General features: G+C 40.8%; 1 protein-coding gene and 2 pseudogenes across 1 annotated transcript; 2 read left to right on the plus strand and 1 right to left on the minus strand.

The window, feature by feature from the left end:
- Positions 1-637: 637 nt before the first annotated feature.
- LOC146394387 (heat shock transcription factor, Y-linked-like) lies at positions 638-61,128 on the minus strand. The gene is made up of 5 exons (XM_085009140.1): positions 61,070-61,128; positions 59,804-59,843; positions 8,537-8,657; positions 1,756-2,249; positions 638-964 (listed from the first exon to the last, which is right to left on the minus strand). Exons 1-5 carry the CDS (start codon positions 61,126-61,128, stop codon positions 638-640), a joined length of 1,041 nt encoding a protein of 346 aa, XP_084865266.1.
- Positions 61,129-66,892: 5,764 nt separating this feature from the next.
- Positions 66,893-68,522, plus strand: LOC110257897 (heat shock transcription factor, Y-linked-like; annotated as a pseudogene).
- A 2,581-nt stretch (positions 68,523-71,103) lies between these two features.
- Positions 71,104-95,935, plus strand: LOC146394388 (heat shock transcription factor, Y-linked-like; annotated as a pseudogene).
- Positions 95,936-135,588: the final 39,653 nt, after the last annotated feature.

Below are 135,588 nucleotides of genomic sequence, written 5' to 3' on the forward strand. Positions count from 1 at the left end.
GAAAAGAACAGAATAATGCCATTTGCAGCAACACGGCTGGAACTGGAGACTCTCCTACTAAGTGAAGTAAGCCAGAAGGAGGAAGGCAAGCACAATATGACATCACTTATGTGTGGAATGTGATATATGGCACAACTGAAACTTTCCACAGGAAAGACACACATGGATTTGGACAACAGGGTTTTGGTTGCCAAGGGGGAGGGTGCAGGATTGTGATGGACTGGGATTCGGGGGTTGAAAATGCAAACTATTGCATGTGGAGTGGGTATGCAATGAGGTCATGCTGTATAGCAATGGGAACTATCTCTAGTCACTTTTGATGCAGCATAATGTGAAACAAAGGATATGTATGTGTGTGGGTGTGCGTCTTTGGTGGGTGGGTCTGTGACGGGGCCACTTTGCGGCACAGTATGAAAGTGATAGAACACAGTAAACCAACTATGATGGGAAAATCATTTTAGAAAAAGAAATGCAGCATCCTTTTACTCTTAACTGTGTCAAAAGTAAAGAAATTGAAGCTATGAAGATGAACATACAAGTTTATTGCTGAAATAACAGAATTGCAGGAATTTGGTGACATTTGCCAGCATAAATGTTCATCTTCACTCTCCTGCATAACCTATAGTCCTTTGATAGGTCAGTGGTAATTAGGGTGATGTTCAGATACGGAAGAGGACTGAGGGTTTGGCCTTGAAATCGAGGCAACAGATGTGTCAGTGGCCATTGGCATTGGGAACCATGGATGGGCTGCTGGTTGCGGGTTAGACAGAGGGCCCTCAGTTGGTGATATATTCTGGTATCTGGTTGGCAAAGGAGAAGGCTCCACCCTCAGTCCAAAATAACCACTTGGGAAGTTAGAAATAAGGTGGTACTGAGAAATGGAAGTGGTAGTTGTAATGGAATTCACGATGTGGCCACTTGCTGGAGAGTAGCTGCTTTGTGAGTGCATGTGAAACGTGGTCAACTGACTAAAAATAGCATGTTGAGCCATGACAATTTGTCCTGGTGGCCTGACTGATGGTGATGATGGAGAAGAAAGACCACTTCTAGTTGCGGTAGTTGTATTAGAAATTCTCTGGCTCATAGAAGGCCATCTTATTAAAGGCACATTTAGGTTTGTAGAGGTTGAAAATGCATCTTCTCCATGAGTTTCTGCAGCCACATCAGAATTATGGTTATCCACATTACCCCCTGTTCTAGAGCGCTTCTTGCTGCAACTTTGAAGTAGAGAAGCCGATACTGGAGAAGCATTTTCCATCCTGACTCTTCTTTTCATCCTCACCAAAGATGGGGACAGCCTCGTTTAAAATTTGGATTATGGTAGAACTGCAGCTAAAACCAAAAGAGAAAGGTATTTAGTGACCTTTTAAACAAAGATACGAGGACAAAGAATCCATAAAAATCTGACTTGTTTCATCACACAGAGTTAATGTCAGGAAATAATACTCATCTATTACTAACATTTTCAAAAATTTATGTAGTGGGAACAGGCAATTATGGTCCTTAAATAAAAATGCCTGGTGCATTTACAGTAACAGTATGAGGTTCAGGGGCTTGTATTGGGTGAGGTTCATCGAGAAGGCTCCAGGTGGCTAGGAAATTTCTCTATCACCCCAAATATTTTATGACCAAGTGGCCTTCAACTTAAAACTGTAGCAGTACTTCATCCCACTTTCAAGGTCTACTATGACCCTATATGTATGAACATATTTGCAGATGTCCCTCTGTAAATAATAACTGGACATTTCATAATACCTTGTTCCAAGCAGAGACTTCATTATCTTCTGCCAGAATGTTGGCTAGTGAGGCAGGTCTTTGAAAATTCCTTCGCAATTTAGTAAATCCATAAAGGTTAAGCTGTCGAACTAAGCTTTTCATACTCTCAGTTTCAAAAATTCTGAAGGGAGCCTTTCTCTCCAGAACTTCTTTCTTGAAGCGTTCTTCATTCATCACGATCGAGGTTCCATTTTCATCCCACCAAATGGACTTAAATCGATCACTTTCAACAATTTCCCAAAGTTTTCTGGGAAAGGGCAGAGGAGGAAAATCATTATCTCCATCTGGTTCAGAGGCACACAATGTGTGGCATGGCTCTTTCATCAGGGAGCCCTCAGACAAAGCCTGGAAAGCTTTTTCTTCAATCTGAGACCTCAAGTCCAAGTCCCCAGTGATTGAGTTATCACACCATGGAGATGTAATGGAGGATTCTGAACCAGTTGGTGCATCTTTAGAAGACACACCTTGAATTTCTGAAGGAGCATGTGCCATCTCAGATAAATTTTTCTTCAGCTACTTTTCTCACCTGCATGGCTTTTGAACTCTGCAGTTTTAAATGCTGCTTTGGTAAGCCTACACAGATAAACTATCCAATCCATCACAATGGTTGCCAGCCTGAGTAGCTGTGACATCACAAGACTGAAATCTCCTAGCAATCTGAGCATCACCTTCAGTCAGGGTTTACTTCTCTATGAAATTAGCCCAGTTAATATAAAATATGAGCTCCGTACTTGAACAGTAACCCAAAGAGAGAAAAAAAAATGAGATCAGCAAATGAGATCCTATTCCAATGGAATCTTTTTACTAAAAAATCACATAAATAAATAAATCCATTTCATCCCTGAAGTAAACGCAAGTTCTCTCTTGTGCACATAAGCACTTGTGCCTGTTATGTAAGGCATTGTAAATGGAAGAAAAAAAAACAATGGCAAATTGAAACAAAAGTTATGCAGCTCTTGAGAGTGTATAACTAGAAGCTGTGCAGTATTTATATTCAGAAAAACATAGCCAGTGTTCTATGGTTGCTAGCTTGTTACAAAAGTGTTCTGATCTCTGCTGTGCTATGGGTTCAATCCCTGGCCTGGGAACTTCTGCATGCCCCACGTAAAGTCCAAAAAATAAAAAGACAAAAAGAAAAGAAAAAAGAAACAAATACACAATCAAAAACAAAACAAAACAAAACAAACCATGACCTTTGTCACTAACCAAGACATGGAAGGGCCCTGGGCACCAGGCAAAATATCTATAGCCACAGAGACAAAAAAAGATTGATGGTTGCTTGTGTTAGGAGAGGAAATGTGGGGAAGTACCATCCAAAGGTTATGAGATTTCATTGCGGATTGATACAATGAGAACTGAGGAATGATGGGTGTACCACTTTCTGAAGATCATATATGCCCTTGAACTGAACACTCTAAAACTTATACCATAATGTTTTCACATTGTTAAAAACTGACTGTGATCTGGTATCACTGATTTTATTATATCGAGTTTTCTGTGTATCCTACGCAAGTAGTCTGTGTGTTAAACAATATTCCAAACATTTTCCGTTAGGTTGTTGAGGGAGGAAGGCACAAGACCAAATAGTACATAAGAGGGATTTATTAGGGTCTCTGAGGGGGCTGGGCAGAGTCCACGATGGCATCAGCCTTGACTGCAAGGAGGTGTTAGGCTTATAAAGCATCTGTGGTGGGAGTCTGTGGTTGGAGTCCACGGTGGGACCTTGCGGCAGGGAAAATGGAGAAGAAAGGGAAGGTCAAGGGAGGTGTAGGGACTCAAGTCCCATGACAGAGCACAGTTAATCCGTGTAGGCAGTTAGTCTGTGCAGGCAGTTGCTTCCCACAGGTCCTCGTTTCTTGCTGCCCAACTTGCACTTCCACATTCTGGGAGGGGTGTCCACAGCAAGTCTCTCAGGTGAGCAGCAATAGTTGGGGTGTATGGCAGTCTGTCTCCATCCTCCTGGGATCCTCTCATTCAAGCCTTCCATTATATGGGATAGGGATGAATGTCTACTCTTCTCTCTCTGCTTCCTGCTGGCCTGGGGTGAGGAGTACTTGTGGATGGACATGGTATATGCTACCATAGAGGATGGGAAGCAAGGAAAAATAAGATTAAACATGGGTTGATACCAGTATTGTTGAAGGAGGAGTGTAGTTTCATCTGAGTAGGTTTTAACACGTGATGTGGTATTAACACGTAAATCACAGGAACTATTGGTCATAATACATGTTGTCTCCTTTCTGTTGCTATAAGAGAAGACCGTGAAAATATAAGGTTGTCGCTGCCAGCTGATGCTGCTTTGAGAACAGCTGGTGTCATCACGTCTGACAGGGCACATAAACCCTAAGTTCTTGGCAATACAAGGGATTGCCTAAAATTACTTCCATAAGATTTCCTAGTCTTCCTTGGATGTCTGACCCACAGCTACTCCATTCTGCCTTTTCTCCCTTTTGGCCCATGCAGTTGCCATGGTCAATGATCTCTGTATTTCTAGATGAGAGAAGATGCAAGAATTTGGGCCCATAGAGATCCTCACCTGAAATCGGTCTGAAGGCCTGTGCCTCACCCCTGGTCACCTCCCTGAGCTCTGCTCAGCCGGTGCTGCAGGTCAACAGCTGCTGTGCCTCAAGTTTTCCTGCACGGAGAGCCTCTAGGCAAGTGCTAACTTGAGGTCACAGTTGGCCATACTCTCCCATGGTCGGACATTTGACCGTAGTTTGGGGAGGCATTTCATGACCATTTCATCTCACAGTGCCAGCAATGAACATTGCTAGGTCTGGCAATGATGTCACAGATAGGCCACTCAATGTGCTAGTCCTGGACAAAGCCATACTAGGAGTAGCCAAAAGTCTCTGGACCACCCATCTTCCTCATCTATTATGGTCCAGGAAAATATTCCCTCTTGCTGCATGTTCCCATATCTAGAGACCACTGATCTCATATGGAACCATATATCATTTTCAGTGACTCAGTTACACTTCTGGAAATGCAAGAAATAGCAATTTTGTGGAGACAGTGAATAAAACATAAACCTAGAGACTCTCATGCTGAGAGAAGGAAGTCAGAAAGAGAAAGACAAACACCACATGATAACCCTTATATCTGGTGTCTATTTTAGAGCACAAGTGAAGCTTTCCACAGAAGAGAAAAACATGGATTTTGAGAATAGACTTGTGGTTTCCAGGGGGAGGGGGACTGGGACAGAGTGGGATTGAGTGGGAGCTTGGAGTTCATTGAGGCAGTCTCTTGCCTTCGGAATGGATAAGCAGTGAGATCCTGCTGTGTAGCCCTGGGAACTATGTCTCCTTACTTGTGATGGAGCAAGATAATATGAGAAAATAATATAAACATGTCTGTGTACCTGGCTCACCATGCTGTGCAGTAGAAAATATAGCAATATATTGGTGGCAATAAAAAAACAACTTAACCTATTCTGATAAGGAGTGGAAAAACATAAGAAAATATTTGTGGCCTCTTAAAAATTATGTGGAAAGCAGTATTCATAAAGTCATAAATGAAAATTGAAAAGCTTCACACAAAACAGCCCTGTTTTATCGCTGTTCAGCTGGATTAGTCTGTTCCTTCTCTTTAAAGGAAATTTCATTCTGACTTGTCCACTCAGCTGTACTCCCCAGTGTTCTTAGGCTGGTTATCCCTTGACAGTTTAAACATTCCCAACACAAGGGAGCCTTTAAATTTCGATTAATGTAGCCCAGGAGAGTTATGTCACTTGGCTAAAGTCTTACCTGCTGATTGAGCTTGAGTAACAGTTGAAGGAAACATAATTGTGCCCTTGTGAGAGCAGGTATTAGTTGGACAGATGAGGGGATCCCACCTAGGAATATCACTGAGAAGAGCCTTGGAGGGGAGAAACCCGCCAACGTAGATGAGAAGGTCAACAAATGACCATGTGGTCATGGGGGGGGGGCAATGTTGGGATAGTGGCCTCCTACTGATGGTGACTTCTTTTTGTCCAGGCATTGGTGTTTTTGTTATTAGGGCCTTGTTTTAGGGTGAGTTTGATGTCAGCAATTCCCTCTGTAGACCAGTGCAATGTGGATGTCCTTCTTAAGAGGGAACTAGAGATTTTCAGAGGTATTTTATTCACTTTGCTTGTGCATATGGTACTTAAGTATTCCCGACAAGAGACCTTCCATCTAGGCTGGAGACAACCCTTTAAATGATACTTTCCCAGAATGTATAACCCCCTGGTTATCGTGGGGCATCAGATATTCTCCCAGAGACAGATTGCAGCACTCAGCTTCCCATGCTGAGACTATGTTCTTTGTACCCCCCTTAAACATTGAAATATTGTAACACAGCCTCAAAGAACTATTTGGGAAGTGAGTTTTAGAAAGTGAACCCTAACCTCAAAACACAGAACTAGAGTATGAGTCACAAGATTGTCTCTAAAATGATCCTCATTTTCACCAGATATTGTCAACCTAGAACTGTAGAAGGAATACCCCAAATGGAGAACATATTTTCAAAGCATTTCTTTTCATTAATGGGTTTTCTGGGGAGCCAGGAAGAACCAAGCTGCCTCTTGGATTTCCCACAGTCATGGCTCTTGAATTCACAGCTGTTGCTTACCTATCTTCCCTCCTCTGATTTAGGGGCACACTTTTCCCATGCTACAAGGTCATCAGGATGGCAAATGTCTGAGAATGAGGGAGTAAGTTGTGAGCTATATCTTTATAGATTGGGTTCATACCTTTCATCAGACAATTTCTCCCCTGTAACACTGTAATTTACACTTAGGAAATTTGCAAATACACACACACACGCAGAGCGAGAGAGAGAATGCAAAATTTAAACACCTGGCCAAGTAGAATCTCACTTTATTGTAAAACATTACCTAGTCACTCAACCAAAGTAACAAAGGATTTCAAAAGCAAATACAAATTAAAGGCCAATCGATTCATGTAACCTGTTATCAAGAGTATGAACAAGGTAAGGTTAAGAAGGTTCAGAAACCTTTCTTTTAGCAGAGAGACAGAAACCTAATTCAAGTTTTACACGAGCTTACCTTTAAAGTTAGTTTATTTTTTAGCTTTAAACTCCCAGTCAGTCCCGACCAAGCTTGAAAATCCTGTCTAGTGTCCACTTCGCAGAAATCTTCCATCACTTTCTGTATCCGTATTATTCTGTCTGCTAGCTTTCCATTCAAAATAACAAGCTACACGACAGACTTACTTTCTGTTCCCTTAATAGAATGCAATTCCATTCCTCCTTCCTTCTTTACTGAAAACACAATGTCTACTTTTCTGGATGGACTTTTTATCACTTCTAAAAGTATGTGTTTCCTGGTACAGAACATCACAGCATAGCACCAAAACACCGAAAATAGTCTTAAGTGATGTTGCTGTCCCTTCTTAGTAACTGAAGCCTCAGCATCCGATTTGACTTTTATCAAACCTAGGTGCAATAAGAAAAGCTTCTGCCAATGACTCTGAAGACATGCCCATTTAAGTTAGATCAACCTACTTTAACTTTAATATCAGATGTTAATTTAACACGGAATATTTTCCAGTTCATGTGAATCTAAAATTACCTTACCTTATGTATTTTGAGAGTTCATATAAGAGTTAATTTCCTTCAAGCCAATTAAGTAGAGCTTTTTGATGAAGTAATTTTGGCAAGGCCACACATGCACAACACAAACAACGATACATACAAAACAGGAAGCTCAGATTTCCCATTCCAATGTCTCAGCCATGAATAAGGTACACCTGTGTGAAATCCATCAGCTGCAAGAGACACTGGCTTCAAACTGGGTCCCTGACAGATGGAACAAATCAAGGTCACTTGTCTAGGTGGCTAAACATCTTTTAATAATGTTTAGAACAAAAGGCCTACGATTTCTCCTTGACCCTGAGAATTCAACTTGCAAAATGTACCCCTATTCCTGAAATTTCTATTTCAGAAAGATGGTGGAGCTAAGGCTTCCAGATGTCCAGGCAGAACACCTGCATCTCAAGGACACAGGCAAATTTCTCTTGGGATGACTTTGTTTCCTTGAGGGCAGAAAACTTTTCCCTCAGAACTGAGGAGCCTCTTCCCTGAGTCTTAAAGGCCCTGTCAATTAGTCCAGGCATGGAGTTTGTGGGCCCTGTCCTAATATGTGTAGATGTGTCTGTCAGGGGAAGGCTGGCTGATAAAAGGGACTGAAAGAATGGCATGCCCTTCACTGGTCCCCGGGTCTGGATTAGTTTAGTGTACGGGTCAGACATGGGAAGGGGACATGGACCCTGGTTATGCCTACGATTCCATTAGTGACTTCGGTCAGGGGCCTGTATTGAGGTTGGCAGAGGTTTGCGGACTGGTCTTTTAACTCAGTTTGAACGGGAGCAAGCTGCTGAGCTATGGAATGGGTGGAGGTTTCCCACACCCAGGGCAAAAGAACGGAGGCTGGGAGAGGTAGCTTATCATGTTCTAGATGAGCAAGGGGGAGGAGAGAGGGCTCGGAAAGAGAGACAGGAGTGAGAAGTCTGAGGGAGGCTCTGAAATTAGATAAAATATCTCTGCCAAGAGTTGGGGCTGGGCACTTGGTTAATATCAGGAAAGAACAGCTAAAGGGTGTCCCTGATGGGGTGCAGTTTGGAAGGGGTTTTGGTAAGGGTTTGGAGATGAGACCACCAACATGCACAATCGAGACTTGAGAGGGGTGTTTGTGACCTGTTAATTGAGGTTGTGCTGAGTAAGTGGCCCCTGTGTTGATAAGAAAGGATACCAGCTTACCTACAACTAGCAGAGTTACCTGGTGCTTCACCCGAGTAGTAGTTGTGGGTCCGGGATGCAGGGGTTTCCAAGGCACCCTCAGTCTTCTGTGATCCTGCCAAGGTGGCTTGGCCTGTTGAGGTCCAAGGATTCTGGTCTCTCTGCAGGGAGGGGTGTGGCCGTCCCCTGAGAGGTTTCCAGTGGCCTCTCTTATCACACCTGCAGCATGGGCCTGGAGTGTCTTAGAGCCATTGTCCAGGGGAGAGAGCTGATATTTGGGGGAGCCCTGAATGGCAGTTGCCTGCATTTTGTATTTAGCCTGATCTCTTTTTAAGTGTTGGCTTTCAGCCTCTTTATGCTGATTATTAAAGACCTTGAAGGTGAGCGTGAAGACATCCTGCTGAGGGGTTTGAGGCCCATCCTCCCACTTTTGTAATCTGTGCCTTATGTCAGGGACAGACTGAGAGATGAAGGGAGTGTGGAAGGAAAGATACCCTCCAAATGGGAAAGGTCTAACTATGTATCTTTTTGAAGTGCCTCTGTTAATAAGGAAGGAAAGAAGATTTTTCATGTGGGCTCTGTCTAATTTCTTCTTCTTTTTTTAGTTAAGACCTGCTTCACATAGTCCTCCTATGAGACAAGTTACCATGTGACTCTGGTGTCTGAAGGCCTGGGAATCGACTGGAGAGTCCCAGTTTGGATCCTGTCTTGGGACTGCTACCGCCCGCACTCTTTGGTTCTTGTTTTGCCAGCAGAGGTCATCTGTGTGGGCCTGAGTGGCTAACCAGACCCTTTCCTTTTCCGCAAGGTCGAGGATGAAGGATAAGGTGACATCAACACCATGGCAGGTAAGGTCACAGTACTGAGTGATTTGTTCAAATTCCTTAATATATATGGAGGGATCAGAAGAGAAGGAGTCTCATCTTTTTTGTTTTTCAATTTAAGTGGGAGGGGTTGGACATGGAAATAGGGACATGGACCTGGACAATCCCTCCAGTGCTGGCAACTCCCCCTCAAGGGACCAAAGGAGCTGGTTGGGAGGTGTTTGGAGAAGGAGGAAGCTGGGTACAGAACTCTGTATGAGGAAGAAAGGAAGAGGGGTCAGTATCTGGATTAGGATTGGGAGAAGCTGAGGACAGCTTGGGTAGGGGAGTGGAGGATTTTGTGTTGGGGGAGAGCTGGAGGCATGGAGAGATTTGTATTGTGGAGAATAATGGTCTGCAGGATCAAAGCAGGAGCTGTCAGAATGAGAGGGACTATGACATGAATGATGGAGAAGAATTTGAAATGTGAAACAGGGAGAACAGATGGAGGTGTGTCGGCTGAGACTAAAGACACAGCGCCTTTCATGCCACTTGTCATTACACTGACAAACGTTATTGAGGTCACTCAAGCTATTTACATTGAATGTGGACTTGTGGTTGCCAAGGGGGAGAGGGAGAGGGAGGGAGTGGGATGGATGGGGTGCTTGGGGTTAGTAGATGCCTTCTAGTGCCTTTGGATTGGATTAGCAATGGGATCTTGCTGTGTAGCCCTAGGAAACCTGTCTGGTCCCTCAGGGTGGAGCATGATAAATGGAGAAAAAAGAATGCATACATGTATGTGGAAGGGGCTCACCACGCTGTACAGTAATGAAGCAGAACATGAACAGAACACGGTGGACCAGCTATAATGGAAAAACAAATACAACATCACTATAGAAAAAAATTGAAAGTGGCATTTTGGGACCATTGAGAGCCATTAGCTAATGTTTATCCTGTGCACACGGAGTTACAGAAGAAGGAAAGATGCTTGGACCTAACATTTCCTCTTAGGAATACCTAAATTCCATAAGAGGCAACCAAGCGGTGTGTTCTGTGGAGGAGTGGAGGGCTTCTTCACCATGATGAGGACGAAGAGGGGATGTGGGGTAAGGAAGGGGCCACCTTAGGGAGTGCCACTTCTTAGGCTGAGTGCCTCTAAAGTCTGGACAGTGGATGCTGAGGGACAGAGAGGGAGGTTTTTCGCTGATGTGGGTGTCCCCAGATGAGAGGGATGGGGCCAAGTGTCTATGCATTCTACAGACCTAGTGTGATGCTTTGTTGCAGAAGGTTGTACTCTGATGTGCCAGAGGAACTGGGGCCCAAGAGCCATGCTGACAGGAGACCCAGAAAAGTGACATTTTCTCACCCAAGTATAAGAAGGCAAGTGCTGGATGCAGAATCAGTCATGGAAAGGTGGAATTCCCCATTAGGGGTTCCTGCCTGACTGAGCAGGAGAGGACTGGTGCAGAGGAGCCTGGATCAGGGACCCAAACCTGGGTGGGTTCCAGAGGTTAAGCCAGGAAGAGCTGCCCCTGCCTGCTGCTCTCTGGCTTTCAAACCCAGGAGTTTGGGGCCCCACTGATCTGATTCCCATTCTCGTAACATTCCCGCTTGAGGTTTAGCACCATATGTGAAGTTTGCTGAGGGAGGAGTGGGCAAGGGCATTTGATAAACAGGAGAGATTTATTAATGGCTCAGGAGGGCACCAGCCTTGACTGTGAGGAGGGGCTAGGCTTATAAAGGATCTGTGGCAGGAATCTGCGGTGGGAGTTCACGCCAGGATCTTTGATGGGAACAATGAAGAAAGAGGAGGGGAAGGTCAAGGGAGGAGTAGGGGGTCAAGTCCCATGACAGAGAGCAGTTCATCACTATAGAAGTTAACATATGCCTCCAGGTGTTTTCCTCAGTCCGTTGGTTCTTGCTGCTCAAACGGAGCATCCAATTCTGGGAGAGGCTGTCCACAGCAGGTCTCCAAGTTGAACAGCCATATATGGGCTCAATGGGGGTCTGTCTCCACGCTGCTGGGAACCTCACATTTTCATAGTCATATTAGCACAGCAAATATGATTCTTGTTGGTATGTCTATCAATATATGCTAAGCATTCATGAAGTAGAGATTTTGTGTTTATGTAAGGCCCATACCATTAAGGAAATCCAACAAGTAGGAGATAAGTCATAACAAGAGAGTTTATAAGAAAAACGACTTATATGAGTGTAAGAGGAAACTTGCCATTCTTGAAAGAGCCAAAGGATATAATCCAAGATTACATGGAATAGTAATCTTTTTTTTTTCTTTTGTTAGAACAGGAAATAGGCAGAGGGGTTTTGGTGAGGAAATAAGTAGGGCATAGAGTCAGGAGCATTGAGGTTTCCCATAGGTTTTGTGACCAGGAAATGGCCAGGGGATGTGTGAGAAGGCTAGGCCTTCCTGGCATTATGGGGTTGCAGGTTTCCTAGGGGCTTGTGGCTGAGGTAACCAGTGTCAGGCTTAGCCTCAGGCTATAAAAGATGCATATGAGGAAAGGGTGAGAATGTTCCAAGATAGGGTCATGGAGGGGTAGGTGGAGAGGGTGAGAATTTGCCAAGGTATTGTGTGGGGTGAAACTAACAAACCCATAATGTAGTCAGGGCCATCATTGTTCCAGAGAGTTGGTTCTTATTTGGAAAATATAAGGGTCTCAGCAGTTTGGGTGCATTGATCTGGTTTTCTGAACATTATTGTGTAGGAGTCCAGAAACAAAGGAGTAGCAACATAAAATAGGACCTAGATTTTATGAAATGGTCTTAATATGGGATAACAAGCTGCTCCTTTGCACAATGAGACCTCATTTTTGGTAAGAATTTCTGTGGCTTCATGGCTGAAAGAAGTGTTACAAAAATGTTGTGAGTGGTTTCCCATTCCAGCTTTGGTAAATATTTAATATGTGTCAAAAATACATGATGCTTTCCATATTTATCACATTTAAGGACGGAATATTTTCACAACTAGAAAGAGTGTCTAGTTTGGCACTATGTCTTAGTGTAATGCAGTTCTTAAGTCAGAATGTTTTGTATTAACAAATGGTCGTGAATTTTCCTTTCAGTAAACATTTCATGAAGATAGACACTCCACGAAATGTAGTTTCATGAAATTTGACAGTGATTTCTCCTGATTTTTTTTTTTTTTTTTTTTGGAGAATGTTAGTGTCTATTTTCTTCACAGGACATGCCCTTAGATTTACACATGCAGATTTTGTGGGGGATTGGCTGATAAAATATTATGTATATGTGAAAAAAATAGGAGTTCATGTTAAGAATTTAAAATGTCTCATTAAACCGTGGCTGAGAATTTTGGGGTGCTAGAATGGCTGGATCATACATGAAAGAAGTCACCTTTGGGGCTATCAGGGGAAGACAGCCTAATTCAGGTGTCTCTGAGCTCCAAATTGCAAACTGTACCTTGAATCACAACCATAGGAGAGAGTGCAAAGTTTTATCTTGAAAAGATGCCTATAATACGTTGTATGAACTTACCTGTATAACGAATGAGATTTAGTTTGGGCTTTGCATCTCTTTACTATTTAGCATTGATGCACAGTGCTTTCCTTCCTCTTAGTCATGAGATGCTCGACTAAATTGGATGGTAATATTGTCTTTAATCATATATATGTGTGTACACATACACACACACATATATTTCTCAAAGGAATTTATCACATCTGTAGTTGTATAATGATCATAACAATCTGAATCCACAGGATTTCCATCCCAAAGACCAAGCACATCCCACCACCCACCAAACTGTCTCCTCCAGAGACCACAATTTTTTTCAATGTCTGTGAGTCAGCATCTCTTCTGCAGAGAAGTTCAGTCTATCCTTTTTTCAGATTCCACAGACCAGTGAAAGCATTTGTTGTTGGTGTTTCATTGTATGGCTGACTTCACTTAGCATGATCGTTTCTAGGTCCATCCATGTTGCAAAAAAAATGCCAGTATTTTGCTCCTTTTAAAGGCTGAGTAATATTCCATTGTGTATATGTACCACATCTTCTTGATCCACTTCTCTGTTGATGGACATTTAGGTTGTTTCCATGTCTTGGCTATTGAAAATAGTGCTGCAATGAACATTGGAGTGCATATGTCTTTGCGAGTCACGGCTTTTTTGGGTAGATGCCCAGGAGTGGGATTGCTGGATCTAATGGGAGTTCTAGGTTTAGTTTTCTGAGCACTCTCCATACTGCTTCCCACAATGGTTGCACCAATTGACAATCCCACCAACAGTGTACTAGGGTTCCTTTTTCTCCACACCCTCTCCAGCACTGATTGTTTGTAGATTTTGGATGATGGGCATTCTGGCTGGTGTAAGGTGGTACCTCAGAGAGGTTTCGATTTGCATCTCTCTAATAATGAGTGATGTTGAACATCCTTTCATGTGTTTCTTGGCCATCTGTATGTCTTCTTTGGAGAACTGTCGGTTTAGATCTTCTTCCCGTTTTTCGATGGGGTTGTTTGTTTTGTGGGTGTGGAGCTGCAGAAGGTGTTTATAAATTTTGGGCATGAATGCCTTGTCAGTCCCTTCACTTGCAAAGATTTTCTCCCATTCTGTGGGTTGTCTTTTTTGTTTTGTTTAGGGTTTCCTTTGCTGTGCAGAAGCGTTGAAGTTTGATTAGGTCCCATTTGTACCTTTTTGTTTGTGTTGTCAATACTGTGAGAGGTGGATCCGAGAAGATGTTGCTACCTTTATATCAGCGTGTTTGGCCTATGTTTTCCTCCAGGAGTCTGATAGTGTCTGCTCTTATATCTGCATCTTTCATCCATGTGGAGTTCATTTTTGTGTATGGTGTTAGGGAGTGTTCTCATTTCATCCTTTTCCATGTGGCTGTCCAGTTTTCCCAGCACCACTTACGGAACCAGCTGTCCTTTCTCCATTGTATATTCTTGCCTCCTTTGTCATAGATGAGTTGGCTGTAGGTGTGTGGGTTTACCTCTGGGCTTTCTCCCCTGTTCCAGTGATCTCTATTTCTGTCTTTGTGACAGTACTATGCGGTTTTGATGATTGTTGCTTTGTAGTAGAGTCTGAAGTCCGGGAGCCTGATTCCTCCAGCTCCATTTTACTTTTTCAGGATGTCTTTGGCTAGTGTGGGTCTTTTGTGCTTCCAAAGAAACTTTAAAACACTTTGGTCGAGTTCTGTGAAAACACTCCTTGGTGATTTGATAGGGATTGCATTGAATCTGCAGATTGCCTTAGGTAGTATGGTGATTTTGATAATATTAACACTTCCAATCCACGAGCATGGTATCTTTCCATCTATTGGTGTCATCTTTGATTTCTTTCATCAGTGGATTATAGTTTTCAGAGTACAGGTCTTTTGTCCCTTTAGGTAGGTTTACTCCTAGATATTTTTTTTCTCTTTTGGATGCGATGGTAAATGGGATTGCTTCCCTAATTTCTCTTTCTTCTCTTTCATTGTTAGTGTATAGAAATGCCATTGATTTCTGTGTATTAATTTTGTATCCTGCGACTTTGCCAATTTGGTGGATGAGCTCTAACAGTTTTCTGGTAGAGTCTTGAGGATTCTCTAGGTATAGTATCATGTCATTTGCAAATAGGGATAGTTTCACTTCTTCCATTCCAATTTGGATTCCTTTTATTTCTTTTACTTCTCTGATTGCTGTGGCTAGGTCTTCCCGAACAATGTTGAAGAGTAGTGGCGAGAGCAGACATCCTTGTCTTGTTCCTGATCTCCAGGGGAATTCTTTCAGCCTTTCGCCATTGAGAATGATGTTTGCTGTGGGTTTGTCATATATGGCCTTTATCATGTTGAGGTAGGTTCCTGTTATGCCCACTTTCTGAAGGGTTTTTTTTTATCAGAAATGGGTGTTGGATTTTGTCAAAGGCTTTATTTCCACATCTATTGGGAGGATCATATGGTTTTTCTTCTTCCGTTTGTGAATGTGGTGTATCACCTGATGGATTTGAGGATATTGAGGAGCCCTTGCATCCCTGGGATAAATCCCACTTGATCATGATATCCAATCCTTTGAATGTATTGTTGAATGCGGTTTGCTAGTATGTTGTGGAGGATACTTGCATTGATGTTCATCAATGAAATTGGCGTGTAGTTGTCTTTTTTTTTGGTGTCTTTGTCTGCTTGTGGTATCAGGGTGATAGTGGCCTGATAGAATGAGTTTGGGAGTATCCCTTCTTCTGGAATTTTTGGAAATAGATTCAGAAGGAGAGGTGTTAGCTCTTCTCTAAATGTTTGATAGAATTTGTCTGTGAAGCCATCTGGCCCTGGACTTTGGTTGGTTGGAAGTTTTTAAATCACTGTTTCAATTTCAGTTCTTGCGATTGGCCCAATTGTCTTTTCTACTTCATCTTGGTTTAGTCTTGGAAGATCGTACTTATGTAAGAATTTGCCCATTTCTTCTAGTTTTTCCATTTTATTGGCATATAGTTGCAGATAGTAGTCTCTTAGGATCCTTTGTATTTCTGTGATGTCCATGTTACTTCTCCTTTTTCATTTCTAATTTGATTGATTTGAGTCCTCTCTTTTTTTTGCTTGATAAGTCTGGCTAGGGGTTTATCAATTTTGTTGATCTTTTCAAAGAGCCAGCTTTTCGTTTCATTCATCTTTTCGATGGGTTTCTTTGTTTCTATGTCATTGATTTCTGCTCTGCTCTTTATGATTTCCTTCCCTCTACTAACTTTAGGTCTTTTCTGTTCTTCTTGCTCTAGCTGCTTCAGATGTAGAGCTATCTTGTTTATTTGAGCTTTTCCTTGTTTCCTGAGGTGGGCTTGTTTGGATATAAACTTTCCTCTTAGAACGGCTTTTGCTGCATCCCAAGGGTTTAGGAGTGTTGTATCTTGTTGTCATTTGCTGCAAGGTAATTTTTAATTTCCTCTTTGATTGCTTCAGTGATCCATTGCTTGTTGAGTAGCATGTTGTTTCGCCTCCATGTGTTTTCGTTTTTTGCAGTTTTTTGCTTGTTGTTGATTTCCGGCCGTATAGCGTTGTTGTAGGAAAGGATGCTTGATGTGATTTCGATTTTCTTGAAGTTACCGAGGTTGGATTTGTAGCCCAGGATGTGATCCATCTTAGAGACTGTTCCATGTGCACTTGAGAAGAATGTGTATTCCGTTGCTTTTGGATAAAATGTCCTATAAATATCTCTTATGTCCATCTGGTTTAATGCATCATTCAGGACCTGTGTTTCCTTATTGATTTTCTGTCTGGTTGATCTGTGCATTGCTGTAAGTGGGGTGTTCAAGTCCCCCACGATGATTGTGTTATTGTCAATTTGTCCTTTTAAGGTTGTTAGCGGTTGCGTTATATATAGTGGTGAACCTGCGTTGGATGCATAGATATTTAAAATTGTTATATCATCTTCATGGATTGATCCTTTGGTCATTATGTAATTGGCCTTCTTTGTCCCTGAAAGTATTCTTCATTTTAAAGTCTGATATGAGTCTTGCTCCTCCAGCATTCTGTTGATTCCTGTTTGCATGAAATAGTTTCTTCCATCCTCTCCCTTTCAATTTGTATGTGTCCCTATGGGTCTCTTGAAGACAGCATATGTACGGGTCTTGTTTTTGTATCCATTCAGCCCGTCTACGTCTTTTGGTTGGGGGATTTAGTCCATTCACATTATAGGTGATTATTGATATGTATGTTCTCATTGCCTTTTTATTTATTGCTATGGATTTGTTTTTGCTGCTCTTTTTTCTTCCCGTCTTCTCTTGTTCTTTTCCACCTATAGAATTTCCTCTAGTGTTTGTTGTATGGCTGGTTTTGTGTCGCTGAATTCTCTCAGCTTTGGCTTATCTGTGAAGGTTTTGCTTTCTCCTTCAAATCTGAACGAGAGCCTTGATGGGTAGAGGAATATTGGTTGGAGGATTTTTCCTTTCATCATGTTAAGTCTATCGTGCCACTCCCTTCTGGGCCTGCAGAGTTTCTGTTGAAAAATCTGCCGACACCCTTGTTGGGTTTCCCTATATGCTATGTGTTTCTTTTCCCTAGCTGCTGTCAAGATTTTCTCTTTGTCTTGAATTTGGGTCAGTTTGATTGATATGTGTCTTGGGGTGTGCCTCCTTGTGTTTACTTTATATAGTACTCGTTGTGCTTCCTGGATTTGAGTGAGCGATTCCTTCCCCAAGTTAGCATAGGTTTTGGCTATTATCTCTTGGAATATTTTTTTCTGTCGCCTTCTCTCTCTCTTCTCCTTCTGGCACCCCTCTAATAGGGATGTTGGTGCCTCTAATGTTGTCCCAGAGTTCTCTGAGACCCTCTTCGTTTGTTTTCAATCTTTTTTCTCTTTTCTGTTCTACATCCGTAATTTCCAATGATCTGTCCTCCACCTCTCTTATTCATTCTTCGGCCTCCAGGATTCTGCTGTTAGCTGCTTCGAGTGAATTTTTTATTTCAGGCATTGTATTTTGCATCTCTTCTTGTTTAAGATTTATATCTTGCATCTCTTTGGACAGTGGTTCCTGTAAGTAATCCATCTTGACCTCCAGTTTATTTCCAATGTCTTGCATCATCTCCAGCATCAACACTCTATAAAGTCTTTTTCCTGGAGGCTGAGATTCTCCTCATGGCCTAGCTGATTTTCTGGGGTTTTCCCTTTCTCCCTCATCTGAGTTATAGTTCTCTGTCTTTTCATGTTTATAGGTTTTTGGTGTGGTGACCTTCTTACAGATAACAGAGTTGTAGCCTCTCTTACTTCTATGTCTGCCCCCCTGTGGCTGGAGTCAGTTTGGGTGCTTGCTGTAGGCTTTCTGATGGAAGGGGCTGATGCCTGCCCCCTGGTAGGTGGAGCCGATCCTAACCCCTCCGGTGGGTGGGGCTTAGCCTCTGGATGGGATTAGAGGCAGCTGTGTGCCTGAGGGGTCTTTAGGTAGGCTGTTTACTGAGGGGCAGGGCTGTGATCCCACCTGGGTTGTTGTTTGTCCTGGGGCCTCTCAGCAGCTGACTGACTGGTGGGGCCTGGCATTTTCCCCAAATGGCCACCTCCAGAGAAACGTGTGGCTGCTGAATATTCCCAAGAGCTTTGCTTTCAATGTCCTTCCCTCACAATGAGCCACGTTCACCCCTGATTTCCCAGGATGTCCTCCAAGGACTGTGGTCAATGTTGACCCAGACTCCCATGGAGACTCTGCTTTGCCCTGGGACCCAGTGCATGTGGAAGTTTGTGTGCGCCTTTGAAGAATGGGGTCTCTGTTTCCCGCAGTTCTGTGGAGCTCCTGCACACAAGCCCCACTGGCCTTCAATGCCAGATACTCCAGCGGCTCTTTCTCCCCGTGCCAGATCCCCACATGGCAGAGTTTGATGTGGGGCTCAGAACTCTCCCTCCTGTAGGTGAGTCTCTGTGGGCCGGTTAGTTTCCAGTCTGTGGAGCTTCCACACCCCCCTGGGGAGGTATGGGGTTGTTTATATCGTGAAATTGCCCCTCCTACCTCTTCATGTGGCCTCCTCTTTTTCTTCTGGAGTAGGACGTCTCTTTTACGGTTTCCAGCCCATTTGGGTGAAGAATGCTCAGTCTTTAGTTGTGAACTTTGTTGTTTTTAGGAGATAAGTTGAACACCAGTCCTTCTATTCCGCCATCTTCCATATAGGTTCTGTCTTTAGTTATATTTATCCAGATGTGTACAGTTTAACTTGCAGAGAGACTGTGGATGGGAAGGGGACTCTACAAACGAAGAGGTAACTTAGCAAGGTGAAAAGAGGAGGCCAGGAGAGTGATGACACAGTAACTGGTGTACAGATCCTCATTTCAGTACCAGGCTCAGGAAGTTTCAGGGTGAGAGTAAAATCACTTTTCCTGTACTCTAAACCCATGGAGCAGCCGATAAAGAAGTAAACAAAGAGTTTGGTTAGGTCCCTTTGGGTTAATTCTGCTCTTATTTCTGTTGCCTTGGGAGAATGAGCTGAGAAAATATTCATGAGGTTGATGTCAGAGAGTGTTTTGCCTATATTCCCTTCTAGGAGTTTGATGGTGTCCTGTCTTCTATTTCAGTCTGTCAGCCACTTGGAGTTTATTTTGGTGCATGGTGTGAGGGTGTGTTCTCGTTTCACTGATTTGCATGCAGCTGTCCAGCTTTGCCAGCAATGCTTGCTGAATAGACTTTCTTTTTCCCATTTGATGTTCTTGTCTCCCTTGTCAAAGATGAATTGCCCATAGGTGTCAGGGTTTATTTCCGGGTTCTCTATTCTGTTCCATGGGTCTGTCTGTCTGTTTTGATACTAATACCACAGTATTTTGATGACTGTGACTTTGCAATATTGCTTGAAGTCTGGAAGAGTTATGCCTCCTGCTAGGGTATTGTTTCTCAGGACTGTTTTGGCAATTCTGGGTCTTTTGTGGATCCATATAAACGTTTTGATGGTTTGTTCTAGTTCTGCGAAAAATGTCATGTTTAATCTGCTAGGGATTGCATTGAATCTGTAGATTGGTTTGTGTAACATGGCCATTTTTACCATATTGTTTTTTCCATTCTATGAACATGGATTACCTTCCGTTTCCATACATCTTCTTTGATTTTTTTGATTAAAGTTTTATAGTTCTCAGCATATAATCCTTTACCTCCTTGGTTAGGTGTATTTCGAGGTATTTGTTTTTGTGAGGTGCAATTTGTAAAGGTACTGCATTTTGGTATTCTTTTTCTAATATTTCATTGCTGGTATAGAAAAATGCGGCTGACTTCTGAATGTTCATCTTATAGCCTGCTACTTTGCTGAATTTATTAATCAGTTCAAGTAATTTTTGTTTTGAGTCCTTAGGGTTTTCTATGCATAGGCTCATATCATCTGCATACAGTGACAGTTTTATCTCTTCTCTTCCCATGTGGATGCTTTTTTGTCTTCTGTTTGTCTAATTGCTGTGGCTAGGACTTCCTGCACTATGTTGAATAGCAGTGGTGAGAGAGGGGATCTCTGTCTTGTTCCAGATTTGAATGAGAAGGCTTTCAGTTTTTCCCCCCTTGTGTATGATATTTGCTGTGGGTTTGTCCTAAATGGTTTTGATCATGTTCAGAAATGTTCCCTCTCTACAGACTTTGGTGAGGGCCTTGATCATGAAGGGATGTTGGACTTTTTCAAATGCTTTTTCTGTATCCATTGAGATTATCATATGATTTTTGATTTTGTTAATGTGGTGTATGACGTTAATTCATTTGTTTATGTGGAATCATCCTCGTGAACCTGGGATGAAGCCTACCTGGCATGGTGTATGATTTTTTTGATGTGTTGTTGGATTCGGTTGGCTCAGCTTTTGTTGAGAATTTTTGCATCAATATTCATCCAAGATATTGGCCGATAGTTTTGTTTTTCAGTGGTATCTTTGTCTGCTTTTGGAATGAGGGTGATGGTGGCATCATAGAATGTCTTTGGGAGTATTCCTTCTTCTTCAACCTTTTGAAAGAGTTTAAGGAGGATGGGCACCAATTCCTCTTTATATGTTAGATATAATTCCCCTGTGAAGCCATCTGGTCCTGGGCAATTTTTAGGGAGTGTTTTTATGACATCTTCAATTTCATTTCTAGTGAGTGGTCTGTTCAGTTGGTCTGTTTTCCTTGATTCAATTATGGCAGGCTGTAAGATTCTAGACAGTTCTCAATTTCTTCCAGATTGTCAAATTTGTTGGCATGTAGTTGTTCAGAGTATTCTCTTATTGTTTTCGTATTTCTGCTGTATCTGTTGTGATTTCTTCTTTTTCATTTCTAATTTTGATTATTTGGTTTCTTTCTCTCCTCTTTTTAGTGAGGCTGGTCAGGGGTTTGTCAATTTTTCTTACCTTTTCAAAGAACCAACTCTTGGTTTTATTAATTTTCTCTATTCTTTTTGAATCTCGATTTTATTGATTCCTCTTGGATCCGTATACTTTCCTTCCTCCTGCTGACTTTAGTTTTTTTTTGTTCTTTTTCTAACTCGTTTAGGTGGAGGGTTAAGTTGTTAATTTGGGCTCTTTCTTCTTTTTTGAGAAAGGCCTGTATTGCTATAAATTTCCCTCTGAGCCCTGCTTTTGCAGCATCCCGTAGATTTTGAGAGGATGTGTCTTTCTTCATTATCATTTGTCTCAAGGTATTTTTTAATTTCCTTCTTGATTTCCTCATTGACCCATTGTTTTTTTAGTAGCATGTTGTTTAGTCTCAATGTAGTAGGTTTTTTCTCTTTCCTCTTCCCATGGTTGATTTCTAATTTCATGGCAATTTGGTCAGAGAAGTTACTTGGAATAATTTCCATGCTCCTAAATTTGTTGAGGTTAGCTTTGTGTCCCAATATGTGGTCGATTCTTGAGAATGTTCCCTGTGAACTTGAGAAGAATGTGTACTCTGATTTTTTTGGATGTAGTGTCCTGAAGATATCAATTAAGTCCAATTTTTCTATTGTTTCCTTTAGGATCTCAGTTCTATATTGTTTTTCTGTCTAGAGGATCTGTCCATTGATGAGAGGGGGGTGTTACGGTCTCCTACTATGATTGTATTCCCATCAATATCTCCTTTACGTCTGTTAATATTTGTTGTATGTATCTGGGTGCTCCTATATTTGGGGCATATATGTTGATGATAGTAACATCCTCTCCTTGGGTGGATCCCTTAATCATTACGTAGTGTCCTTCTTTGTCTTTCTTTATGTCTTTTGTTTTAAAGTCTATTTGGTCTGATGTGAGTGTTGCAACTCCTGCTTTTCTGTCATGTGTATTGGCGTGAGATATTTTCCCCCACCATTTCACTTCCAATCTGTATGTATCCTTTGCCCTAAGGTGAGTTTCTTGTAGGCAGCATATTGAATGTTTTTGCCTTTTTATCGACTCATCCACTCTGTGACTTTTGATTGGGGCATTCAGTCCATTGACATTTAAGGTGATAATTGATAGATGGTAATTTATTGCCTTTTTAAACCTCATGTTCAATTGATTATACGGTTCTCCATTCTTCCTTTCTTTTTTGGTTGGATGGTCTCCAGTTATTATCTGCTTGAGTGTTTTTTTTTTTTTTTTTCATTTTTTGCGAATGCACTGTTTGGTTTTGGCTTGTGGTTGCCCTGTTTTTTTTTTTTTTTTTATATATGCTAACCCCTTCCTATAATTGTGTGCTTTAGCCTGATGGTCCTGTTAGTTCAAACACTGCATTACCATATAAAAATTAAGAAGAGAAACAAAGGGTCTCTTTATTTCCTCACGTCCCTTGCCCACATTTTCTGATTTTGATGACTCTTTTTATTTTTGCTTTTTAATATTGTTATGTTTTAATCTTGTTCATGATTAAATCTGTATGGTGGCTTATTTGAGTGACTTCTCTCTGGTTGTGGTTTCCTCCATCCTAGTTCTTCGTCCTCTTTTTTTTCTTTTTTCTCCCTTTCTTTCCTTCCTTTCCTTTTGGTTTAGAGAAGCCCTTTCAGTATTTCTTGTAGCCTAGGTTTTGTACTGCTGTATTCTTTTAGCTTTTGTTTGTTGGAAGAAAAATTTATTTCCCCTTCTATTTTAAATGATATTCTTGCTGGATAGTTAATTTCTTCAAATATATTTTCTACTCCTTTATCTTTTTCTACTCCTTGTGCAATTCCTATTATGTGTAGATTGGCCTGTTCTATATAATCTCATAGGCATCTTATATTGCTTTCCTGTTTTTTCATTTGGTTTTCTGTCTGCTGCCCTGATTGGGTGATTACCATTATTCTATCTTCCACATCACTGATTCGTTCTTCTGCATTATTCCTTCTGGTTTTTACTGCCTTTAGTTCAGTTTGCATCTCTCAAACGAATGTTCTAGGTATTCTTGGTTCCTCCTTATATTTTCTAGTTTCTTTCTGAGGGTGTCTGCATTACTGTTCCTATCTTCTCTTATTTCCTTCAGTATTTTCACTATTTCTCTTTCGAACTCCAGGTCTGTCATGCTGCAGAGTCTTGTTTCCTTGTTGACTGCTTTAGGTGAGTTCTCCTGTGGGTTTCCCTGGGGGTGATTTCTCAGCTTCTCATCTTGCTTGTTGTTTTCTTTTTCCTGGTGGAGTTGTACTCTCCGTGGCCAGTCAGTGTTTGTCTTGTCACTGCCATGGAATGTTTCCTGAGGGCTGGCATTGTTGGCCAGTCTTCTTTGAGGCAATGTGGCTTTTCTGGAGTGTTGGTGGGGCTAACAGGGTCTCTCTGAAGCAAATGAGGACTTCCTGAGTGCAGACAGGACTGGGAGGTCCACACCACGGTGGGAGCAGATTTCACTCGGCCAGGCAGAGCTTTCTCTGGTGTTTTTGGGCTATGGGGCTCATGCAGGGTGCTGGTGGTGCTGAGCAGCTGTTCTGCAGGAGTGCAACACCCCCCAAGGGCTGCATCAGCTCTCTGGGTCACTGAGAACTGAAGAAGCTCTTCCCCAGGGCAGCCTGATTCAGAAGAACTGTCTGAGAAAGTAGGCAGATCTTTTCATGGCCCAGGCAATCTTGTTCTAGCTTTTGTGAGCTGTGGGGAATCTTGCAGCTGGGCAGATGTTCTATTGGAGAGGAGCACCCTCCAAGGGCTGGAGCAGATAGCTGGGCCACTGTGAACCCACGAGGCTCTTCCCCAGGGCAGCCCAAGTTGGAAAGACTGTCCAAGAATTAGGCAGAGCTTTTCACAGCCTGGCCAACTTGTTCTAGCATTTTCTGAGCTGCAGGGGCACCTGCAGGGGGCTGGTAGTGCTGGGAAGCTATTCCATGGGAGTGCGGCACCCCTGAAGGGCTGGAGTGGCTACTTGGCTGCTGTGAACCCAAGAGTCTCTTCCCCAGGGTAGCCCAACTTGGGAGGTCTTTCTGAGAATTCAGCAGATCTTTTCATGGCCTTGCCAAGCTTGTTCTAGTTTTTCTGGGCTCAGGCCTTTTCCCAGGTGCTGGCTGTGTTTGTTCCTGCTCCATGGGGGTAGACCCACCAAAGGGCAAGCAGGCCATGGCAGGGACAGCCCCTGTGGCATTAGGCTTTCAGCAATTGTTGAGGCCAATCCTCCTGGATGGCAGGCAGCCCCAGGTCCTGTGTGTGCATAAGGAGTTGTGAGTGGGGGGGATGAAATTGGAAACCCAGCTTTCTGATAGTTAGAGGACCAGTAAGCTTGCTGTGGCATGGGGAGTATTCTATGGGCCCCAACCCTTCTTCTCTCCCCTGCTCAACACTGATGCAGACTTAGCTCTTCTCCCAGGTTCCATTTGATGTGGTTTTCCACTTCCCCACCTTTAGCGTATTGCTCTCTCCCCCTGTGATGCTCTGTTTTCTACTCTCCGAGGCAGTCTCTGACCGTCAAATTTGACAGACTGGTTTCTAGATCTCCAAAGCAGTCTACACTCCACCCTGCCCCCACAGCCCTTTCACAGCGACTAACCTTCAGAGCCAAGGTCTTAGTGCCCCGCCCTCCCCAGGCATCTCAAATTTTGGTGACTGTGCCTGTAGTTCAGATGATCTGTTCCGTTCTCACTCTGCTTTTCAGAACTCTGAGTTAGTGCTACACTCTTTTCTGCATCTGGAGACTCCTCTGGTTTGGTTGATCTTTCAGTTGAGTAGGTGACTTTCCAGGGTGTGGGAACACTTTCTCCTTCACAGTCCCCTTTCAGAAGTGTTGGTCCAGCTTGGATTCACCTTCTCTCACTCTCCTCTTACCTCTTGCTTTATCAATTAATGTCACGAGATTCTTGCCATTATTAGAGTTCAGGTTCTTCTGCCAGTGATTGGTTGCTGTTCTGTATGAGTCATTTATCCTGTAGATTTTTGTGTGTGTGTGTTTGTGGGAGAGGGTGAGAATGTCCCCCTACACTTCTGCCATTTTGCCTCCCTCCCTATGTCCATTTTAGTTTTGATTTGCATTCTTTGATAATTAGTGAAGCTGAGCCTATTATTTTTCATGGGCCTATTATTATCTTTGGAGAAATGTCTCTCCAGTTCTTCTGCCAATTGTTCAATTGGTTGTTGTATTTTTGAAATTATTTCCTCATATTTCATAATTCTCTTTTTGCTTTTTTCATTGTTTCCTTAGCTGTTAAAAAAAAAAGTTTGTAATTTTGACTTGGTCCTATTGTGTTTATTTATTTACTGCATTTATTTCATCATCTGTGAGACTGATCTAGGAATGCAGTAATACAGTGGATGTCTGATGCAGGTTTAAGTCTTTAAGCCAGTTTGAGTTTAATCCTGTGCATGGTGTGAGTCTGTGTTCTAGGTTCATTTATTTACATGCAACTAAACAGTTTTCAAAGGACCAGTTGCTGAAAAGATCCTCATTTTCCCAATTTGTATTCTTGGCTCCTTTGTCAAAATCAATTGACCAGAGGTGTTTTGATTTATTTCTGCATCCTCTGCTCTCTTCCTTTCATCTGTACGTATGTTTTTGAACCAGCATCAAACTATCTTGATTCCTGTAGCTTAGTAATGTTACTTGAAGTCTGGGAGAGGTATTCCTCCTGGTTTTTTTTTTTTTTTTTACTTGAGCATTGCTTTGGCAGTTCTGTGTACTTTATGGTTCCATGTAAATGTTGGGATTGTGATTTGCGTTCTGTGAAAAATGGCACAGGTCATTTGATAGGGTTTACATTGAATTTGTCGACTGCTTTTGGTGGTGTGGCCATTTTAATGATACTGAGTCTTGCGCTCTAGAAGCATGGAATATCTTTTCATTTCTTTGATTCCACTTTAATTTACTTAAGTTATGTTTTATAGTTCTCAGCCTATAAGTCTTTCACCTCCTTGGTCAGGTTAATTCGCAGGGATTTATTTTGGGGCATGAGATTCAAAAAGCTATTGTATTTTACATTCCTTCTGTAAAATTTCATGGTCTGCCTGTGGAAATGCAACCCGTTTCTGATTGTTAATGTTGTATCCTGCTTCTTTGCTGAATTCATTGAACACTTTGAACACCCAGTAGTTTTTGCATGGCATCTTTAAGTTTTCTATACATTGTATTTTATCATGACATCTGCATGGGCAGTAATTTTTTCTCTTTTCTTCCTCTTTTCTTTTCTTTTAATCAGATGGTGATGGCTAGGATTTCCAATGCTTTTTCTTTTTTGGCATTTTCTAGGGGCACACCCATGGTTACCAGGCCTGCAGTTAAATCACATCTGCAGATGCTGACATTTACCACAGCCATAGCATTGCAGGATCTGAACCATGTCGGCAACCTACACCACAGCTCATGCCAATGCTGGATCCTTAGCACACTGAGTGAGGCCAGGGATAGAACCTGCATCCTCATGGATGCTAGTCTGATTCATTCAATTCTAAGCCAGGATGGGAACTCCCTTCCAATATTATGTTGAGTAAAAGTGGTGAGAATGGGCACCCGTGTCGTATTCCAGATTTTTGTGCGAAGGCTTTCAGCTTTTCTCTATTGAGTATCATATTGGTGGTGGCTCTGTCATAAATCCTTTTATTATGCAATGTTCCCTCTCTACCCAATTTGGTAAGAGTATTTATCATGAGTGGAAGTTGGACTTTGTCCATTGTTTTTTTGTGCATCTACTGAGGTGATCATGTGGGTTTTGACGTATCTTTTGTTAATGTGGTGTATGACATTAATTGACTTGCATAGGTTGAACCCTGCTTGTGAACTTGGGATGCAGCCCCCTTGGTCATGGTGTATGTCTTTTTTTAAATATATTGCTGGATTTGGTTGGCCAAAATTTTGTAGTCACTTTGGGCATCTATATTCTTCAAAGGTATTGGCCTATACTTTCCTTTATTGGTAGTATCTTTTTCTGGGTTTGCTATATAGGGTGATTGTGGCTTCATAGAATGTCTTTGGGAGTGTTCCTTCTTCCTCCGTCTTTTGGAAAAATTTAAGAAGGGTGGGTATACATTCTCCTTTGGATGTTTGGTAGAATTTGCGTGTGAAGCCATGTGGTCCTGGACTTTTGTTTCTGGGGAGTGTTTTTGTGACACATTCAACTTCACTTCTTGTGTTCAGTTTGTTCTGTTGATCCAGTTCTTCTTGATTTAGTTTTGGCAGGCTGTATAGCTCTAGAAAATTGTCCATTTCTTCTAGGTTGTCAAATATGTGGGTAAATAATTGTTCGTAGTCAGGTTTTTGTTGTTTTTGTTGTAGTTTTCCTTAGGATCTGTCATGACTTCCTGTTTTTCATTTCTTATGTTGAGGACTTGAGTTCTTGCTCCCCTCTACTTAGTGATTCTGGCCAGAAGCTTGTCAATTTTGTGTACCCTTCCAAAGACCAGCTCCTGGTTTTTTATTGATTTATTCTATTTTTTTGAATCTTTATTTTACTGATTCCCTATTTTGTTCTCTCGACCAATCCCTTTATTCCATTGAGTGCCTCTAAGGTTTTTATGGCTTCCTTCCCTCTGCCGACTTTAGTTTTTTATTTTCACATCTTTTTCTAATTTTTTACGTGTTGAGTTTAACCTGTTTAGTTGAGATATTTTTCTCTCCTTTTGAGGGAGGCCTGTATCACCATGAACTTCCTTCTACAGCAGCCCATGGATTTTAAAATGCTGTGTTTTCATTATAATTTCTCTTGAGGGATATTTAATCTTCCCTTTGGATTTTCCCATTGGCCCATCCATTAGTTTTTTAGTAGCATATTTTTCCACCTCTATATAGTCAGATTTTTCTCATTTCTTTCCCTCTGGTATATTTCTAGTTTCACACCATTTTTTAGAGAAGATACTTAAACTAATTTCTACATTCTTACATTAATTTTGTGCCCTAATATATGGTCAATCCTTGAGGATGTTTCACGTGCACTTAACAAGAATGCATAATCTTATTTTAACAATGCATTGTCTTTAAAATGTCAATGAAGGCTAATTTTTCCATTGTGTTCTTTAGGATCTCTGTTGGCTTATTGAGTTTGTGTCTGGAGGTTCTGTCCATTGATATGTGTAGGGTTTTAAAGTGTACTTCATGTTTGTCCTTTTGCTGCCTCTTGACTGTATCATTACTTTTACAAAAGATATTTTTAAATCTCTCTATAGTCTTATTTAAGTGACTCTTTTCCAATTGTGTTTTCCTTCATCCTATTTCGTTTTACTTTCTGTTTTTATTGAGAAGACTGCTTTCAGCATTGCTTTTAGAATGGGTTTTGTAATGCTGTCCTCTTTTGTTTTATTTTCTGGAGACATTCTGTATTTCTCCTTCTACTTTTTCAGCGGCAGCAGCAGGATGTGTCTATCCTCAGGAACCTGAGGGTGGTCAATGGCAGTGCCCTCCCACGTGCCATGCTCTGAAGAAGCGGGGGCCTCAGTTCATGGACCCCAAATGGTGGCATGCCCTGGTCACTTCTGGGTCTGAGGTGACTGCTCCGCTTTCCACCTGCTGCCTGTGGACCATGCAACAGACACCACATTACACTTAGGACCCCATTGCTGTTAGCCTACACAAGTGTGGTTTGGCCACCTTAGACTGGACAAGAGATGTCCCATCACCCTTAGCGCTTGTGAGGGGTACCTGGGCACCCATAGGCTGTGCCAGGTGTGCCATGTCCTCTGAGAATCTGGGTGTGCACAGGGAAAGATATTCCTCTGGTGGTCCTCCACTCACCTAATCAACAATGTGCTTACTTCTCCTGTGGGCTCAGACCTCTTCCCAGTTTCCCTAAGATGTGGCACTCCACTCACCTGCCCATAGCACACCACTCTCTAGCCCTTCAGGCTGCCTCCAAAATACCAACCTTCATCCTCTTCATAGACCTAACTGGAGACTCCCTGGCAAGTCCCCACCTGAGCATCTCAGGCAGCAGTGTCTAAGGGTGGTGAGACTGAGGATTGTGTGGCCCTCCACGGTCCAGATATTGTACTTTTCTATGAGTCCTTGAGAAGTTTGGCTGATCTCCCTGTTGGTTAGGTGGCTTCGCAGGGTGTGGGTTCCTTTGCTCTTTCACAACTCCTTCTCAGGGCAGTGCCAGTCCCATCCTGATTCTTCCCTTTCTCTCTCTTTTTTTCTTTTTGCTCTACCTAGTTATGTTGGAGGGTTTCCTGAGGTTTTGAAAGCTTAAGGCCTTCTACCAGAATTCAGTAGATGTCTTGTGAAAATCATTCCATGAGTCAATTTTTTGTTTTGTTTTTGATATAGTTGTGTGTGAAGGTGAGCACCAAGTCTTCCTCTTCTGCCCTGTTGCTCCCTCCCCCAGGCACATGCTCTTGGTGATCACTTATCTCTTCTCCATCTATAGAAAACCTTCTCTTAGAATTAGTTTTTCTTTCTTTGAAGTCTTCACCCGTGGCCTGTGGAAGTTCCCAGGCTCTGGGTTGAATTGGAGCTGCAGCTATTGGCCGAAACCACAGCCATTGCAATGCCGGATCCAAGCTGCTTCTGTGACTTACAACAGAGACATGCTTAACATCACTGTGTCCTTACCCTACTGAGGCAGGCTGGGATTGAATGCACAACCTCACAGAGACAATGTTGTGCCTTAATCTGCTGAGCCACAATAGGAACTCTGACTTTGAAATTACTTTTAAATGGAATCAAAATATATGACGTTTAGTCTTAGCTTCTCCTTTTTTTTTTTTTGGTAGCTAATCATGCTTTTTTTATTTGCTAGATAAAAAATGGGGCGTCTGTATCCGAAATGGAAGTCAACCTTCCCAGAGACATTTTAAGTTCTATGAAATCCAAATATCAATCATAAAACATGGAAAAATATGTCTACATTCAATAAAATAACTATGTAAATTCCCAAAGTGGTCAGCAAGATTAAATCGAGTGCTCAGTTTTTTTGGCCAGAGTCATGGTCTGAGAAGTGTGCAGAGAGAACTACGACTTTCCACTTCAGCTGGGCTCTGGGCAGAACTTCAGGACCATCATCTCAATGTTCCCAGGTGGCTTATTCATTACCGAAGTGTGATTGTGTGGTTGTTCATAAAAAAGTTTCCTGAAGAATACTCTGTGAAATTAATTCAAAACCCCCTTTAACTAGATACAGAATTCTATTCTACTTATTCATCCACATTTACCTTTTGGATTTTCTATGAATATTGAATTGTAGAGTATCTTGCTTATAGCTGTTTGGATTCGATGCTAAAATGTACTGTATTAATTTAGAGGAAGAATTTGGACTGCCATGACAGCATTCGAAGGGCCTGTTGAAGAAAGAGCTGATTGAGTATCATCTCTGGAAGAAGGAGTGGTTCTTGGCTCCAAACCTCATAAAAATGTTCCATTTAGCTTTCTGTTCTCAACACTAGTGAGGCCGCTTCTGCCCTGTATTTTTTTGCTATTTATTGAAAAAATGATGGCAGATTTTCTGTGTCATTTACCATTGGCTTCATTACTGTTGCAGTACTATTGGATCAAGTTACCCTTATGTTTTTCCACAAAGACTAGAACAGAAATATGACTGCATTACTTTTTGGGCACATTCCACTTTGGGGCCCTATATTGAGGTAATCTCTCATAGATATTTGCCATCAATTCACTCTCATACACACAGTAATTGAATAAATATAATAGGCTGAGAAATTTAAGGGGGCAATCATTAATGTTTCCTTAGTGAAATGCTTCCTTTTTTAGGTTTAATTTTCATAATTTGAATTTTTATGGTCTTTTTAGCACCACACCCATGGCATATGGTCTTAGTCAAGCTCAGGATCGAATCAGAGCTATACCTGCTAATCTACACCACAGCTGCTACAATGTGAGAGTTGAGTTACATCTGCAACCTACAACACAGGTCATGGCAAAGCCAGATCCTTAACCCACTGATTGAATCTAGGGCTCATACCTGGGACCTATGGAATAGAGTCCGTTTCTTTTCTGCCGAGCCACAATGGGAACTCCTAATTTCCATAATTGGAAGTTATTACTATAAGTTATCAATTATAAGACAAAGATAGTTTTGAAAAATACAAATGAAGAAGTCAAGTTCTCTTTGTTTTATTGAATTGCAGTATTCACTTTGTTTTCTAATTCAACCCATTACAAACATCATTTAAAATAGTAATTAGAAATAAATCTATGCTACTGAGTGAGGACGCAATGAGATTGAGAGAAGAGAAACACTTCGGAAAACAATCTCATAACTTTTCTCATAATTTGCAGTTATATATATTATTTCTTACAGTTTTACTGAGATATAGTTGGCAAATAACTTTGTATAAGTTTAAGGTACACAACATAATGACGTGGCCTATGGGTTTTAGTTAACCTCAATCATCTCATATCCCTATAGATTGTTAAAAATAGAGATAGAAATAAAATATGTTCCCTGTGATGAGAACTCTCAGAACACACTCTGATAACTTTCATCCACATATATAACTATTGCAATGTTATATATAGTATTATGTACTTATCATCTAACTAAACTATTATGCTTTCCGAAGGCCTTCAGCTAAGTGCCCATCCCCACCTCTCTTAACCACATATCTATCCTCTTCTTTCTATGGTATATTTGTCTGTTTTTTGAAATATAATTGACCTACAGCACTGTTTCAGTTCCTCATATTCAACATTATGTATTTCTATATATTACAAAATGATAACTATGGGAACTCTTGTTACTGTCACTACACAAAAGGTTTGCTCAGTAATTGACTATATTCCCCACAGTGAACATTTCACACCTATGACTCATGTATTTCACAGCTGGAAGGCTGCATCTCTTAAAATCTCCCTCACCTATTTCTTTGCTCACTTTAACTGTATCCCGTCTCACAACCCCCTTTTTGTTCTCTGTATTTATAACACCATTTCTGCTTTGTTATGTTTGCTCATTTGTTTTGTTTTTTAGATTCCACATAGAAGTGATTTCTTAATCAATATTTTTCTTTCTCTGTATGATTTATTTCACTAGGCATGATATCTTCTAATCTGTCCTTGTGGCAAATGATAAGATTACATTTATTTTGACGCCTGAGTAATGTTCAATTTCATGTACGAGTCACAGTTTCTTGATCCATATCTCCATGGATGAACTCATAGTTTGGTCTGTGTCTTCTCTGTTGTAAATAGTGTTATTGGGGTCCATATATATATATCCTCTAATTAATGTTCTTGTGATCTTTGCATAAATAACTCAAACTGAGTTGATGCTGAGCAATTAGTGCTGCTGTTATTTAGTTTTCTAAGGAACCACCAAACTTTTTTCCATAGTAGCTGTATATTCCTACAAATGGGGTAGCAGGTTCCTTTGTCTCCATATCTCACCAACCTTTATTCTCTTTTGAGGACAGGAATTCTAAAAGATGTTAAGTTTTATCCCATTTTGATATGCATTTCTTATATGATTGGCAGCATTGAACATTGTTTCCGGTACTCTTGGGCTTCTGTGTGACATATTTGAAAATGGTTCAGGATTTCTACCCACTTTTTAATCAGAACACAAGTTGTGTGTGTTCCTTGTATGTTATGGATAGTAAAACTTTCATCAGATGTAGTTTTTTCAAGTATGTCTTTCATTCACTACGTAATCTTTCCATTTGGTTGATAGACTCCTTCACTCTGCAAAAGCCTTCAGTTTTGTCTTGTATGTTGCATGCTGTGAGGGTTTTCATTTTTGGTCTTCAAAGTCCATTTAACTGACACTTCTATTCCTTATTATTTACAGGTATTATTTTGATTTGTACTTATTTATTCGATTCTATTTTTGTCTTTTTAGGGCCAACCTGGAGCATATGGTGGTTCCCAGACTATGAGGCACCCTGGAGATGTAATCACTGTCCTATACCACAGCCAAAACAATGCCAGATCCAAGAGGTGTCTGAGACCTACACCACAGCTCTCAGGAATGGCAGATCCTTCACCCACTGTGGAAGGCCAGGGATCAAACCTGTGTCCTCATGGGTACTAGTCAGGTTCATTTCCAGTGAGCCACAATGAAAACTCCTTATATTTGCATTTAAACAACCAGTAGTTGATGCACTTGCCTGCTCTGAATATGGTTAAAGCCTCATGTGTTTACTCTTTTCCTGAAAGATCTTTTTCTAGTCTCGTTTTTGGTCACTTTCTACTGTTTTGGGGTTTCTTGTATTGGTTTGGGGAGACATTTGACTGTTTAATACAGATATTTTCTTCAATCTGTTATTTGATCTTTGACCTTATCTATGGTTTTATTTTTGGGAGAGTAGTATTTATTTTCTCCAAAGCCTCGTTAAAAATTTGTGTTAAATAATTTATTGAATTGTGAGATATGAAACAGCTAAACTTTCAATTATTGATCCCTGTTGTTTTAAAATTCTATGAAGGTACTTTATTTTGTTCACAAGACCTTTCTACTCAGAGTTCCAATATCTTAAATTACTGATACTAATACACGTAAAAACTGTTTATTTTGCCTCTTCACTCTGGATTTTATTGGTAATCTCATGGTTTCACCCACCCACAGGTAAATGGGAAAAGGAGCTGTTGCTTTATTTTATCAAGTTAAATCTATACACAAAGTTGAGGGAAAAATAACATGCTTTTAAAGATTAAATTTTTATATCTATTAATCAAATGTAAGCTCGCACTTACTGGAATTAATGTATTTCAAATTTGTATATGCAATTCATTTAAGTTTTTACAGTATTTGGGGGGTTTTATTTATATTTATATTTTTTAAATATTTGGTAAATATTATATCCAAAACATTTTAACTTTTTTTCATATGCAGGGAAACTAATTGTTGAAAATTTTTGCAGGTCTTATGTCTATCTTTTGGTTATTGATACTTAACATGTTAAAGTTAAATGTAGATTAACTGTATCATACACAGAGATTAGATATTAAAATTTACATAGACTCGTGCATTTTGACCTTATCGGAAGGAGGTTTTTTGTTTCATGTGAGATAATTTGAAAAAGTATTCTCAAACCTGTTAGCTTTTATTCACTAATTAAGATTTTTAAACAGATTTTTAATTTTATGTATAAATATTGAGAAAGCTAGATGTCAAAGTAAAATTATTGAATTAAGTATATAGCTTGAAGTGCATACATTTCAACCAATTTTTTCAAAATTTCTATGTTTTCATGTTTGAGGTATCATTTTTACTGCCCTGTGTTGAATATTCACTGTGATTATTACATTTTAGGACTCATTTCTATTGTTGTTACTTTTGGATATCTCTGTTTTTATCCTTCCTTCTCTTTTGTCTTAAATGAGTTGCATGTATCAAATGTGTTTATTATTTTTGAAAGTAAAAAAATCAAAACTTTACTGGTTAAGATGTAAACTGCTATCTTTATAGGTATGGCTGCTCTTAGAATTTTATACCATGTCTAATTATGCATAATATCTTATTCCTCTTCCCAAATCATAAAAAAACTCTTACAATCTTTCCTTATCATCTGCCTTTACCTAATGACCTTTAGCAAATGGAGACAATACTCTGCTGTTTTCTGTGGCCAGAAAGGTTTCATTGTGAAATAAGGTTGTGTTTTGTTAAAAGCTGTTTCTCTGTCTATTGAGAGGATCATGCGGCTTTTATCCTGAACTCTATTACTACAGGAGATTACATTCATTCTTCTATATTGGACTTACTTTGGGGTTTTTTGTATTTTTTATATTGTATTTTTATTTGTTTTCTAGGGTTTGCAGTATTTTTTGATGGCATGCTTAAGGAATACTGATCTGTATTTCCTTATAGTTTGTTTCTGCGTCAATCATACCATAGCATCATAAATGGATTTAATTCATGGCTTCCAGTATTTGGCCATAAAATGTAAAATGTATACCAATTGAAAATAAATTTATGAATGCTTGGCTTTTTTTTTTTTAAACTCGTGTGTTAGAATTAAGAGTGCTGAATTGTGTTTCAGAAAACTCAGATCCCAGTTGAGGACACCACCATCTTTAATATTGATTTAAAGTCTCCAATTAACATATTCTTACAGCTTAATCTTCTCTCCAAAAACTCTGCAAGGTTTTAGAAATGTACATAAAATTGTAGAGGTATATAAAATTATATATACATAAATTATATATATATTTCTAAAATATCATATATATACACACACATATACATACATATGTTTGTAATCTATGTATGTGTTTTATATATATGTATATATGTGTGTGTGTGTATATATGCACATATATGCATGTGAAGCCTATGGAATTTTCCAGGATAAGTATCAAATCAGAGCTACAACTGCCAGCCTCCACCACATCTACAGCAATTCCATTTCAACTTGTGTCTGCAGCCTGCATAATAGCTCACAGCAAGATCAGATCCTTAACCAAATGAGCATGGCCTGGATCAAATTTGCATCCCCATGGACACTAGTCAGGTTTCTTACTGCTGAGTCACAACAGGAATGCCTAGAAATTGATATTTTCAAAGTCACATTTTAAAGTAGTATGACTATTTCATTTCTGGGAAATGTCTTCTTGAGGGTTTTTTTCTTAATGTAAAAGAAAGAGGAAATTCCTCAGAAATAGTTTATAATGACATGTTATAAAATTATAAATGTTTTGAAATATGGTGTTAACAGAAATTATCCATTAGGATCAATGTTAAACATCCTGGCTCTTCAAAGTTCTCAGATATCTCCTTTCTTGAATCTTATCTTCATTTTTCCCCCTTGGAAATTAAGAAAAAACAATCTAATACATTTCTTACATTTATGTATGTGTTTATCTTTATACCCTTCAGACACAAATGCAGACTCAGAGCCTTCCTTCATTTTTCCAAAGATGTAGATGTCTCTAAAATTTTCTTCAATAAAAGGTTTTTGATTATATAATGGAAAATATAGAGCAGGTGAAAGAGATCATTTTATGGTGGAGGCAAAAATGACATGGAGATAACATAGCATAATATGTATTTAAGGACAAAATTGTTCTAATTATACAGCTATATGTCCTCTCATTTAATTTAGCATATATTTAATTCCACATAAAACATAGGTGACAGGACAGACTCAATAATGCACGTAGAAATGTTGGGTTATCTGGTAAGAGAGTGTTAGACGAATGTAGAAAGATACCAGAAGGCTCAATGATATGGAAATATTTTCCTTTTACAGATAGATGCTGTTTACACTTACTATTATTTTTACTTTATACTCATGACATATATTCTTTTATTAGTAACTGAAATTGTATTTATGTCAGGAAATGAGCTCAACTGATTGGAGTTGGAAATCAGTTGAGATGTTTTTGTCTTCCAATTTATATTAGTTTGTCATTTCTCTGTTACTCAGTGTATAGAAAATTAGAAGTCATGTTTTCTGATATAATATTTTTAAAATTTTCACAAGTGTTTATAGCATTTCTTTATATAATGATTTTTATTTTTATCCATTATAGCTGGCTCGCAGCGATCTGTCAGTTTTCTACTGTACAGCATGGTGACCCAGTTACACATCTAGGTATACATTCTCTTTTCTCACATTATCCTGCTCCGACATAAGTGACTAGATCTAGTTCCCTGTGCTACACAGCAGCTGCCAAGGGGAAGCAGGGAAGTGGGGTGGGTTTTCTAGCCATTTTTAATTCGTTTTGTTTTTACTATGTATTTTTTAGGTCTTATTTTTTTCTATGCCTTGCTTTTTCTTTGTATTTCTAGTAAGTGGTGTGTGACTGATAAAACTGGTGATTTTAGCCTGTTTCCAGTAACTTAATTACCCAAAAGTGTGCACTTCATCTTTTCTTTGTTTTGATGTTTACGCACACACACACGCACACACATGCATGCCTGACATATAGTCTTTAGTCTGAGAATTCATGGTTTAAATACTTTAAAATTGTTTCGTCATTTAAAAAACACTGTATTTTCGAGAAATGACTGGACGTTTCATCTCCTAAATCTCTAGAATTGTAGACTTCCTCATTTTTCATTCTTGAGGGTTCTAAAATCTCTAATGTTTAGCCATGCACTAGTTTCGCCAACTTTATGGGACATACTTCCAGTTTTCTGATTATTTTCAATGTATTCAAAATCATTAATTATGTATTTTTTCTAGCGTTTCTCTTTTTTCGTTTAAGGATTTGTTCATTAGTACTGAGGAAATTACATTTTCATTTTGTAAACCCTTTTATCTTTTAGAAACACTAACTTTATTTTGTGTTTTGCCTCAAATAAAATGTTTGGAGAAAATTTCTTTCACTAGTGGTATCTTCTTTTTGTAAGTAATAGGGTATGTCCGTAGAAATTTGGAACTTCTCTGAGGTCACCTTGAAGGTAAATTCCTCCAGAGAGTGTTTGTATTTGCTTTTATCACTTACTGGATTTCTTTATGTCTTATTGAGTTTTGAAGAACCACATTTAAGCATAGATATTACAATGAAGTAAAGTTCATCAGTAGAAGAACAATAAATCAAAATCATTTTTAATCTTTGAAATACTAAACTCATATCGGTTCACCTCATGGGAAAATATTTACAAACCTTTATAAGAAAACAATTAATCATTGAAATCGCATAAAAACACAAATTATTTTTAGAAAAGTAATTGAAATATATATTTAAAGAATAACAGAGACAAGGAAAAAGCTGGATGGTTATAAGCAAACTAAAAATAGTAAGTACTGCAAGGACAATGAACTAGTCACAATAGCCAAGACATGGAAACAACACAAATGTCCATCAATGGATGACTGGATTAGGAAGCAGTGGTATAGATACACGATGGAATACTACCCATCCATAAAAAGGGGACAAAATAATGCCATTTGCAGCACCACAGATGGAACTAGAGTCTACCATACAGAGTGAAATGTCAGAAAGAGAAAGACAAATACCCTATGATACCACTGATATCTACAATCTAATATACAGCAGAAGTGAAACTTTCTACTGACAGGAAAATCACAGACTTGGAGAATAGCCTTGTGGTTGCCATGGGTGGTGAGTGGGATGGATTGGGAGCTTGGGGTTAATAGATGCAAACTATTGTTTTTGGAATGGATCAGCAATGAGATCCTGCTATGAGGCACTGAGAACTCAGTCTAGTCACTTATGATGGAGCATGATAACAGGAGAAAAAAAGAATGTATACATGTATGTGTAACTTGGTCACCATGCTGTACAGTAGGGAAAAATTGTACTGGGGAAATGAGAAACATTAGAACAAAAAAGAAAAGAAAAGAAAAAAATGATAAAAATAGTAAATAAATTTGAGGAGGCTGTTAGTTTGTTCAAGGGTGATCATTATTTTTTGTACCTTTCAAATGAGTTTATGTATTATTTTTTAGAATTAAAGAAGCAGGACAAAATAAATGAAAATATGATTAAATCCAAAATTACATGATAGGCAAATAATTTGGTGTTTATTGACTAAATTAAAATATAATTTTCAAAGTAGAGATGCATGAAATAAAGATCTTTCAAATGTTTTTACATCTCTGTTATCAAGAAATATTAACCCTGGATATTACTTCATTCCAACAGGTGTGTACAGACCATTAAAACTTACTATAAATTGTTCACAAAACTTAAACAGGAGAAGAAAGAGCGTTGAAGTTAGCATCAGAAGAGGAAAGATGATGCTGAAAAGGGAGATTGCAATGTCAAGCCATGGTGTTTTATGCATTGCCAGGCTTTCAGTTGCATCAGCAATCCATGGCCTTACTGGTTCTAGTCCACAATTAATTTCTTAGTTGTATATAACACTTACTGTAAGAGAGTATCCTTTGGGGAGAGGTAAATTTGGTTATTTTAAACTAGTGCTGGAAGTGATAGAGTGGGTATAAAAATACGATAGTAGAAATTCAGAAGTTGAAATATTTATTCCTACCATGAGTGCACTAAAATTTTATGTGGTTGATATTTGTGATTTTTTTGGGGGGGGGAGTTCCGATTATAAATAGATGAAGCTGGAATTTAGAGAAAATTAACACTAAACATTGGAAATAATTTATTTGATCAATTCTTAAAGGAGAAATAAAATTTGATATACTATTTTAACTATCCAGCAGAAAAAAAGTAATATTCCATCTCAAATATTTTTAGTATGGTATGATTTTTTGATTAAGAGTTCTTCAGGTAATAAATTAGAAAGTATGAAAGATTGAAACATTCAAAATCGCCTAAGACTAAAATTTTATTGTGTACCATTTTTTCTCTATTGAATATAATGGCCATTACATGTATCTACATGTGGATGGACTGGAATAGAACTATACACATATAAATTGACCAGTGTCAAATTCTGGTTAGTTAAAGTGTGCTATATTTACATCAGATTACATGAAAGCGCTCAATTAGGGGACATGTGTAAAGTACACACAGGCCACTTTTTCAATGCCTTTCCAATTTCCTAAAATTCTGCCATTTCAAAATAGAAAGACTAAGAAAAAATTAACAGATATGTGCACAGGTTCTTTTAAGTTTTACTACTTAAAAAGAAAAAAAATTAAACAAGTGAAGGGTAGAATAATGATAGACAGTAATTAGCTCTACAGATAAAACACATCAGACTTTCATTTAGCATTAAGAAAGAAGTGCTCAATATAGAGTTTTTAAGGAAGGGTCATTGCTTATTTTCAAAGTTAATTGAAACATATTGAGTAACACTTCATTCAATGATATAAAGAGAGAAGTTGTAGTAAATTGTCACAATCCTGTTTGACATCATGTGGTATCTGAAATGATTTGTATATAAAAGGAAAAACAGTTAAATATCATTCTTTATAATTCCCTTTTATTTTGAACACGGAAATGTTAGTTAGGAAAAGTCACAGATGTGAAATGTATATTTAGGATAAACTATATCCATTTTAGGGCCAAAGAGGGACTTTCTCAAAGAAATAGATCATAAGAGGCCATAAATTAAATTAAAACCAATTAGGTACCCATTTTCACATATCCTCTATCATTTAAGTTTATTAAACATTTAGTGATAAACTTAGGGTTCTAAGCAAACCCAACACTAGGGAACCATGAGAAAAGGGTGAGATAAGTAGTTATGTTTTGGAGTAGACTAATCTCATATGGGTACTCCTGTGAGAAAGCATTTTCAGGAAACTATAGCATATGTAAAGCAAAGATATCAAGGTAAATTTGTATTTGGGAATTTAATAGGTAGAGCTTAATCTGCAACTTTCCCTTTTAATTATACTTAGTCATTGTGCTTAGGAGTGTAGAAGCTTTATAGCAATAGAAGGAGAGCAATTGTACTAAAGGATCTCATTGCTCATCCATTACAAATGCAAGAATTTGCATTTATTAACCCCAAGCTCCACATCCATCCACTCCCATCACAACCCCTGACAACCAAAATCTATACTCCAAGTCCATGATTTTATTATCTGTGGAAAGTTTCATTTGTGCCATATATTAGATGCCATATTTAAGTGATATTATATGGTATTTGTCTTTCTCTTTCTGACTTACTTCACTCAGAATGAGAGTCTCTATTTCCATCCATGTTGCCACAAATAGCATTATCACATTCTTTTTATGGCTGAGTAGTATTCCATAGTGTGTATGTACCACCTCTTCCTAATCCAATCATCTGTTGATGGATATTTGTATCATTTCTGGGAATAGATCTGCAATGAACATGTGGGTGCATGTGTTTTTTTAAGGAAAGTTCTGTCCAGATATCTGCACAAGAGTAAGATTGCTGGCTCATATGCTGCTTCTACATATAGTTGTCTAAAGTACCTCCATACTGTTCTCCATAGTGGTTGTACCAGCATACATTCCCATGAAGAGTGCAGGAGGGTTCACTTTTCCCCACAACATCTCCAGCACTTGTTCTTTGTGGACTTATAAGTGATGGCCATCCTGTCTGGTGAGAGGTGGTATCTCACGGTTCTTTTCATTTGCATTTCTCTAATAATCAGGGATGCTGACCATTTTTTAATGAGCTTGTTGTCCACATGTATGTCTTCCCTGGAGAAATGTGTCTTCAGGGCTTTGCCCATTTTGGTGTTGGGTTGTTAGCTTTTTTTGCTGTTGAGTTGTATAAGTTGCTTATATATTCTAGAGACTAAGCCCTTATCCATTGCATCATTTGCAACTGTTTTCTTCCATTCTATAAGCTGTCTTTTTGGTCTCTATTAGGTTTCCTTTGCTGTGCAAAAGCTTGTCAGTATGATTTGATACCACTGGTTTATCTTTGCGTTTATTTCTGTGGATTTGGGAGACTGACCTGAGAAAATATTCATAAGGTTGATGTCAGAGAATGTTTTTCCGATGTTCTCGTCTAGGAGTTGGATGGTGTGCTGACTTATATTTAAGTCTTTCAGCATTTTGAGTTTATTTTGGTGCATTGTGTGAGGGTGTGTTCTAGTTTCATCGACTTGCATGTAGCTCTCCATGTTTCCCAGCTATGCTTGCTGAATAGACTTTCTTTTTCCCATTTTATGGTCTTGCCTACTTTGTAAATGATTAATTTACACATACGTGTCTGAGTTTATTTCGGTGTTCTCTATTCTGGTCCTTTGGTCTGCCTGTCTGTTTTGGTACCAGTACCACATTGACTGGATGTTTGTGGCTTTGTAATAGTGCCTGAGGCCTGGGAGACAGATGTCTCCTGCTTGATTTTTGTTCCTCAGCATTGCTTTGGCAATTCTGGGTCTTTGGTGGTTCCATATGAATTTTTGGATTGCTTGTTCTAGTTCTGTGAAAGATGTCATGAGTAATTTGATAGAAATTTCATTGAATCTTTAGATTGCTTTGGGTAGTATGCCCATCTTTACAATATCAATATTTCCAACACAGGTGCATGGAGTATATTTCTATTTCTTTGCATCTTCTTTAATTTCCGTGATTAATATTTCTAATATTTTTAATATTTCTTAGCATATAAGTCTTTTACCTCCTTGGTCCCATGTCTTCCCAGGTATTTGATTTTTTGTCCTGCCATTTTAGAAGGTATTGCTTTTTGTGTATTACTTTTCTAAAATTCCATTTTCAGTAGAGAGAAACATGACTTATATCTGAATGGTCACCTGATATCCTGGCATTTTGCTGAATTTGTTGATCAGTTCATGCAGTTTATGTGTTGAGTCCTTAGGGTTTACTATATATAGTATCATGGCATCTGCATAAGTGGCAGTTTTACCTCTTCTCTTCCTATTTGGATGCCTTTTATTTCTTTTGTTTATCTGGTTGCTGTGGCTAGGACTTTCAGCACTATGTTGAATAACAGTGGTGAGAATGGGCATCCCTGTCTTCTTCCAGATTTTAGTGGAAAGTCTTTTAGCTTTCCTCTACTGAGTATTACCTCACTGTGTGTTTAATTATGTTAAGGAATGTTCACTCTATACACACTTTGGTAAGGTATGTTCCCTCTATACCCATTTTGATCACAAATGGGCGTTGGATTTGTCAAATGCTTTCTCTCCATCTATTGAGATGATCGTATGGACATTCTCTGATTCCACCATCACCCTAAATACCAAAACCAGAAAAAGATTCCACGAAAAAGAAAACTATAGGCCAATATCTTTGATGAACATAGAGGCATAAATTGTCCATACAATTATGGCCATCCTAATCCAACAACATATACACAGAGAAAGTAAAATACATGATGTTCATTTTGCCTGAGATGTTTCTTCTCTAAACAATTAGAGCTTGATCAAAATGTGTTGGAGACCACTGAATAGCTGAACTGTGCAGAAGGCAGATATCTGTGGGATGCAGAGGTTTAAAGTAGAGGGTCTCCTTCAACGACAGGATATTCATGTTATTCTGTAAACAACTGCACTATGTCCAAAGACTACCCCTTTTGATATCACTAAGAAGAAAATCTAATCTTTGCCTATGGCCATTCCTGACCAATAATCTAGTAATCTTCCTTTATCCCTCTAATACTAATCTCTTTGCCGTCCTTAATAAAAGTCCTATGGGCTAAATCCTAGGCCCCACTGGTTCTGTGGAACAGAGTGTCACCTCATCCCCCACTTTCTAAATGTAACATAGTCTTGAGTGTTTTGAAGAGGCAACCCTCTTCCAGGTTTCCCCATTGCCATGCAGTGCTGGCCACAGCAGAACATTTTAAGAATCCTGTGAAAATTTTCTGGGTTATATTTATCTAGGTTATTGAATTTTTAGGTTCGCAATATTCCACTGTTTTGTCGATCCCAGGGAGTTATTCTAGTTTATCATGGTGATTCTTTAATGTCCTATTGAATTTCCTTGGCTAGAATTGTTGACAATTTTTGAATCTATGTTTACTAGCATATTGGCCTGTAGGTTTTAGTTCTTCTTCTATTCTTTTTCGGTTTTGGTATGAAAGCAATGCTGCTTTTACAACATGAGACGGAGAGTATTTCCTCATTTTTAGTTATTTGGAAGAGTTGGAGAAGGACTGCTAGTGATTCTCCATTAAATACTTTGTTGGATTCATCAAAGTGCTTCTCTTTCTTCAGAGAGTGTTGGATACGGCTTCCATGTCCTAAATAATTTTTGGTTATGTTCAAATATGGTTATTTCTTCCTAATTCTGTTCTGGTACATTGTGTGTTGAGGGAGGAGGATGAAGATGGTACAAGAGTCAGATGTTGCACTCACATTCTCCCACAACCACTAAATATAAACACATCTACATGTAGAACCATTCAGACAGAACATCTAATGAACCCTGACAGAAGACATTAAACCTCCACAAAGGCAAGAACCCCTTGAAAATTGGGGTAGAACAAATTTAGAAAAAAAATAGAGAAGGGGAATGAGGACGGAAAAAGGATTCCTGAGAGGGAGTTGAGAATCAGAAAAGGAACCCACACCTGCAAGTCACCTAACCAACTGGGAAATCAACCAAAATATAGGGACCTCATGGTACCAGAGCAAAGCACCACAGCTGTACTGAGGAGGGCAAACAGAGTGAGATCCATACAGATCCTCTGCATCACCACCCCAAACACCACAGCTTGAGATGTTCAGGTGGGGTATGTGTGTTCTGAGACTCAGCTTCTGAAGGTCAGTTCCAGAGAGAGGACAAGGTTGGTTGTGTGGAGACACCTGGAGGTGTCAGAGAGCAGTGCACCATGGGCAGGTGAGTCAAACACCACAGCTGAAGGAGCCTGGGAGGAGGTCTGGACCTAAAGGAGAATAAAGGCCCCTCTGTTTGGGATGGCAAAAGGAGGAGGGGTGAATCACCATAGAAAATGCTTTCCTAGCACACATATGGAATCCCAGAGGGTTGGGTAACTCTGGGGCAGGATATGGTTGGCAAGAGAACACTTACACGGGTTAGGGGACACAAGATGTTTCTTGAGTTGGCTAAAGGGTGGTGTGGGAGCTAAGCACAATGTGGTGGCTCTTACATGAGCTATAGGTGGTGGTGACAAACAACAGTCATCATTTCAGAAGCCATAGAGGCATGGCTGGTAGCTTCTTAGCATCACTGAGCAGGCTTCACCTGTGGCTACAGTCACCTCAGAGGTTGGCAAAAAGGGCGAACTGCAACTGGGCACCACACTTCGTTGCTCTCACTCCCCTGGGAACAAGCATGCCCTGCTGCTGCCACTGCTAAATGCTCCAGTCAGTGCTCACACATGCTCAATCAGTGTCACTGCCCAGGTTCTTGCAACTAGGAGCAGCCTGTGTGGCACCTCTTACATGGGCTAAGCCATATGGGTTGCTGCTTGCATGAACTAAAGTTGCCATGGTCAACCACCACGATTACCTCTGATCACATGTAGGTGTGACCTGACTCCACTTGGGCCTCATGAACAGCCACCACGTGCAGCCACAATCACCACAGAGGGTGCCTCATAGAGGGTACTGTGATTAGAAAGCAACCGTTTTTGCCATCACTCTAATGGGAACTCACACACCCTGACACTGTAAATGCCAAATGCTCTGGGCACCGCCTAAATCTGCCTGAGACTCAAAACCACTTCCCAGGGCCCTGCAACTGGAAGTTGTTGATGCCATCCTGCTGCAGGTGCTTGCTATTGTCAAGAGCCTAGCAACCAGGCGCTGACCACTATCCCTCCTCATTGCCTCCTTCTCCCTGGAAACATCCTCTGCACACTGGGGATAACAGCCTGCTCACACTGAAGAGTCACCAAATGTCTAAAGACTCTTGTGAATAATAGATAGCAACACCTAACAAATTATCAAGGGAAGCTCTTGCATAGGCAGAGCCCTCCTAGACAAGAGTTTGATTTCCCTAAACTCACAGAAAAAGGAAAATGTAAGCAAAGTGAAGACGCTCAGGAACAGTTCCCAGTTAAAGAAACAGGATAATTCACTTGGAGAAAAAAACAGAAGTCTGCAGTCTAAGAGTCACTGAGTAAAAAAGGGAGGTAGTGAAAATATTGAGGGAATTAATGGTGAATATGAAGGAACTGAGAGTGGATCTATAGGGTAACGCAGATTATTTTAGAAACCAACTAGAAAATATATGGAGAATAAAAGAATCATTAGAAAATTCAACTTCAGAGTTGCAAAGTCAGTGAAAAACAAAAAGAGCCAAATGAATAATGCCGAGAAACAAAATAGGGTCTTGGACAATAGAACAATAGAAGTCACTAAGTCAGGAGACCAAGCATAAAGCCATAAAGCATAAAATAAAAGCAATAGATCTGTGGCATAATACAAAGCAGACCAATCTATGTCTACCACAGATTCCAGAAGAGGAAGACCAAGAGAAGTGGACTTGAAATATATTTGAAGAAATAATGGCTAAAATCTTTCCAAATTTAAAGCAAACACATACCAAGATGCAGGAAGCACAGAGAATCCCAAACATGTTGAAACCAGACAAGTCCGCACTAAGACAAACTATGTTAAAAATGGGAAAAATGTAAAAATAGAGAAAGGATATAAAGGCAGCAAGAGAAAATGACAATAAGGAAGATTTCATTATAGGAAACCACAAAGGCTCTCATCTGATCTCTCCTTAGAAACACCACAGGTCAGAAGAGAGTGGCAATTTACACTCAAAGTTCTAAAAAGGAAAATTCTGCAGCCTAGAATAATCTACCCAGCAAGAATATCCTTTAAAAGGGAAGGAGAAATGAAGAATTCCTTCCACAAACAAAAGAGAAATTCGTACGCAGTAATAAACCATTCTAAAGGAAATATTGAAAGTTCTTCTCTAAATAAAAAAGAAGGGAGAAGAAATAGGCTGGAGGAAATCACAATTGGATAGCAATCGCTTAAATGAGTGGATATACAGTTTTAAAAGGAAAAAAGTCCTATTTTAAACCGACAAATCACCCAAGAACAGCAAAATGACAAACATGATGATTAATAAAAAAATAAAATCATAGAATGTGAGGAAGGAAAGTAAGAAACTCTAGATGCTATTTTTTAAAAATATTATATGACTATCTGACTAAAGTCAGCATATATAAGAAATGCTTAACATACTTAAAAACAAATCAAACCCGAGTATTATATTCACAAATCTAAAAAGAAAGTACACAAGCATAAAACAAATGAAAGTCTTACAGCCCCACCCCAAAAAAAGGAGGAACTATGGAGAAAAATAGAATAAACAGGAAAACAAGGTTTTTAAATGGCGATGAACCAGGATTAGGACGTAATTCCCTGTGGACTCGAATGTGTTAACAAAGCTGTTTTACATCCTTCTCTGGTGTCCTCTGAGGTGATTTCTGGGAATTCTACAATGGTGCAGGTGATCAGATAGATTAGCATGCAAAAACAAATAAACAAACCAAAAAAAAGGGGGGGGAGAAGATAATACAAACCGATCTGATCTGCAAGAACTATGAATGGAAGACAGCTTCACAATTGGTGGGTCATAGAGATAACATCTAAATGAATCAATTATAATGTCAGAAAGTAGAAACAATGAATATCTCAAAAGGAAGAGATAAAAACATATATGGAAGGTATCCTGTAGAGAAGAAAAGAGATAAAAATAAAGCATATATAACCTAAATATAATGTAAATAAGTAGATACAGTAAAAATTTTCAGATGATGTAATTAAACCCCCAAAGTTGTGATTAAAAATTGTCCTTTCCTCACCTAATCCATAGAAAGATCAACCAAATCAGAGGGATCTCCAAATGCAGAGAAGAGTGCAGCATTAAGTCTGAGATCTGAAGATCAGTGTGAAAACTGAACAGATCATCCAAACTACTGGCAGAGTCACCAAACATGGGGATGCTGGGGTGGGGGCTGGGCAATAAGACCTCGGCTCCAGAGGTTATTCCCTGGGAACAGGCTGGGATGGGTGGTGCAGCCATGGTGCTTTGGGGGCTAGGAAACATTCCGTAGGGTGGGTAAGGCAGAGACCACTCCAGGGGACTAGGAAGCAGTCTGTTGGTTTGGAAGCAGAAACTGCTTGAGGAATTAGGAAGCAATTGGTCAGGTTGGCAGGGAAGAGACGAACCTGGGAGTCCAGGAAGTGGTCTGTCATATCGGCGGGTCAGAGACTGCCTGGGAGTCTAGAAAGTGGAGCATTGCGGGTGGAGGGAGCAATATGTTACGGGCTGGAGAGTGGAAAGCCACATCAAAGGGAACCTGGGAGAAGAGCTGGATCTGCAGGAGAGACAAGGCACCAGTTTTGGGAAGGGTAGAGGAGGAGGTGTGGGCTGACATAGAATACACCCCACACCACAGCGAGGTCACTTGCCTGCCAGCTATCAGAAATCCGTGCTTCCCATAGCATCCCCTCTCCCCCTATGCCATGCTAGAGTGCCAGACCTGGAGGGATGTCCTCAGCATTTGAGGGAAGCTGACCCTGCCCTGGCCTGCCTGACCTCTGGAGGTACTACACTCCTGAGGAGCAGCTCCCCATACTGCCAGCCCTCTGGAAAAGGACCTCAGCCCAGAAAAGCTAGAACAAGTTGGCCCAGCCATGCAAAATCTGCCTCCATTCTAAGGTGGTCCTGCCAATCCCAGCTGCCCTGGGGAAGAGCCCAGTGGGTTCTCAGCATCCTGGCTAGCCGTTCCCACCCTTGGGGGGTTCTGCACTCCTGTGCTACAGCTTCCCAGTACTCTCAGGCCCCTGCAAGAGCCCCCACCGTCCAGAAAGCTAGAACAAACTTGGCCTGGCTGTGCACAATCTGCCTCCATTCTGAGATGGTCCTCCCAATTCAGCTGCCCTGGGGAAGTGCCCCTTGGTTCTTCAGTGGCCCAGCTAGCCACACCTACATTCAGGGGGTGCTGCACTCCTGAGGAAGAACTGGCCCACACGGGCAGCCCCCTGCAAGAGCCCCCACAGCCCAGAAAAGCTAGAAAAGCTCAACCCAGCCATGCAAAATCTTCCTCCATTCTGAGGAGGTCCTGCTAATTCAGCTGACCTGGGGAAGAGCCCCTTGGTTTCTCAGCAGCCCAGCTAGCTGATCTCACCCTTGGGGGTTCTGCACTCCTGTGGAACTGCTACCGAACACTGCCAGCCATCTGCAAGAGCCCCTATAGCCCACAAAATCTAGACCAAGCTCGTCTTGGATGTGCAAAATCTGCCTCTATTCTGAGGTGGTCCTGCCAATTCAGCGGACCTGGGAAAGAGCCCCTTGGGTTCTTAGGGGCCCAGCAAACTGCTCCCACCCTTATGGGTGCAGCACCATTGTGGAACAGCCGCTCAGCACCACCAGCTGCCTGGAAGAGCCCACAGCCCAAAAACATCAGAGGGACCTACCCAGCCATGTGAAATCTGCTTCCATTGTGGTGCAGAGCTCCAAGTCAGGTCTGCCATCAGGAAGTGCTCCTTTGCTTCAGAGAGACCCTGTCAGCCCTGCCCAACCTGAGGAAAAGCCATGTGGCTTCAAACACCAACCATGCCAGCCCTTGGAAAGCATTCCAAAGCAGTGCCAAGGCAAACCCTGTCCAGCCACGGGGAGTCAAACTGTACCAAGAAAATGAAAACAAAAAGCAAGATGAAAAAGCTGAGAAACCACCTGCAGTTAAACCAACAGGAGAACTCACCTAAAGCAATCAACAAGGAAATAAACCTCTGCAGTCTGAGAAACTTGTATTTCAAAAGAGAAATAGTGAAAATACTGAAGGAATGAAGACAAGATATGAACCAGTAATGCAGATGTCCTCGGAATGGAACTAGAAAATATAAGGAGGAGTCAAGAAAACTACAAACTTCGTTGGCAGAGATACAATCTGAACTAAGGACAGTGAAAACCAGGATGAAAAATGCAGAAGAACAAATTAGTGATGTGGAAGATAGAATAATGGAAATCACACAATCAAGTCAGCGGACAGAAAACCAAATCAAAAAAGAGGAAAGCCAATACAAGAGGCTTATGGGAAAAAATAAAGTGGGCCAATCTACACATCATAGGAATTCCACAAGGAGTAGAAAAAGATAAGGGGATGGAATATATATTTGAAGAAATTATCGCTGGAAAATTCCCAAACCTAAAGGATACTGAATTCAAGATACAGGGCTGCAAAATAGTTGAACCCAAATAGACCCACACCAAGACACATTTTAGGAAAAATGGAAAATGTTAGTAATAAAGACAGGATCCTAAAGGCAGTAATGGAAAAGCAGAATGTTACCTATGGAGGGGGCAATATTTTCACAGACATCAAGGAATATTGAAAAGCCACAGTCATCAAAATAGTGTGGTATTAGTATCAAAACAGACAGACAGACCCATGGAACAGAATAGAGAACCTGGAAATAAACCCTGACACCTATGGGCAATTCATCTTTGACAAGGGAGACAAGAACATCAAATGGAAAAAGAAAGTCTATTCAGCAAGCATTGCTGGCAAAGCTGGACAGCTGCATGCAAATCAGTGAAACGAGAACACACCCTCACACCATGCACCAAAATAAACTCCAAGTGGCTGACAGACTGAAATAGAAGACAGGACACCATCAAACTCCTAGAAGGGAATATAGGCAAAACACTCTCTGACATCAACCTCATGAATATTTTCTCAGCTCATTCTCCCAAGGCAACAGAAATAAGAGCAGAATTAACCCAAAGGGACCTAACCAAACTCTTTGTTTACTTCTTTATCGGCTGCTCCATGGGTTTAGAGTACAGGAAAAGTGATTTTACTCTCACCCTGAAACTTCCTGAGCCTGGTACTGAAATGAGGATCTTTACACCAGTTACTGTGTCATCACTCTCCTGGCCTCCTCTTTTCACCTTGCTAAGTTACCTCTTCGTTTGTAGAGTCCCCTTCCCATCCACAGTCTCTCTGCAAGTTAAACTGTACACATCTGGATAAATATAACTAAAGACAGAACCTATATGGAAGATGGCGGAATAGAAGGACTGGTGTTCAACTTATCTCCTAAAAACAACAAAGTTCACAACTAAAGACTGAGCATTCTTCACCCAAATGGGCTGGAAACCGTAAAAGAGACGTCCTACTCCAGAAGAAAAAGAGGAGGCCACATGAAGAGGTAGGAGGGGCAATTTCACGATATAAACAACCCCATACCTCCCCAGGGGGGTGTGGAAGCTCCACAGACTGGAAACTAACCGGCCCACAGAGACTCACCTACAGGAGGGAGAGTTCTGAGCCCCACATCAAACTCTGCCATGTGGGGATCTGGCACGGGGAGAAAGAGCCCCTGGAGTATCTGGCATTGAAGGCCAGTGGGGCTTGTGTGCAGGAGCTCCACAGAACTGCGGGAAACAGAGACCCCATTCTTCAAAGGCGCACACAAACTTCCACATGCACTGGGTCCCAGGGCAAAGCAGAGTCTCCATGGGAGTCTGGGTCAACATTGACCACAGTCCTTGGAGGACATCCTGGGAAATCAGGGGTGAACGTGGCTCATTGTGAGGGAAGGACATTGAAAGCAAAGCTCTTGGGAATATTCAGCAGCCACACGTTTCTCTGGAGGTGGCCATTTGGGGAAAATGCCAGGCCCCACCAGTCAGTCAGCTGCTGAGAGGCCCCAGGACAAACAACAACCCAGGTGGGATCACAGCCCTGCCCCTCAGTAAACAGCCTACCTAAAGACCCCTCAGGCACACAGCTGCCTCTAATCCCATCCAGAGGCTAAGCCCCACCCACCGGAGGGGTTAGGATCGGCTCCACCTACCAGGGGGCAGGCATCAGCCCCTTCCATCAGAAAGCCTACAGCAAGCACCCAAACTGACTCCAGCCACAGGGGGGCAGACATAGAAGTAAGAGAGGCTACAACTCTGTTATCTGTAAGAAGGTCACCACACCAAAAACCTATAAACATGAAAAGACAGAGAACTATAACTCAGATGAGGGAGAAAGGGAAAACCCCAGAAAATCAGCTAGGCCATGAGGAGAATCTCAGCCTCCAGGAAAAAGACTTTATAGAGTGTTGATGCTGGAGATGATGCAAGACATTGGAAATAAACTGGAGGTCAAGATGGATTACTTACAGGAACCACTGTCCAAAGAGATGCAAGATATAAATCTTAAACAAGAAGAGATGCAAAATACAATGCCTGAAATAAAAAATTCACTCGAAGCAGCTAACAGCAGAATCCTGGAGGCCGAAGAATGAATAAGAGAGGTGGAGGACAGATCATTGGAAATTACGGATGTAGAACAGAAAAGAGAAAAAAGATTGAAAACAAACGAAGAGGGTCTCAGAGAACTCTGGGACAACATTAGAGGCACCAACATCCCTATTAGAGGGGTGCCAGAAGGAGAAGAGAGAGAGAAGGCGACAGAAAAAAATATTCCAAGAGATAATAGCCAAAACCTATGCTAACTTGGGGAAGGAATCGCTCACTCAAATCCAGGAAGCACAACGAGTACTATATAAAGTAAACACAAGGAGGCACACCCCAAGACACATATCAATCAAACTGACCCAAATTCAAGACAAAGAGAAAATCTTGACAGCAGATAGGGAAAAGAAACACATAGCATATAGGGACACCCAACAAGGGTGTCGGCAGATTTTTCAACAGAAACTCTGCAGGCCCAGAAGGGAGTGGCACGATAGACTTAACATGATGAAAGGAAAAATCCTCCAACCAATATTCCTCTACCCATCAAGGCTCTCGTTCAGATTTGAAGGAGAAAGCAAAACCTTCACAGATAAGCCAAAGCTGAGAGAATTCAGCGACACAAAACCAGCCATACAACAAACACTAGAGGAAATTCTATAGGTGGAAAAGAACAAGAGAAGACGGGAAGAAAAAAGAGCAGCAAAAACAAATCCATAGCAATAAATAAAAAGGCAATGAGAACATACATATCAATAATCACCTATAATGTGAATGGACTAAATCCCCCAACCAAAAGACGTAGACGGGCTGAATGGATACAAAAACAAGACCCGTACATATGCTGTCTTCAAGAGACCCATAGGGACACATACAAATTGAAAGGGAGAGGATGGAAGAAACTATTTCATGCAAACAGGAATCAACAGAATGCTGGAGGAGCAAGACTCATATCAGACTTTAAAATGAAGAATACTTTCAGGGACAAAGAAGGCCAATTACATAATGACCAAAGGATCAATCCATGAAGATGATATAACAATTTTAAATATCTATGCATCCAACGCAGGTTCACCACTATATATAACGCAACCGCTAACAACCTTAAAAGGACAAATTGACAATAACACAATCATCGTGGGGGACTTGAACACCCCACTTACAGCAATGCACAGATCAACCAGACAGAAAATCAATAAGGAAACACAGGTCCTGAATGATGCATTAAACCAGATGGACATAAGAGATATTTATAGGACATTTTATCCAAAAGCAACGGAATACACATTCTTCTCAAGTGCACATGGAACAGTCTCTAAGATGGATCACATCCTGGGCTACAAATCCAACCTCGGTAACTTCAAGAAAATCGAAATCACATCAAGCATCCTTTCCTACAACAACGCTATACGGCCGGAAATCAACAACAAGCAAAAAACTGCAAAAAACGAAAACACATGGAGGCGAAACAACATGCTACTCAACAAGCAATGGATCACTGAAGCAATCAAAGAGGAAATTAAAAATTACCTTGCAGCAAATGACAACAAGATACAACACTCCTAAACCCTTGGGATGCAGCAAAAGCCGTTCTAAGAGGAAAGTTTATATCCAAACAAGCCCACCTCAGGAAACAAGGAAAAGCTCAAATAAACAAGATAGCTCTACATCTGAAGCAGCTAGAGCAAGAAGAACAGACAAGACCTAAAGTTAGTAGAGGGAAGGAAATCATAAAGAGCAGAGCAGAAATCAATGACATAGAAACAAAGAAACCCATCGAAAAGATGAATGAAACGAAAAGCTGGCTCTTTGAAAAGATCAACAAAATTGATAAACCCCTAGCCAGACTTATCAAGCAAAAAAAAGAGAGGACTCAAATCAATCAAATTAGAAATGAAAAAGGAGAAGTAACATGGACATCACAGAAATACAAAGGATCCTAAGAGACTACTATCTGCAACTATATGCCAATAAAATGGAAAAACTAGAAGAAATGGGCAAATTCTTACATAAGTACGATCTTCCAAGACTAAACCAAGATGAAGTAGAAAAGACAATTGGGCCAATCGCAAGAACTGAAATTGAAACAGTGATTTAAAAATTTCCAACCAACCAAAGTCCAGGGCCAGATGGCTTCACAGACGAATTCTATCAAACATTTAGAGAAGAGCTAACACCTCTCCTTCTGAATCTATTTCCAAAAATTCCAGAAGAAGGGATACTCCCAAACTCATTCTATCAGGCCACTATCACCCTGATACCACAACCAGACAAAGACACCACAAAAAAAGACAACTACACGCCAATTTCACTGATGAACATCAATGCAAGTATCCTCCACAACATACTAGCAAACCGCATCCAACAATACATTCAAAGAATTGGACATCATGATCAAGTGGGATTTATCCCAGGGATGCAAGGGCTCCTCAATATCCTCAAATCCATCAGGTGATACACCACATTCACAAACGGAAGAAGAAAAACCATATGTTCCTCCCAATAAATGTGGAAATAAAGCCTTTGACAAAATCCAACACCCATTTCTGATAAGAAACCCTTCAGAAAGTGGGCATAACAGGAACCTACCTCAACATGATAAAGGCCATATATGATAAACCCACAGCAAACATCATTCTCAATGGCGAAAAGCTGCAAGAATTCCCGTGGAGATCAGGAACAAGACAAGGATGTCAGCTCTCACCACTACTCTTCAACATTGTCCGGGAAGGCCTAGCCACAGCCATCAGAGAAGTAAAAGAAAGAAAAGGAATCCAAATTGGAAAGGAAGAAGTGAAACTATCCCTATTTGCAGATGACATGATACTATACCTAGAGAATCCTCAAGACTCTACCAGAAAACTGTTAGAGCTCATCCACCAAATTGGCAAAGTCGCAGGATACAAAATTAATACACAGAAATCGATGGCATTTCTATACACTAACAATGAAAGAGAAGAAAGAGAAATTAGGGAAGCAATCCCATTTACCATCGCATCCAAAAGAAAAAAAAAAAAAAACCTAGGAGTAAACCTACCTAAAGGGACAAAAGACCTGTACTCTGAAAACTATAAGCCACTGATGAAAGAAATCAAAGATGACACCAATAGATGGAAAGATATACCATGCTCGTGGATTGGAAGTGCTAATATTATCAAAATCACCATACTACCTAAGGCAATCTACAGATTCAATGCAATCCCTATCAAATCACCAAGGAGTGTTTTCACAGAACTCGACCAAAGTGTTTTAAAGTTTCTTTGGAAGCACAAAAGACCCACACTAGCCAAAGACATCCTGAAAAAGTAAAATGGAGCTGGAGGAATCAGGCTCCCGGACTTCAGACTCTACTACAAAGCAACAATCATCAAAACCGCATAATATTGTCACAAAGACAGAAATAGAGATCTCTGGAACAGGGGAGAAAGCCCAGAGGTAAACCCACACACCTACAGCCAACTCATCTATGACAAAGGAGGCAAGAATATACAATGGAGAAAGGACAGCTGGTTCCGTATGTGGTGCTGGGAAAACTGGACAGCCACATGGAAAAGGATGAAAAGAGAACACTCCCTAACACCATACACAAAAATGAACTCCACATGGATGAAAGACGCAGATATAAGACCAGACACTATCAGACTCCTGGAGGAAAACATAGGCCAAACACTCTGATATAAACGGTAGCAACATCTTCTCGGATCCACCTCTCACAGTATTGACAACACAAACAAAAAGGTACAAATGGGACCTAATCAAACTTCAACGCTTCTGCACAGCAAAGGAAACCCTAAACAAAACAAAAAAGACAACCCACAGAATGGGAGAAAATCTTTGGAAGTGAAGGGACTGACAAGGCATTCATGCTCAAAATTTATAAACACCTTCTGCAGCTCCACACCCACAAAACAAACAACCCCATCGAAAAACGGGAAGAAGATCTAAACCGACAGTTCTCCAAAGAAGACATACAGATGGCCAAGAAACACATGATAGGATGTTCAACATCACTCATTATTAGAGAGATGCAAATCGAAACTTCTCTGAGGTACCACCTTACACCAGCCAGAATGCCCATCATCCAAAATCTACAAACAATCAGTGCTGGAGAGGGTGTGGAGAAAAAGGAACCCTAGTACACTGTTGGTGGGATTGTCAATTGGTGCAACCATTGTGGGAAGCAGTATGGAGAGTGCTCAGAAAACTAAACCTAGAACTCCCATTAGATCCAGCAATCCCACTCCTGGGCATCTACCCAAAAAAGCCGTGACTCGCAAAGACATATGCACTCCAATGTTCATTGCAGCACTATTTTCAATAGCCAAGACATGGAAACAACCTAAATGTCCATCAACAGAGAAGTGGATCAAGAAGATGTGGTACATATACACAATGGAATATTACTCAGCCTTTAAAAGGAGCAAAATACTGGCATTTTTTTGCAACATGGATGGACCTAGAAACGATCATGCTAAGTGAAGTCAGCCATACAATGAAACACCAACAACAAATGCTTTCACTGATCTGTGGAATCTGAACAAAGGATAGACTGAACTTCTCTGCAGAAGAGATGCTGACTCACAGACATTGAAAAAAATTGTGGTTTCTGGAGGAGACAGTTTGGTGGGTGGTGGGATGTGCTTGGGCTTTGGGATGGAAATCCTGTGAAATCAGATTGTTATGATCATTATACAACTACAGATGTGATAAATTCCTTTGAGAAATATATGTGTGTGTGTATGTGTACATACATATATATGATTAAAGACAATATTACCATCCAATTTAGTCAAGCATCTCATGACTAAGAGGAAGGAAAGCACTGTGCATCAATGCTAAATAGTAAAGAGATGCACAGCCCAAACTAAATCTCATTCGTTATACAGGTAAGTTCATACAACGTATTATAGGCATCTTTTCAAGATAAAACTTTTCACTCTCTCCTATGGTTGTGATTCAAGGTACAGTTTGCAATTTGGAGCTCAGAGACACCTGAATTAGGCTGTCTTCCCCTAATAGCCACAAAGGTGACTTCTTTCATATATGATCCAGCCATTCTAGCACGCCAAAATTCTCAGCCACGGTTTAATGAGACATTTTAAATTCTTAACATGAACTCCTATGTTTTTCACATATACATAATATTTTATCAGCCAATCCCCCACAAAATCTGCATGTGTAAATCTAAGGGCATGTCCTGTGAAGAAAATAGACACTAACATTCTCCAAAAAAAAAAAAAAAAATCAGGAGAAATCACTGTCAAATTTCATGAAACTACATTTCATGGAGTGTCTATCTTCATGAAATGTTTAATGAAAGGAAAATTCACGACCATTTGTTAATACAAAGCATTCTGACTTAAGAACTGCATTACACTAAGACATAGTGCCAAACTAGACACTCTTTCTAGTTGTGAAAATATTCCGTCCTTAAATGTGATAAATATGGAAAGCATCATGTATTTTTGACACATATTAAATATTTACCAAAGCTGGAATGGGAAATCACTCACATCATTTTTGTAACACTTCTTTCAGCCATGAAGCCACAGAAATTATTACCAAAAATGAGGTCTCATTGTGCAAAGGAGCAGCTTGTTATCCCATATTAAGACCACTTCATAAAATCTAGGTCCTATTTTATGTTGCTACTCCTTTGTTTCTGGACTCCTACACAATAATGTTCAGAAAACCAGATCAATGCACCCAAACTGCTGAGACCCTTATATTTTCCAAATAAGAACCAACTCTCTGGAACAATGATGGCCCTGACTACCTTTTGGCTTTGTAAGTTCCACCGCACACCATAACTTGGCAAATTCTCACCCTCTCCACCTACCCCTCCATGACCCTATCTTGGAACAGTCTCACCCTTTCCTCATATGCATCTTTTATAGCCTGAGGCTAAGCCTGACACTGGTTACCTCAGCCACAAGCCTCTAGGAAACCTGCAACCCCATAATGCCAGGAAGGCCTAGCCTTCTCACACATCCCCTGGCCATTTCCTGGTCACAAAACCTATGGGAAACCTCAATGCTCCTGACTCTATGCCCTACTTATTTCCTCACCAAAACCCCTCCGCCTATTTCCTGTTCTAACAAAAGAAAAAAAAAGATTACTATTCCATGTAATCTTGGATTATATCCTTTGGCTCTTTCAAGAATGGCAAGTTTCCTCTTACACTCATATAAGTCGTTTTTCTTATAAACTCTCTTGTTATGACTTATCTCCTACTTGTTGGATTTCCTTAATGGTATGGGCCTTACATAAACACAAATCTCTACTTCATGAATGCTTAGCATATATTGATAGACATACCAACAAGAATCATATTTGCTGTGCTAATATGACTATGAAAATGTGAGGTTCCCAGCAGCGTGGAGACAGACCCCCATTGAGCCCATATATGGCTGTTCAACTTGGAGACCTGCTGTGGACAGCCTCTCCCAGAATTGGATGCTCCGTTTGAGCAGCAAGAACCAACGGACTGAGGAAAACACCTGGAGGCATATGTTAACTTCTATAGTGATGAACTGCTCTCTGTCATGGGACTTGACCCCCTACTCCTCCCTTGACCTTCCCCTCCTCTTTCTTCATTGTTCCCATCAAAGATCCTGGCGTGAACTCCCACCGCAGATTCCTGCCACAGATCCTTTATAAGCCTAGCCCCTCCTCACAGTCAAGGCTGGTGCCCTCCTGAGCCATTAATAAATCTCTCCTGTTTATCAAATGCCCTTGCCCACTCCTCCCTCAGCAAACTTCACATATGGTGCTAAACCTCAAGCGGGAATGTTACGAGAATGGGAATCAGATCAGTGGTGCCCCAAACTCCTGGGTTTGAAAGCCAGAGAGCAGCAGGCAGGGGCAGCTCTTCCTGGCTTAACCTCTGGAACCCACCCAGGTTTGGGTCCCTGATTCAGGCTCCTCTGCACAAGTCCTCTCCTGCTCAGTCAGGCAGGAACCCCTAATGGGGAATTCCACCTTTCCATGACTGATTCTGCATCCAGCACTTGCCTTCTTATACTTGGGTGAGAAAATGTCACTTTTCTGGGTCTCCTGTCAGCATGGCTCTTGGGCCCCAGTTCCTCTGGCACATCAGAGTACAACCTTCTGCAACAAAGCATCACACTAGGTCTGTAGAATGCATAGACACTTGGCCCCATCCCTCTCATCTGGGGACACCCACATCAGCGAGAAACCTCCCTCTCTGTCCCTCAGCATCCACTATCCAGACTTTAGAGACACTCAGCCTAAGAAGTGGCACTCCCTAAGGTGGCCCCTTCCTTAGCCCACGTCCCCTCTTAGTCCTCATCATGGCGAAGAAGCCCTCCACTCCTCCACAGAACACACCGCTTGGTTGCCTCTTATGGAATTTAGGTATTCCTAAGAGGAAATGTTAGGTCCAAGCATCTTTACTTCTTCTGTAACTCCGTGTGCACAGGATAAACATTAGCTAATGGCTCTCAATGCTCCCAAAATGCCACTTTCAATTTTTTTCTATAGTGATGTTGTATTTGTTTTTCCATTATAGCTGGTCCACCGTGTTCTGTTCATGTTCTGCTTCATCACTGTACAGCGTGGTGAGCCCCTTCCACATACATGTATGCATTCTTTTTTCTCCCTTTATCATGCTCCACCCTGAGGGACCAGACAGCGTTCCTAGTGCTACACAGCAAGATCCCATTGCTAATCCAATCCAAAGGCACTAGAAGGCATCTATTAACCCCAAGCACCCCATCCATCCCACTCCCTCCCTCTCCCTCTCCCTCTTGGCAACCACAAGTCCACATTCAATGTAAATAGCTTGAGTGACCTCAATAACGTTTGTCACTGTAATGACGGGTGGCATGAAAGGCGCTGTGTCTTTACTCTCAGACCACACACCTCCCTCTGTTCTCCCTGCTTCACATTTCAAATTCTTCTCCATCATTCATGTCATAGTCCCTCTCATTCTGACAGCTCCTGCTTTGATCCTGCAGACCATTATTCTCCACAATACAAATCTCTCCATGCCTCCAGCTCTCCCCCAACACAAAATCCTCCAGTCCCCTACCCAAGTTGTCCTCAGCTTCTCCCAATCCTAATCCAGATACTGACCCCTCTTCCTCTCCTCCTCATACAGAGTTCTGTACCCAGCTTCCTCCTTCTCCAAACACCTCCCAACCAGCTCCTTTGGTCCCTTGAGGGGGAGTTGCCAGCACTGGAGGGATTGTCCAGGTCCATGTCCCTATTTCCATGTCCAACCCCTCCCACTTAAATTGAAAAACAAAAAAGATGAGACTCCTTCTCTTCTGATCCCTCCATCTACATTTAAGGAATTTGAACAAATCACTCAGTCCTGTGACCTTACCTGCCATGGTGTTGATGTCGCCTTATCCTTCATCCTCGACCTTGTGGAAAAGGAAAGGGTCTGGTTAGACACTCAGGCCCACACAGAGGAACTCTGCTGGCAAAACAAGAACCAAAGAGTGCAGGCGGTAGCATTCCCAAAACAGGATCCAAACTGGGACTCTCCAGTCGATTCCCAGGCCTTCAGACACCAGAGTCACATGGTAACTTGTCTCATAGGAGGACTATGTGAAGCAGGTCTTAACTACAAAAAAGAAAAAGAAATTAGACAGAGCCCACATGAAAAAACTGCTTTCCTTCCTGATTAACAGAGGCACTTCAAAAAGATACACAGTTATACCTTTCCCATTTGGAGGGAATCTTTCCTTCCACACTCCCTTCATCTCTCAGTCTGTCCCTGACATAAGGCACAGATTACAAAAGTGGGAGGATGGGCCTCAAACCCCTCAGCAGGATGTCTTCACGCTCACCTTCAAGGTCTTTAATAATCAGCATAAAGAGGCTGAAAGCCAACACTTAAAAAGAGATTGGGCTAAATACAAAATGCAGGCAACTGCCATTCAGGGCTCCCCCAAATATCAGCTCTCTCCCCTGGACAATGGCTCTAAGACACTCCAGGCCCATGCTGCAGGTGTGATAAGAGAGGCCACTGGAAACCTCTCAGGGGACGGCCACACCCCTCCCTGCAGAGAGACCAGAATCCTTGGACCTCAACAGGCCAAGCCACCTTGGCAGGATCACAGAAGACTGAGGGTGCCCTGGAAACCCCTGCATCCCGGACCCAAAACTACTACTCGGGTGAAGCACCAGGTAACTCTGCTAGTTGTAGGTAAGCTGGTATCCTTTCTTATCAACACAGGGGCCACTTACTCAGCACAACCTCAATTAACAGGTCACAAACACCCCTCTCAAGTCTCGATTGTGCATGTTGGTGGTCTCATCTCCAAACCCTTACCAAAACCCCTTCCAAACTGCACCCCATCAGGGACACCCTTTAGCTGTTCTTTCCTGATATTAACCAAGTGCCCAGCCCCAACTCTTGGCAGAGATATTTTATCTAATTTCAGAGCCTCCCTCAGACTTCTCACTCCTGTCTCTCTTTCCGAGCCCTCTCTCCTCCCCCTTGCTCATCTAGAACATGATAAGCTACCTCTCCCAGCCTCCGTTCTTTTGCCCTGGGTGTGGGAAACCTCCACCCATTCCATAGCTCAGCAGCTTGCTCCCGTTCAAACTGAGTTAAAAGACCAGTCCGCAAACCTCTGCCAACCTCAATACAGGCCCCTGACCAAAGTCACTAATGGAATCGTAGGCATAACCAGGGTCCATGTCCCCTTCCCATGTCTGACCCATACACTAAACTAATCCAGACCCGGGGACCAGTGAAGGGCATGCCATTCTTTCAGTCCCTTTTATCAGCCAGCCTTCCCCTGACAGACACATCTACACATATTAGGACAGGGCCCACAAACTCCATGCCTGGACTAATTGACAGGGCCTTTAAGACTCAGGGAAGAGGCTCCTCAGTTCTGAGGGAAAAGTTTTCTGCCCTCAAGGAAACAAAGTCATCCCAAGAGAAATTTGCCTGTGTCCTTGAGATGCAGGTGTTCTGCCTGGACATCTGGAAGCCTTAGCTCCACCATCTTTCTGAAATAGAAATTTCAGGAATAGGGGTACATTTTGCAAGTTGAATTCTCAGGGTCAAGGAGAAATCGTAGGCCTTTTGTTCTAAACATTATTAAAAGATGTTTAGCCACCTAGACAAGTGACCTTGATTTGTTCCATCTGTCAGGGACCCAGTTTGAAGCCAGTGTCTCTTGCAGCTGATGGGTTTCACACAGGTGTACCTTATTCATGGCTGAGACTTTGGAATGGGAAATCTGAGCTTCCTGTTTTGTATGTATCGTTGTTTGTGTTGTGCATGTGTGGCCTTGCCAAAATTACTTCATCAAAAAGCTCTACTTAATTGGCTTGAAGGAAATTAACTCTTATATGAACTCTCAAAATACATAAGGTAAGGTAATTTTAGATTCACATGAACTGGAAAATATTCCGTGTTAAATTAACATCTGATATTAAAGTTAAAGTAGGTTGATCTAACTTAAATGGGCATGTCTTCAGAGTCATTGGCAGAAGCTTTTCTTATTGCACCTAGGTTTGATAAAAGTCAAATCGGATGCTGAGGCTTCAGTTACTAAGAAGGGACAGCAACATCACTTAAGACTATTTTCGGTGTTTTGGTGCTATGCTGTGATGTTCTGTACCAGGAAACACATACTTTTAGAAGTGCTAAAAAGTCCATCCAGAAAAGTAGACATTGTGTTTTCAGTAAAGAAGGAAGGAGGAATGGAATTGCATTCTATTAAGGGAACAGAAAGTAAGTCTGTCGTGTAGCTTGTTATTTTGAATGGAAAGCTAGCAGACAGAATAATACGGATACAGAAAGTGATGGAAGATTTCTGCGAAGTGGACACTAGACAGGATTTTCAAGCTTGGTCGGGACTGACTGGGAGTTTAAAGCTAAAAAATAAACTAACTTTAAAGGTAAGCTCGTGTAAAACTTGAATTAGGTTTCTGTCTCTCTGCTAAAAGAAAGGTTTCTGAACCTTCTTAACCTTACCTTGTTCATACTCTTGATAACAGGTTACATGAATCGATTGGCCTTTAATTTGTATTTGCTTTTGAAATCCTTTGTTACGTTGGTTGAGTGACTAGGTAATGTTTTACAATAAAGTGAGATTCTACTTGGCCAGGTGTTTAAATTTTGCATTCTCTCTCTCGCTCTGCGTGTGTGTGTGTGTATTTGCAAATTTCCTAAGTGTAAATTACCGTGTTACAGGGGAGAAATTGTCGGATGAAAGGTATGAACCCAATCTATAAAGATATAGCTCACAACTTACTCCCTCATTCTCAGACATTTGCCATCCTGATGACCTTGTAGCATGGGAAAAGTGTGCCCCTAAATCAGAGGAGGGAAGATAGGTAAGCAACAGCTGTGAATTCAAGAGCCATGACTGTGGGAAATCCAAGAGGCAGCTTGGTTCTTCCTGGCTCCCCAGAAAACCCATTAATGAAAAGAAATGCTTTGAAAATATGTTCTCCATTTGGGGTATTCCTTCTACAGTTCTAGGTTGACAATATCTGGTGAAAATGAGGATCATTTTAGAGACAATCTTGTGACTCATACTCTAGTTCTGTGTTTTGAGGTTAGGGTTCACTTTCTAAAACTCACTTCCCAAATAGTTCTTTGAGGCTGTGTTACAATATTTCAATGTTTAAGGGGGGTACAAAGAACATAGTCTCAGCATGGGAAGCTGAGTGCTGCAATCTGTCTCTGGGAGAATATCTGATGCCCCACGATAACCAGGGGGTTATACATTCTGGGAAAGTATCATTTAAAGGGTTGTCTCCAGCCTAGATGGAAGGTCTCTTGTCGGGAATACTTAAGTACCATATGCACAAGCAAAGTGAATAAAATACCTCTGAAAATCTCTAGTTCCCTCTTAAGAAGGACATCCACATTGCACTGGTCTACAGAGAGAACTACTGACATCAAACTCACCCTAAAACAAGGCCCTAATAACAGAAACACCAATGCCTGGACAAAAAGAAGTCACCATCAGAGGGACACCACTATCACAAGATTGCCCCCCCCACGACCACATGGTCATTTGTTGACCTTCTCTTCTACCTTGGTGGGTTTCTCCCCTCCAAGGCTCTTCTCAGTGATGTTCCTAGGTGGGATCCCCTCATCTGTCCAACTAATACCTGCTCTCACAAGGGCACAATTATGTTTCCTTCAACTGTTACTCAAGCTCAATCAGCAGGTAAGACTTTAGCCAAGTGACATAACACTCCTGGGCTACATTAATCGAAATTTAAAGGCTCTCTTGTGTTGGGAATGTTTCAACTGTCAAGGGATAACCAGCCTAAGAACACTGGGGAGTACAGCTGAGTGGACAAGTCAGAATGAAATTTCCTTTAAAGAGAAGGAACAGACTAATCCAGCTGAACAGCGATAAAACAGGGCTGTTTTGTGTGAAGCTTTTCAATTTTCATTTATGACTTTATGAATACTGCTTTCCACATTTTTTTAAGAGACCACAAATATTTTCTTATGTTTTTCCACTCCTTATCAGAATAGGTTAAGTTGTTTTTTTATTGCCACCAATATATTGCTATATTTTCTACTGCACAGCATGGTGAGCCAGGTACACAGACATGTTTATATTATTTTCTCATATTATCTTGCTCCATCACAAGTAAGGAGAAATAGTTCCCAGGGCTACACAGCAGGATCTCACTGCTTATCCATTCCGAAGGCAAGAGACTGCCTCAATGAACTCCAAGCTCCCACTCAATCCCACTCTGTCCCAGTCCCCCTCCCCCTGGAAACCACAAGTCTATTCTCAAAATCCATGTTTTTCTCTTCTGTGGAAAGCTTCACTTGTGCTCTAAAATAGACACCAGATATAAGGGTTATCATGTGGTGTTTGTCTTTCTCTTTCTGACTTCCTTCTCTCAGCATGAGATTCTCTAGGTTTATGTTTTATTCACTGTCTCCACAAAATTGCTATTTCTTGCATTTCCAGAAGTGTAACTGAGTCACTGAAAATGATATATAGTTCCATATGAGATCAGTGGTCTCTAGATATGGGAACATGCAGCAAGAGGGAATATTTTCCTGGACCATAATAGACGAGGAAGATGGGTGGTCCAGAGACTTTTGGCTACTCCTAGTATGGCTTTGTCCAGGACTAGCACATTGAGTGGCCTATCTGTGACATCATTGCCAGACCTAGCAATGTTCATTGCTGGCACTGTGAGATGAAATGGTCATGAAATGCCTCCCCAAACTACGGTCAAATGTACGACCATGGGGGAGTATGGCCAACTGTGACCTCAAGTTAGCACTTGCCTAGAGGCTCTCCGTGCAGGAAAACTTGAGGCACAGCAGCTGTTGACCTGCAGCACCGGCTGAGCAGAGCTCAGGGAGGTGAGCAGCGGTGAGGCACAGGCCTTCAGACCGATTTCAGGTGAGGATCTCTATGGGCCCAAATTCTTGCATCTTCTCTCATCTAGAAATACAGAGATCATTGACCATGGCAACTGCATGGGCCAAAAGGGAGAAAAGGCAGAATGGAGTAGCTGTGGGTCAGACATCCAAGGAAGACTAGGAAATCTTATGGAAGTAATTTTAGGCAATCCCTTGTATTGCCAAGAACTTAGGGTTTATGTGCCCTGTCAGACGTGATGACACCAGCTGTTCTCAAAGCAGCATCAGCTGGCAGCGACAACCTTATATTTTCACGGTCTTCTCTTATAGCAACAGAAAGGAGACAACATGTTTTATGACCAATAGTTCCTGTGATTTATGTGTTAATACCACATCACGTGTTAAAACCTACTCAGATGAAACTACACTCCTCCTTCAACAATACTGGTATCAACCCATGTTTAATCTTATTTTTCCTTGCTTCCCATCCTCTATGGTAGCATATACCATGTCCATCCACAAGTACTCCTCACCCCAGGCCAGCAGGAAGCAGAGAGAGAAGAGTAGACATTCATCCCTATCCCATATAATGGAAGGCTTGAATGAGAGGATCCCAGGAGGATGGAGACAGACTGCCATACACCCCAACTATTGCTGCTCACCTGAGAGACTTGCTGTGGACACCCCTCCCAGAATGTGGAAGTGCAAGTTGGGCAGCAAGAAACGAGGACCTGTGGGAAGCAACTGCCTGCACAGACTAACTGCCTACATGGATTAACTGTGCTCTGTCATGGGACTTGAGTCCCTACACCTCCCTTGACCTTCCCTTTCTTCTCCATTTTCCCTGCCGCAAGGTCCCACCGTGGACTCCAACCACAGACTCCCACCACAGATGCTTTATAAGCCTAACACCTCCTTGCAGTCAAGGCTGATGCCATCGTGGGCTCTGCCCAGCCCCCTAAGAGACCCTAATAAATCCCTCTTATGTACTATTTGGTCTTGTGCCTTCCTCCCTCAACAACCTAACGGAAAATGTTTGGAATATTGTTTAACACACAGACTACTTGCGTAGGATACACAGAAAACTCGATATAATAAAATCAGTGATACCAGATCACAGTCAGTTTTTAACAATGTGAAAACATTATGGTATAAGTTTTAGCGTGTTCAGTTCAAGGGCATACATAATCTTCAGAATGTGGTACACCCATCAATTCCTCAGTTCTCATTGTATCAATCCGCAATGAAATCTCATAACTTTGGATGGTACTTCCCCACATTTCCTCTCCTAACACAAGCAACCATCAATCATTTTTGGCTCTATGACTATAGATATTTTGCCTGGTGCCCAGGGCCCTTCCATGTCTTGGTTAGTGACAAAGGTCATGGTTTGTTTTGTTTTGTTTTGTTTTTGATTGTGTATTTGTTTCTTTTTTCTTTTCTTTTTGTCTTTTTATTTTTTGGACTGTACGTGGGGCATGCAGAAGTTCCCAGGCCAGGGATTGAACCCATAGCACGGCAGAGATCAGAACACTTTTGTAACAAGCTAGCCACCATAGAACACTGGCTATGTTTTTCTGAATATAAATACTGCACCGATTCTAGTTATCCACTCTCAAGAGCTGCATAGCTTTTGCTTCACTTTGCCGTTTTTTTTTTTTTTTTTTTTTTTTTTCTTCCATTTACAATGCCTTACATAACAGGCACAAGTGCTTACGTGCACGAGAGAGAACTTGCGTTTACTTCAGGGATGAAATGGATTTATATATTTATGTGTTTTTTTATTAAAAAGATTCCATTGGAATAGGATCTCATTTGCTGATCTCATTTTTTTTTCTCTCTTTGGGTTACTGTTCAAGTACGGAGCTCATATTTTATATTAACTGGGCTAATTTCATAGAGAAGTAAACCCTGACTGAAGATGATGCTCAGATTGCTAGGAGACTAGAGTCTTGTGATGTCACAGCTACTCAGGCTGGCAACCATTGTGATGGATTGGATAGTTTATCTGTGTAGGCTTACCAAAGCAGCATTTAAAACTGCAGAGTTCAAAAGCCATGCAGGTGAGAAAAGTAGCTGAAGAGAAATTTATCTGAGATGCTACATGCTCCTTCAGAAATTCAACCTGTGTCTCCTAAAGATGCACCAACTGGTTCAGATTCCTCCACTACATCTCCATGGTGTGATAACTCAATCACTGGGGACTTGGACTTGAGGTCTCAGATTGAAGAAAAAGCTTTCCAGGCTTTGTCTGAGGGCTCCCTGATGAAAGAGCCATGCCACACATTGTGTGCCTCTGAACCAGATGGAGATAATGATTTTCCTCCTCTGCCCTTTCCCAGAAAACTTTGGGAAATTGTTGAAAGTGATCGATTTAAGTCCATTTGGTGGGATGAAAATGGAACCTCGATCGTGATCAATGAAGAACGCTTCAAGAAAGAAGTTCTGGAGAGAAAGGCTCCCTTCAGAATTTTTGAAACTGAGAGTATGAAAAGCTTAGTTCGACAGCTTAACTTTATGGATTTACTAAATTGCGAAGGAATTTTCAAAGACCTGCCTCACTAGCCAACATTCTGGCAGAAGATAATGAAGTCTCTGCTTGGAACAAGGTATTATGAAATGTCCAGTTATTATTTACAGAGGGACATCTGCAAATATGTTCATACATATAGGGTCATAGTAGACCTTGAAGGTGGGATGAAGTACTGCTACGCTTTTAAATTGAAGGCCACTTGGTCATAAAATATTTGGGGTGATAGAGAAATTTCCTAGCCACCTGGAGCCTTCTCGATGAACCTCACCCAATACAAGCCCCTGAACCTCATACTGTTACTGTAAATGCACCAGGCATTTTTATTTAAGGACCATAATTGCCTGTTCCCACTACATAAATTTTTGAAAATGTTAGTAATAGATGAGTATTATTTCCTGACATTAACTCTGTGTGATGAAACAAGTCAGATTTTTATGGATTCTTTGTCCTCGTATCTTTGTTTAAAAGGTCACTAAATACCTTTCTCTTTTGGTTTTAGCTGCAGTTCTACCATAATCCAAATTTTAAACGAGGCTGTCCCCATCTTTGGTGAGGATGAAAAGAAGAGTCAGGATGAAAAATGCTTCTCCAGTATCGGCTTCTCTACTTCAAGGCTGCAGCAAGAAGCGCTCTAGAACAGGGGGTGATGTGGATAACCATAATTCTGATGTGGCTGCAGAAACTCGTGGAGAAGATGCAATTTCAACCTCTACAAATCTAAATGTGCCTTTAATAAGATGGCCTTCTATGAGCCAGAGAATTTCTAATACAACTACCCCAACTAGAAGCGGTCTTTCTTCTCCATCATCACCATCAGTCAGGCCACCAGGACAAATTGCCATGGCTCAACATGCTATTTTTAATCAGTTGACCACGTTTCACATGCACTCACAAAGCAGCTACTCTCCAGCAAGTGGCCACATCGTGAATTTCATTACAACTACCACGTCCATTTCTCAGTACCACCTTATTTCTAACTTCCCAAGTGGTTATTTTGGACTGAGGGTGGAGCCTTCTCCTTTGCCAACCAGATACCAGAATATATCACCAACTGAGGGCCCTCTGTCTAACCCGCAACCAGCAGCCCATCCATGGTTCCCAATGCCAATGGCCACTGACACATCTGCTGCCTCGCTTTCTAGGCCAAATCCTCAGTCCTCTTCCATATCTGAACATCACCCTAATTACCACTGACCTATCAAAGGACTATAGGTTATGCAGGAGAGTGAAGATGAAATTTTATGCTGGCAAAGTCACCAAATTCCTGCAATTTTGTTATTTCAGCAATAAACTTGTATGTTCATCTTCATAGCTTCAATTTCTTTACTTTTGACACAGTTAAGAGTAAAAGGATGCTGCATTTCTTTTTCTAAAATGATTTTTCCATCATAGTTGGTTTACTGTGTTCTATCACTTTCATACTGTGCCGTAAAGTGGCCCCGTCACAGACCCACCCACCCAAGACGCACACCCACACACATACATATCCTTTGTTTCACATTATGCTGCATCAAAAGTGACTAGAGATAGTTCCCATTGCTATACAGCATAACCTCATTGCATACCCGCTCCACATGCAATAGTTTGCATTTTCAACCCCCGAATCCCAGTCCATCACAATCCTGCACCCTCCCCCTTGGCAACCAAAACCCTGTTGTCCAAATCCATGTGTGTCTTTCCTGTGGAAAGTTTCAGTTGTGCCATATATCACATTCCACACATAAGTGATGTCATATTGTGCTTGCCTTCCTCCTTCTGGCTTACTTCACTTAGTAGGAGAGTCTCCAGTTCCAGCCGTGTTGCTGCAAATGGCATTATTCTGTTCTTTTCTTATGGCTGAGTGGTGTTGCATTGTGTATATATACAACATCCCTTAATCCATTCTTTCCAACGGTCACTTAGGTTATTTCCATGTCTTTCCTCTTGTGAAGAGTGCTGCATTGGACATACATGCGTACATAAAGTTTTCATGGAAATTTTTTTTTCCCCAGGTGTATGCCCAAGAGTGGGATTGCTGCGTGACATGCTAGTTCTATATTTAGTTTTCTGAAGTGTTTCCATAGCGGTTGTAACAGTTTACATTCCTCCACAGTGTAAGAGAGTTTTCTTTTCTCCATACCCTCTCTAGCGTTTTCTCATGTGTGGACTTGTTAATGTCGGCCATTCTGTCCAGTGTGAAGTGATACCTCATAGTAGTGTAGATTTGCATTTCTCTAATAAACAGTGATGTTGAGAAATTCTTTATGTGCTTGTTGGCTCTCTGTATATTTTCTTTGGAGAATATCTATGCAGGTCTCTTTCCCATGTTTCCACTGAGTAATTGGCTATTTTGTTGTTGAGGTGGATAGGTTGGTTGTAGATTTTAGAGATTGAGCCCTTATTGGTTGCATCATCTGAAATAATTGTCTCCCATTGCAGGTTGTCCTTTTGTCGTTTTAATTGTTTCCAATGGCAGATTATTTTGCCGTTTTTTAATATTTGAAATGCTTGATAATTAGAGAGGAGCATTTGACATGTCCCCTAGCTGTAACTGTTTCAAAAAGGAAAATGGAACTAAGGAAATAGAGAATAGCTGTCAAGAGATTTCTGAAATAGTCCAAGTTGTATTGAATGGGGGTCTCAATTATGAGGGTGTGGAAAAAGGGGCAAATAAAAGTCAATTTGGAAAGGGAAAATACATAGTATTTACGTAGTGTTTTCTCAGCTGCATTATAGTCTATCTGTTACTTCAAATGGAAATTGGATATTAGTTGACAAGATTGTCTTCATTGCAAAGAAAAAATAAATCAATAAATTCCATTGAGTTCCCATGATGGCAAAGAGGTTAACACACCTAACTAGTGTCCATGAGGAAGCAGCTTCACCCTCTGCCCTCGCTCTCTGGTTTAAAGCCCCAGAGTTGCCCTGAGCTGTGATGTAAGTTAAAGATGTGGCTCAGTCCCAGCATTGCTATGGCAGTGTAAGGCAGCAGACAGAGCTCTGCTTTGACCCTGACTGGGATCGCCCATATGCCACAGATGTGGCCTTCAAAAGACAAAAAAAAAAAAAGATAAACAATTACTTAAAAAGTACATTTCACATTCCAAACGATAGCATATTTTATCTTATCCAGGAAGCATGACCATAATTTACACCATAAGTGCAACAACAATATCCACATGACATCATCAGAGATTGCATCACTGTCACCACAGGGTGGCATTTTATCAGTGAAACATCTACAAAAAAAAAGTAGTAGAAAAAAAAATGGGTGTGATTTTCTCTAAAATCCTCAAACTGTTCTAGGTTATTTTTGCCTTTATCTCCACCCCTTTATATATCCCGATTCACACGTAGAGGTTGCTTTCTTCTTTTACACAAAGACAGGCTTAAATACAAATGCTGGCGTTTAACACCAAACCTCAGCCAGGTGAACAGGTCCCTTAAAGATATAGAATCTCTTTGACTTAGCAGCTTCTTCTGTTTCTCTTTTACTGTCATTCTGGAGAACATTCAGAAGAATTATTTTCAATCATACCAAGAGTCACCTCAGAGCCATCCTTGGAGTAGAAAGGACCCCACTTTGTCTTAAAAAGCAAGGTGCCATTGTTGCAGAGGGGAAAAGGAGGAGGGGCAGATGCCAAAGGAATCTCCCTGCTCACACGTGCACAGGCTTTCAGAGGGCAGGGTGCACCTGGTGCAGGCCACAGGTGGCAAGAAGCCACTTGCTTGTGCTACAGCAGCCTGGACACTTCTTGTGCTGGCTATAGGTGTCCAGATCCTTCTGGTGGGGGCTATGGGCATCAAGTGGGTAAGTGAGATGTGGTGCCTCCTGAGTGATCTACAGGCAGTGGGGACAACCCAAAGCAGTCATCTCAGAAACCACAGGGAGTCAAGGCCTGCCACCGGTAGGGGTGTGTGATCAGGTCCAATCTCTGACCACAGTCACCTCAGAGGTCAGAAATCAGAGCGGGCACTACAACTGAGCACCACCCAGTATTGCTGTCAACACCCTGGCCATATAACCGCCCTGCAACTGTCAGTGCCAAATGCTCTGACAGTTGCACGGAAGAAGCACCCAGAAGGTTGAACACTGTCCTTTGCCAAGACCGTGTAACTAGGAGCAGTGGTGTACCACCTCCTGTGTGGGCTAAGAGGGACAGGCTGCTTCTTATAAGGGTCCTCAGTTGGGGGGGGCAAACCACCAGAGGTGTGCATGGCCTGCTACCACTAGGGGTCCAGGAACAGGCACCCCTTGTGGCCCTAATCACCACAGAGGGCACCTCAGAAGAGGTCATTGTGACCAAACACTACCTGTTTCTGCTCCAAGTTCTCTGGGAACTCACAAACCATGCCACTGCCACTGCCACTGCCACTGCCACTACCAAATGCTCTGGGCACCTCATGATTCTGCAAAAAGCTCATTATCACTCCCAAGGCCTTGAAACAAGGAGTAGCCTGTGCCACCTCCCTGCATGTACTTGCTGCTGCTAAGACCCCAGCAAGAAGGCACTACCAGCCCTACCCACTACCTCCCTCTCCCTGGAAATACACTCCGCACCCTCGGGATAATGGCCTGCTCACTCCCAAGATTGAGCCAGCAAGAATGCAATCCTCCATGCCCCAAATAAATGGTAACACCCCATAAAATACAAAGGGTTGCTCTTGCCTAGAAGTAACCCTCCAAGACTAGAGTTTGACTTCCCAAAACTCACAGAAAAAGAAAATCATAGACACGATGAAGAAGCCCAGGAACAATTCCCACGTAAGGTACAGGAGATTTCATGTGAAGCAGAAACAATGCAACAGACCTCCGTAGGCCAAAAAACCTGAGTTCAAAAGGGGTAGAGTGAATATATACTGAAGGAATGAAGGCTGAATATCAGGGATTTACGAGCACATTACAAACAGTCATGTCGATTACTTTCGAGAGGAATGAGGAAATTTAGGGGAAAATAGGGAAAAATTAGAAAAGTCTTTTGCAGATAGCCAAACTGGGCTAAAGGCACTAAAGGGCAGAGTGAAGAGTGCAGAGGAATGAATTAGTGACATGGAAGATAGCATAATGGAAATCACCCAATCAGGACAGCAGGCAGAAAACCACATGAAAACACATGAAAGCAACATAAGAGATGTATGGGGTAGCATAACAGGGGTCCATCTATGCATAATAGCAATTCAAGAGGCAGAAGAAAAAGAAAAGTGGATTGGAAATATATTGGAAGAAATTATGTCTCAAAATTTTCCCAAACTAAAGGAAACAGGTATCAAAATACAGTAATCACAGAAGGCACAAAACAGGCTGAACACAAATATGCCCACACCTAGACCTACTATAATGAAAATGGCCAAAGATAAAGAGAGGAGGCTAAAGGCAGCAAGAGAAATACAACACATTAACTATAAGAGAACCCGCAAATCACCTAATTCCTCTACAGAAACACAACAGGCCTGAAGAAATTGGCAAGCTATACACAAATTCCAAAAGGAAAAACTCTGAAGCCTAGAGTACTCTTCCCAGCAAGACTATCATTTATTTATTTATTCATTTACGTATGTTTTATTTATTTATTGAGTATCATTTGAACTGGAAAGGGAAACAGAGAATTTCTCCAACAAACAAAAGCTAAACGAGTACACCAATACTAAACCCATTCTAAAAAAATACAGAAATGTCTAAAAGAAGAAGAAGAAGAAGAAGAAGAAGAAGAAGAAGAAGAAGAAGAAGAAGAAGAAGAAGGAGAAGAAGAAGAAGAAGAAGAAGGAGAAAAAAGAAGACAGAACATATACAGATTGGAAAGCAGTCACTTAAATCAGCCAGCATACATCACCAAAACAAACAAACAAACAAAAATCTACTCGAAAAGTGATGAGAAACACAAGGAACACCAAAAGGACAAACTCGAAGATCTCAAAGAAGAAATTCAAAAGCATAGAGTGTAGGTAAGGAAGTATGAAAATATAGACACCTAATTTTAAATATCGTGTTGCAGCCTATATGACTACCAGGCTAATGCAAGCAGATGTAGGAAGTGGTTAACCTACTTGAAAAACAGGGAAACCACAAATCAAACCAAACATTACATTCATGAAAACTAAAAAGAAATGTATCCAAGCATAAAATAAATGGAAATCATCAAAAAAATAAGAAAGAGGAAAAAAAAAAAACCAAGGTAATACAACGAATCAACTGAAAAGCAAGGTTTAACATGGGAATAAATACATGTTTCTCAATAATTACCTTAAGGGTCAATGGACTGAGTACTCTGATCAATAGACACAGAGCAGCAGATTGGATCAAAAAGCAAAAACATACAACCTGCTGTCTGCAAGAGACTCCCTTTAGAGCAAAGAACACGTATAGACTGAATGTGAGAGAATGGGACATCATATTTCAATGGTCAAGACAGGAAAGCAGGAGTTGTGATACGCATAGTAGAAAAAATAGACATTGAAACAAACAAAGGCCATAGAGAAAGATAAAGAAGGACACAATTTCAGAGAGCCCAGATGGTGAGAGAGTAGGGGGATTTGTTCACCTCTCCCACAGATGCAACAAAAAATACACATCTACATGTAAAATGACTCACACAGAACAGCAACTGAACGCGGGCAGAAGAACTGAAACCTCCAAAAATGGGAAGAATCTCTTGACACAACTGCATAAAGCAACAGAAAAGAGGAGAGAGAGAGAAGGGGCATCAGGACTGGACTCCTGAGAGGGAATGGTGAAAGAGAAAGGGAACCCACACCCTGGAAACTCACCGAACCTGCGGAAAGATCAGCTGAGTCCAAGGGATCTCCAAGATGCCACGAAAAGTGTATCAGCAGGTTAGAGGACTGAGAGGCAGTGTGAGAGCCACACAGATCATCAGAACCGCTGGCACAGGTCCCAAAGACTGAGACGCTTTGGTGGGGACTGGGTGCCAAGCCCTAGGCTTTGGAGGTGAGTCCCTGGGAGCAGGCTGGGGTTGGTGGTGTGGAGACAGCATAAGAGATGAGGAAGTGGTGCCCCAGGGGTGAAGGGTTGCAAAGAGCTAAGGGCTGGGGACTGGAAAGCCACAAGAGAGGGAACCCAGGAGAAGGTCTGGGCCTGCAGGAGAGACATTGCCCCATTGTTGGGGAGGGGAGAGCAGGATGTGTGGGCCACCAGAGAATACGCCTTGCTCCACAGCATTTTCACTTGCACAACAGCTAGTAGAGCACAGAGGGCATTCCCAGCACATCCCCCGCTTCCACCACGGGCATGCCCTGGGAGAAGCCACATTCCTTCTGCAGTGGACTGGGCCCACTACCCATGGGAAGGCAACCACCTCCTTGGTGTTCCATCCACAGGAAGTGCCCCACTGCCCTGGTGCACCCCAGCAGCCTCCTCACCAAGTCAGGAAGTTCACCACAACAGCAGCAGGAACAGGCCAGCCCTGCCCACCCTTGGGAAGGGCTCTGCTGACACAGCGTGAGAGAGACAGCACCGCCACCCTCGGCAAGCCCCCTACTGCTGTTGACCACTAGGGCAAAACCCTCCCGGCCATGGGGAGTGAGCGTCCTCCACGGCATGCACCGGCCAGCCCTCCCCACCCTTGGGAAGCCCTCCACTGCTGGAGAGAACCACAGGCAGCTGCCCCTGGCTGCAGGAAGGGCACCAACAATGGGACGTACACCACACTAGGAGAGACATTGCACCATTGTTGGGAGTAGTGCACGTCCACCATGACAGGCACTGGCCAGCCCTGCATGCCCTCAGGAAGCCCTCCAATCTTGTGGCACAACCCATCAAGCCCTACCTGGCTTCAAGAAGTGCACTGCCAAGGCAGAACACTCTGGCCAGCCCCACCCAGCCTACGGAAGCTCCCCACCAGAGCAGCACAACCCAGCCACACTGACTGCCCACAGGAAGCACCTAGCCACGGCGGTGGGACCCGGACAGCCATGCATGCCCTCAGGAAGAGCCCAACCACCACCATGTGCCATGACTGTGCCAAACTACATTTTGGCTTCCCCAAATTCACAGTAAAAGGAAAACACAAGCAAGAAGAGGAAGCTCAGCAAACATTCCCAGTTTATGCAACAGGAGAATTCACCTAAAACCTTCAACACTCAAACAGTCTGACAGACTTTGAGTTCAAAATGCAGAGTGAAAGTACTAAAGAGATTCAGAGAAGATAAGCACTGTAACACAGACTCCCTCAGAAAAGAAATAGAAAACATAAGGAGGAGCCACGAAAATCTAGAAAGTTCATTTGCAGACCAACAATATGAGCTAAGGGCAGTAAGGGCTGGAAGGAATAATGCAGGGGAACTTATCAGTGATGTGGAAGATAGAAGAAAGCAAATCACCCAAATAGGACAGCAGACAGAACACCAAATGAAAAAACCCTGAAAGCAATATAAGAGACCTATGGGATAACATAAAGTGGGCCAATCTGTGCATAGTAGGAATTCCAGAAGGAGAAGTAAAAGAAAAGATTATTGAAAACGTATTGGAAGAACTTATGTCTGGAATTATGCCCAGCCATGTGAAGTGCCCCACTGCCCTGACATGCCCTGGGAAACTCCTCACCACATTGGGAAATGCACCACGACCACAGTGGAAACTGGCCAGCCCTGCCTACCCTTGGGAAGTGCCCTGCTGCCATGGGGCAACTCGGCCAGCCCTGTCCACCCTTGGGAAGTGCTCCACTGCTACAGGTTGCCCCAGAAAGCCCCAGCTAGCCATGGGAAATGCACCTCCACCTCCATGGGCACCTGCCAGCCCCACCCACACTTGGGAAGCTCTCTCCACTGCAGAGCGAGCTGGCCAGCACTGACCACACTCAAGAAGCCCCCCACTGCCATGGAGCACCAGGGCAAGCCCCGCCCATGCGCAGGGAGGACAACTCCAATGTGTCAAGCCCTGGCCAGGCCCACCAGCCTTTGGGAAGAACCCACCTGCCATGGCGCAACCAGGCCAGGACTGCCCCCCTTTGGGAAGTGCTCTGCTGAATGGCATGCCCCAGCAATCCCCAGGCACATGTGGGAAGTTCACCTCCACCATGATGCACACCTGCCAGGCCCATCCACCCTCGGGCAGGGCCCTCTGCCATGGAGTGAACTGCCTGGTTCTGCGCACCCTCAGGAAGCAACTTTGTGCCACAGAGCAAGGAGGCCAGCCCCACCCACCCTTGGCAACTGATAAGCTGAGCACACTGAAAAGCACCGCATGCCCACAGGAGGCACTCTGCTGCCACTGAGCACCAGGGAAAGCCCTGCCCAACTGCAGGGCTGTGCCTCAACCACATCCTATACCATTCAGCCCCACCTGACCTCAGGAAGGGCCCCACTACTGCAGAGCACCCCAGCAAGCACATCCTGGCTGCAAGAAGTGAATGACCACAATGGTGCACAAAGGCCAACCATGCCTGGCCATGGGAAGAACCTAGGCTCAGCAGTGTGACCCAGCACACCATGCATGCCCTGCTGAAGTTCTCCGCCACCACGGTGCAGCCTCAACTGTGCCAAACTACACTCTGGCTTCCCCAAATTCACAGAAAATGGAAAACACAAGCAAGATGAGGAAGCTCAGAAAACATTCCCAGTTTACACAATGGCAGAATTCACCTAAAATCTTCAACACTGAAGCAGTCTGACAGACTTGGAGTTCAAAAGGGAGACAGTGAAAAGACTGAAGGAATGAAGACAAGATATGAACAGGAATGCAGACGCCCTCAGAATGCTATGAGAAAACATAAGGAGGAGCCAAGCAAACCCAAAAAATTCATTTTCAGAGATACAAACGGAGCTAAGGGCAGTGAGGACCAGAATGAATAACGCAGAGGAATGAATTAGGGATGTGGAAGATAGATCAATGGCAATCAGCCAAACAGGAGAGCAGAAGGAAAACCAAATGGAAAAAGATGAAAGCCATATGAGACTTACGGTATAATAGAAAGTGGGCCAATCTTTGCGTAGTAGGAATTCCAGAAGGAGAAGAACAACAAGAGGGGGTTGAAAATATAGTTCAAGAAATTACCCCCGGAAGCTTTCCAAATCTAATGGATTCTGACTTCAAGGAACAAGAAGCACAGAAGGCCCCAACAACTTGAACCCAAATAGAACCACACCAAGACATATAATAACAATGGCAAAAATTAAAGATAAAGAGAGGATTCTAAAGGCAGCGAGAGAAAAGCAAAATGTCAATTAAAAGCGAACCCCCATAAGGCTATCAGCTGATTTCTTCACAGAAACTCTACAGGCCAGGAGGGAATGGCAAGAGATATTTAAAGGACTGAAAGGAAAAAAAAAATGCAACGTGGAATGCTCTATCCAGCAAGAATACCATTTAAAATAGAAGGGGAAGGAGGAAGCACAGATGGCAGAGGAGTAGGGGGACACGCTCGCCCTCTCCCACAAACACAACAAAAGAAGCACATCTACAGAATAAATTACTTGCACAGAACAGCAACCAATCGCTGGCAGAGGAACCTATACTCCAATAAAGGCAAGAAGTTCGTGATATTACTGGGCAGAGCGGGAGAAATCGGAGAGTGAGAGAAGGTGAATTCGAGTGGGACTGGCCCTCCCGAAAAGGGACTACGGAGGAGAAAGGCTTCCCGCACCCTGGAAAGTCACCTACCGGGGGAAAGATCAAAGAAACCGGAGAAATATCCAGATGCAGGGAAGAGTGTAGCAGTAAGTTGGAGTATTGAAAAGCCGATCAAGAACCCAACGGACCATCTGAACTATGGGCACAGTTACCAAAAATTGAGATGCCTGGGTTGGGGCTGGGCACCGAGACCTCAGCCCCGGAGGTTAGTCCCCATGCTGGGGGGGCAGGGCGGAGCGGAAACTGCTTGGGAGGTCTAGAAACCATTTGATGGGGCAGAGACTGCCTGGGAGACTAGAAAACAAAGCTGTTGCAGAGGAAGGGAACAATACTCTAGGGACGGGGAAGTGGAAAGCCACATCAGAGGGAACCTGGGAGAAGAGCCTGGTCTGCGCCCCTGCTAGGGAGGGGAGAGAAGGGGTGGGTCCCCATAGAATACCCCCCATGCCACAGCAATCTTACAGGCCCGCTAGCTAGCAGAAAGCTGTGCTTCCCAGTGCATTCCCTCCCCCCACCCCCACCACCCCCGCCACCCCCTACGCTCTCGCCTAACCTGGGGCTGCCTGCCATCCAGGAGGGCTGGCCTCAACAATTGCCTGAAGCCTACAACAGCAGGGGCTGTCCCTGCACAGGCCTGCTTGCCCTTTGGAGGGGCTACACTTCCACAGAGAAGCACCAAACACCACCAGCCCCCGAGAAAAAGCCTGCAGCCCAGAAAAGCTAGAACAAGCCTAGCCAGGCTGTGAATAGATCTGCCTAATTCTCAGATGGTTTTCCTGAGTCAGGCTACCCTGGGGAGGAGCCTCTTGGGTCTCCAATGGCACTGCTACCTGCCCAAGCCCCAAGGGGGTGCTGAGACCTAGTGGACCATCTGCAAAGGACTGCCAGCTTCAGGCAGGACCCCCTGCAGCCTAGAAAAGCTGCAACAAGCCAGGCAGAGTTGGGAAAAGATCTCAGATGGTTTTTCTGAGTTGGGCTGCCCCTGAGAGGAACCTCTTGGGTCTCTAATGGCCCTGCTATGCGCCCAAGCCCCCAGGGGGTGCTGAGACATAGCAGAACAGCTGCATAGGACTGCCAGCTCCAGGTAGGACTCCCTGCAGCCCAGAAAAGCTGCAACAAGCCTGGCCGAGTCAGGAAAAGATCTCAGACAGTCTTTCTGAGTCGGGCTGCCCTGGGGAGGAGCCTCTTGGGTCTCCAATGGCCCTGCTACCCGACAAAGCCTCGAGGGGGTGCCCCACTCCTGCAGAATAGATGCTCAGCACCACCCCCTGGAAGAGCCCCTGCAGCCTAGAAAAGCTGCAACAAGCTCAGCCAGATTGTGAAAAGACCCACCTACATTCTCAGGCTGTCCTTCTGAGTTGGGCTGCCCTAGGCGAGAGTCTCTTAGGTTCTCAGTGACCCAGATAGCTGCTCCAGCCCCCAGGAGGTGCTGCACTCCTGAGGAACAGCTGCCCAACACCGCCAACCCCCTGCCAGAACACCACAGCCTAAAAACACCAGAGCAAGCTCTGCATGACCAAGTGAAATCTGCTACCATCCTGGTGTGGATCTCCCAGTCCTGTCTGCCCTCAGGAAGCACTCCTTTGCTTCAAAGAAACACTGTTAGCCTCATTAACACTCCAGAAAAGCCCCACTGCCTCAGAAAAGATTGACCAACAACACCAGCCCTCAGAAAATATTCCACAGCAGTGACAAGGCAAACACTGCCCGATACAGAGAGTACAACTGCCTCAGGAGAAAGAAAACAACAAGAAAGATGAAGAAGCTGAGAAACCACCCCCAGTCAAACCAACAGGAGAACTCACCTAAAACAGTCAGCAATGAAACAGATCTCTGCAGTCAGACAGACCTGGAGTTCAAAAGAGAAATAGTGAAAATACTGAAGGAATTAAGAGAAGATATGAACAGTAATGCGGACACCATCAGAAAGGAACTAGAAAATATAAGGAGGAGCCAAGAAAAACTAGAACATTCATTTGCAGAGATGCAAACTGAACTAAGGGCAGTAAAAACCAGAATGAATAATGCAGAAGAACGAATCAGTGATATGGAAGATAGAATAATGGAAATCACTCCATCGGGTCAACAGACAGAAAACCGAATCAAAAAACTGGAAAGCAATATAAGAGATCTATGGGATAATATAAAGCGGGCCAATCTATGCATAATAGGAATTCCAGAAGGAGTAGAAAAAGATAAGGGCATGGAAAATATATTTGAAGAAATTATCGCTGGAAACTTCCCAAATCTAAAGGATACTGGATTCAAGATACAAGAAGCACAGAGGCCCCAAACAAACTGAACCCAAACAGACCCACACCAAGACACATCATAATAAAAATGGCAAAAGTTAGTGATAAAGAGAGGCTCCTAAAGGCAGCAAGAGAAAAACAGAATGTTCCCTACAAGGGAACCCCCATAAGAATATCAGCTGATTTCTCTACAGAAACACTACAGGCCAGGAGGGAATGGCAAGAGATATTTAAAGTGCTCAAAGGAAAAAATATGCAACCTAGAATACTCTATCCAGCAAGAATATCATTTAAAATAGAAGGGGAAATTCAATTTTTTTCCAGCAAACAAAAACGTAAAGAATACAGCAACACAAAACCCAGGTGAAAGGAAATATTGAAAGGGCTTCCCTAAACCAAAAAGAAAGGAAGGAAAGGGAAGAAAAAAGAAAAGAAAAGAAAAAAAAGAAGAAGAAGAAGAAGAGGAAGAACTAGGACTGAGGAAACCGCAATCAGAGAGCAGTCACTCAAATAAGCCAGCATACAGATTTAATCATGAACATGCTTCAAACAAAATAAAATTAAAAAGAAAAAAATAAAAAAGGGTCGTCAAAACCATAAAATGTGGGCAAGGGATGTTAGGAAATAAATAACCCTTATTGTTTGTTTGTATGTTTCTCTTCTTAATTTTAATAGAGTAATGAAGTGTTTGAACTAACAGGACCATCAGGCTAAAACACACAATTATGGGAAGGGTTTAGCATACTTAAAAAACAGGGCAACCACAAGCCAAAAGCAAATATTGCATTTGCAAAACATGAAAAAAAATACACTCAAGCAGATAAGATAACAACAAGAGACCATCCAACCAAAAAAAAAAAAAAACAAAAACAAAAAAAAGAAAGGAAGAAAGGAAGAATGGAAGAATGGAGAACCATAGAATCAACTGGAACACGATGTTCAATTGGCAATAAATAATCATCTATCAATTATCACCTTAAATGTCAATGGACTGAATGCCCCAATCAAAAGACACAGAGTGGCTGAGTGGATAAAAAGGCAAAAACCTTCAATATGCTGCCTACAAGAAACTCACCTTAGGACAAAAGATACATATAGATTGAAAGTGAAAGGGTGGGGAAAAATATTTCACTCCAATAAACAAGACAGAAAAGCAGGAGTTGCAACACTCATATCAGACCAAATAGACTTTAAAACAAAAGACATAAAGAAAGACAAAGAAGGACACTATTTAATGATTAAGGGATCCATCCAAGGAGAGGATGTTACTATCATCAACATATATGCCCCAAATATAGGAGCACCCAGATACATACAGTAAATATTAACAGACATAAAGGGAGATATTGATGAGAATACAATCATAGTAGGAGACATTAATACCCCCCTCACATCAATGGACAGATCCTCTAGACAGAAAACCAATAAAGCAACAGAGATCCTAAAGGAAACAAGAGAAAAGGTAGACTTCATTGATATCTTCAGGACACTACATCGAAAAAAAAGCAGAATACACATTCTTCTCAAATGCTCATGGAACACTCTCAAGAATCCACCACATATTGGGACACAAAGCGAATCTCAATAAATTTAGGAGCGTAGAAATTATCTCAAGTATCTTCTCTGACCACAATGCCATGAAATTAGAAATCAACCATGAGAAAAGCAAAGAGAAAAAACCTACTCCATGGAGACTAAACAACATGCTACTAAAACACCAATGGGTCAATGAGGACATCAAGAAGGAAATTAAAAACTACCTTGAAACAAATGATAATGAAGACAAAACCTCTCAAAATCTATGGGATGCTGCGAAAGCAGTGCTCAGAGGGAAATTTATAGCAATACAGGCCTTTTTCAAAAAAGAAGACAGATCCCAAATTGACAACTTAACCCTCCACCTAAATGAATTAGAAAAAGAAGAACAAAAATGTCCTCAAGTCAGCAGAAGGAAGGAAATTATAAAGATCAAAGAAGAAATCAATAAAATAGAGACACAAAAATCAATAGAGAAAATTAATAAAACCAAGAGCTGGTTCTTTGAAAAGGTGAACAAAATTGACAAACCCCTGGCCAGACTCCCTAAAAAGAGGAGAGAAAGAACCCAAATAACCAAAATCATAAATGAAAAAGGAGAAATCACAACGGATACAGCAGAAATACAAAAAACCATAAGAGAATACTATGAACAACTATACGGCAACAAGTATGACAATCTGGAAGAAATGGACAATTTTCTAGAATCTTACAGCCTGCCAAAACTGAATCAAGTAGAAACAGACCAACTGAACAGACCAATCACTAGAAATGAAATTGAAGAGGTCATGAAATCACTCCCTACAAATAAAAGTCCAGGACCAGATGGCTTCACAGGTGAATTTTATCAAACATATAAAGAGGAATTGGTGCCCATCCTCCTTAAACTCTTTCAAAATGTTGAAGAAGAAGGAATACTCCCATAGACATTCTATGAGGCCACATCACCCTCATTCCAAAACCAGACAGGGATACCACCAAAAAAGAAAACTATCGCCCAATATCATTGATGAATATAGATGCAAATCCTCAACAAATCTTAGCCAACCGAATCCAACAACATACCAAAAAAATTATACACCATGACCAGGTTGGGTTCATCCCAGGTTCACAAGGATGGTTCAACATATGCAAATCAATCAGCATCATACACCACATTAACAAAAAAAAAGTCAAAAATCATATGAATCAACATTCATATGATAACATTTGATAAAGTTCAACATCCATTCATGATCAAGAACCTCGCAAAAGTGGTATACAGGGAACATTCCTGAATATAATCAAAGCCATTTATGAGAAACCCACAGCAAATATAATCCTCAATGGGGAAAAACTGAAAGCCTTCTCACTCCAATCTGGAAGCAGACAGGGATGCCCACTCTCACCACTGCTCTTCAGCATCGTTTTGGAAGTCCTAGCCACAGCAATTAGACAAACAAAAGAAATCAAAGGCATCCATATAGGAAGAGAAGAGATCAAACTGTCACTGTATGCAGATGACATGATACTATACCTAGAAAACTCTAAGCACTCAACCCATAAACTCCTTGAACTGATTAATACATTCTGCAAAAGAGCAGGATATAAGATGAACATTCAGAAGTCAGTTGCATTTCTGTATACCCCAGCAATGAAACATTAGAAAAGGAATACAAAAAATACGATACCTTTTAAAATTGTACCTCACAAAATCAAATACCTCAGAATAAACCTGACCAAGGAGGTAAAGGACCTATATGCCGAGAACTATAAAATTTTAATCAAAGAAATCAAAGATGTAAAGAAATGGAAAGATATTCCATGTTCCTGGATTGGGAAAATCCATATTGTAAAAATGGCCATACTACCCAAAGCAATCTACAGATTCAAGGCAATCCCTATCAAATTCCCCAGGACATTTTTCACAGAACTAGAACTAACAATCCAAACGTTTATATGGAACCACAAAAGACCCAGAATCGCCAAAGCAATCCTGAGAAACAAAAACCAAGCAGGAGGCATAACTCTCCCAGACTTCAAGAAATACTACAAAGCCACAGTCATCAAATCAGTGTGGTACTAGTATCAAAACAGACAGTCAGACCAATGGAACAGAAGAGAGAACCTGGAAATAAACCCTGACACCTATGGTCAATTAATCTTGGACAAGGGAAGCAAGAACATAAAATGGGAAAAAGAAAGTCTATTCAGCAAGCATTGCTGGGAAACCTGGACAGCTGCATGCAAAGCAATGAAACTAGAACACACCCTCACACCATGCAAAAAAGAAACTCCAAATGGCTGAAACACTTAAATATACAACAGGACACCATCAAACTCCTAGAAGAAAACATAGACAAAACACTCTCTGACATCAACATCATGAATATTTTCTCAGGTCAGTCTCCCAAAGCAATAGAAATTAGAGCAAAAATAAACCCATGGGACCTCATCAAACTGAAATGCTTTTGCACAGCAAAGGAAACCCAAAAGAAAACAAAAAGACAACTTACAGAATGGGAGAAAATAGTTTCAAATGATGCAACGGACAAGGGCTTAATCTCTAGAACTTATACATCTCAAAAGTAAAAAAACCCAATCAATCAATGGAAAAATGGGCAAAAGACCTGAATAGACATTTCTCCAAGGAAGATATATATATGGCCAGCAAACACATGAAAAAAGGCTTAACATCATTGATTATAAGAGAAATGCAAATCAAAACTACCATGAGATACCACCTCACACCAGTCAGAATGGCCATCATTAATAAGTCCACAAATAACAAGTGCTGGAGGGGCTGTGCAGAAAAGGGAACCCTCCTGCACAGTTGGTGAGAATGTAAACTGGTACAGCCACTATGGAGAACAGTTTGGAGATACCTTAGTAATCTATACATAGAACTTCCATATGACACCACAATCCCACTCTTGGGCATCTATCCGGACAAAACTCTACTTAAAAGAGACACATGCACCCGCATGTTCATTGCAACACTATTCACAATAGCCAGGACATGGAAACAACCTAAATGTCCATCGACAGATGATTGGATTCCGAAGATGTGGTGTATATATACACAATGGAATACTACTCAGCCATAAAAAAGAATGACACAATGCCAGTTGAAGCAACATGGATGGAGCTAGAGAATCTCATCCTGAGTGAAATGAGCCAGAAAGACAAAGACAAATACCATATGATATCACTTATAACTGGAATCTAATATCCAGCACAAGTGAATATCTCCTCAGAAAAGAAAATCATGGACTTGGAGAAGAGACTTGCTGCGTGATGGGAGGGGGAGGAAGTGGGAGGGATCGGGAGCTTGGGCTTATCAGACACAACTTAGAATAGATTTACAAGGAGATCCTGCTGAATAGCATTGAGAACTATGTCTAGATACTCATGTTGCAACAGAAGAAAGGGTGGGGGAAAAATGTAATTGTAATGTATATATGAAAGGATAACCTGACCCCCTTGCTGTACAGTGGGAAAATAAAATAAAATAAAAGGAAATATAAATAAAATGAAAAAGATGAAAGAACCGCAAAACCTAAATTTGACTGAAGAAAGGAAATAATAAAAGCCAAAGAGGAAATCAATTAAATAGAGTTTCAAAAATGATAGACACAATCAATCAAATAAAATGCTGGTTCTTTGAAAAGGTCAACATATAGGCAAACCTCTGGCTAGTCTCACCAAAAAGATGAGAGAAATAACCCAAATAAACGAAATCAGAAATGGAAAAGGTAAGTCCAATGTATAGTAAAGAAATACAAAAAATGAGAGAATATTATGAGCAATTGTCTGTCGACAAATTTGACAACCTGGAAGACAACTTTCTAGAGTCTTACATCCTGCCAAAAGTGAACTGAAAAGAAATAGATCAACTGAACAGAGCAATCACTAGAGACAAAATTGAAAATGTTATAAAAACACTACCTACAAAAGAAATCCCAGACCAGATGGCTTCCCAGGAAAATTACACCAAACACACAAAGAGGAAATTATACACATCCTCCTTAAAATTTTTCAAAAATTGAAGAAGAAGGAACACTTCCAAAGACATTCTATGATGCCAACAGCAGCTTAATTACCAAGACAGACAAAAATACCACCAAAAAAGAAAACTACAGGCCTATAAATTTGATGAATGTAGATGCAAAAAATTCTCAACAAAAGTTTAACCATCCAAATGCACAAAACATATCAGAAAGGTCACACACCATGACCAGGTGCGATTCACCCCAGGTGCACAGGGATGGTTCAACATATCAATCAGTGTCAAATCAATCAGCCATACACCACATTAACAAAAGAAAAGTCAAAAACAACATGATCATCTCAATAGATGCAGAAAAAGCATTTGACAAAGTCCAACAGACCTTCATGATAAAAACTCTTACCTAAGTAGGTATAGAGGGAACACTCCTTAACATAATTAAAGCCATTTATGACAAACCCACGGCCCATATATAATACTCAATGCAGAAAAGCTGAAAACTTTTCCACCAAAATCTAGAACAAGATAAGTATGTCCACTATCACCACTGTTATTCAACATTTTACTGGAAGGGCTAGCCACATCAATCAGACAAATCAAAGAAATGAAAGGCATCCAAGTAGGAAGAGAAGCGATAAAACTGTCACTGGATGCAGATGTCATGATACTATGCGTAGAAAACCCAAAAGACAACACAAAAACTACTTTGAACTGATCAACAAAGTCAGCAACGTAGCAGGATATATGATCCATATTCAGAAATCAGTCACATTTCTGTATACTAATAATGAAACTTTAGAAGAGGAATACAAAAACACAATACCTTTTATAATTGCACTCCAAGAAACCAAATACCTGGGAATACACCTGAACAAGGATGTAAAGCACTTATATGCTGAGAACTATAAAACATTAAACAAGGAAACTAAAAGAGATGTAAAGAAATGGAAAGACAGTACGTGATCCTGGGTTGGAGAAATTAATTTTGTACAAATGGATACACTACCACCCAAAGCAATCTTCAGATTCAATACAATCCCTATCAAATGACCTATGACATTTTCACAGAACGAGAACAAACAATCCAAAACTTTGTATGGAACCACAGAAAGCCCAGAATTGCCAAAGCAGTTCTGAAGAACAAAAACCAAGCGGGAGGCATAACTTTCCCAGAATTCATGCAATATTACAAAGCCTCAGTCATCAAGACAGTGTGGTCCTGGTACCAAAACAGAAATATAGACCAATGCAACAGACTAGAGAACCAAGAAATTAACCCAGACACCTATGGTCCAACTAATATTTGACGAAGGATGCGAGAACATAAAATGGGAAAAATACAGTCTTTTCAGCAAGCATTGCTGGGAAGCCTGAACAGCTGCATGTAAATCAATGAAACTAGAACATGCCCTCACACTACATAAGAAAATAAGCTGAAAAAAGGCTTAAAGACTTAAATATAAGAAAATAAACCATCAAAATCCTGGAAGAGAACATAGGCAAATGCTCTCTGACATCAACCTCATGGATATGTTCTCAGGTCAGTGTCCCAAAGCAATGGAATTAAGAGCAGAAATAAGTCAATAGGACCTAATCAAACTTACAAGTTTGGCACAGAAAAGGAATCCAAAAAGAAAACGAAAAGACAACTTGCGGAATGGGAGAAAATAGACACAAATGATGCCACCGATGAGTCTTAATGTCTAGAATATACAAGCAACGTACACCACTAAACAGCAAAAACAACAACTCAATGGAAAAATTGGCAAAAGACCTGAACAGACATTTTCCCAAGGAAGATGTACAAATGGCCAATAAGCACATGAAAAAATGCTCAACATCACTGATTATTAGAGACATGAAAATGAGAACTCCCATGAGACACCACCTCTCACCAGTCTGAATGGCTGTCACTAATACATCCACAAATAACAAATGCTGGATGGGGCATGGGGAAAAGGGAACCCTCCTGCACTGTTGGTGGGAATGTGAACTGGTAAAACCACTATGGAGAACAGTATGGAGGTATCTTAGAAGTCTTACATAGAACTACCATATGACCCAGCAATCCCATGTTTGCACATACATCCAGACAAAACTCTACTTAAAAAACACAGGCACTCAAATGTACATTGCATCTCTATTCACAATAGCCAAGGCATGGAAACAACCCAAATGCCCATTGACAGATGACTTGCTTAGGAAGATATGGTAGATATACAAAATGGAACACTACTCAGTCATAAAAAAGAACAAAATAATGCCATTTGTGGCAACATGGATGGAACTAGAGACTCTCATGCAGAGTGAAGTAAGTCAGAAAGAGAAAGACAGATACCGTGTGATATCATTTATATCTGGAACCTAATATAAGGCACAAATGTACTTCACGAATTTGCAGAATAGTTTTGTTATTGCCATGGGGGAGGGATTGGGTAGGTTGGGAGCTTGGGGTTAATAAATATAAATTTTGCCTCTGGAATTGATGAGTAAAGAGATCCTGCTCTGCAGCACTGGCACCTATGTCTAGTCATTTGTGATGGAGCATGACAATATGTGAAAATAGAATTTGTACATGTATGCGTAACTGGGTCAAAATTATGTACCATAGAAAAATTTATTTTGGGGGAAGAACTATTAAAATTATCATTACCATCATCAATTAAAGACTATGTAAGGGGTTTAAACATCTACACAAGTGATCTTGTTTTGTTCCATCTGTCAGAATCCCAATTTGAGTCCACTGTCTCTCATTGCAATTTGAATCCACAGTTGTGGGTTCTTCATGGCTGAAGCTTTGGAATGGGAAATCTGAGGTTCCTGTTTTGTGTATTTTGTGTGTGTTGTGCATGTACCACTTTGCCAAAATTACTTCATCAAAAATCTGTAATTCTCAAAATACATAAGGTAAGTTAATTTTGGATTTGCATGAACAGGAAAATATTCAGTATTAAATTAACATTTGATGTTAAAGTTAAAATTTGTTGATTTAACTTATTGCACAGGTCTTCAGAGTCATCAACATAAGTATAATAACATATTGTACCTAGGTTTGATAAAAGTCAAATCAGATACTGAGACTTCAGTTACGAAGAAGAGACTACAACATCACTTAAGACTATGATTGGTATTTTGGTGCTGTGCTGAGATATTCCTTCTGTACCAGGAAACATGTGCTTTTAGAAATGATAAAAAGTCCATCCAGAAAAGTTTGATGGATTTTTCAGTAAAGAAGGGAGGAGGAATGGAATTGCATTTTACCAGGGGAACAGAAAGTAAGTGTCTTATAGCTTAGTATTTTGAATGGAACGGTAGCAGACAGAATAATATGGATGCAGAAAGTGATGGTAGTTTTATGGGAAGTGGACAGTGAGAAAGGACTTTTGTGCTTGGTCAGAATTGACTGCATTGGGAATTCACGTTAATGAAGTAAACTAATTTTAAAGGTAAGCTAGTGCAAAACTTGATTTTAGTTTCTGTCTCTCTGTTAAAAGAAGGTTTTACTAACTTTCTTAATCTTAGCTTTTGATAACAGGTTACATGAATTTGCTGGTCTTTAATTTGCATTTGCTTTTGAAATCCTTTGTTACTTTTGTTGAATGAATAAGTAATGTTAAACAATAAAGTATGACTCTATTTGATCAGGTGTTTTAAATTTTTCTTCTGTGTGTGTTTGTGTTTATATATATAAATATATATGTTATTTTTTTGCAAACTTATGAAGTGTAACTTACAGGGGACAATTTGTGCAATGAAATGTATGAACAAAATCAATAGGATTATGGCTCAAAAATTAACCCCTCATGGTCAGACTTGCCATCCTGATGCCCTTGTGTGCATGCTAACAGTCTGCCCTTAAAGCAGGGAAGTTAATATAGGTAAACAATAGGAGTTCCCATTGTGGAGCAGTGGTTAATGGATCTGACTAGGAACCATGAGGTTGCACATTCAGTCCCTGGCCTTGCTCAGTGGGTTGAGAATCCGGCATTGCTTTGAGGTATGGTGTAGGTTGCAGATGCGGCTCGGACCCCATATTGCTGTGGCTCTGGCATAGGCTGGTGGCTATAGCTCCAATTAGACCCCTGGCCTGAGAACCACCATATGCCATGGGAACAGCTCTAGAAAAGGCAAAAAGATTAAAAAAAGGTAAACAATACCTATGAATTAAAGAGCCAGGATTATGGGAACTACAAGAGGTGACTTGGTTCTTCCTGGCTCCTAGGCAAACCCAATAATGAAGAAGAAATACTTAGGAAATGTGTTTCCCATTTTGGGGTATAACTTCTACAATTCTAAAGCGACCATATTTGCTGAAAAATGAAGATCCGTTTAGAGCAAAACCTTGTGATACATATTCTAGTTCTGTGTTTCGAGGTTAGGGTTCACTTTCTAAAACTAACTTCCCAAAGAATTCTTTGATGCTATGTGACAATATTTCAAAGTTTAGCTGGATTAATCAGAAAATATTCTAAGCTTGGGAAACTGATTGCTGTAATCTGCCTCTGGGAGAATATCAGATGCTCCATGATAACCAGGGGGCTAGACACTCTGGAAAAGTATCATTTAAAGGGTTGTCTCCAGGCTAGATGAAAGTTCCCTTATCAGGAATTCTTAAGCCATATATGCTTTAATAATGTGAATAAAATAACTCTGAAATTGATATTTCTCACGTAGGAAGGGCCTCTACATTGCATTGGTCTACAGAGAGAACTACTGACTTCAAAGTCACCTTATAACAAGGCCCTAATAACAAAACACCCAGGGCTGGACAAAATGAAAACACCATCAGAAGTATACCACTATCCCAAGATTGCCACACCTGACCCATGTTGTTGTTTGTTTTCCTACTGATTTAAATTGATGGGTTTCTCCCCTCCAAGGCTCTTATTATTTATGATCCTTGGTGGGATCATCTCACCTGGCAATATAATACCTGCCCTCACAAGGGCAGAAATATGATTTCATCTATGCTAATAAAGCTCAATAAATAAGAATTGAAACTTTAGCCAATTGACATAACTTCTAATTTAATTTATTAATTATATTATTAAATCTATACTAATGTAAATATTAAGATTCCTTGTATTGGGAACACTTAAACCATCTAGGGAAAAACAGGGTAAGAACACTGGGAAAACCAGTATAAAACTTCCTTTAAAGGTAAGAGACAGACAAATCCACCTCAACAGGGTAATACTGGTCTGTTCTGGGTGAAGCTTTTCAATTTTTACTTATGACATTACCAATTCTTCTTTCTATATAATATTTTAATGGACCACAAATATCTTATATTATTTTTTGACTCCTTATCCAAAGAGGTTTTATGTTTATTTTATTTCCCCAATACATCATTATATTTTCTACTATACAGCATTGTGAGCCAGTTATACACACAGGTGTACCCTATTTTCTCACATTGTCATGCTCCATCGTAAGCAAATAGACATAGTTCCCAGTGCTACACTGCAGGATCTCACTGCTCATCCATTCCAAAGGCAATAGTCTACATCAAGTAACCCCAAGCTCCCACTCACTCCCACTCCCTCCCTTCTGCCTCCTGCACCACCTTGAATCATACATCCATTCTCAAAGTCCATGTTTTTCTTTTCTGTGGAAAGCTTCATTTCCGCTGTATAGTAGCTTGCAGATATCAGTGATATCATATGGTATTTGTCTTTCTCTTTGTGAATTCCTTCTCTCAGCATGAGTGTCTCTGTGTTATTTTTATTCACTGTTTTCAGAAAATTGCTATTTCCTGCATTTCCAATGTGTGCCTGAATCACTGAAAATGATAGACCGTTCCATGTGAGATCGGTGACCTCTAAGTATGGGAAAGTGCAACAAGAAGGAATATTTTCCTGGACCGTAATAGACTAGCAAGACAGGTGGTCCAGAGACCTTTGGCTACTCCTAACATGGCCTTGTCCAGTATTAGCACATTGAGTGGCCTATCTGTGAACTCTTGGCCAGAATGAGGGATGTTCATTCCTAGCATCGTGGGATGAAATGGTCATGAAATGCCTCTCAAAACTATGGGCAAATGTTTGACCATGGGGGCTTATGGCCAACTGTGACCTCAAGTATAGCACTTGCCTTCAGGCTCTTCTTGGAGTAAAACTTGAGCCACAGCAGCTGTTTCCCTGCAGCACCTGCTGAGCAGAGCTCAGGGAGGAGACCAGAAGAGAGGCACACGTCTTCAGACAGTTCGATTTCAGGTGAGCATTTCTATGGCCCCAAATTCTTGCCTCTTCTCTCATCTAGAAATACAGAGATCATTAACAATGGCATCTGCATGGGCCAGTAGGGAGAAAAGGCAGAATGGACTAGCTGTGGGCCAGACATCCAAGGAAGACGAGGAAATATTTCAGGAGTAATTTTAGGCAAGCCTTGCCTGGCTAAGATCTTAGGGTTTATGTGCTCTGTCAGATATGATGCCACCAACACTTCACAAAGCAGCATCAGCTGGCAGCGGCAACCTTACATTTTCAAGGTCTCCTCATACAGCAACAGAAAGGAGACAACATGCGTTATGACCAATAGCTCCTGTGATTTATGGGTTAATACCACACCAAGTGTTAAAACCTCCTCAGATAAAACGGAAGCCCTCCTTCAACAATACTAGTATCAACCTACATCCTAAACTCCTATTTAAACTCATTTTTCTTTACTTCCCAACCTCTACGGTAGCTTGTACCATGTCCATCCACCCAGTACTTGTCACCCCAGGCCATCAGGAAGCAGATAGAGAAGAGTAGATGGTCACCCCTATCCCATATAATGGAAGGCTTGAATGACAGGTTTCCAGGAGGATGGAGACAGACCCCCATACACCACAACCGCTGCAGTTCACCTGAGAGACTTGCTGTGGACACCCCCTCCCAGTATGTGGATGCTCAAGTTGGGCAGCAAGAAACAATGACCTGTGGGAAACAACTGCCTGCAGAGCTTAACCTCTTACAGGGAGTAACTGCTCTACATCATGGGACTCGAGCCGTTACACTTCCTTTGACCTTCCCCTCCTTCTTCATTGTCCCTGCAACCGGTTCCCAGCATGGACTTCATCCACGGATTCCCACCACAGGTGCTTTGTAAGCCTAACACCTCCTTGCAGTCAAGGCTGATGCCATCTAGAGTTCAGCCCCTCACTTTCTGATGCCCTAGTGAATACCAATTGGCCTTGTGAATTCCTCTCTCAGCCATCCTAATGAGAAAATATTAGGAATATTGTTTAACACACAGACTACTTACGTAGGATACACAGAAAACTCTATGTGCTAAAATCAGTGATAATAAATCACTGTCAGTTTTTAACAATGTGAAAACATTGTGTATGAATTTTAACGTATTCAATGCAATGGCATATATTATCTTCAGAATGTTGTACACCCATCACTTCTCCAGTTGTGAAATATTGGCCTCAATCCACAAGGAAATCTCATATCCCTTTGGATGGTGCTTCCCAAAATTTCCTCTCCTAACCACAGCATTTATCCCTCTTTCTATATCTCCATGGCTATAGATATTTTGCTTGGTGCCCAGGGACCTTCCGTGTCTTGCTTAGTGATAAAGGTTGTGTTTGTGTGTGTGTGTGTTTGTTTCCTTTATTTCTTTTTTTTAATTTTTATTTTATGGACTGCACCTGGGGCATGCAGAATTTCCCAGGCCAGGGATTGAACCCAGATCACAGTCGTGACAACAACAGATTCTTAACAAGCTAGCTGCCAGGGAAATCCTGGCTAAGATTTTTCTGAATACAGATGCGGCATAGATTCTAGTTATAAACTGGGAAGTGATACATACCATATGTTTCACTTTACTGGTTTTTTTGGTCCCATTTTCCAGGCCTTAATAACAGGCACCAAATGTGTATGTTTATAATAGGGAATTTATGTTTACTTCTGGGATGAAATGGATTTATTTATGTGATGGGTTTTCTTATTTATTAAAAAGATTCCATTGGAATGGGATTTTGCTGACCTCACTTTTGTTAGGGGGGGTTAATGTTTAAGTAAGGAGCTCATATTTTATGTTAACTGGACCAATTTCATAGGAAAGTAAGCACTGACTGAAGGTTATGCTCCGATTGCTAGGAGACCTGTCATCTGACAGCTACTTAGCTTAGCAACCATTGTGATGCATGGGTGATTTTATCTCTGTAAGCTTACCAAAGCAGCATTTAAAACTGCAGAGTTCAAAAAGCATGCTGTTGAGAAAAGTAGCTGCAGAGAAACTAATCTGAGATGGCACATGCTCCTTCAGAAATTCAACCTGTGTCTCCTTAAGATGCACCAACTGGTTCAGAATCCTCCATTACACCTCCATGGTGTGATAACTCAATCACTGGGGACTTGGACTTGAGGTCTCAGATTGAAGAAACAGCTTTTCGGGCTTTGTCTGAAGGCTCCCTGATAAAAAAGCCATGTCGCACATTGTGTGCCTCTGAACCAGATGAAGACGGTGATTTTCTTCCTCTGCCCTTTCCCAGAAAACTTTGGAAAACTGCTGAAAGTGATCACTTTAAGTCCACTTGGTGGGAAGCAAATGGAACCTTGATAGTGATTAATGAAGAACGCGTCAAGAAAGAAGTTCTGGAGAGAAAGGGTCCGTTCAGAATATTTGAAACTCAGAGTATGAAAAGCTTAGTTTGACAGCTTAACCTTTATGCATTTAATAAGTTGCAAAGGAATTTTCAAAGATCTGCCTCACTAGCTGACTTTCTGGCAGAAGAAAATGAAGTCTCTGCTCGGAACAAGGCATTAAGAAATTTCCAGTTACTACTTATAGAGGGAGTGTATAAAATTCTCTTTGGACATGTGCAAATATGTCCATCCATATAGGGTCAAAGTAGACCTTGAAAGTGGGATGAAGTACTGTTCCATTTTTATTATGATGATTATTTTTTGTCTTTTTGCCATTTCCTGAGCCACTCCCATGGCATATGGTGGTTCCCAGGCCAGGGGTTGAATTGGAGCTATAGCCCCCGTCCTACGCCAGAGCCACAGCAATGTGGGATCCAAGCCACATCTACAAAGTACACCATAGCTCATGGCAACACCAGATCCTTAACCCACTGAGCAAGGCCAGGAATCAAACCCGCAAACCCATGGTTCCAAGGCGGATGCGTTAACCACTGTGCCACGACAGGAACATCCATGCTCAACATTTTTAAATTGAGGTTGGCTTGGTCATAAAATATTTGGGATGATAAATCATTGTCCTAGCCTCCTTGAGGCTTGTCAATGAACCTCAAAAAATGCAGGCCACAGAGCCTAATACTATTACTGTAAATATACCAGACATTTTTCCTTGAGGGCAATAGTTGGCTGTGACCACTAAGAACATTTTTGAAAATATTACCAGTGGACGTGTATTGTCTCATGATATTAACTCCATATGATGCAAAGAGTCAGATATTATGGCTTCTGTCTCCTCGTCTCCTTGTTTCAAATACCATTAAATAAATTTCTCCTTGGTTTTAGCTGCAGTTCTACCATAATCCAAACTTTAAATGAGGCTGTCCTCAACTGTTGGTAAGGAGGAAAAGAAGAGTCACGTATAAAAATGCTTCTCCAGTATTGGCTTCTCTACGTCAAGGTTGCAGCAAGAAGCACTCTAGAACAGGGCATAAGGTGGATAATCATAATTCTGATTTTGAAGCAGAAACTCGTGGAGAAAATGCATTTTCAACCTCCACAAATTTACATGTGCCTTTAGTAAGAAGGCCTTCTACCAGCCAGAGAATTTCTAATACAACTACCCCCATGAGAAGTGACGTTTCTTCTACATCATCAGCATCAGCAGACCACAGGACAAACTGTCGTGGCTCAACATGCTACTTTAAATCAGTTGACCACGTTTCATACGCACTCACAAAAGAAGCTACTCTCCAGCAAGTGGCCACCTTGTGAATTTCATTACAACTACCACTTCCATGTCTCAGTACCACCTTATTTCTCCCTTCCCGAGTGGTTATTTTGGAATGACGGTGAAGCCGTCCCCTTTTCCAACCAGATATCTGAATATAGCACCAAGAGAGGGCCCTTTGTCTAACCCTCAACCAGCCAACCATCCGTGGTTCCCAATGCCAATGGCCACTGATACCTCTGCTGCCTCTCTCTCAAGGCCAATACCTCCATCCTCTTCATTATTTGAACACCATCCTAATTTTGACCTAACAACGGTCTATAGATTCTGCAGGATAGTGAAGATGAACATTTATGCTTGCAAATGTCAACAATTTCCTGCAATTCCTTTATTTCAAAAATAAATTTATATGTTCATGTTCATAGTTGCAATTTCTTCATTTATGAAACAATTAAGGGCTGTGTTTCTTTTTCTAAAATGATGTTTATTTTTTCTATCATAGCTTGTTTCCCATGTTCTGTCAAGTCTCTACTGTTGAGCAAAGTGACCCAGGCACACACCACCCCAACCACCCAAGACCCACACCCATACACGTATGTATCCTTTTTTTTTTTCACATAACCCTCCTTTGTGCTCCATCAAAAGTGACTAGGTGTAGTTTCCATTGATTTACAGCATGATCTCATTGCATACCCACTCCACATGCAATACTTTGCACCTTTTCTAACTCCCGATTTCCAGTCCATCACAATCCTGCCCCCTCCCCTTTGGCAATCCAGACACTGTTGCCCACGTTTATGAGTTTCGTTCAGGTGGAAAGTTCCACTTGTGCCATCTGTTACAGTCCACACATATGTGATATCGTATTGTATTCGCCTTCCTCTTTCTGAGTAACTTCACTTAGCATGATCTTCTCTAATTCCAGCCATGTTGCTGCAAATGGCATTACTTTGTTCTTTTTTATGGCTGAGTCGGCGTTCCATTGTGTATATGTGTGTATATATGGAACACGCACACCACATCTTAATCCAATCTTCTCAATGGACATTTAGGTTATTTCCCTGTCTTGGCTCTTGTGGACAGTGATGCAATGAACATACATGTGCATGTGTCTTTTTCAAGGGAAGTTTGTTTTCAGCTGTATGCCCAAGAGTGGGATTTCTGGGTCGGTCAGGTATTAGTTCTATATTTACTTTTCTGAAGTATTTCCATGGTGGTTTCCTTAATGGTTGTAACAATTGACATTCCTTTCATCAGTGTAGGAGAGTTTCCTTTTCTCCACACCCACTCCAGCATTTTTTTTTAATGTGTGGACTTGTTAAGGATGGCCATTCTGACAGGTGAGAAAGGTACCTCATAGTACTTTGTATTTTCATTTCCCTAAGAAACAATGATATTTAGAATTTTTTTATGTGCTTTCTGACTATCAGTATATATATTCTTTCGTGGAATGTCTATGCAGGTCTTTTGCCCCCTATTCCATTGGGTTGTTGGCTTTTTTGTGGTTGAATTGTATAAGGTGTTTGTATATTTTAGAGATTAATCCCTTTTTAGTTGCATGGTCAGAAACAATTTTCTCCCATTGTAAGTTGTCCTTTTGTCTTTTTAGTGGTTTTCAATGCCAGATTGTTTTGTGGTTTTTCCATATTTGAAAATTTTAGTAGTTAGATAGGAATATTTGACATGCTTTCTTGATAATAACGGTTTCAAAAAAGAAAATGCAACTAAGGAAAAAGACAGTGGGAGTTAAGTGATTTCTGAAATAGTCCAGGTTGTACTGAATGGATGCCTAAATTAAGATGGTAGGGAAAGAGGGGCAGATGAAGTTCAATTTTGAAAGGGAAAATACATATTCTTTATGTAGCATTTTCTCAGCTGCATTATACTCTGTTATTTCAAAGGGAACTTGGATCTTACCTGACAAGATTGTCTTTATTACAAAAAAAAAATAAATTTCATGGGGTTCCCACCATGGCTAAGAAGTTAACAAACTGAACTAGTGCTGATGAGGAAGTGGCTTCAACCACTGGCCTCACTCAGGGGGTTTTAAAGACGCAGAGTTGCCATGAGCTGTGATCAAAGTGCAGATGTTGCTCAGTTCCAGCATTGCTATGGCTGTTTTAGGCCAGCAGACACAGCTCTGGTTTGACCCCTAGCCTGGGATCCTCCATATGCCAAATGTATGGCCCTATAAAGACAAAAAGAAAAAGATAAGCATAAGTTAGAAAATACATTTCATACTCCAAACTACAGCATAGTTTAGCTTCCCCAGGACCCATGTCCATAAGTGCACCATAACTGCAATAATGAAGGCCAATGACATAATCAGCGATTGCATCACCATCAGCACATGGTGGTAGTTTCAAATGAAACATTTACCAAACAAACAAACAAAAAACGAGGGGGTATCATTATTGCTTTAAAATCCTCAAACTCTCCAGGTTAGGTGTGCCTTTATTTCCTCCCCTTTATATTTCCTGCTGCACACTTATAAGTTGTGTTCTTTTATTCCACAAAGAGAGGCTTAAATAATTATACTGGTCTTTAATGCCAAACCTTAGCATGGCTAACAAATCCGTTGAAGATGTAGAATCTGTCTGACCTGGCAGCTTCATGTTTCAGTTTCGCCATCGACAGATTACTGGACTGGGATAATATGGATATGTGTACACAGGGCAATACTACTCCCCTTAAAAAGAATGAAATAATGCCATTTGCAGCAAGATGGGGTGGAATTAGAGACCCTCATCCTGAGCGAAGTAAGGCAGAAAGAGGAAGACAAATACCACATGATGTCACTTATAATTGGTATCTACTATACAGCACAGATGATCATTTCCACAGAAAAGAGAATCATACACCTAGAGGATAAATTCGTGCTTACCAAGCAGAGGGGGTGGGAGTGGGATGGTTTGGGAGCTTGTGGTTCATAGAGTCAGACAACTGCCTTGGGATGGATGAACAATGAGACCATGCTGGGTAGCACTGAGAACTATGTCTAGGCACTTAGGATGAAGCATGATTGTGTAAGAAAGAGAATGTATACATGTATGTGTAACTGGGTTACCATGCTATAGAGTACAAAATCGAAAGAATGCTATAAACCAGTTCTAATGGAAAAAAATGTTTATATCATTATATAAATATAAAGTAAAATAAAATAGTGAAAAAGAGACCTTTTACGGACAAGATAATCTAAGATAATTTAACAAATTCTGTTAAAAAAACTGTTTCTGAAATAAATATTAAAAATAATAGTAATAATAGAGATAAAAAGAAAAAATCAATAAAACTAAGAAATGTTTTGTTGAAAAGTTAAAAAAATAAAAAAACATAAAAGGTAAAATTAAAAAGAAAAAAAAAAGAAAAAGCAAAGAATAAGTAAAAAGACAAAATGCTGGCCAGACACACCGGATGAGGAAAGAAAAAAAGTGATTCAAAAAACGTAAGAAATCAAAGTTCCCATCATGGCTCAGTGGTTAACGAATCTGACTAGGAACCATGAAGTTGCGGGTTTGATCCCTGGCCTTGCTCAGTGGGTTAAGGATCCGGCATTGCCATGAGCTGTGGTGTAGGTTGCAGATGTGGCTGGGATCCCGTATTGCTGTGGCTCTGGTGTAGGCCGCCAGCTACAGCTCCATTTAGTCCCCTAGCCTGGGAACCTCCATATGACAGGGGTGCAGCCCTAGGAGAGTCAAAAAGACAAAAAACAAAACCAAACAAAAGCAAAAACAAACATAAAAATCCTAGGTTTGAAGAAAATAAAATGTAAGAAATGAAAAAGAAGAAATCCCAATGGATACTGCAAAAACACCCCCCCAAAAAAACTAAGCAAATATCATAAATACTTAATTGCCAACAAATTTTAAAACCTCCTAGAAATGGACAACTTTCTAGAGAGTTAAAACATGCAACAAATGAATCCAGAAGAAATAGATGATCAACTGAACAGACAGGTCACTGGAAATGAAATTGAACATGTAATAAAAACACTCCCTGCAAACAAAAGCCTAGCATCACATAGGAACAATGGTGAAATATTCCAAACATACAAGGGGAAACAGTCCTATCCTCCTTACACCTTTCCACAAGCATGACGAAGAAGAAACATTCCCAAAGATTGTCCATGAACCCAGCATCACCCTAACACCAATGCCAAAGACACTACCCAAAAAGTAAATTTTATGCCAATATCTGTGATGAAATAGAAGTAAAAATTCCCAACAAAATTTTTTCAGCCAAGTCCAACAACATGCAAAATAGGATCATACACAACGACCAAGTGGATTTTGTCCCGGGTTTGCAAGGAGGGTTCAAACTACTCAAATCAAACAATGTCACACAGTACATGAACATACGAAAACTAAAAACCCACATGATCCTCTCAATAGATGCAGCAAAAGCATTCGCAGCGTCCAACATCCATTCATGACCAAACCTCTTACCAAAGTGGGTATTTGAGAAATATATCTTAACATGATAAAAGCCATTTATGACAAACCCACAGCCAACATACTCCTCAAACGAAAAAAGCTGAAAGCCTCTGCACTAAACTCTGAAATGAGGCAAGAAGGCCCATTCTCACCACTTTTATTCAACCTACTATTGGAAGTGCTAGGCACAGCAATGAGACAAACAAAATACATCAAACGTGTCCAAAGTGGCTGAGAAGAGGCAAAATATTCACTACGGGCTGATGACAAGATGCAATCTATAGGAAATCCTAAGGCGGCCACACCAAAACTACTCAAACTGACCCACCAATTTGGCAAAATAGCAGGATACAAAATTAGCACTCGGTAATTGGTTGCCCTTTGGGCTACTCACAATAAACTCTTGGCAAAAGAATAAAAAATAGCATATTTTGAAAAATGCACCCCGAAAATTTAAAGACCGAGGAATAAACTGGACCAAGGAGGTGAAAGATTATAAGCTGAACTGTAAGAAATTAAAGAAGATTCAAATAAAGGGACAGAGAGTCCATGATCCAGGTTTGGAAGAATTAATATTATTAAAAAGCAATAGTGTGCAATGAAATCTACGGATTCAATGAGATCGCTAGCAGAAGACACCTGACATTGTAACAGAACTAGGACAAAGGGAAAATTCAAAAATTGATATGGAACCATGTAAAACCCAGAATTGCCAGAGCAATCCTGAGGGGGGCAAAAAATAAACAAATAAATAAAAACAAAGTAGGAGGCATAACTCTCCTAGACATCAGGCAATTTTTCAGAGCCACAGTAATCAAGACACTGTGGTACTGGTACCAAAACAGACCTACAGACCAATGGGACAACATAGGGACCGCAGGAATAAAGTCACAACCCCGCATTCCATTAATCTTTGACAAAGGTGGCAAGAATGTAAAGTAGGAAAAAGACAGCTTGTTTTCACCAGCTGGGGCTGGGGAAACTGGACAGATGCATGCAAATCAATGAAACTGGAATACACCCTCACACCATGTACAAAAATAAACTTCAAGTGGCTTAAAGATTTAAACATAAGGTAGGACACCATCAGACTCCAAGAAGAACCACAGACAAAACATACTCTGACATCAACAATAAAAAATGTTTCCTCAAGGGCAGTCTCCCAAGGAAACAGAAATAAAAGCAAAAGTAAACAAAGGACTCAATCAAATTGACAAGCTTTTGCACAGCAAAGGAAACAATGAAACAAGACAACCATTGGAATGAGAGAAAACACTTTCCAATGATGCCACTGAGAGGGCTTAATCTCTGAAATAAATGACTTAGAAAACTCAACAGCAAAAAACCTACCAGCCAGTTGAAGAATGGGAAAAAGACTCGAAGAGATATTTATCCAAAGGATGCCTGCAGATGACCGACAGGCACATGAAAAAATTCTCGACCTCACTAATTTTTAGAGAAATGCAACTCAAAATTACTGTGAAGTACCACCTCACACCTGTCAGAATGGCCAGCATTAGCAAGTCAATAAATTAAAAGTTCTGGAGAGGGTGTGGAGAAAAGTGAGCCCAGCTGCACTGTTAGCTGGAAAGTAAATTGGGACAATCACTACAACCACTATGCTGATCAGTATGGTTGTACATTAGAAAACTAAGTATAGAACTAACCTATGGCCCAACAATACCACTCTGGGGCATATACCCAGATAACTCTTTCCTTGAAAGATATACATGGACTGGAAAGTTCATTTTAGCACTATTCACAATATGCAAGACATAGAAACAACCTAAATCTCCATTGACTGAAGAGTACATTAAAAAGATGTAGTACATATTCACAATCGGAAACTACTGAGTCCAGAAGAACAAAGTAATGCCATTTGCAGCACCAAGGGTGGAACTAGAGATGCTCATACTAAGTGAAGTAGGTCAGAAAAGAAGCAACAAATACCATTTGATATCACCAATCTGGAAATGAATAAATGGCACCAATGAAACATTCTAGAGGAAAGAAATGCATGCACTTGGAGAACAGACTTGGGGTTGTCAAGGGGGAAGGGGAAGGAGTGGGACAGACTTGAAGTCTGGGGTTGAGAGATGCAAACTCTTGCATTTGGAGTGGATAAGGAATGGGATCCTGCTGTTTAGCCCAGGGAACTCTATCTACTCAGGGGTGGTGGAACATGATGGAGGTTATGTGAGACAAATAGTATTTGGGGGTTGTGAATTTGTGTGTGTGAGCAAGGAAGAGAGAGAGAGAGAGACTGGGTCCCTTTGGTGTACAGTAAATAATTGACAGAACAGTGGAAACGATTGATAATGGGAATAATAACAATCATTAAAAATCAAAACAAAACCTCCACAAACAAGACTCAGATCTCACAGCAGTGGGTTCAATATGTAGGGGTTGTGTTGATTCCAGGGCATGAGCCCTGGCCATAGATGGAAAACAGCAGTTAGTGCATTACTGTCTCCAACCAGAGAGAGGCAGCACTGTGGCTTCCTTGGGGTGGCTGGCCCTGCCATTTATGGTTCCAAATTATGCCCTGAGAGCCAAGCCCTACATAGAGACCGAAAGGGAATGCAAAGTGACCCCCTTCAATGGAATAGGGATGCCCAGTGGGGCTTTTGGATGCTAAAGGCCGATCTGAAGAGACTGCCATCACGGGGACCTCCCAATGGGGACAAGCCCTTTATTCCATGCACTCACAGAGGTCAGGGAAGGCACCAGGAATCCTGAGCCAAAGCTGGGACCAGATCAGAGATGAGGGGCTAACTTTTCACCATAACAGGACTCAGGGACCCTGGGATGCCCTGCTGCCTGTGGGAGGCTTATAAGCTCCCCCTGGACAATGGAGACATGCAGTCACCCCTCATCAGGCACAGGCTCAGCTAGAGTCAAAGGACATCACTGGATCCTTTGGAGAAAGGTTAACAAGATAGGAGGGCCTATTAAAAGACACCTCCAACTTTACCCTACCAGTGGGCCAAACCCTACTCACAGCAACCCTGCTTCCAGCAGGCAAAAGTGGAAACTTATCCCATCAGTGTATAGAGACCATAAAACCAACCTACTCCAGGAGTTCCAATCTTCTAGAACACACTTAAGAATAAGGGGTGTAGAATGATTGGGGCAGGGCATGAGACAGGCTAGGACCTGGGATCCTTCGTTGCACTGCTTGCCTCTTGAAAAATGTCTCCTCGAGCAAAGAAATAAAAAGGAAAAATAAGGGACGACAAGTAACGACATGCATGGGCAGTTGGGAACAATTATAAACAAGAAGATTCAAAAAGACCAATAAAATGAAATGAAATGAACTAGTCAAATGAAAAATAAAATGAAATAAATAGAATAAAATAATAAACTAAGCTAAACTAAACTAAACTAAAACAACCCCCAGCAAAAAATTCAGAGTGTCAGGGGCAGAAACAGGGTATATCACACACAGAGTGGACAGTACCACTGAGGAAGTGCCCAGAAAATCTCAGGCACACATCAGACCCAAATGCTACCCCCATGCTTACCTTATCCCTCCAGAGAAGAAACAAGCTTGCCCCTCCTCACGGAGCAAGAAAAGGTACTTGTTGCTTGTATGTGTTCCTTTGTGTTGCTGCAGGGCCCAATAAAGCCTTGCCTGAACTTCTTGGCTCACATCTCATTAATTTCCATTTACTAGGGGGCCAAGAATCCTGGTCATTATATAAATGCATGTTTAGCAGTCTCTAAGACTGGCTGGCTTAGTCACCATAATGTTTAAACTGAATCATGTAGAAGCCAGAATGACTTCCCTATACATCTGTATGTGAAAATTCCTTCTATAATCTGCTTTTCTGTGTAGCCACTCCAGAAACCAATCTATACTCTTTGGAAACAAGGAATGCAAACCAAAAACTTTACAGTAATTAGATCAGGCAGAAATACCACGAACCCTGAATTTATGGTATTTCCCCGTTGTGGAAACCTGCCTTCAACACCTCTATGAAACAGTCTTGAGAACCGAACGACAACATCTCTTTCAAAAAAAAAAAAAACCAAGAATTCTGAACCACCATATCTGGATAATCCCCTCAGGAAGCCTGAATACAAACATCATAGCATCCAGTAAGTAAGGCATACTGCAGTCTTGGAAGGAACCTGCCAGGAAGCGAGACAACACCACTTAGCACTTGCCTCAGGATGCCCTCTCCAAATGAGTGATAGCCATGCTAGAACAACACATCAAAATCTAGGCAGCCACCCAAAAACCTAATTGTGAATTTCTGCAACTATCCTGGGAGGCACATCAAAACACCCCCACCCATCATCCTAGGAAGCCTAATTCCTGCCTTTGAAGAAATCAGCCCTTGATTCCAGGCCGGGAGCTGTGAATCATTAAGTAATAAGTTCAACACTCAGCCCAGAAAGGCCAACTCTACTTCTGCAGCAGAGAGCTATGAAGCCTATTTTTCACATTTTCAAGACCCAGTCGAGTGTCCCTAAGTGAAACCTTCATGAAAGCAGTTCAGTAATCCTCAGACCTTTGTGGTAGCTGGCTTGGAAACAACCACCTCCTCAGCAAGTAGGCAGAGAGACAACCACACTCAACGCAGCAACCATGCATAAAGCCAAACTGCAAATTCTTCACAAGATTACAGTGTAACAATTACTCCTGCCATATTCTTTCAGGAAATCCCAACACAATCTCTTTATAGCCACTGGACCAGCAAGATTAATCACCACCTGTGCAGCCACCAGGGTAAGCACCAAAACCAAAACCTCTGTAGTCATCACATGATGAAGGCTGACCATATTTTGGTAGTAATTGGACTGGGAGGTTGGACCTCAGTCTCTGTAGTAGCCAGCCAGCAGGCCTGATCACAAATTCCACTAGCCTGATCAGGAAGGCAAACCAGAACTTCTACTATAACCATTCAGCCAGCCAAGCCATAGTCTCTGCAGAAACCAGAGAAGACATCTGAGCATAATTTCCACAGCCACCAGCCATGTAAACTAACCACAAACTCTGTCCCAGCCACGTAGATATTCACCAAGAGACCTCTGCAGAATTTGGAAGGAAAAGTTCACTGTACTCATTTCACCTAACAAGACAGGTTATCTCACCATATCTGCAAACACCAGCCCAGCAAACAAAAGCACAACTTCTGCAGTAACTCACCAGGCCACCACACCATATCTGAGCAACCACAGGCAAAAAGCCAAAGCACAAAACCTGCGTGTTTCTGGAAAAGAGGCCTGATCACATCCTCCTTTTTGGCAACAGGCATAGAAACCACAACTGCTGCAGTAACTGGCCAGGGATGCCTAAACCACACCTCTGCAGCAGCGAGTCAGATGATCTAAGCATCTGTAAAATGCAATGAGGCAACAACAAAAAAGTTACAGCCATCAGAACTGAAGAAGTGAAAAAATCTATTTACAGAAAACATTATAACTTAGTAGAAATTCGTCAAGAAATCACAAAGAATCTGTAGAACTAATAAATGATTTAGGAATGTCACAACACAGAAATTACACTCATGAAAATAAGTTATGGTCTGCACATTAGCATCAAACATTTGCAAAATGAAAGTTTCAAATATATTTAAAATAGTACTTAAGTGTAGAGTACTATTACATAATTAGCAAAGATGCACGTCCTCAGCCAAAAAAAAAAAAAAAAGAAAATATGAAAAATAGCTGGGTCAAACTAGAGGACACCTCCATAAATGGAGAAATAACTCAATTCATGTTCAGAAATTGGAAGCAGGAAAACTAATGGGTTTAAAAAATAAATGAGTGGATCTTACTGAATAAAAATCAATCATTAGGTGCATATTTTTCTCTGCCTGGAATGTTCGCTCCATCACTGTCCTGGATAAATTTTCACTTGCAACAATCTAGGTCTTTTGAGGGCTTGGAAGCTGCATGCCATAGGTTTTGGGGTGTTGTATCTTCGTTGCCATTTGCTTCTAGGTATTTTTTAATTTCCTCTTAGAGTTCTTCAGTGATCCCTTGGTTGTTGAGTAGCATGTTGTTGAGTCTGCCCGTGTTTGTGTTTTTTGCGGAGTTTTTCTTGTTGTTGCCTTCCAGTCATATAGCGTTGTGGTTGGAAAAGATGCTTGATATGATTTCAATTTTCTTAGAGTTGCTGAGGTTGGATTTGTAGCCCAGGATATGATCAATCTTAGAGAATGTTCCATGTGCCCTTGAGAAGAACGTGTATTCCGTTGCTTTTGGATGGAATGTCCTACAAATAACTATGAAGTCCCTCTGGTCTAATGCTTCATTCAGGGCCTGTGTTTCCTTATTGGCTTTCCATCTGGTTGATCTGTCCATTGCTGTGAGTGGGGTGTTAAAAATCCCCCACTATTATTGTGTTATCATTGATCTGTCCTTTTAAGGTTGTTAGCAGTTGCCTTATATAATGTGGGGAACCTATGTTGGGTGCGTAGGTATTTAAAATTGTTATAGGTTCTTCTTGGATTGATCCTTTGATCATTATGTAACGACCTTCTTTGGCCCTTAAAATATTCTTCATTTTAAAGTCTGTTTTGTCTGATATGCATATCTCTACACCAGCCTTCTTTTGATCCCCGTTTGCATGAAATATTTTCTTCCATCCTCTCCTTTTCCATTTATGTGTGTCCCTAGAAGTGAAGTGGGTCTCTTGAAGACAGCATATATATGGGACTTGTTTTTGTATCCATCCAGCCAGTCTATGCCTTTTGGCTGGGGTGTTTAGTCCATTGACATTGAAGGTAATTATTGACATGTATGCTCTTGTTTCCATTTTATTAATTGCTTTGGATTTGTTTTTATTGCTGTTTTTTTATTTCACTCACTCTCCTCTTGTTCTCTCCTCTTGTGGTTTGATGACTCTCTTTAGTGTTGTACTTATGTTGATGTTTCTTTGTGTGTCAATTGTAGATTTTTGGTTTGCAGTTATTCTGAGGTTTTGATATGAGTCTATATGTATATAAGGTTGTTTTAAGTTGTTGTTCTCTTCATTGCAAGTTCATCTCCAGTGTCCCTCATTTGTACCCTGCTCGTCTCATGATTTCTGATTTTGGTGGTATCATTGTGCATGGACGATTTTGTATGTATCTTTCTTGTATACATACCTTCCCTAGTGAGCCTTGTCATTTGTGGAATTTCTGTTTCCTGTTGCCATCCTTTCTTTTCTGCCTAGAGAAGTTCCTTTAGTATTGGTTGTAAGGCTGGTTTAGTGGTGCTGAATTGCCTTAGCTTTTGCTTATCTACAAAACTTTTGATTTCTCCTTCAAATCTGAATGAGAGTCCTGCTGGGTAGAGGAATCTTGGTTGGAGGTTTTATCCTTTCATCACGTGAAGTAAATCATGCCACTCCCTTCTGGCCTGAAGAGTTTCTGCTGAAAAATCTGCCGATAACCTTATTGGGATTCCCTTGTATGTTATATGTTTCTTTTCCCTAGCTGCTTTCAAGATTATCTCTTTGTCTTTAATTTTGGTCAGTTTGATTAATATGCACCTCGGGGTATTCCTCCCTGGGTTTATTTTATAAGGTGTACTCGTTGTGCTTCCTGGATTTGAGTGAGTGGTTCGTTTCCCATGTTAGGGAAGTTTTCAGCTATTATCTCTTGGAATATTTTTTCTGTCCCCTTCTCTCTCTCTTCTCCTTCTGGCACCACTCTTATACGGATGTTGGTGTGTTTAACATTGTCCCAGGATTCTCTGAGACCCTCTTCATTTCTTTTCAACCTTTGGCTCTCTTTTCTGTTCTGCAATCTTACTTTCTACTAATCTGTCCTCCACCTCCCTTATTTGACATTCTGCCTCCTGTATTCTGCTGTTAGCTGCTTCTAGTGAATTTCTTATTTCAGTTATGCATTTTGCATCTCCTCTGGTTTATGTTTTATGTCTTGTATCTCTTTTCTCCGTGTGTCCTGTAAGCTATCCATCTTGGCCTCCAGTTTATCTCCAATGTCTTGCATCATCTTCCGCATCAACACTCTATAAAGTCTTTCTCCTGGAGGCTGAGAATCTCCTCATCACTGAGGTGATTTTCTGAGGTTGCCCTATCTCCCTCATCAGAGATATTGTTCTCTGTCTTTTCATTTTTATAGGTTTTTGGTGTGGTGACTTTTTACAGACAATAGAGTTGTAGCTGCTCTAGCTTCTGGTGTCTGCCCCCCTTGTGGCTGAAGTCAGTATGGGAGCTTGCAGTAGGCTTCCTGATGGGAGGGGCTGATGCCTTCCCACTGGTAGGTGGAGCAAATTCTAATCTCTCTGATTTAGTCTCTGGGTGGGATTAGAGGCAGCTGTGTGCCTGAGGGTTCTTTAGGTAGGCTGTTTACTGAGGGGCAGGGCTATGATCCCACCTGGATTGGTGTTTGCCCTGGGGCTTCTCAGCACTGACTGATGGATGGGGCCAGCTTTTCACAAATGGCCACCTCCAGAGAAAGGTATGGCTGATGAATATTCCCCAGAGATTTGCTTTCAATGTCCTTCCCTCACACAATCCACATTCACATTATTTTCCCAGGATACCCGCCAAGAACTGCAGTCAGGAGACTTTGCTTTGCCCTGAGACTCAGTGCACATGGAAGACTGTGTGCACCTTTGAAGAATGGGGTCTCCATTTCCCCCAGTCCTGTGGAGCTCCTGTGCACAAGCCCCACTGCCCTTCAATGCCAGATGCTCCAGGGGCTCTTTCTCCCTTTGCCAGATCCCCACGTGGAAGAGTTTGAAGTGGGGCCCAGAACTCTCCCTCCTGGAGGTGAGTCTCTGTGGACCACTTAGTTTCCAGTCTGTGGGGATTCCCACACAGGAGGTGTGGGGTTTTTTTATATCACAAAATCACCACTCCTACCTCAAAGTGTCCTCCTCTTTTTCCTCCGGAGTAGGTTATCTTCTTTAAGGTTTCTGGTCCATTCGGGTAAAGAATGCTCAGCCTTTAGTTCTGAATTTTGGTGCTTTAGGATAGAGGTTGAGCTCAAGTCCTTCCCTTCCACCTCTTAATCCCATCCTCTCTACTGGTTCTTAGTCCTCACTCTCATCATTTTTATTCCACATAGTTTTGGAAGTTCGAGCCACAGAAATCCATCCAACAAAAGAAATAACTATAGTAATTTGGAAGAAAAAATGTAAAAATATGTCACTTCATGCAGAATATGACAACATTTAGAAAAGAGGTGAAATTGTCTCCATGCAGGTATATGGTACACTATACAGCAAACCCTAAGGAGGCCGCACAAATACTCTTCAAATTAATCAATGAATTCAGCAAAATAACAGGATATACGATTAACATTCCAAAAGAGGTGGCCTTTCTGTACACTCTTTCTTCTTTATTCCATCTTGGTGTGTTCTAATTCTCCAGAAAGTTGTCCATTTCTTCTAGGTGGTCAGATTTATTGGCATGCAACTGGTCATGGTATACTCTTTTTTTTTTTTCTATTATTATTTCTGCAATTTTCCATTGGTATTTCTTCTTTTTCATTTATTTTGTTTCTTTGGGTTTTACCTCTCCTGTCCTTTGTGGGTCTGGACAGAGGTTGGTCAGTTCATTTTGTTTTTAATATGTATTGAGAGAACCAGCTTTCTTTTTAATGAGTTTTTCTTGTTTTTTGAATCTCTATTTAATTGATTTCCTCTCTGTTTGTGATTTACCCCCTTGTGCTGACTTTAGATTTTCTTTTTTCTGCTTCATTTAGGTGAGGGGCCAAGCTGATTATTTGAGATATTTCTTCTTCTTGGGGAAGCCCTCTATCGCTAGGAATTTCACTCTAAGCACTCCTTTTGAAGCATCCTGTAGATTTGAAATGTTGTGCCTTCACTAGCATTTGTGTTGAGGTATTTTTTCATTTTCTTTGTGATTTCCTCACTGATCACTGTTTTTGTTTGTTTGTTTGTTTGTTGTTTGTACCGTGTTGATTACTTTTCATGCAGTCAGGGTTTTTTTTTGCCATTTTTTTTCCTTGGTTGATTTCCTGTTCCATGCCACTGTGGTCAGAGAAGATAGTTGAAATAGTTTCTATACTCTTCATCTTGCTGAGTTAGTTTTGTGCCCCAGCATGGGGTCGATCCTTGCCACTGTTATATTAGCACATGTAAAGAACATCTATTCTGATATTCGGTGGGATGTAATGTGCTGAAAATGTCAGTGAAGTCTAAGATTTCTATTGCATCCTTTAGGATCTCTATTGCCTTGTTGATTTTCTGTTAGGGGATTTGTCCTTTGATTTGGGTCAGGTGTGAAAGTCCCCTACTATTATTGTGGTCCTGTCAACTTCTCCTTTTATGTCTGTTGTAATTTTGTATGTATCTGTGTGTTCCTACATTAGGGGTACATAGGTTGACAACTGAAATATCCTCTTCTTGGAAGGATTCCTTTGTCATTGAATACTGTCCTTCTTTGTCCTTGTTTATAGCTTTCATTTAAAGTGCATATGGTCTTATGGGAGGACCTGTTATGGCTCAGTGGTTAATGAATCTGACAATGAGGTTGCATATTTGATCCTTGGCCTTGCTCAGGGGCTTAAGGATCTGGCTTTGTTGTGAGCCGTGGTGTATGTGACAGAGAGGGCTAGGATACTGTGTTGCTGATGGTCTGTGATAGCTTGGCACCTGCATCTCTGATTAGACCCCTAGGCTGGCAACCTCCATATGCTGCAGGAATGGCCCTAGAAATGCACAAAGACAAAAAAAATGTGGATTTGGTCTGGTTTGAGTATTGCAACTCCTGCTTTTCTGTCTTTTCCATTGGCATGAAATGTCATATCCCATTCCCACTCTTTCTTCATTTACTGATCGTTATTTCCCCAATGTAATTTTGTTTTCTACTGTACATCATGGTGAGCCAGTTACATCTACATGTACACATTGTATTTTCTCACATTGTCATGCCACATCATTAGTGACTAGACATAGTCCCAGTACTACACAGCAGGATCTCATTTCTAGTCCATTCCAAAACCAAGAACTTGCATCGATTAACCCCAAGCTCCCAATCTATCCCACTCTCTCCACTCCCCCTTGGCAACCACAAGTCTATTCTCCAGTCCATGATTTTCTATTGTGCAGAAAGGTTCATTTGCGCCGTATATTAGATTCCAGATATAAGTAATGTCATATAACATGTGTCTTTCTCTTTTTGACTTTACTTCACTCAGAAGGAGAGTCTCTCATTTCATCTCTGTTGCTGCAAATGGCATTCTTTTGTTCTTTTTTGTGGCTGAGTAGTATTCCATTGTCTGTATATACCAAATAATCCTAATCCAGTCATCCATTAGTGGTCATTTGTGATGTTTCCATGTCTTGCCTATTGTGAATGGAGCTGCAGTGTACATGCATATGTATATTTTAAGGAAAGTTTTGTCTTGATATATGCCCAAGAGTGGGATTGCTAGGTCATATGGTAGTTCTACGTACAGAGCTCTAAAGACCCTCCATACTGTTTTCCATGATGGTTGTACCATCCTACATTCCCACCAAGAGAACAGGAAGGTTGCCTTTTTCTCCACATCCTCGCCAGCATTTGCTGTATTTCGGCTTACTCATGATAGCCATTCTTACTAGCATGAGGTGGTATCTTGTGGTAGTTTTGATTTGCATTTCTCTACTAATCGTGGATGTTGAGCATTGTTTCAAGTGCTTGTAGGTCATCTGAACATCTTTCTTGGAGAAATGGATATCCATTTCTTCTGCCAAGTTTTGCCTTGGGTTCTTGGTTTTTGGCACTTGAGTTTTATATGTTGCTTGTATATTCTAGAGATTAAGCCCTTGTCAGTTGCATCCTTTGAAATTACTTTCTTCCATTCTGTAAGTTGTCTTTTTGGTTTCTTTTTGGTTTCCTTTGCTGTCACTATGATTATGTCCCATGGTCTAATCCCTGGACACTCTGACTATGGTATTTTACACAGCAACATAGACTTTGCAGGTAGGATTAAGGTAAAGCTCTTGAAATGGGGAAGACTGTCTTGGATAACCCAGAGGGCTCAGGGGAGTCACAAAGTGTCCTTATACAGGGACATGGTAAGGGAGTTAGAGTTGATGAGGAAATGTGATGACAGAAACAGAGCCCACTTAGGCCTTTGCAGGCACCTGGATGCCTTCAAAGTTGGAGGAAATGGCCATGACCCAAGGAACATGAATGGCTTCTAACCACTGCAAAGAGAGAATTTATTCTCTCCTGAAGTCTTGAAAAGTGTTCACTTGTACCCACAGCTTGATGTTAGCACAGTGAGATCCATTTCAGGCCCCGGATGGTCATTAATATATGATAATATTATATGATAATAAACTGGTATTTTGCCTTATTAATTTTTATATATCTAAATATGTGTATTTTTTTTTTGCATAATGACCTAATTTTTGAATCATAGTTTTAGGTTTACCGTAAAAGTAAGAAGTACATAGATGTTTCCCTTTTGTGTCTCCCTTGACCTGTTTCTTAGCCCCTCGAATTGTAATGTCTCCCACCAGAGAGCTACCTTTCCTACAGTTGACTCACCTACACTGACACATCCTTATCACATATAGTCCAGTTTGCTCTGGTATTGTACATTCTTTTGGGGTTGGCCATATGTATCGTGACAGGTGTAATCACTATGGTAAAGTATGGTATAGTGGAGTTTCCCTACCATGAAAACCTTCTGGGCTTCATTCATTTCCATGCCCTCTCTCCTTAGCCCTCCTCCCTCTACCCTCCCACCCTTAGCTCATCCTGTCACTGTATCCTTAGGTTTCCTCTTACCAGAATGTGCTTAGTAGGAATCACAGCGTTTATGCAATCTTCTCTGAGGGGCTTTTTTTCACTTATAACATGATTTGTTTCCTCCATATCCTTTCTTGCATTGGTAACCCTTCTCTTTTTAGCACCAACCAATACGCCATTGTCTGGATGTGACAAAATTGAGTTACCCATTAACCTGCTGAAAGACTCTTGCTTGTTTTCAGGGTTTGTCCATTAGGAGCAAAGCTGCTCTAAATACCATGTGTCATGTTTGGGTGTGTGTATGTGTATGTATCTTCTATTCTTGGGTAAACTCCAAGGGCATGGATGTTGGACCATATGGTCAGAATGGGTTTATCTTTGCAGCAAAGTAGCAAACTGCAAACTTACAATGTGACTGTGCTGTTTTGCATCCCCACCTGCCATGCAGGAGTGTTTCTTTTGCTTCACATCGTCACCACCTCTTGGTGTTAGTGTCCAATATTTTGGTCATTCTGACAGCCCCTAGTTGCTTAAGGTTGCATTTCTCTGACTACATATGATGTGGAGAATCTCTTCATACGCTTTCTATCATCTGTTTATCTTCTTTGCTGAGGTGTCTGTTATTTAGTTTTGTTTGTCTTTAATAGGTTACTTTTTTCATATTGTTGAGATTTAAGGGGATTTTTGGGGTATATTATTGATAAGTTTCTTTTTAGATATGTCTTTTGCAAGTATTTTCTCCAAATATAAGAAGCTTGCCTTCTTAGTCTGTTGACGTTGTGTGTCATGGAGGAGAAATTTTTTCCATTGTTTTTTTTTCATAAATGAAATCAAACCTGACCATGAATTTTTCATAGATCATGCCTGTGGTGCTCAATGTAAAAAAAAATCGCTACAAAAAATCACTTAGCATTTCTTATTGTTACCTTATATTATATGGTTTTACCTCTTAAAATTGAGGTCTGTGGTCCACTTTATTTTTTTTGTAGAAAATGTAAAATTTTGCCTAGAAATTTTTGTTGTTCCATCACCACATCTTGAAGAGACTGCTTTTTCACCTCTGGGTAACTTCTGTTCCTGTGTCAAAGAGCAGTTGACTGGGTTTGAGGAGGGCTTTTTCTGGGCTCCGTGGTGTTTTATCAACAAATGTATCTTTTCTTTCATAAGTGCCACAATATCGTGCAACGTCCAATATATCAACCTCCAGCTTTACCCCTTTTCAACACTGCATTAGCGACTCTGGGTCTTTTACCACACTGTCTAACATTTTGAATAATAAGGATGTTAATGTTCATAAACTAACTTGCTGCCACCTTGATTTGAATTGTATGGAATCTGGAGGTCGCTTTGGGAAGAAGTGACTTCTTGGTCAGCTTTGGTCTTTCTAATAAAGCCTACTCATGCACTTATTTTAATTTCCTTTAATTTCTTTTACTTTCCACTCATTTCTTTCATCAGATGTTCAACGTTTCCTCATATAGATTTGAGGCTATTTTGTTACACTTATACTTACGTTCAGTGTTTAGAGGGTTGAGCATGTAAATTTACTTTGGCTGCACGTTCAACTTCCTCTTCTCCATGGCTGGAAACTAATTAACCTATAAGAACCTTGAATCCTGCCAGTTTATTATAATTACAGATTACTTCCAGAAGTATTTACTGATCAATCTTTGGCATTTCCTACCAAGACAGTTAGGACATCTGCAGAAAAAGTGTTTTGTATGTTCTGCCTCATATTTTAATTTCATTTTCTACTACTCTTGCCTTAGCTGGGATTTCTGGTGCAGTATTAAGTGGAAATGGCGAGAGATGGTGATTTGCTTCATGGGCAACTTTTAAGCTTCTCATTCTTGAATATGGTAGCTATGGGTGTTTTGTGCTAGACATTTATGACATTATGAATTTAAGTTTATTCCTAGTTCAGATAGTCTTGTATAATCAATAGGTGTTGGATTGGTGACATGTCTTTTCTACACTGATCTGATCATATGAAATTTCCTTTCAATCTGTTGAAGTGGTTTTATTTCACCTCAGAAATTTGAAGAGGTGTACCTAGGATGATTGCTAATTTGTCACAGAGGACTTTTCATCTGGGTTTATGAGAGGCACTTTTGTGTTGTTTTCATTTCCAAGAATCTTTTCAGCTTTCTGTAGCAGGACAGTGTTGGACTAATAGGAAAACACAGCAGTTACACTCTGTGCTTTATATTCTGATAGATATAGTGGAAAGTTTATCATTTCTACTTTAAATGTTTGATGGAATTTTCTGGTAATCTCTTGAAGCCTTGGGGACTTCTTCATTTGGATCATGATTAATTATTAATTTAATTTGTTTAATAGATACAGGCTTAGGAAGCCTATTTCTTCCTGTGTGACAGATTTTTTTCTATCAAGGAACTGATCTGTCTCTTATAGGCTATTAAATATGTGAGCAAAAAGTTGTTCACATATTACTTTTTGTTCTTTTCATGTCCATGCAATCTGTAGCTGAGTTTCTTATTACAATTGCGATGTTAATATTTAGGGTCTCATCATGTTTTTTCATATGCAAGTTACAGTCTTAAGTATTTTATTAATCTTTCAAAGGAATATCATTTGTTTTGCTGATTATTCTCTAGAAACCTCCTGATTTCCCTTTATTGATAACTGCTCGAATGTTCTTTCCTTTTCTCTCCGTATTTTTTTCCTCTCTTTTTAGTTTCGTAATAGGGACACAATGAGTGATTTTAGATCATTCTCTGCTTTCCTTTTTACATCTGCACCTCTGGCATATGGAAGTTCAAGCCTTAGGGGTTGTATCAGTGCTTCAGTTACAAGCTCACACCACAGCCGTGGCAGCTCTGGGTCTGAATTTGATTATGCAACCTCTCTCATAACTTATGTCAATGCTGGGTCATTAACCAGCTAAGCAAGGCTGGAAATCAAGCCTGCATCCTCAAAGACACCACAGGAGCCTTTATGCGAACCTAGCCACAATAGGAACTCCCAGATTTTTCTTTTCTTATACCTGCATTCAATGCTGTAAAAGTCTCTTGAAGTATTGATTTCACCACATATAGCAAGTAAAAATATAAATGTAGGTTTTTTACAATATTTCTTCAGTTTCTACTGTAGAGCAAAGAGGCCAGCCACACAACACACCCATTTTATTTTTGCCTTTATTGTCATGATTTTAGGTGGTGGGTAAAACAAGACCTTGCTGTGATTGACGTCAATGATCATTTTGCCTATGCTTTCCTCTAGGAGTTTTATGGTATCTGACGTTATATGTAGGTCTCTAATCAATCCTGAGTTTACATTTATGTGTGGTTTTCGAAGATGTTGTAATCTCGTTCTCTCAAATTGTTGCCCAGATTTCCTAGCACCATTTACTGAAGAGACTGCCTTTCCTCCAATCTATGTTTTCACTCCTTTGTGACAGATTAGTGGATCATAGATTCTTGGGTTTCTTCCTGTGTTTCCAAACCTAGTCCATTGATCTATATTTCTGTTTGTGGGTTGTGCCATACTGGTTTGTTTATTGTGTCTCAGAAGCATGCTCTGATATCAGGAAGCCTGATTCTGCTAGTTCCATTTTTTTTCTTTTCAATGCTACTTTGGCTATTTGAGATCTTGTGTGGTTCCATGCAAATTTTGTAATTTTTTTTTCTAGATCTCTGAAGAATGTAACTTGCAGTTAGATAGGGGTTGCATTGAAGCTTACTCTAGGTAGTAGTCTCATTTTGACTGTATTGATTCTTCCCATCTAAGAGCAGGGTATATGTTGGAGACTACTGGACTGCAGAACTCTGTAGAAAGCAATCTTGGGGATGTTCCCCTCGTGGCTCAGCAGAAATGAGTCTGACTGGGAAACGAGGGTGGGTTTTGATCCCTGGTCTCACTCAGTGGGTTAAGCCTCTGGCCTTGCTGTGATCTGTGGTGTATGTCACAGTTGCAGCTCAGATCTGGTATTGCTGTGGCTCTGGCATAGGCTGGCAGCCATAGCTCTGATTAGACCCCTAGCCTGGGAACCTCCATATGGCATGGGTGTGGCCCTAAACAGAAAAAAGACAAAAAAAAAAAAGAAAGCAAGCAAACATGGTACATGCAAAAGTATGAGAATCCAAGGAATGCTTGAGGTTGCACATCCATAGAAGCATGCTTGCCAACTCAGAGTTCTAAAGTGAAGGGTCTCCTCTCAAAATAAAATAAGGATTTCATGTATTAACTTTTTCCTTAGGCAACTGACCTATATCCTAGATGTATACACCTGTGAGTTTTATCGCTTGTAGTCTCCTTAAATGTCACTAAGGAATAGCCTTGACACTCTCTATGCCTGCTTTTACTCACAAACCTAAACACATCATTTTCCCTAATAAAAGGTCTTGTAGGCTAAAGCATAGGGGCCTTTGGTCAGAGAAACAGAGTGCCTCCTGGTTCCCCACTTTTAGAATGCAAAATAATCTCCTGTGTTTTAAATGCCTTGCAGTCCCTCTTGAATGATCTCCACTTGACCTGCAGTGCAGGACAAAGCAGAATGGTGCCAAATATGGGTCTGGAAGAAAAGGCCTCTTATGAACTGTAACAAGAGTAAAAAGTTCTTCCATGAGCAGAGGAAAAGCAAAGGTCTCCCAAGGGCAGGAGGAATTAAATTTCAGACAGCAAAGTGGGTAGCCTTGCACTGGATGGAGTTGCGACCATGAGTTGACAAGTTGAAACTATGGACCAGGATAACAATGGGACAGACTCAATCACAAGGACTTCAACATTATATTGAGTTGTTTAAATGCATGTTTAAAGAGTCTGGGGCTTCAGTAACAGAGTCAAAGCTAGAGGAATTGTTAGAAAGTGTGATAAATTATAACCCTTGGTCTCCAGGTGAGGGAACTATAGACACAGAATGTCGGGAGTTTTGGGGGGAAATTTAAAGCAAGCCCATCAGTCTTGGACTTCTCTTTCTATATCTTTTTTTCCCCACATGGGGACTTATAAGGCATGTTTTGGAACCCTTAATGGAACATAAATAGATCCCGTATCTTCTGCTTCATCTTCCCCTCAAACGAATCCCTTTCTTGATGAGAGTTTAAATAAACCCTTAGCTGTCAAAGCAGCACTAACTCCTCTTCAATCAGCTCTAACATCTGCCAGTCTAGAAGATCATGCATATTTAGCAGGCCCTATAAATATTATCCCTGATGCTAATATCCCTGGGAAGAGATATTGATTCACACCCTTTTGGATTTTAAGGTTCATAAGGCTTTATTTGTTAGTGTAATACAGAATGGACAGCTGCCTTTAGTATGAGCATGGTAGAAAGCATGTGGATTCCCCCATTACTCTGGTTGGGGCATAGGCCAGAATTACAACTCTTATTTCACCCCATGATTGGGAATTGCCATATGTTATGGGTGTGACCCTGAAGACCAACAAACAAATGAACAAATGAACAAACAAAAACAGAGCTGATAATATGCTGTCTGGAAGAGCTTCCCCTTAGGACAAAAGACTCATAAAGTTTGGAAGTTAGGGGATGTTAAAAGATATTTCATATGAATGGAAAAGACAGAAAAGCAGTACTTGCAACACTCAGATCAGACAAAATAGACTCCAAAACAAAGGCCATAAAGAAAGACAAAGAAGGACATGGTCTAAGGACAAAAGGATGCTTTCAAGAAGAGATATTATATGCATCAGTTCGTATGCCCCTGATAGCGGTGCACCCAAGTACAGAAAACAAATACTAAAAAACATACAAGGAGAAATTGATTGGAATGCAATAAGAGTAGGAGGCTCACCTCAATGGACAGATAATGTAGAGAGGAAATCAATAAAGAGAATACTCAATGACACAATAGAAAAAATAGACTTGGAGTTCCAGTTGTAGGTCAGTGGAAAGGAATCAAACTAGTATCCATGAGGATGCAGGGTCCATCCTGGCTTTGCTCAGTGGGTTCCGAATCTGGCATTACCATTAGCTGTGATTGCAGTGTAGGGCAGCAGTACCAGGCTGACTGGACCCCTAGCATGGGAACCTCCATACACAGCAAGTGTGGCCCTAAAAATACAAGAAGAAAAAAACAAGAAGAAACGTAAGCTTAGTTGACCTTTACAGGGCATTACATACACAAAAAATCAGAATAAATATTCTTTCCATGTGGTGATGGAACATTCTCAAGGATTGACCACATACTGGGGCACAGAACTAACCTCAACAAATGCAAGAGTCTAGAAGTGATTCCAAGTATCTGCTCTGACCAAAATGGCATGGAACTAAAAATCAACCAGAGGAAAACAAATGAGAAAAAAACGGACTACATGAAGGCTTAACAACATGCTACTAAGAAACCAATGTGTCAATGAGGAAGTCAAAAGGGAAATTCAGCAATACCTTGAGAAAAATGATAATGAAAACACGGCCATTTCCCATCTAATGAATGCCACAAAAGAAGACCTCAGAGAGAAGTAAATAATAATAGACGCCCTGCTGAAACAAAGAAGAATATGAAATCAACATGTAACTGACCATCTAAAAGATTTAGAAAAAGAGGAATGAAGAGTTCCCATCATGGCTTACTGGAAAGGAAGCTGACTGGCAACAATGAGGTCACCCGTTTGAAACCTGGCCTCGCTCAGTGGGATAATGTATTGAGTTTTTGCCAAGAGCTGTGGTGAAGGTCGCAGATGTGGCTCAGAGCTGGCTTTGCTGTGGCATAGGCTGGTGGCCACAGCTCTGGTTTGACCCCCAGCTGGGAACCTCCATATGAGGAGAGGGTGGCCCTCAAACAACACATATAGGCAAAAGAGGAATAAACCAAATCTAAAATCAGCAGGAAGTAGGAAATCACACTGATCAGACTGGAAATCAATAAAACTGAGATGCAAAAATAAATAAATAAATAAATAAAAGGAAAAATCAATGAATCCAAGTCCTGGCTTTTTGAAAGACTAAAGAAAATTAACAAACCTCTGGGAAGACTCACAAAGAAGAGGAGAAAAACAACTTAAGTAAACAAAATGAAAAAATGAAATAGGCAGAATCCCAGTGGATACTGCAGAAATACAAAAAAAGAGAGGGAGAGAATACTAGCAATGTTTCTGTGCCAACAAAATTGAAAAACAAGAAGAAATGGACAACTTTCTGGAGACATGCAACCCACCAAAACTGAATCAAGGGAAATTAATTGAACAGACAGATCAATAGAAATGGAATTGAATGTGGTAAAAAATAAAACAAACAAAACCAGAAAACGAACAGTCCCTACAAACAGAAGCCCAGGACCAGATGGCTTCACAGGTAAATTCTACCGACATGCAAAGAAAAACTTGGACGCATTCACCTTAATTTTTTTCCAAAAGATTGAAGAAGGAAGACTCCCAAAGACATTGTGTGAAGCCACCATCCCCCTAACACAAAATCCTAGAAAAAGATACCACCAAAGAAGAAAATTATAGGCCAATGCATTTGATGAATATAGACACAAAATTTCTCAACAAAATTTTAGCCAACCAAATCCAGCAACATACAAACAAAGACCATACAGCATGACCAAATGGAATTCTCATCCCAAGTCCACAAGTATGGTCCAGAATACACAAATCAAAAGCATCATACACCACATTAAGGAGAGAAAAACCAAAAACCATATGATCACCTCTGTAGATGCAGAAAAACCATTTGACAAAGTCCAACATCCATTCACGATAAAAAACTTTTACCAAAGCAGGTATAGAGAGAACATATCTTCACATAATAAAACCAAATTATAGCAAAACCACAGCCAATATAATGCCAAACACAGAAAAGCTGAAGGCCTTCACACTAAAATCTGAAACCCGATGAGCCTGCCCACACACCACTTTCAGTCAGTGTAATAGGGGAAGTCCTAGCCACAGCAATGAGACAAACAAAAGAAAGAAAATGTATTCAACCTGGAAGAGAAGAATTAGTATTGTCACTGTTTGCAGATGACATGATACAATATGTCGAATATCCTAAGGACTCCACACAAACACTCCCTCAAACTGATCAATGAATTCGGCAAAGTAGCACAATACCAGGTTAACATTCAGAAATTGGTTACATTCTGTATATGAAAAGTGAAATACTAGCAAAGGAATATAAAAATAAAATATCATTTAAAATCACCTAGTAATATTTAAATTTAAACCCATAACAATAAACATGACCGAGGTGGGGAAAGACTTGTATGCTGAGCACCATAAAACATTCACCCAGGAATTTACAGAGATTTCAGAGAAAGGTAAAGATACTTTCTGCTACTTGACTGGCAAAATTAACATCATTAATACTACCCCATGTAATCTACAGAATCGTTGCAATCCCTATCCCATTTCCCATGACATTTGTCCCAGAACAAGAACAAACAATCCAAAAATAGATATGGAGCCATTGAAGGCCCAGAATTACCAAAGCAATTCTGAGGAATCATAACCAAGCCGGAGGCAGAGCTCTCCCAGACTTCAGGCACTATTACACAGCCACAGTCCTCAAGAGAGTGTGGTACTGGTACCAAAATAGACAGACAGACCAATGGCATGGAAGGGACCCATGGAAATAAACCCAGACACCTATGGTCAGTTCATCTTTAACAAAGAAAGCATGATTCTGGCAAAAAGACAGGGTCTTCAGCAAGTGGTGCTGGGGAAACAGGACAGCTGCATGTAAACCAATGAAACTAGAACACACCCTCACACCAAGCACAAAAATAAACTCAACATGGCTTAAAGACTTAAACATAGCTGAAGTCACCATAGAACTCCTAAATGACAACACAGGCAAAACAACAACCATGCAAATGTTTCCTTAGTTCAGTCTCCCAAAGCAATGGAAATCAAAACAAAAATAAATCTGTGGCATTTAAAAATAAAAATTAAAAAAATTTATAAGCTTTTGGCACAGCAAAGGAAATCATTAAAAAAAAAAGAAAGAAAAAAAAAGACAAGCTACAGTGGGAGCAGATGATGTAACCAAGCAGGGCTTAATCTCCAAAATACACCATCATGGAAAACTCAATAGAAAAAAAATTACAGTGGCAGAAGAGTTGAATAGATATTTCTCCAAAGATAGACAGATGGTCAACAGGAACATAAAAATATTTTTGACATCATTTATTATTTGGGAAATGCAAACCAAACTATGAGGTCCCATTTCACCCTGGTCAGAATGACATCAGTAACACGTCAACAAATAACAAAGGCTGGAGAGTGTGTGGAGAAAAGGGTACACTCCTTCACCGTTGGTAGGAATGTTAATTGGTACAACCCCTATGGAAACCAGAATGGAGGTACCTCAGAAAACTTAATAGAGAACTACCTACCACACGATCCATCTATCCCACTCTGGGGCAAATATCCAGACAACCAAACATGCCTTGAAAACCATGCATACACCCCCATGTTCACTGAAGCACTATTCATAATAGTCAAGACTAGGAAACCAACTAAAAATCCATCAACTGATGAATGGATTGAGAGGATGTGGTACATGGAGTTCCCATCATGGCTCAGTGGTTAACAACCCTGCCTAGGATCCATGGGAATGTGGGTTCAATCGCTGGCCTTGCTCAGTGGGTTAAGGATCCAGCATTGCCATGAGCTGTGGTGTATGTAACAGACAAGTCTCGGGTGTGGAGTAGCTGTGGCTGGGGCATAGGCTGGCAGCTACAACTCTGATTTGACCCCCTAGCCTGAAACCAACCTATGTCTCAGGTGTTGGCCTAAAAAGACAAAAGACATCAATAACTGCTGCAGGTCAACAGGAGTTCCTGAAAGAGGGGCTGTGCAGCAAATCAAACACAAGAGACTCTCTTACATTTCAAAAGCAGGGGACCAGGAGGCACTATGTTCCACTGAAGAAAGGTCCCTAGGCTTTAGCCCACAAGACTTTTATTAGGGAAAGTGACCTGATTAGCTTCATGAGCAATAGCAGTCATGGGGAGGGTCAAAGCTATCTCTTAGTGAGATTTAGGGAGATGACTAGTAATAAAAGTCACAGGTGTATACCTCTAGGATACAGTGCAGCTGCCTAAAGGAGAGCATAGTTAATGTATAAGCCCCTTATTTTATTTTGAAAGGAGACCCTGCACTTTAGATCTCTGGCTTGGCAGACATGCTTATTGGGCTTTTACCATCACAGGCCTTCCTGGGCTTATCCTGCTTTTGCAAGTAGCAAGTTTGCTTCCTGCAGAGTTCAGCAGTTCAGTGGTCTCCAACATCTTCCCCCTTTATATTTCGTCTTTGCCTAAGAATAGGCACAGCTACATTTTGATTGCAGAGTGTCCATTTGGTTTCTATGGATCAATCTGATTCTGCAGACTGCACAAACAAGAAAAAAATATAAAGATGATGTCAGACCAATAATAAAGGAAATGTTTGGATTTTCCAAACAGTTGCAAGGATCTAAAGCCTGGAACTGTGATGAGATAATTTTAATAACCTGATCCTTAGCAGTTTCCAATTGCATAGAACTGAATCATTGCAGGTGTTTTTGTAAAGCCAAAAAATCTAGGGCAGCATGATGTTCACCACAGGCTCCCAGAACATGAGCCTTCATTTTTCTCAATTGGAAAGGCTGTTATTACATTTAAGAGCTATGATAAAGGAAGTAGTTATAGTATAATGACAGGGAAATCTATTCATATGTGTGTACATTCCAATTACTTACCATCCAAAAAAATTGCATCTTCTAAATGATCCAATTCATCTCAGAAGTCCAGGCCTACAGGATCTTGCTCATGCCATTATTGTGACGAGTTTTGAACAAGATTATTTACAAAAGTATGGGTTTTGAACCTCCTGAGACAGGGCTGTAGCGGCCTTAGCTACTGAAGCATTATTCCAATAATAGTATATACAGCCGCCAAAATCAAACGAAGCATTCTTTTTCCTCTATAGAGGATCTTTTGAAATATATTATGTAAAATAGGGAATGTGGTGTTTTGTTCTCAGGATTCAGGGAAATTTAGAGGTAGCCAGATTGCAGTAGGTTGATACATAATCATAACAGATGGATGCCTGTTATATTGTTAACACAATGATGTAAATAACAATTTGTGCATTGAATATGACATATTGGAGAACTGGAATTAAAAGAGACCTGTATCTCTTTTCCTCCCCTAAGCACAACAAGCAGCAAAAGCCCATGTCTGAACCAACCTAGAAAGAATAAGGGAGGTATCCAAAGGTACCAAATGATCACCTTTGTTTATCACAAGTGTAATTTGCAGCCCATAGGGAAACCCTTTGTAACGCTGTGGCTGATTTCCATTGAGAATTTTGCAGGGGCCCTTTCCAAATTTTAGCTCTGGGCCAGCCAATCCCAAAGCATGCCGATGTATTTGCAAGCTAGAATTTGAAAGCCTCCTTTCCATTTTCTCTACCTAAGAATTTTACTCTCAGCGGATCCAAATTCTCTGTTAGGTCTCCAATTTATAAGCCTACTGTTTTGAAGAGAAAAAACTTGAGGTATATGAGTTATGCAATCATCCCATTCTTTTCCTCCATGTATCCAGGAAAGGGCTTGTTTGCAAAGCTTTTGGGGGGGCCTTAGTATATTTGTGGTCAGGACACATGCTTCTAGAATATTTTCTTGGCCTCTTTGCTTCTCTTTTCTATGCTGTAAACTCCATCTAGTCCTGCTTTACTTTACCCCATGTTCCTGCTTGAAAATCAGTTGCCATGCTGCCAAATAACTTAGGACAAAGACCAAAAGGCATAAATTTGTCATGCAGCCAGCTGAAAGGGGACATAATGCATTGGCCTAAGCATGCCAGACTTGTGCAGGTTGGCATGCCATTTACACAGCATGATAAGTCCCGTCAACATAAGAGAAAGAGGAAGCTCATGGCCATGGGGGGTTACTAGCTGTCAGTCATTAGCAGAAAATTCATCAGCAAGGAGAAGGAAGTGAAAACCTAGGCAAGCTGGGGTGCCCCAGTGAGGCATGCCCTCTGCAGAACCACCATGATGATTCTCTAGAATCTATGTAATGCCAAGATTCCTCAAATGCTAATGATTGCTAATTGCCTAAAGCTCAAGGTTAAAGCTTAACCAGCTACCAGCTGTGTGATTTTTAAATAATAAAAAACTTCAAAATAATAAAAAAGAACATATCCTGAACCTACAACCCCCACCTCACTTGATGTACTCCCAAAGAGCACCGTAAAAGCAGTGCGGTTTCTTGAGGTGGTGCTCTTGGTCTCTGAGACCTCGAGTCATCCAGGGTTCCCTCCGTTAACTAAGATAAATGTCTCTGTGTCTTGCTTTATATTAATTTTTTCTTAAGTTTCACTGTGCCCATTCTTCAGCCCTCACCTGCTGAGCTGGTCTCATCAAGCGCTGCCCAACTTGCGGCTTGAAGAATGAAGGGTCTTGACAGCAGTGGAGTTTCATTCCCTGGAAGTGCTGTGGAGCCCTGAGAGGAAGGGAAGAATTTTGCATGGAAAAGCTAAAGAAATCCTGAAGATAAGTCCCCTCGCTCAGGTATTTATGGGGTAACATGGGAAATAATGTAATTGCAGGGAAGTGTTGTCCTTACATTTGTCTGTTAGGGCAACTCCTTAAAGGAGGGGGTGCAAAAACAAGTGAAAGTAAGCTTTTGGGACTTTTTCAGACTAGTAAGAAACATTGTGTTTGATTTCCTGTTAGGAACATTAGATTTAAAAATATGGGCAAAGGTAGGAATGGAACTTAAGATATGGCTTGATAAGAGTGCTCTGATCCCAGGGTCCATTTGGAGTACTTGGAGCTTAATGAAATCAGGGTTAGAACCTCTACAGACTACAGAGAACTTAGAGGAGGAAGAGAAAGGAAGGTTACGCCTGTGTTGAGGAACCTAAATATGCCATCCCTGAACAAATTTGTGATAGAGAATCTTTGGATCCTGAGTCTTTGGCTCCAATTTTTTATGTTGATATTCTCCAGGTGCCTCCTATAAGGAGTGAGGTGTGGAGGACTCATCAAGCCTCTCCTTCTTGTCAGGTTGTAAGGAAAATGAGCATTATCCCTGAGCACCATCTATCAGCCATTCAACAGGGAATTTTACAAGATTGAAGGGAAGCTGATTTGGAGACTACAGATCTAGCCCTTCCAGTAACTGTCAGGGAGGCAATGGTTCCAGAGGCTGATCCCACCAATGCTGATGGCGTTTATGAGTTCATTCATGAGCTCTTCCTTTTAAACCTCATAAAGAATTAAAACAGGCCATGCAAAACTATGGTGTTAATTCTCTCTTTACAAAAGGAATCATGTAGGGAGTAGCTGAAGGAAATCACGTGATTCCTTCTGATTGGCATCATTTAACCCATGCTATGCTGCCACCTAGTGAGTGTTTGAAGTTTGAGTCTGGGTGGCAAGATCATGCCCAGATTCCTGCTAGTCATAATCAGGCTTGAAATGTTCCAATTACAACGGAACAATTGTTAGGGGTTGGTCCTTGGAGTAATCTTCAGGCTCAAGTGAGAATGAAGGATTTGGCTACTGAGCAGATTAGACAATGTTGCTTACCAGCATGGGGTAGAATTGAATCTAAGGGTCAAAGAAATACTTCTTTTCAAAACATCCTACATGGCCCTAAGGAACCTTATACTGAATTTCTAGCTCATGTTCAAGAAGCATGAAAATGACAAATTACTCACTCTGAGGTGCATGATACTATTTCGCAAATGTGAGCATATGAAAATGCAAACACTGACCTCAAAACAGCCATAGGAATTTTAAAAGGAAAAGCAAACCTTGCCCAATATATTAAATCCTGTCAGGGAGTGCGGAGGCAGTCCTTTAAGACCCCAATGCTAGCCCAAGCAGTGGCTAATTTAAATGTTGATAAACATTTTTTTCAGAAAAATGTTTTAATTGTGGCAAGACAGGACATACTGAAAAAACAATGTCAGGAGCCTGACCTTCCTTTCACAGAGTTTTGTCAGCTTCTAGTAACAATAATAAGCAGCCCGGACTATGTCCAAGATGTAAGGAAGGAAATTATTGCGTGAATCAGTGCCAGTGCATCTTTCATATGGATGGAACACCCTTGTCAAGAAACTCCTCCTGGGCAAGCTTCCAGCCCCATCAATCAAGGAAGCTTCCCCTAATCAGAACCAGAGCCAAACTCTCAACCAAGGAGGCAGGATTCCCTGGAACTATGCTCAGCAGGAATGTTCAACATCACAATAGGTCTCCATGGTTTCTCCTTTCTAGGGAAACTCCTACCTCTATTACAACTGAATTGGAAAAACTATTATCAGCGGATACTCTAGGCTTTATAGCAGGAAGGCCAGGGCTAACAGAACAAGGGGGTTGTGTTCCCAGTAGGCTATTGGGTAATAGAGGGGATGATAGAGAACAGGTGATGGTTTCCACGATGGTTCCATGGAAAATTCAAAAAGGGGATTGGATTGCTCCCATTCTAATTCTAACTAAAGTACAAAAGGGGAAAGAGAGGAATAGTTTTAGACAAAAGAGTTTCAATACCACAGGAGGGCCAGGAGTGTTTTTTATCAGAACAGGTCCTAGTGGAAGGACACACTTGTCAAATTATCATAAAGCAGGAGTCTCTGAAAGGGCTTTTTGACACGAGGCTATATATAGACAAGCCCAAAAGAGTCTCCGTCCTCAACCTTATGAGTATTTTCTCAGGTAAGTCTCCCAATGCAACAGAAATAAAAGAAAAAATAAAGCAGTGGGACCTATTCAAGCTTTTGCACAGTAAAGGACACCACAGCAAAAACAAAAAGACAACTGGCTGAATTGGAGAATATAGTTTCAGGTGATGCAGCTGACAAGGGCTTAGTCTCTAAAATATACAAACAACTCATCCAATTCAACCGGAAAAAGCCCACAACCCAATGGACAAATGGGCAAGAGACCTGAATAGACATTTCTCCAAGCAAGATATGCACATGGCCAACAAGCACTTGAACGAATGCTCAACATCCCTGACTGGTAGAGAAACGCAAATCAAAAACTACCATGAGATACCACCTCACAACAGTCAGAATGGGCATCATCACTAAGTCCATAAGTAACAAGTGCTGGAAGGGGTGTGGAGAAAAGGGAACCCTCCTGCACTATCGGTGGGAATGCAAGCTGGGTCACCCACTATGGAGAACACTATGGAGGTACCTCAGGAAACTATACATAGAACTACCATATGACCTAGCAATCCCACTCTTGGGCAAACATCCAGACACAACTTTCCTTAAAAAAAGACACCTGCACCCGCATGATCAATGCAGCTCTATTCACAATAGCCAAGGCATGGAAACGACCCAAATGTCCATTAACAGATGGTTGGATTAGGAAGATGTGGTATATATATACACAATGAAATACTACTTGGCCATAAAAGAACAAAGCAACTCCATATGCAGCCACATGGATGGAACTAGAGACTCTCATCCTGCGTGAAGGTAGTCAGAAAAAGAAAGCCAAATACCATATGATACCACTCATATCTGATCTCTAATATACAGCAAAAAGGAACCTTTCCACAGAAAAGAAAATCATGCACTTGGAGAATAGCCTTGTTGCCCAGGGGGAGGGGGAGCAAGTGGGATGGATTTGGAGCATGGGGTTTCCAGGTGCAAACTATCGCTTTGGGAATGGATTAGCAATGAGATCCTGCTCTGTAGCACTGAGAACTATGTCTAGACACTTATGATGGAGCATGTTAATGGGAGAAATAATTATGTATCCATGTATATGTAGCTGGGTCCCCTTGCTATACAGTGGGAAAAATATTGTTTTGGGGACATAACAATAAAAAAGGAACAATGCAATTTCATGGTAAAAGTATCCATTCAAGGAGAAGTTGTTGCCATCATTCATATACATGCCCCTAATATAGGAGCACCCAGATACATACCACAAATGCTAACAGACATAAAAGGAGAAATTGATGAGAATACAGTCATAATAGGAGACCCCACACATTAATGGACAGACCATCTAGACAGAAAGATCAATAAAGCAACAGAGATTCTAAAGAGAACAATAGCAATATTAGACTTAATTGACATTTTCAGAACACTTCATCCAAATTAATCAGACTATACATTAATCGGAAAGCTCTGATAGAACATTCTCAAAGATTGATCACATACTGGAGCACAAAACTAACCACAACAAATTTAAGAGTATAGAGTTTACTTCGGGTATGTTCTATGACCACAATTGCAGGAAACTAGAAATCAACCACAGGAAAGGAAATGAGAAAAAAAACGGACTTTATGAAGACTAAACATGGTACTCAAAAACCAATGGGACAATGAGGAAATTAAGAAGCAAATTAAAAAATACCTTGAGACAAACAACAATGCAAACACAACCATTCCACCTATGGGATGCTGCAAAAGCAGTGCCAAGGCAGAAATTCATAGCTATACAGGCCGTCCTCAAAAAAGAAAACAAATCACAAATCAAAAAATTAACCCGACATCTAAATGAATTAGAAAAAGAACAAACAAAACCTAAAGTCAGCTGAAGGAAGGAAATCAAAGATCATCAAGGGACACAATAAAAACATTCAGAAATAATAGGGTAAATCAATAAAACCAAGAGCTGGTTCTGTGAAAAGGTAAACAAAATTGACAAACCCCTGGCCAGGCTCACAAAGAAGAGGGGAGACAAAAGCCAAAATAAATAACATGAGAAATGAAAGAGGATAAATTACAACACACACTGCAGAAATACACAAAGCCATAAGAGAATACTATGAGCAATTATATGCTAACCAATTGGACAACCTAGAAGAAATGCACAGCTTCCTAGAGCCGCGCAGCCAGCCAAACTGAATCATGGAAAAAATAGATCAAATGAACACACCAATCACTAGAAATTAAATGGAATAAGTCATCAAAATACATCCTACAAATAAAAGCCCAGGACCAGATGAAGTTATTATCATTCCAATAATAGCAAATATAGCTCCAAGAATCAAAGCAATCATTTTTTTTCCCTCTGTAGAGGCTATTCTGAAATACATTGTGTAAATTAGGTAACGTGGGGTTTTGTTCCCAAGGTTCAGCAGGATGTACATTTAGCCAGATTGCAGTAGGTTGATACATCACCATAATAGATGCTTGCCTGTTTTATTTGTTAACACATGATGTAAATAGCAATTCATGCATTGTCTATGGTATATCTGAGAACTAGAAGTAAAAGAGACCTATAACTCTTTTCCTACCATAAGCACATAAGAAGCAAAGACATCAGTCTGAATCCAGATAGAATGAATAAGGGAGGTATCCAAAGGTATTCAGATGATTACGTTTGTTTATCATAGTATAATTTACATCCCATAAGGAAACTCTTTGTGAGGCTGCAGCTAATTTCCATTGAGTATTTTGCAGTGGTCCCTTTCCAATTTTTAGTTTTGAGCCAGCAAATCCCAAAGTGGGCCAATGTATTTGCAAGTTAGAATTGTCTGCAAGTTAGAATTGGTTCCCCTTTCCATTTTCTCAGCCTAAGAATTTTATTATTAGCAGATCCAAATTCTCTGTTAGGTCCCCAATTTATTGCCCTATTGTTTTGAATAGGAAAAACAGAAAACAAAAACTCAAGGTGTATTCACCATGCAACCATCCCATTCTGTTTCTCCCTGTATCCAGGAAAGGGCTTGTTTAGAAATCTTTTTGGATGGCTTAGCATATTTATCACCTTGTGACTATGTTCCTTTGCAAATACTTAGTATTGATAGCAACAACCTAGGGACTTTTCGCCTTGTTCCTTTTGGAGTTTCTATCAACCAGACCTGATTATGCGTAGGCAAACTCCAAGGCAAAATTGTAGCATTATGGCTAAGACAAAAAGGCATGGGTACCATGTGTCCTGTGTAATTACACGGGGCACCCTCTAAATGCATATCTGGTAAAGTAGACATTTTTGGACATGAGAGGATCTGCGTATCATTACATATACTAACGGAGGTTTATCCTCCCCTCTCATAGCTCTCAATAATGAAGGTCTAGGAATGACTGTCCTATATTGTTCCCCATTAGCCCCAGTTACTGCAAGGGTGATGACAGTAACGGTGGCAGTGTGTTGATTTTCAGGATTCATAGGTAGCTTTCCTTGACACAGGGATTCTTCTGCCATGTTAAGTGTCTCCTTCACTTGGACCCAGGTTATTGGCTTGGTATCTTGGGTTCTTGTTGTCATCCTCAGATGGATGCTGGTATCATCCTTATTTTGTTGGCTCCTAGTGTAATAAGTCAGAAGTCATGTGACAGGTGGCCTTCCTTCATGTCACTTTTTATACACCTTACAGGAATCTGGAAAGCTGCAGCCAAAATTTATGGGAAACCACAAGCATAACCTCTACCCCAAGTTATTAAAGCATCAGGACCTTCCCATACATTTTCTTCAGGTGATTTCCAGTATACTAATGGAGAGGTACCAGGAATATGCTGGCCATAATGCTGTTCTATGGGCATTACTCCTTGATCACTGCACATGAAAAAATTTAAAGTAAGCAAACTTCTCTCAATAATCTTGTGAAGGTGGAGGAGACTTCTTCTTCCCCCCTTTTGCTTTTTTAAGTTGGAGTTTCAATTTATGATGTGCATTTTCTACTATTACTTGTCTTTGGGGATTATAAGGGATATCAGTGACATGTAAAATTCCCCAAACGTGACAAAATTCAGCAAAAGCCTTACTAGCACAAGCAGGTCGTTATAGCAACGAGGTCTGTGATAAAGGGCTTCTTTTTTTAAGTACCCTCATTTAGTTACCCATTATAGCCTTATTAGGACTGTAGAACGTATGTCCCAAATGGAAAACACATTTTTCAACCATTTTTTTCATTGGTTTCATCAGGGAGCTGGCAAGAAGCAAGCAGCCCTCTTGGACTTCCCATAGCCCTGACTGTGGTATTCACAGCTATTCCTTACTTATCCTAACTTCTGTGATTTAGGAGCAGACTCTTACCATGTTACAAGGGCATTAGGGTGGCAAAATTCTGGCAAGGAGGGAATAATTTTTCCATCCCATTTTTTATTTGACATGGTTTCCCCTGTAATTTGTGTTTAGCAATTTGTAAACAAACTATTTGTTTCTTTGTTTGTTTACAAACTTGCTAAACACAAATATATACACATATGTATATATATGATGATATATACATTATATATATGGAATACTATAAAAATACATGGTCAAAATCATAGATTATTCTTTAACATTAGTTATTTGTCTAATGAATGAGACAAAGGATTTTCAAAGCACATACAAATTAAAGGCAGGGAAATTCATATAATCTCTTACTAAAAGCAATATTTTAAGAAAACCTTATTTTAAGAGAGACTACATTAAAATTCAGGTTTTACATTAGTTTACTGTTAAAAGTAGTTTACTGAAAGTTTAAACGTAGTCAGTCCTGACAATGTATAAGATTTATTTCTCATTGTTCACTTCCCACAAACCTTCCATTATTTTCTGTATCCACTTTACTTTGTCCACTATTTTCCCTTTAGAGTAACAAGCTATAAGAGAGACTTACTTTCTTTTCCCTTAATAAACATGTAATTCCATTATTCCTTCATTTTTTTTTCTACTGAAAACACACCTCCTACTTTTTTTTACAGGACACCTCAGGATGTCACCAAACATCACAATTAAGTCTTAAATGAGTTTAGTTTTTATTCAGTAACTGAAGCCTCAATATCTCATTTGAGTTGTATTAAATCTAGGTGCAATACTTTATCATGCATACTAAATGTTGATGGCTCTAAAGACATGTATATATTCTTTTGATCAACAAACTTTAATAGTAATGAATATCAACTACTGAATATCTTCCAGGTCACATGAACTGAAAATGGATTTACTTTATGTATATTGAGAATTTATGTAGGTGCTTAATTTCTTTTATGCCAGTTAAGTAGAGCTCATTATGAATTAATTTTGGCAATGCCATACACATACAAACAAGCAAAATGGAGACCTCCTATTTCTAAGTTTGAAGTTTTAGCCATAAAAAAAGATCCTCCTGTGTAAAACCTGTCAGTACAAAAGAGACCTGATTCAAAGTGTGTTCCTATTAATGCTGTAAAAAGCACTCTTTGAGTATGACCTGTACTCCCTCCATCTTGACACACCTTCACAAATTCAGAGATGCCCCCTGAATTTGTACAGAGGCCATTGCCCTTTTACAGCCGTGATTGGCATTTTTATATGCCAATTGATTCATTGACATCTCAGCTGCTTGAGAGTGTACCACCTGGCACCATCCCATTCAGTTAGGTGGTCCACAAATTGTGGATAAAGTTCTGTAGGGCCTTGAAGATATTGTACAATCGATGCTTGGGTGTTTCCCAATCAGGAAGTGTCATCCAGGCCCATTGGACTCCTACACACAGCTGTTCATATGCCTAAGGATTGATTTTCCAGGTCAAGAATGGGCCCTGTCCCTACCAACATTTCAAAAGAATTGTGAACATTATTTCTTTGACTTAAACCAGCTTGTTCCTGACAGAAGTCCAACAGAATAGACCTCCAAATTAAATAATCTCCACCATCTAGGGTGGCTTTAGCTCTCATATGCCAATCCCATGGGGGAAGATGGAGTGTCCGCATGCTTTCTACCATATTCATAGTAAAGGCAGCTGCAACTCCATTCTGAATCATACCATCATGAAGAGGCTTAAGAGCTTCAAAGTCAAAAGGGATGTGTGTATGCATATTTTGCCCTGTGACTTAAGGGTCAGGGAAAATAGTTACAGGGCATGCAGATTTTAGGGCTGATGGAAGGTAAGTCAGTGCTGCTTCCACAGCTAACGGTTTATTTAAATTCTCATCAAGAAAGGCATTATCCTGAGGTTGAGGGGAATAGAAGATATGATCTTTTCTTTATGTTCCCACAAGGGATCCAAAATGTCCTTGTTAGTCCCCATGTAGAAAAAACAGAAACAGAAAGAGAGGCCCCAGATGGATGGGTGTGCTTTAAATTTTCTCCCACATGATCCCACCATTCTGGGTTCATACTTCCTTCACCTGGAGACCAAGGGTTATGTTTAGAACAGTGTCAAACATTGACTCTACCTTAGACTCTATTACCAAATCCCTGGACTCTTTCAACATATCTTTAAGCAATTGAATATATTATGTAATTTATTGTGATTGACTCATCTCCATTGTTATCCTGGTTTACAGTTTCTACTTGCCAGCTCACAGTTGAGACTCCATGGAGTGCCAGACTAGCCACTTTGCCTTCTGTACTTTCACTTCCTCCCGCTCCTGGCAGAACTTTTTTTTTCCTTTTCCAACTCATAGCTGACCTTCTCTTCCAACCCCAGGTTGGACACCACTCTTCTCTTGTCCTGTGCTGCAGGTCAATGGGTGTCCTGAAAGAGGTATAACACAGAATATAAAACATCAGACACTTTTTACATTTTAAAAGCGCATACCTTATGGACTACTACTCAGCCATAAAACAGAAGAAAAATAATGCCATTTGCAGCAGCATGAATGGAACTAGAGACACACATACTAAGAGAAGTAAGTCAGGAGGAGAAAGAAAAATACCGTGTGATATCACCATATCTGGAATACAGGACATAGATGAACCTGTCAACAGAAGAGAAACAAACTCATGACTTGAAGAGCACAGTTGTTGTTGCCAATGGAGGGGATGAGGGAGTAGAATAGATGAAGAAGTCAGGGTTGGTGAATGCAAACTCTTAGATTTTAGTGGATAAGCAATGAGATCCTGCTATATAGCACAGGAAGCCATATCTAATCACATGTGATGGAACACGGTGGAGGATAACATGAGAAAATGAATGCATGTGAATAACTGGTAACTATGCTGTACCACAGAAATTGACAGAATACTGTAAATCAACTAGAGGTAAAGTAAAATTGTACAAAGGATAGCCAGTATTCCTGTGTGTATTTTGCTCAGCTCGATGCCAATCACAACAACCACCAGCAACTTTTGGAAAGATTTGGTGATAGCTTGGACAGACCTCAGTGGGCTGCTCCCCTGGAGTAGCATGATGCCATCCCAGACCCTCAGCAGCTGTTGCTTCTGCTGTTCTTCCCTGATTGCTGCACTCCCAGAGGCCTCTTGCCTGTGATCGTGTTTGTCCAGAAGGTTCTGATGCTCCTTCCTGGTGAAGCTGGGTTCTTTACTTGCCACTGCAGCCCTGGGTCATGGGTGTATGGGAGGGGGACTGGAGACATCTTGGAGTATTTTGATAAATACTTGGGATATCTACATGGGTGGTTTTTCCCTCAGCACTTAAATGTATATAGAAACATATGTAGCTTTAATTTTTCATTAGTATATGTTAATTTTGGTATAATTTAATGCTTTGGCAAAGAGAGTTGTGTAGCATAGTACAAAGGAAAACTATGGTAAGCTATGGTTTCGTTACAGCATTTGCAGTTTTTTCTCATTTTGACCATGATAGTGAAAAGTGATGTTTTTGAAAAGTACTTTGGGGAATGAGAACAAATATCAATCAACATTTTTGTGTATACGCTGGTGAAGTGAAGTAGAGGGAGAATACTTTTCTAATAAGTCAAATGTGGCATTAATTATGCTATATCTACTCACCAGGTAGTGTTTCCATGGAGACAATCACAAATGGTAAAGGATTTGATGCATTTAGTAGCATTTGTCTTTTAAAAACCAGTATGTAAAAGGCGTAGACTTGTTCTTATTATATAAACCTATCTACATGTATTTTGATATAAAAGGCAAGTCCTAGAATTCATAGACACAGATTCAGAAAATAGAAAATGAGTTTCAGGTACAAAGTCTTCATGCAAATGTGTTACCTACTAGTCATGGGAGATTTACTGAGAATGGCCACAAAACAAAAAATGATGGTATGGTGCTGGAAATGAAGCAGATGCAGAAAACACGTGCTTCTTAACAGATTTACTGCTAAGGCTTATTTCTGTTTCAGTGTGCCTATCATGGAAGTAATGGTTGCTTTCAATGCCAACTGC

This window comes from Sus scrofa, chromosome Y (assembly GCF_054392235.1).
Source record: "Sus scrofa isolate SSC_HxYL_T2T_F1_AM1 chromosome Y, Sscrofa_HxYL_maternal_Yorkshire_Landrace_v2.0, whole genome shotgun sequence".
Taxonomy (NCBI): Eukaryota; Metazoa; Chordata; class Mammalia; order Artiodactyla; family Suidae; genus Sus; species Sus scrofa.

Coding starts and splice junctions, on each gene's coding strand:
- LOC146394387 (XM_085009140.1), bottom strand. CDS start 61,128: ATGGACCCTGGTTATGCCTACGATTCCATTAGTGACTTTGGTCAGGGG. Junction 2,250..8,536: donor CTACTCGGGTGAAGCACCAG/GTAACTCTGCTA, acceptor ATGCTCCTTCAG/AAATTCAAGGTGTGTCTTCT. Junction 965..1,755: donor AAGTCTCTGCTTGGAACAAG/GTATTATGAAAT, acceptor ATTTTTAGTCAG/TTGACCACGTTTCACATGCA.